Source organism: Crassostrea angulata, chromosome 3 (genome assembly GCF_025612915.1).
Source record: "Crassostrea angulata isolate pt1a10 chromosome 3, ASM2561291v2, whole genome shotgun sequence".
Lineage (NCBI taxonomy): Eukaryota > Metazoa > Mollusca > Bivalvia > Ostreida > Ostreidae > Magallana > Magallana angulata.
The window spans coordinates 4089938-4232371 of record NC_069113.1 but is presented as its reverse complement, the minus strand read 5'-3'; the positions used below and the strand labels follow the sequence as shown (position 1 = coordinate 4232371).

General features: G+C 34.5%; 15 protein-coding genes across 23 annotated transcripts in view; 8 read left to right on the top strand and 7 right to left on the bottom strand.

The window, feature by feature from the left end:
- LOC128178774 (uncharacterized) overlaps positions 1–957 on the top strand; it is an 8373-nt gene extending 7416 nt beyond the window's left edge. Inside the window, exons 8-9 of the mRNA XM_052846099.1 lie at positions 4–113; positions 482–957. Of these exons, the coding sequence (XP_052702059.1) occupies positions 4–113; positions 482–799 (428 nt within the window). The 3' untranslated portion in view covers positions 800–957. The remainder of the gene's footprint in view (positions 1–3; positions 114–481) is intronic.
- A 2197-nt stretch (positions 958–3154) lies between these two features.
- Positions 3155–8964, top strand: LOC128179089 (uncharacterized). The gene is made up of 7 exons (XM_052846585.1): positions 3155–3594; positions 6032–6130; positions 6377–6535; positions 6682–6812; positions 8149–8284; positions 8447–8576; positions 8793–8964. The coding sequence occupies exons 1-7, from the start codon at positions 3283–3285 to the stop codon at positions 8888–8890; spliced, it is 1065 nt and encodes a 354-aa protein (XP_052702545.1). The 5' UTR covers positions 3155–3282; the 3' UTR covers positions 8891–8964.
- A 435-nt stretch (positions 8965–9399) lies between these two features.
- LOC128175778 (pre-mRNA-processing factor 39-like) lies at positions 9400–21239 on the bottom strand. The gene is made up of 15 exons (XM_052841619.1): positions 21122–21239; positions 20120–20259; positions 19897–20022; positions 19550–19665; positions 18102–18260; positions 13032–13230; positions 12782–12892; positions 12491–12655; positions 12257–12383; positions 11916–12124; positions 11545–11604; positions 11079–11263; positions 10573–10659; positions 10189–10303; positions 9400–9717 (listed from the first exon to the last, which is right to left on the bottom strand). Exons 1-15 carry the CDS (start codon positions 21171–21173, stop codon positions 9655–9657), a joined length of 1914 nt encoding a protein of 637 aa, XP_052697579.1. The 5' UTR covers positions 21174–21239; the 3' UTR covers positions 9400–9654.
- A 71-nt stretch (positions 21240–21310) lies between these two features.
- Positions 21311–27911, top strand: LOC128175781 (transmembrane protein 179-like). 3 transcript variants are annotated; one of them, XM_052841623.1, is made up of 4 exons: positions 21311–21616; positions 22571–22708; positions 23149–23233; positions 26466–27911. In XM_052841623.1, exons 1-4 carry the CDS (start codon positions 21321–21323, stop codon positions 26625–26627), a joined length of 681 nt encoding a protein of 226 aa, XP_052697583.1. In that variant the 5' UTR covers positions 21311–21320; the 3' UTR covers positions 26628–27911. The 3 variants fall into 3 exon arrangements, with proteins under 3 accessions (XP_052697583.1, XP_052697584.1, XP_052697582.1); XM_052841624.1 differs by lacking the exon at positions 26466–27911 and adding an exon at positions 25831–26158; XM_052841622.1 differs by lacking the exon at positions 26466–27911 and adding an exon at positions 24845–25027.
- Positions 27908–35472, bottom strand: LOC128175779 (distal membrane-arm assembly complex protein 2-like). 2 transcript variants are annotated; one of them, XM_052841621.1, is made up of 6 exons: positions 35426–35472; positions 32004–32129; positions 30057–30316; positions 29192–29409; positions 28908–29067; positions 27908–28642 (listed from the first exon to the last, which is right to left on the bottom strand). In XM_052841621.1, the coding sequence occupies exons 3-6, from the start codon at positions 30188–30190 to the stop codon at positions 28432–28434; spliced, it is 723 nt and encodes a 240-aa protein (XP_052697581.1). In that variant the 5' UTR covers positions 30191–30316; positions 32004–32129; positions 35426–35472; the 3' UTR covers positions 27908–28431. The 2 variants fall into 2 exon arrangements, with proteins under 2 accessions (XP_052697581.1, XP_052697580.1); XM_052841620.1 differs by lacking the exon at positions 32004–32129.
- A 195-nt stretch (positions 35473–35667) lies between these two features.
- Positions 35668–43491, top strand: LOC128178532 (spermatogenesis-defective protein 39 homolog). Of its 2 annotated transcripts, XM_052845750.1 has the most exons (19): positions 35668–35718; positions 36022–36096; positions 36469–36601; positions 36854–36964; positions 37294–37422; positions 37696–37775; positions 38003–38062; positions 38474–38566; positions 38760–38896; positions 39676–39703; positions 39906–39979; positions 40516–40606; positions 40949–41080; positions 41395–41436; positions 41553–41642; positions 41914–42000; positions 42214–42303; positions 42669–42773; positions 42952–43491. In XM_052845750.1, exons 1-19 carry the CDS (start codon positions 35701–35703, stop codon positions 42970–42972), a joined length of 1596 nt encoding a protein of 531 aa, XP_052701710.1. In that variant the 5' UTR covers positions 35668–35700; the 3' UTR covers positions 42973–43491. The 2 variants fall into 2 exon arrangements, with proteins under 2 accessions (XP_052701710.1, XP_052701711.1); XM_052845751.1 differs by lacking the exon at positions 36854–36964.
- Positions 43492–46714: 3223 nt separating this feature from the next.
- On the bottom strand, positions 46715–61181 carry LOC128176192 (probable methyltransferase TARBP1). Of its 2 annotated transcripts, none has more exons than XM_052842336.1 (26): positions 61132–61181; positions 59829–60820; positions 59548–59617; positions 59196–59344; positions 58938–59091; positions 58613–58748; positions 56170–56266; positions 55670–55871; positions 55278–55529; positions 55079–55176; positions 54848–54985; positions 54566–54735; positions 53899–54088; positions 53238–53423; positions 52741–52898; positions 52418–52489; positions 51839–52070; positions 50710–50859; positions 50287–50370; positions 49897–50084; positions 49625–49706; positions 49071–49227; positions 48692–48871; positions 48380–48504; positions 47603–47739; positions 46715–47495 (listed from the first exon to the last, which is right to left on the bottom strand). In XM_052842336.1, the coding sequence occupies exons 2-26, from the start codon at positions 60801–60803 to the stop codon at positions 47324–47326; spliced, it is 4554 nt and encodes a 1517-aa protein (XP_052698296.1). In that variant the 5' UTR covers positions 60804–60820; positions 61132–61181; the 3' UTR covers positions 46715–47323. The 2 variants fall into 2 exon arrangements, with proteins under 2 accessions (XP_052698296.1, XP_052698295.1); XM_052842335.1 differs by having other exon boundaries at positions 59829–60817; positions 61132–61180.
- A 201-nt stretch (positions 61182–61382) lies between these two features.
- LOC128176191 (glia maturation factor beta-like) lies at positions 61383–65847 on the top strand. Its single transcript, XM_052842334.1, has 6 exons — positions 61383–61412; positions 63480–63576; positions 63699–63748; positions 64264–64396; positions 64831–64904; positions 65279–65847. Exons 1-6 carry the CDS (start codon positions 61410–61412, stop codon positions 65345–65347), a joined length of 426 nt encoding a protein of 141 aa, XP_052698294.1. The 5' UTR covers positions 61383–61409; the 3' UTR covers positions 65348–65847.
- A 424-nt stretch (positions 65848–66271) lies between these two features.
- On the bottom strand, positions 66272–71259 carry LOC128176190 (adenylate kinase 7-like). The gene is made up of 16 exons (XM_052842333.1): positions 71108–71259; positions 70313–70486; positions 70083–70191; positions 69801–69895; positions 69590–69700; positions 69380–69463; positions 69182–69267; positions 68998–69088; positions 68780–68857; positions 68535–68684; positions 68282–68410; positions 67864–68104; positions 67363–67704; positions 67084–67223; positions 66620–66778; positions 66272–66465 (listed from the first exon to the last, which is right to left on the bottom strand). Exons 1-16 carry the CDS (start codon positions 71192–71194, stop codon positions 66427–66429), a joined length of 2115 nt encoding a protein of 704 aa, XP_052698293.1. The 5' UTR covers positions 71195–71259; the 3' UTR covers positions 66272–66426.
- Positions 71260–73440: 2181 nt separating this feature from the next.
- On the bottom strand, positions 73441–74844 carry LOC128176747 (uncharacterized). The gene is made up of 2 exons (XM_052843261.1): positions 74751–74844; positions 73441–74339 (listed from the first exon to the last, which is right to left on the bottom strand). The coding sequence occupies exons 1-2, from the start codon at positions 74821–74823 to the stop codon at positions 74032–74034; spliced, it is 381 nt and encodes a 126-aa protein (XP_052699221.1). The 5' UTR covers positions 74824–74844; the 3' UTR covers positions 73441–74031.
- Positions 74845–74909: 65 nt separating this feature from the next.
- LOC128177474 (acyl-CoA:lysophosphatidylglycerol acyltransferase 1-like) lies at positions 74910–100146 on the top strand. Of its 2 annotated transcripts, none has more exons than XM_052844188.1 (6): positions 74910–75035; positions 78350–78575; positions 80893–81107; positions 81509–81645; positions 97656–97816; positions 98316–100146. In XM_052844188.1, exons 2-6 carry the CDS (start codon positions 78362–78364, stop codon positions 98744–98746), a joined length of 1158 nt encoding a protein of 385 aa, XP_052700148.1. In that variant the 5' UTR covers positions 74910–75035; positions 78350–78361; the 3' UTR covers positions 98747–100146. The 2 variants fall into 2 exon arrangements, with proteins under 2 accessions (XP_052700148.1, XP_052700147.1); XM_052844187.1 differs by lacking the exon at positions 74910–75035 and adding an exon at positions 76656–77762.
- A 2423-nt stretch (positions 100147–102569) lies between these two features.
- Positions 102570–111106, bottom strand: LOC128175688 (exonuclease 1-like). 2 transcript variants are annotated; one of them, XM_052841505.1, is made up of 14 exons: positions 111016–111106; positions 108865–109042; positions 108472–108591; positions 108237–108360; positions 108019–108156; positions 107533–107748; positions 106629–106819; positions 106385–106481; positions 105820–105997; positions 105336–105723; positions 104603–105227; positions 104421–104442; positions 103585–103705; positions 102570–102952 (listed from the first exon to the last, which is right to left on the bottom strand). In XM_052841505.1, exons 2-14 carry the CDS (start codon positions 109023–109025, stop codon positions 102847–102849), a joined length of 2487 nt encoding a protein of 828 aa, XP_052697465.1. In that variant the 5' UTR covers positions 109026–109042; positions 111016–111106; the 3' UTR covers positions 102570–102846. The 2 variants fall into 2 exon arrangements, with proteins under 2 accessions (XP_052697465.1, XP_052697464.1); XM_052841504.1 differs by lacking the exon at positions 111016–111106 and adding an exon at positions 110754–110900.
- On the top strand, positions 111017–114262 carry LOC128175691 (protein YIPF4-like). The gene is made up of 6 exons (XM_052841510.1): positions 111017–111183; positions 111456–111621; positions 111934–112105; positions 112304–112381; positions 112487–112600; positions 113567–114262. Exons 1-6 carry the CDS (start codon positions 111024–111026, stop codon positions 113702–113704), a joined length of 828 nt encoding a protein of 275 aa, XP_052697470.1. The 5' UTR covers positions 111017–111023; the 3' UTR covers positions 113705–114262.
- LOC128175690 (kelch-like protein 8) lies at positions 114260–119711 on the bottom strand. The gene is made up of 2 exons (XM_052841509.1): positions 119585–119711; positions 114260–116795 (listed from the first exon to the last, which is right to left on the bottom strand). The coding sequence occupies exon 2, from the start codon at positions 116782–116784 to the stop codon at positions 114832–114834; it is 1953 nt and encodes a 650-aa protein (XP_052697469.1). The 5' UTR covers positions 116785–116795; positions 119585–119711; the 3' UTR covers positions 114260–114831.
- Positions 119632–137792, top strand: LOC128175689 (dipeptidyl peptidase 3-like). Of its 2 annotated transcripts, none has more exons than XM_052841508.1 (19): positions 119632–119761; positions 123701–123864; positions 124003–124119; positions 124331–124420; positions 125765–125890; positions 126674–126748; positions 127931–128021; positions 129851–129996; positions 130216–130346; positions 130459–130517; positions 130886–131080; positions 131235–131341; positions 131665–131757; positions 132045–132107; positions 134462–134586; positions 135041–135161; positions 135346–135525; positions 135635–135797; positions 137453–137792. In XM_052841508.1, exons 2-19 carry the CDS (start codon positions 123709–123711, stop codon positions 137593–137595), a joined length of 2181 nt encoding a protein of 726 aa, XP_052697468.1. In that variant the 5' UTR covers positions 119632–119761; positions 123701–123708; the 3' UTR covers positions 137596–137792. The 2 variants fall into 2 exon arrangements, with proteins under 2 accessions (XP_052697468.1, XP_052697467.1); XM_052841507.1 differs by lacking the exon at positions 119632–119761 and adding an exon at positions 121048–121096.
- The last annotated feature ends 4642 nt before the right edge of the window (positions 137793–142434 follow it).

Here is a 142434-nt window from a genome sequence, read left to right as displayed (position 1 = left end):
CAGCTGCTGTGAAGAGATATTTTACATCGAAAAAGGAGGCTGCCAATAGAAAATCCAAGAACAAGGATGCTTTGCACAAGCAGAGGCAAGCCACCTATGAGAGAAAGAAAGAGGCAAGTATTTTAAAACCCATTTTTAGAGACGTAATAAAGAACTTTGCAACTTCCAATAATGGTCATTGAGATTTTATTTTTTTAATTTATTTTAATTAAGATACGTAACAAAAAAAATAACAGATATCAAATCTTCAAGAACTTAATAATCTGATCATCCTCAATCTTGAAATGCAACACCACAGTTTTCAACACTTAAAAGAAGCAGCCTCTCTGCAGTCAATCGTCATACATGTAACTATTATGAGTAAAAATTACTTAAGTTTTTTATTTCAAATATGGTCAGTTTTTTGGTCCTTCCATGGTACAAGATGATGAAGTATGTTTTATTTTACTGTTGTGTATTGATATCATTATTCATATTGTAGAAAGTACGACGTCGACTCCAGGCAGCTGAAAAGAAAAACTGGGGAATGGAAAAGAAAAAAATGGTGACACAGCTATTGAAGTCCAAGTCAGCACATAACCTAATGTCGAGTGATGAAGAGGCTGACGAGGGCTTCATATCACACCCATATTCATGGGAGAGTGATACTTGGAGGACAGTAAAAGAAAGTTTGGACAAAAAATATTTGGAAGTCTGTCCGTCTAGAAGCAGGAGGCTCCTCCAGAAAAGAACCAGGGGTTCCATTAAGGAGCAGCAAAGGCCGGACATAGAGGAGGAGTTCTCCTGGATTTTTGTATAAATTGAAAACTGTAAACCTTTTTGTAATTAATGATTGGTGAAGATTGCATGTACTCTTTGTGTAACACAATATATATATGTAAATTATGAAAATGTAATGTGTTTTTATCTAAATAGCATTTATCAAAAGGAAATATTTTCACTAATAAACATTTTTTGCACCCTTTTTTATTTTCTCTTTTTCATTTTTTAAATCCATGGTTATGAATTTATTAGATTCAAATAACTTTAAACTAAAAAAAAAAGAAGTAAACTTCATATTTAAGTTTGGAATTTACAATTTGTAAACATTATATTTACTGCAATTAAAAATGATGTTTAAGGATATTTACATTGATTTAATTTTGTAAAATTTCTAGTTTACATAGTGCAAAAATTGACTTTACTGCAATTAAAGTTGGTATTTAAGGTTTTTTAAATATTGAATTTAATGTACTAAATCTATTATTTAAGAACAAATTAAAGTTGCTTAAATCTTAAAATTTGATTTCAGTAAAGTTAATTAAAACATTACATCACATTTAAGGTCAAGTAAAGTTGATGTAAATATGATCTTTACCAACTTTGACTTAAAACAGTAAATCTAATTAAAGTAAATGTAAATATTAAATTTACAATACCTTTACTTACTTTGTAAAGCTGTTTTTTCAAGCAGTGAGCCAACAATACCATAGTATTTATGCTGTAAAAACTAACAGTCAATAATATAACGTCTTTTTTATGCTGTAGAAGCTAACAGCCAATAACACCTTCAGATTTATATTTATAAAAATTAACAGCCAATAATATTGTCTCGTTTATTCTGAAGAAAATACAGCCAGAAGTACCGTCGTATGTATGCTGTTAAATTTATCAGCCGATTATACCGCAATATTTATGCTGTAAATTTAACAGCCGATTATACCGCAATATTTATGCTGTAGGAACTAACAACCAATAATGGGACTCAAAAAGGAGTAACATATCCATTGCTAATATTGTAATCCAGGTTGAAAAGGGTTCTCTATACATCATTTCTCACTAACTACATCATAGTACATGTATCTTATTTTTTGCTGTTCTTTACTTTTCTAAAGATGTAAAAACCGCAATAAATGTAAAAGGGGAGTAGGATGTTTCACACGAAAAATTGAGTATTACCTCTACATGTAGCTCCACAATTTTAGTCGCATTCACATTGGAAACCTAGCTGTAATGATATTTGCGTTATTGGAATCCGGGTTATCGGACCTTCGGGTCTACCCCGAAATATCATACCTTAAGGTGGTTTGGAATATCTCAATGTTGTGACGTATTATATATCGAAATAATAAAAATAAGTATAATTTTTAAAAAATAGTTTCTTTCCCAGTATTGCTACCTATTAGCGTAGCGTAGTGGGTTAGAGGATTCACTACGGATATGTAAGTCGAGAGTTCGAACTCTGCTTGGGCTTTTAATAATTTTTTTTTCCTTTTTAAAAATATTTTTTAACGTACTTTTTGGTATAAAAAAAACTCCGTCCCGAGTTTTTGCTTCCATCACTTTTCGCTTGATATTTCGATAATAATATATACCTTTATGCTCAAACTACGTTCATCCACTAATATGAAAAATGTCAAAATTATCTGTTTTGAAACGCCCCCTCTACCGCTTCAGGTTTAAATACGCATCCAAAAAATTGAAAGTCTACGGAGATTTTGTATTGCATCAGCCATTAATAAGCCCGGATGATAACGTTGAAAAATTGCGCGAGGTGGCTCGAGTACTTCCGAATGGAGAAAAGATGTAAACATTTCCCATTATAAATCTCCGTAAGAAATTTGTTTTCCTTCCTGTAAGTTTTTATGAGTGAAAAGGGATAATTTGTCAATGAAGTTATCTTGGATATGTTTCATTTCACAGATTTCAACTGTACTTCTTTTACAGGTATGTGTATTTTTATTAAAAATCATCAAAAAGTGATGGAAGCAATAACTTGGAACAGACTATAGTATTGTAAATGCATGTATTAAAAATTTCAAACCGGTGAAAGCATTTTATCTATAATGTACTTTAATCCACATTAGTATCGACAGATGTGTCATAACACCTTAACTTTGAACAGACTCGACAATACTATATACTAAAAACCAACAACACGCCAATCATTTCGCCTTCATTAATGTGCCATGCCTGTTTCCGACGTTTCATAAATTGTTTTGTTTCTCATAGTTTTGTTCTGTTAATAAACTTTCATGCATGCCCAATATATAACGTATTAGGGTCGCAGCAGTATCCTTTATTAGTTTGTTCAACAAATAATCAATTTGTTTTGACAAATCATAAGTTTTCATATAAATTCGGGTTCGAGTAAATGTGTACATCGGGATCAAGATACACAATTTTAAGTTACAAACTCATCGCACCTGTTGCAAAAGGAAGGAAAGAAGATAGGGAATATCGATTTGTTAACGTTAATTATACTCAAATTCTGAGAGAGGAGAGACCAAATAGAGGAACACCATGCCGGCCGACAAAGAAACTTCACCAACTACTGAGGGCGAAGAGAAAGAAATGAGCTTAAAAGAAAAACTAGAATATTTTGACAGAGAAATTCGTCTGCTGCATCAGTTTTGCATCAACTCCGGGTACAGCAAGCAACAGATACAGCAGTCAGCAGAGCCGTTTTTACGAGCCACTGATTCCTTAGCATGGCGGAAGACGAAGAAAAAAATGATTTATTTTGGAGTCATTATAGCTGTTCTGGCATCTTTGTATCATTTTAATCCAGCCTTCAAGTTAATAGCTGCTATATGCAGGATCACTGCAATTAAGGTAGGTCACTATTCAGTAAAATATAAGAAGTGATCATTTTCTCTCTTCATTGCAAACTTCACTTAAAATTCTAAATTTTTATGGATAATCAGCAATCTCTCTCTCTCTCTCTCTCTCTCTCTCTCTCTCTCTCTCTTTCTATCTCTCTCTCAGACCAGCCCAGGACTCTAACCTGGGTCCTCTGAATCTCTAGTCTGAGGTGCTCTACAACTGAGCTATCTCAGGGTGGTGTTCAAACTCATCACATACCTTTCCTTTGCATATGAAGAACATCACCCCAAGTTCTTTAATCTGGCAGGAGTTATAACCTGGTAGAAATAATAATAGAACAGACCAGGTTTTGAACCCATTCCTGCTGAATCTCTAGTAACCTGCAATGCAACCGGTCTGACTGTTACATAACTATTATTATAATATATTTAAAAAAAAGTTATGTGTCCTAACAACTATTATGAAAAAATCCCAACTTTTTTGTGACACAGGTTGAAGGATGTAGTAATAAAATGAACATATATAGGAACTGGAATGTGTTGAAAATTGCACAGAAGATCCCATATTATAGGTTCAATGTTGAAATCAATTTTTAAGTCATCTGGACAAAAAGGGGGACATATATGTCACTCAAAAGAAATCAGGGTCTTAATGTCATATTTATTAAAATGATACTCATAATCATTTCTAATTTACAATATGGAAATTATAGATTTTGTTTAACCATAAATATTACTTCAATGAGCATATTTTAAAGTCTGAAGAAGGAAAACATTAATATATACACTGGTATTGTGAATTTGCTTCACTGTATACATTATTTCAATGTAAGTTACATAGAAGTTATGGCTAAATGAAAGTAAATCCTGAGCATGACACCAGAACTTCACTAAGAAGTTCTTATCTACACCATGTCATTTCTTAAAGAATTACAAATTTCATAACAAAACTTGTTCAGTTCATCATCATGTATTGAAAGAACATAGTGTCATTATTTTAGTATTGAAAATATATTGGTAGTCTCAGGATCAAATAGTGAACCTTTAATTCCTTGGGATCCTTAATGAAAGCCATCTGGGTTTTCTTGTTATTATCTCCAATTTTCCTTAATGGTCATTCCTTTATCATAAAAATCCCACTAGATTAGATTACCTTTTTTCCTCTCTAAAACTTTCATTGTAAACAGGAGCTGGTGAGTTGTAACAGCTGTAATTGATCAGGTGCTCTCATGCAAAGAATTAAACATTTCTATACTGATAATACTCCGTTCTATTTCGACACTTAGAATGAATTGGATGGTTAATAATGTATTAATCAATATAAATTTAGTGACAGCTGTTAATATTCATTATTGATTAATACCCCACACACTAAATTAAGGTACAGTGTGAACTCTTTAAAATTGTGTATTTATGGAGAATTGTAAAGAATGTCACATGGGACTCAAACCTACTTCACAACATCTGTGTTCATACATACCAGTTTATGTTGAAAAAACATACACTGTTAATAACAAATTAAGGTGGTTTATAGGTTACTGAAATTTCAATGTGGATGAGATCAACTTATTAACAATAAAATGTTTAATTAAAATTTCTTTTATAGGTAAAATTTGCAGTATGTACAGTAAAACTTGCTTAGTACGAACACTGATATAGCATAATCTCAAACATAGCTAAGTTTTGTGGAGTCTGCGGCAAAATTCTTGATCAATTTTATGGTTATCAGGAATTGGACCAATTGATTATAACGAATTTACAAATATTGCAAACTAATTTTAAGACTTCCCGTAGAGGTGAAAAATGAGGAATTAGAGATGTTATGAGCGAAGTGAATCAAATGGTTCCAAGGAATTTGCTATATTGAATAACCAAGTTTTACTGTAATCACAATTATTATTCCATTCAGTTCAAACAAAATTGTCAAAGACAACATATAAATTATGCAAACTTATTTTCCCGATCATTTAACTCACATGAAATGGAGGTGTCCAATTCAATAAATAAATAAATGATAGAATAAAAAAAAACCACAAGATGATTTAATTACTTTGTGCCAGGTTGAGACTTTTGATTTCATGAGATAAATAATTTTGTAAATGAATATTTTCATGGATTGGTACAAAGCCTGAATCACATGGTTACTGTTTACCAAAAGTTGATATATATGAAATACGTAGTTGATATGCTAAGAGGACCACACAATCGCAGGAGGCAGATGTTGTAATTATAGTGTGACAAGAAATGGCAATAAAGTACATATCACCTAGAACCATTCTTTGCAGATATAATTTAGAATGAATATGTTAACAACTTTACTGCAGATGAAATACATGGGTAGAATTCAGATTTCAATGATGGAACTAAATCAAAAGTTAACCTGAGAGTCGTGTTGCCTGCAGGTTACTTTTTCCGTGCATACTTAATGCGTTTCTTTGTGTTGACAGTTGATTCCTGTGTGGGACTGGACAAAGGTTCACCAGTGGGAGTGTATGGTTGACAACCCTCTCTACGCTGGGCTACAGCTGACGGAGGAGGACTGTGATGTAGGTCACAGGACAGAGCAGATAACTCTTGTTATGTAGTCTCAATATAAAAGAGTATGAATGCTAATTCAATGCAGTAATTTGTAAAATAGTAATTTAAACTTTACAATTTTCAAGTTGGTTATTGGTAAGACAACTTGTTTGCCATTTATTTGTAACATTTGTGCTGTTTTAAAGGAAAAAAAACATTCAAATATTTTTTAAATTTGTTGTAATGAAATATAGATGTTAAAATTGTTAATTTAGATTTGTAAAGACCTTTTGACTGTGGAGAGAAGAACGGGCCTGAGTGCTAGGGATTTCACGGAGAATTATCTGAAGATGGAGCTCCCTGTAATTGTAGAAGATGGAACTAAGGACTGGCCAAAAGAGAAACTGCAGATAAATATTCATTCCATCTACAAGGTTCAGTTTTCATCATAAAATAATCCATTAATATAACAGAAAGGAAAATCAAATATATTAAAACCAGGTTTGGATAGATAGAGAATATTTTTTAATGTGGTGTATTTGTTAGAAACTACTATTAAAAATGATAACATTTATTCCAGGCTTACAAAGAAAATAAAGCTCTGTACAAGAACCCAGTATGTGGCTTCCATTCAGATACAAAGTATGGCGGCCTCCATGTGTTCTTACACCAAGCCGTCAACTCAAACATGGAGTCCTACTCAGCAGACTGGTAAGTCCCTCTCAATCTCACAAAGGCTGGCAAGTCCCTATCAATCTCACAAAAGCTGGTAAGTCTTGCTCAATCTCACAAAGTCGAGCAAGTCTCTCTCAAAATCAGACTGGTCTCACTCAATCTCATACTCTTGAAAGTCTCTCTCAATCTCACAAAGATAGGTAAGTCTCGCTCAATCTCACAAAGAATAGTAAGTCTCTCTCAAAGTTAGACTTGTCTCACTCAATCTCACACAGACTAGTAAATCTTTCTTAATCACACAGAGACTGTTAAGTTTCTCTCAATCTCACAAAGACTAGGAAGTCTCTCTGTGTATCTCACTCAGTAGGTGTTAGACTTCACAATCACTTAATAGGTATCCATTCTTACAAAGACTGATAAGTCTTACTCAGTAGATATTGAGTGGTAAGTCTTGTTTAAAAGATATTAAATGATTAGTCTCACCTGATTAGTTGTGCTCAAATCTCACAAACATTGGTAAGTCTTATATAATAATAGTATTTCTCAATAGGTGTTTCATCTCACAGAGCTGCAAGTCTCCACAATTAAGGTAGTCCATCCATAACTAAGGTGAATTTAACAATTTTGATTGATCTATACTACATCAAATACATATATTGAAGCTATTATGAGGCTGACATAAACCAAACTTGGGTGTATGTATGTAGTCAATTAAATGAACTTTTTACACTTAAAACTTTTTTAAACAGTTGTCTTCCCTTTAGGAAAATTTAAAAAATCATTTTCTGAAAATATGTATGGTAAGCTATAAATTATTTTAGCATATTCGACGACGGAGAAAGCTTTTGCAACATTTTACCAAGAGAAATGTGAAAAAATTACGTGTACTAAAGAATTATTTTTAAAATTGCATTTTTCCCATAGACTTCAATGTTAACTTCAACATATGATAAATTTATCGAAATTCATTTTTTTTAAAGATTTTAAAGGTGAAACTTTATTATTTAATAAACCCCTTAAAATCACACTAAGATTTTAGTGATCAAACTTGCAATCTATTAGATATGAAATATGATAGTTATGGATGGACTACCTTAATAACAAGATTTACAGATCTCGAGTGTTAAAACAAAGCACAAAGTTAAACAAGTTACTTATAGGGTTTTTGTTTTTATTTTAAAAGAGAATACAGCATCTTGATCGGGCAAATCAGCTTATTGCTTAAGACTTGTTGGTAGTCACATCAAGATTACATGTAACATCATCTGAGGAGTTTCCCTCAATGGAGTCGAATCTCACATGATTTTAAGTTAACCTAAAGTCTAGTTAGTCTCATTTAACGAAACAAAGATCTGATCTTGTTCTCTTTCAGGGAAAACTGCATGAAAGACTCAGCAAAGGCATTCAGAAGTTTGTACCAAAGACCATACTTCATGCCTCAGACTGTGGAAATTTCTGACACAAACTGGATTTTTGTTTCAAAGGGGTCATTGGAACACCACTTCGATGTAATAGAAAAAAAAGAATTTGATTTTTTAAAGAAATTAAAATATTTATTTGACTACAAGTTTGCTTTTGCAGTTTCCTTACAGTTAAAACAACTGTACCATGTACATATACAAGTGTTTTATTAAACTCCTCCATATTGTATGTATTTAATGTATTGTTAGATTCCCCTCTCTACACCCCTGTTGATGCTGATAGCTATGAAGGGTCAGTTTGAGATTGCACTCTCTCCCAAGGACCCCTGCACCAAGTCCTGTGTGGATGTTCCAGCCAAGTTACATCAGGGAGAAATCAGTAAGCATGACCTAAACATGACCTAAACAACTAGGCCAGCTAGTAATGGAAGGGACAAAACTCTCTACTCTGTTCAAAATACTTGGCTAGCTAGTAATGGAAGGGACAGGACTCTCTACTCTGTTCAAAATACAATTTCTGTTGGAATTTATGTACATGTATATTTCTAAAAAGTTTACGTTTCTTTGACAACTCATATCCTGTTGTTTCTTTCAGTGATTATCACAATGGCTGATTTACTATGGCTCAAGTCCTACAGACCAATGGAATCAGGAGAAAATATTCTAATAGGAGTTGGAGGATCCTATGAATGATGTAGTCAATGTGAACTGTTGCAACTGAAATCCATTTTCAACCATACCAAAATAAATGAATGCATAACAAAGTAGTTTTCTTCATCTAATATTTTTGTATATTGAAATTTCAGATGATATAACAGGTTGAATAGTTAAAGTTGACGAGTCAGTTTTTATTAGGTTTAGGTTGTTTCTGTAGTCATAAGCCGTGAAAAATTCAGATTTTCAGTGAAACATCAACATTTAGAATACCTGGTATATCCATTAAAAAAGTCATAAAATTAGATAAAAAATAATGATATATAATTGTTATATCCAGTGTCATCTTTCCTTACGTAGTAATTATCTGTTTTAGGCTCAAAACTGAAAATACTGTTCTGTATAATATTTTGTCATTATTCAGAAGGTATACTGGTAATTATTGCCCGAAAAGTCAGATGCTGACAAGCCCCTTAAATTTCTTTTCGCCTGTGATTCAAATCCCAATAATTTTTTTTAAACTTAATAACAACTGAAAACTCTAAATGTATAATCAAAACAATTTTATTTGTGAATCTCTCTGCATTAGGAGAACATTTTATTTCATAAAAACCATGATGCAGGCTTAAAATACAAGTTCATCAACACAACAAAATAGAATGTCATACATCTACAAATCACAATTCCTGTCTTCTTCATAAGAGTCTATTTCCTGACGCACATATTGGACATAAATCACAATTTAATCATGAGAATCTGATGAGCAATGATGAGTGATGAGTACGCCCAGTAGCTAGCTGCTTTCATGAGGGGTAGTAGTGCTGTCCATAGCCCCACTGCTGGGGAGGGTAGGAGTAGCCACTGTTCTGTAAATGAGAGGTACGGATTTAATCAGACATCCAATATACAGCACAAATAAAATAAATAGCTTAAAAATTAAGTTACAAGTTCAGTTCAAATGGAAATTTATTTACTGTACTACATAGGACTTCCAGGACCCTAGATTCAACTCCTGAAGTCTACTTACTGCACACAACCCCCAATGACCCTATTCTCAACACATGAAGTCTACTTACAGCATACAACCACATATTCAACTCTTGGGACCACATATTCAACTCTTGGGAGTCTACTTGCTGCATATAACACCTAATCCTATGTTTTCATAACTAGAGTCTACTTGCTACATACAAACCCCAATAACCCTATTTCTAACTCTTTTAGTCTACTTACTGCATACAACCCCCAATGACCATAAATTAAAATCTTGGCATCTACTCAAATTCAATGTTAAAGACCCCCAGAGACCCTATATTCAACACTTGGTATCTACTTACTGCGTAGGACCCCCAGTGACCATAGTATGGGTCCACGGTTCCTGTCATTTGACTCTGATCACCCGATCCGTTCTGTGTGGCTTCTACTTTGGGCCGTTTTTCGGCAGGTTCTTCACTGAATGGCAAAAGATTACATGAAAACCAAAAATCAATCTACTGTGTAAAGATATACCACATCAAGTTTTGGGTATTCAAGCTTTCAGAGCACTGATAAATCCAGTAGAAGGTCATACCACATTCTGTTGTGGGTAACTTAACTTTGATAGTAGTGAGTACATTGTACAGACACATTGTACGATATTTTCAATCCAGGTATGTGAAAATGTTGGTTTAATATGAACTACTAATCTGCTCTATGAGATTTGTCAGGAACCAATCTCTTACCTAGATACAGCATCACTGGGCCTCTTCTTCCTCTCATTGTGGAGATCCTTCATCAACTTCTGATGTTCATCATAGGATTCCTTCAATCTATTAAATACAAGACATGTCTTAATTGCTGTATGAAAATTTCTTAAGCAAATATAACTATCTTCAATTGTGAATTTCATCATTTGAGCAATGGTATGCAACATTTATGCCTCTGAAAATTAAAACATGGGAATAAAAAGCCTAAAACTAAGTGGGTGGCTTGTGTGACACTCAAAAGTTACAGAAAGAATGTTTCTGCAAGGAAAGCTGCACCATGCATATGGCACAGATAGTCTACCCCCTGCCAGGAAGTTTTATTCATTTAATTCAAAAATATTTTTCAGAAAGAGATTCAGGAGCTTATATGGAGTTGTAGATTAGAGGCAAAAGTGCCAAACAAGAGCAGTGTCAGAAGTTGCAAACATAGAGTAAATTGTATCAAAAATTAAAGCCAACTCGCAAAGTTGGAGGATACATACGTTGTGATACTAGCACAGAAGTCCTCCAAAAACTCCAGCTTGCGTTGAGACATCTTGGCCTTTGTTTCCAGAGGAAAGTTCTCGCAGTCCAAAATGGAGGCAAAGATTTTGATGACATTCTCCTCACTGATTGGTCGACACTGGTATTCCAGATCTAACAGCTGCAGGTAGAGCTTTATGTTACCCTGAAAAATACAAAACGCCTTCCATACAAAGACCTTGTCTATACATTCTGGGCTGTCATCACCATCAAGCTGTCCTCTGTAAGACGACAAGATTACAAGACTTTGTTTCACATTAGCATTACCTCAGAGCTGCCAAACTCATAAGCTTTAAAGGTTCCAACTGAAAATAATGATCAACATGATAAGAAAGATAAGTAACCTGACCGTTTAAGCTGTGCTTATTATTTTGCTACACACTTGGCGAGTGTCTGATTTTTCTGATTACATGGGATTAGTCTTACCCTATCTTTTTCAACAGCAGACTGAAGAGTGGCCCGTGCCCGTTCTGTATCTCCAATTATCTGAAAAAGAGGAGATTTTGTAAAAACCATGTTGGCAACACCATTTCAAGTCATACATGTAACACACAACATAATAATACAGTTGCACACATATATCTGATCAGTTAGAGCTATATTCAACAGTACCATGATAAACATTCAAGTTCTTCATAAGAGCTGCCATAATACATGATTTTGGTTATCTGTAAAGGAAATTACAGTGACATACAGAGAAAAATCAGCAGTAAATCCAGTGTTAGAGTAAAGCATACACACAGCAGTGTCTAGGAACTAGGCCCTGCGGTGGTTGCTGGTGAGCGGTGCTCCCTTACCTTTAGGAGATACCGGGCGAACTTGATGGAGAAGAAGGAGGAGATTTCTGGCTGGGAGGCGCCGTTGATGTACTCCTGGAACAGAGTCTCGGCCATCGCTGTGTTCCCCTTCCGCCGCTCTAAGCTGATCTTTCTCATATTCACCATCACCAACCCAGGGACATTCTTATCCAGTTCCGACAGGATCTGTGACGCTAGGTCATAGTTTCCTACAAAAGAAAATTTAGTATGAACACTATGGTAATTTTACACAATTGTACAGTTACACACCATAAAGTTACAACTTAATTCATAAAATCATAAAAAAGGGGTAGCAAGAGTCCAAGGAATAATTTGCATACCATGTCTTTCCTCAAAAGCTGCCCATGCTAAACTTATGTACGGTTTCTTTGGAAGATGGATCCTGCAAGCTCTCATGTACACTAAACGAACAGCCTCAACGCTATGGTCCTCCATATATTTGGCATACTAAAATGACAGAATATTACTGTTCTTATTTCACTATATACAAACTATACACAGATAACTATTTATCTAGTTGATTTGACATGTTTGTTTTAGTAAGCAGATTTTACCTTGAGCCAGAAGTCCTCATACAGAGCTGTGGCAATCATACACCGCTCAAACAAAATCACCACCCTCTCATGGTCCCCAGCCTCTATCTCAAAATCCAGGTAGTCCTTCCAGTTCTTCAGCTGGGATTTCTCCAGTGGTTTCACATGAAAATATGGCCGCTTGATCTACCAACATTCAAATACATACATGAACACAATGATATCAATTATCTTTAACTTTGTGTCAATTTCATTTTTTAACAGCACAATGCTGATGTTAAATGCAACATAAAAATGCAATGAAATACTTACAGCTTCTTCAAAGTTCCACCTTTTACTGACTTCATCCTCCGTTTTTTTAAAGATCTCTTCCCTAACACTGATGATTCTGTCTCGGAGTTTTCCAGCCTCATCATCATCACTCTTCAATACAATACAATACAATTATACTGTGAATTCAATCAACCTAAGCATTACTGCTCTTCAAAATATAAACTGGGTCTCCATCACCAATTAAAAGGAAGCAATGTCAGGTTGTTATCATTAACAAATCCATACATACTTTTTCTCCCTCTATTTCCATTCCAGGTGGGGCATCTTCCCCTGGCGGTCCGACTTCTCCTGGGGGGCCATCATCTCCCACACCTTCTCCCTCTGGATTCAACTCTGATGTCCCAACCACAACCTCCTTACGAAGCTGTAGGAAGTTGTCCAGGGTAAGGATTTCTTTGGGATGATGGGAAAGAACATGGTGTTTGAAACTACAATATAAGTTCAGAAGTTGTCTACACAACAATCCATATCTATATTTATACACAGGTACACCCTAAATTAACAAGAGGCCCAGGGGCCACATCGCTCACCTGAGCAACAATTGCCTTAATTCCGATCAAAATAGCATTACAGTATCAAAATATCTTGACAACTAAGTACAGTAGATCTTGCTAAAAAAAATTTAAAATCTGCCAATTTTTATCCACCTCTTTCTTTTGGTAAATACCAAGCCCCTTTTGTTGTTGTAACTGTAAGATGATTTTTCTCTTTTCCTATATACCCCCCCCCCCACTTTGTTGCCCCACTTTTCTCTAGGGTATCATGGTTTCATCAAACTTATATCTGCATAACCTGTGCTTTCACACTAAGTACTGAGTTTTGGACCGAAAAACTTTCCCAGAATATTTTTAAAGATTTTCTCTATATATGTAAAAATCTAAACCGCCATCACGGCCCCGCCCTACCACTAGGGACTGTGATTTTGAATTTACACTACCCGAGGATGCCTCTACACAAGTTTAAGCTTTTCTGGCCAAATGGTCTTTAAAAAGTAGATTTTTAAAGATTTTCTCTATATATTCCTATGTAAAACTTGATCCCCCAATTGTGGCCCCACCCTACCCCCAGGGATCATGATTTGAACAAAATTGATTCTACACTACCTGAGGATGCTTCCATTCAAATTTGAGCTTTCTGGCCTAATAGTTTTTGATAAGGAGATTTTTAATATATATTCCTATGTAAAACTTTATCCCCCAATTGTGGCCCAACCCTACCCCCAGGGACCATGATTTGAACAAACTTGAATCTACACTACCTGTGGATGCTTCCATTTTAATTTGAGCTTTCCTGGCCCCAATAGTTTTTGAGAAGAAGATTTTTTTAAAGATTTTCTCTATATATTCCTATGTAAAATTTGATCCCCTTCTTGTCACCCCTCCCTACCCCCGGGGACCATGATTTGAACAAACTTGAATCTACACTACCTGAGGATGCCTCCACACAAGTTTTAGCTTTTCAGGCCAAATAGTTTTTGAGAAGAAAATTTTTGAAAAATACCAACAAATTTTCAATAATTCTCAATTATCTCCCCTTTAAAAAGGGCGTGGCCCTTCATTTGAACAAACTTGAATCCCCTTCACCTAGTGGTGCTTTGTGCCAAATTTGGTAGAAATCTGCCCAGTGGTTCTTGAGAAGAAGATGAAAATGTGAAAAGTTAACGACGACGACAGACAACGGACATATTGTGATCAAACAAGAGGCCCAGGGGCCACATCGCTCACCTGAGCAACAATTGCCTTAATTCTGATCAAATTAGCATTACAGTATCAAAATATATTGACAACTGAGTACAGTAGATCTTGCTAAAAAAAATTGAAAATCTGCCAATTTTTATCAACCTCTTATTTTTTGGTAAATACCAAGCCCCTTTTGTTGTACCTGTAAGAAGATTTTTCTCTATTCCTATATACCCCCCCCCCCCCCCCATTTCATGGCCCCATTTTTCTCTAGGGAATCATGGTTTCATCAGACTTAAATCTGCATAACCTTTGCTTTCACACTAAGTACTGAGTTTTGAACTGAACACTTTCCCAGAATAGTTTTAAAGATTTTCTCTTTATATTCCTATGTAAAAATTCAAACCGCCATCACGGTCCCGCCCTACCACTAATGACTGTGATTTTGCAAACTTGAATTTACACTACCCAAGGATGCCTCTACACATGTTTAAACCCTTTCTGGCCAAAAATTCTTTAAAAAGAAGATTTTAAAGATTTTCTCTATATATTCCTAAGTAAAAATTCATCCCCCATTGTGGCCTCACCCTACCCCTGGACTATTATTTAAACAAACTTGAATCTATATGATCTGGGGATGCTTCCACTCAAATATGGCCTTTCCAGGCCTAATAGTTTTGAGGAGAAGACTTTTAAAGATTTTCTCTATCTATAAAAATTCATCCCCCATTGTGACCCGCCCTACCCCCAGGGACCATGATTTGAACAAACTTGAATCTACACTTCCTAAGGATGGTTACATGCCAATTTGAGATTTCTTGGCCAAACATTTTTGAGAAGAAGATTTTTAAAAGATTTCCTCTATATATTCCTATATAAAACTTGATCCCCCAATTGTGGCCCCACCCTATCCCCGGGGACCATGATTTGAACAACCTTGAATCTATACTATCTGAGGATGCTTCCACTCAAATTTGAGTTTTTCTGGCCTAATAGTTTTTGAGAAGAAGATTTTTAAAGATTTTCTCAATATATTCCTATGTAAAACTTGATCCCCCAATTGTGGCCCCACCCTACCCATGGGAACTATGATTTGACAAACTTGAATCTACACTACCTGAGGATGCTTCCATTTTAATTTGAGCTTTCCTGGCCTAATAGTTTTTGAGAAGAAGATTTTTAAAGATTTTCTCTATATATTCTTTTGTAAAACATGATCCCCCTTTTGTGGCCCCACCCTACCCCAGGTGACCATGATTTGAACAAACTTGAATCTACACTTTCTGAGGATGCTTCCACTCAAATTTGAGCTTTCCTGGCCTACTAGTTTTTGAGAAGAAGACTGGCTCAGGTGAGCTAAAAAAGGTTAAGTTTACAATACAATAAGTTTCTGGAAGAAGAGACTTTGAAAATTTTCTTAATAAATATTGACAATTTTTTTTACTTTTTTAATCTTTAGTTTTTAAGATCTGTGTACAAACATAGAATTGTGAGCAAATCTCTGTATCTTGCTTATAATTCGAAGCTTAACACTCAAATATGGTTAGTAAATAGAAATTGTACACAATTAAAACACAAGAAACATGCACTATAACAAATAAAGAACACAATTTATTTTTTCGAAATGAATCATATATATACATGTACATGTATATACCTACATATTTCCGACAGCGATATCAAACTCTATTTAAACTGAATAAACTCGAGAAAAAGCCGAGCATCTCAACAAAACCTATTGCATTAATCTACCATTACGCAAAATATAATGCCGAATTACCGATAGAATGAATTGTATTTCAGTACTTTTTTGATACATCAGATTTTGCTTAATTTGCGCAGGTAAACAGTTAACTGTTTGATTTACTGAAGTCTCTGTTTGATTTGATACGTAAAAATCACGAAATACAGACGATAGTTCCCAGGTTACAAAGCATAAATAATAAAAACGAAACGAAAATCAGAACAAGCTAACACCAACGTCATGTGTGAAAACTTTCAACGCGTTGAAATATTTAGCCTCAATGTACTACACAAAATCGGCACCAATATATTTTGCATGTTTCAAAAATTTCCCATCATTCGCGAACTGTTGCACAACAAGCAAATTCATCATAGTCAGATCGACCCTTTTTCGTATAATGTCATGGCTGCTTTAAACAAAGAACCTCGTTTTAGATGTATGGAATACGAGACTTGGTAAAATGGGTACGCAAACCCGGGCCGTGGCAAAATAAAAGCCGGGGCAGATCGGCAATCGTCAATTCCAAATACGCATTATTTTGCAGCAATATTTACAGCATATACAAATATACTGGTCCATCATATATCCTGAAATTTTAATGAGATTGGCAGATTAATAACTGCCAATCTTTTGTTTTGCCCAGGCCAAGTCTTGTCTACCCATTTTACCGGATGCCGAATCCGAAGCTATTAAACTGATTGAAACACGCCTTTCCTTTATTATTATTTTCGTAATAACTCAGATTTGAAACAGAATTAGACCTTAATTTTTGCAATTTATATTTTCCTTCCCATAAGGATAATTTATGCTAAACTACGTTGAATTGGAATCAGTAGTTCTTGAGAAGAAGATTTTTTAAAATGCACCCCCCTTTTTCTACAGTTTCAAGGTTTTCTCAGCTTTGAATACAGATCGGACTTTTATTTCTGCAATTTATATTCGCCCTCCCATAAGAATGCTTTGTGCCTGGTTGAAATTGGATAAGCGGTTTTCGAGAAGAAGCTCAAAATGTAAAAAGTTTACAGACGGACAGACAGACGGACAAAAAGTGATCAGAATAGCTCACTTGAGCTTTCAGCTCAGGTGAGCTAAAAAGCTCACTTGGGCCTTTGGCTCAGGTGAGCTAAAAACCCTAATCAAAGTACTGAAGTACTGACGGGAGTTGATTTTATCGATTATTATTTATCTTAAAATCAACGATCAACTTTTCCGACAAGAATTTCGAGAAAACCTCTTATGAATCATGTTGTGTTATATTAAAAAATAGAATTGATTTCATCAAACTATGTATCGGTATTCAAAAGATTTCAAAAAGTGTAAGGATCCAACCACTAATGAACTCTAGTCTCGTTCAACTAGATGCTTGGCTGTCTCCGTTAATCTCCAACAAGTAAGAGATACCAGGTCACATGATGGCTTGATGCGACCTCTACATATAGACTGACTCTCTGCTTGTCGGATATGTACGGAGACAGCCGATGGCTGAACGAGACTATATTTAACTCTGGCGTAGGAATACATACGACTGCAATAAACTTCTAAATTGTTCGTACTATTTAAAATCTGACTATTTCTTAGGTATTTATAAATAAGTTTCCTTTAAAAAAATGCTTCAGCCTACATTACATCTAATTTATCAATTATTTTCAAGAACTAACTCTTGTCAGCGGTGACGATTGGTGCTTAGGTCCAAACACTGTTTTAGTCTGTCGGATTGCCAGAGTAACTGCATAGGAGAGTTGATTAAAATCAACTCCCAAAAATTAGAGAATTGTTCAGCTCATAGAAGTTACATGTATGATTACTATGATTTACAAATATAAATACATGTTCTTTTAGAACTCAAAGTTTTTTTTTCAAATGAACAAACTCATACTTTTCAAAATGATGACTATACAGTTGAGTGGGAATTTGTAATATTCGGTCATATAGAGCTGTCTTCTTAATGAGGTTTTCCTCCCAAGAAATGTATGTGTCCCAAAGTTTGTCAGAACGGAAATCTTTACCGCAAGCATTGACAGCCTTCTCAAAGACACTGAAAAAACAAGATATCTGTGAGCCAATGCTCACTAGTGATACCCCCGCTCTGATGTGAATATGCAAAATAAGCAAAGTCGACATTTAACAGAAAGCTGGCATCCGATTGGTACAGAAATATATCCCACAATATAGCATGCCTAAACAAATAGTGTGTTAAAATTTCAAGCATCTGTGATAAACAGTTGCTGAGAAATCTTCGAGGAAAATTTGTTTGAAAATTTTGGCTAAAATAAACAAAGTACTCATTTAACAGGAAGTTGATGTCCGATTGGTACAAAAATATATCCCACGATATGGCATGCCTTAACAAACACTGTGTAAAAATTTCAAGCATCTGCGATAAATAGCTGCTGAGAAATCTTTGACGGAAATTTGTTTGAAAATTTTGGCTAAAAATAAACAAAGTCGTCATTTAACAGGAAGTTGACGCCGATTGGTACAAAAATATATCCCACGATATGGCATGCCTATACAAATATTGTGTATAAATTTCAAGCATCTGCAATAAATATTTGCTGAGAAATCTTTGACGAAAATTTGTTTGAAAATTTTGGTTAAAAAATAAGCAAAGTCGTCATTTAACAGGAAGTTGACGTCTGATTGGTACAAAAATATATCCCACCATATGGCATGCCTATACAAATACTGTGTAAAAATTTCAAGCATTTGCGATAAACAGTTGCTGAGAAATCTTTGACGAAAATTTGTTTGAAAATTTTGGTTAAAAAATAAGCAAAGTCGTCATTTAACAGGAAGTTGACGTCTGATTGGTACAAAAATATATCCCACGATATGGCATGCCTATACAAATACTGTGTAAAAATTTCAAGCATCTGCGATAAACAGTTGCTGAGAATTCTTTGACGAAACTTTGTTTGAAAATTTTGGTTAAAAAATAAGCAAAGTCGTCATTTAACAGGAAGTTGGCGTCCGATTGGTACAAAAATATATCCCACGATATGGCATGCCTTAACAAACACTGTGTTAAAATTTCAAGCATCTGCGATAAATAGTTGCTGAGATAAATGCGACGGAAATTTTTGTTACGGACGGACAGACAGACGGACAGACAGACAGACAGACAGACGGACGGACGGACAGACAGACACACAAGGGTAAAACAGTATACCCCCTCTCCTTCGGAGCGGGGGTATAAAAAGAAGAAACTCATACAACATCATATCTTAACTTGATTATCTAGTTAACATATATGCTCAAGAATGTGAAAAATGCCAAAATTTGTTTTGGGGCCATTTAGCATGAAATAACATTTCAAGAACATACCCACGAATTCCTTCCTCCCCATTTTCTAATTTTCCAAACTCCTCTGTGTAAAATGTTATATAATGCAACCAGAGCTCCACACTCAAGGAAATGGCTTTTGTTCCTCTTTCAAACACCTACAAATCAATGAAGAAATGATATAAAGCATTTGCTTTTGAATAACGTTCAGAGAGTAATAGTAAATTATGATTATCAAAGATCAAAGAAATGTTACATCCACACTTTGAAAGGATTATGTTAAAGATTTGTGAACAAATAAGTTCTGAGAGAAAAAGTCAATAGTTTAAAGTGTAATTGCCACTATGTGGGTATATTTAGAAGCTTCTTGATTAAAAGAAACAAGTTACCTCCAAAGCCTTCTCTGCTCCAGATTGTTTCTTTTCCATATCAGCATACTTCTTCCAGTAGCCATAGCAGTATGGATAATGCTCAAAGAAAGCATCATAAGCTTTTCTGGCTTGATCTAGTTTCTTCTACAAATATCCATAAAGTTGTATATGAATTATTCATCTCCATCTTTTAAACAGATTTCAAACTACAAACATTTCCAGTTGTTATAGAATCTCTCACCTCCTGCTCCACATACTGTAGGAGGTAAGTCCAGCCGGTGAAGTCCCCTGGGTTGTCCCTCACTGCCTTCCAGTACTTGTCCAACTCAGTGTTCACTTCCTCTCCCTCCGCTTCATATCCCTCAACTACTCCCTGAACAACTGTAAACATATCAGAAACATTTGAAAAGCAATGCCAGCATTCCTTTTTTGTATTCTCTCCTTGTCTTTATTCAATTCTGAAAAGGATTGACATCTGGTTGATTCACACAGATATCTGTCACATTTTGGGTTATTGGCAGGATATGATATTATCTTAATTTTTTAAACTATATTTATGTTTATTCTGATTATACTAATACTGTGATCCATTAGGCAATATGAGCAGTTTATTCACAGCTCTTAATTTGTACTTTAATTTCACATGAAAAATAAACCAGCACTTTATTCAATGAATAAATTAATAATAAATTTAAATGTATTGTACATCTTTTGGGAGCGCATTTTGATATGTCATGAAGGAAACAGATCAATACTGGCAGTGAGACACCGTTTCGTGAAAAAGAGCCAAACTTTTGTAAATGATCCTCAAACTAATGACCATCAACTACTTATTTGGAGTTTTGCCGGTTTTTCTATAACTAGTTACGTTTCAGACAATAATTCGAGTTCTTATGTAAACAAGTAAATTCCTGTGTAGGCAATCATAAATGTCATGTCCTGCATAAAAATATTTGTCAGATATGAAAACTTCCACTATTGACTGCAACACCTTATTGATGATGACTTTGTAATCGTCAATAACATAAAAGGCAAAATACAAATAAATGTAAAACAATTTGACTGCATATAATTTTTAGACCTCTTTTAAATACCCAAACAATATTCTCACATACATATAGCGAAAGTAGAATGATAAATCCAAATCTCGCATCATCAACGTTTATAAAAGGGTGCATATGGTACATAAACCAACAATAATTTTATATTTTTAACTGTTTCTGCAACGACATTGATACTTTACCCTGATGCTCCTCGATTTCTTCTTTAGCTTCGTCGCCAGACATAAGCGACATTTTCGTACCAAACCGGAAGTAACAGCTGTGGAACTCTTCAATGTTTTGATCAAAAGTTGGGCAAGTCAGTGAAGTCTCAAGAGAAGTATATATGAAGGGGGAACGAAGGAAGATGCGTTAAACGTGACAGACAGAATTTGAACAACCATGGGGATGGGAAACATACTCCTATTGTCTCAAGTTATAGCATTTTTAGTGTCATTCCTGGGATCCTTCTTCATTTTTATTCCAGTCTCGATAAATTTGCAAGAGTTTGATGGCCACTGTTTGCTTGGAGCTAAGGGAACATGGAACTTTAGCTCGGGAAACGTGATGCTGATGGACATAAAATGGGGCCTGCACAGTGACTGTGGATTTTCCATATTTATTGGAATCGTTGCCATGATTCTTTCAGTATTTTTCATCGTATGGCAATCCGTAAATCTATTCAAAAACACAGACAGGTACATACAAATGAATTAAACCATGTGTAAATTATTTCTTTCACAATTGATATGTTGATAGTATATTCATGAAATGCACTCCAGGGTAATGTCAAGTTGTCAACAATTTAACTTACAAAAAAAGTTTTGCTTAATATTTGCTTCCAATGGCCTTGGCATAGGCAAATTGTTATTTTTAGATTTTATCTTGTGACGTTTAGGTGATGGTTACATAATTTCTCCGACATTGAATTTTTAGTTGAGCACATGACCCATATTCATCACTGAAGTTCAATCCACTGACAAATCATGTAACTAGATCCACTATCATCACTGGTACATTATTTTTCATGTTTCAAATTGAAAATGTCATTTCTATGCCCTAGCTGAATCACACTAGAAAGAGTTACATTGCCCTCCAGGAAACAGTTATGCTTCACAGGAAATAGTTATATCACTCTCACATGCAATTATTTTGCATCTTTTTCTTAGACCGATTAATTATATTGCAAAATTTATTTAAATTCCCTCATTCTTTGTTGAAGGCAGGCATATCATTATAGCACTCAGTGATACCCGTAAAGAAAGTATTAATGTAATTGTAATGTTATACGCATAAAATTTCTGTGGGTATGAGTTGACTAGTGAAGTGGTAATCAAATATTTGGGTACGAGTGGACCATAGAGTTTTGGGTACAAGCGGACCATTTGATTACGAGTCTGTTTGGGTACAAGCTGACTGTGACAATACCAGAATATTTGTCCCTCTATTACCGGAAGGCCTGGAGTGTTAAAATATGTTTTAATTGTTTTTTTTTTTTTTACATAATAGTGATTAATCAATTGATGAAAACTCATTGACATCCATACTATGTACCCTATTTTGATGTCTCTCTTAGCTCCTTGATAGATGCCTTTATGACTCAGTCTATGATGTGTATCACTATATGTACCCTTTTTTGATGTCTCTTTCAGTTCCTGGGTAGATGCCTTTGTGACCTGTGTGATCTGCATCATTATGTGCCTACTCCTATTCATCTGCTCCCTCATTCTCAGTGTAGGCTATCACAGGTGGTGCAAAACTCTGACCGGATACAACTCACCATTTTCAAGGTCATAGTTCATGCCTTTTAAATTTCTATTTGTTACTGAATATTCTATGTTTTATCCAAGGTAGAGCTCAAAAAATCAAAATGTAAATTTTAAGAAATTTTTGATATTGTCATTTTAATAATAGTGTTATGTTAAATTGACTGTATAGCCATCTTATTCAAGTAAAGCTGTATAATACACTGTATTTTTATTGACAGTGATTTTATTTAATGATATACACTAACAGGTATATTTTAACTAAAACGTGTTCTTAAAGGGTGACTCAGATTCTTATGTGTGTAATGGGATGGGAGAAATAATGACAGACCAGACCAGATCAAACCCGAGCCCCATGGATCTCTAGTCAGTTGCTCTACCAACTGAGCTAACTGGCGCTGGTATTCGAACTGTCACATGTGCCCAGGAATACATGTATGTGCATTTTATATTTTCTTTTACAGGTGTGAGGAAACTGAAATGAATGAATTCATTATTGACTCCAACATTTATACTAGGAACATGTTTTCTGAACTGAATATGGCCCAGGTATGTAAACACAATTGCCATGCTGATAAACAATTCCTTTGCAATGGTAGGTTCTGTAAATGTGGTTATGTTTTGAATTTTGTTATGACTATTCCTTGGCAAATCTTATCCCTATCCAAATAGTTTCAAAATGAAGCACGTGCACCACAACTCCAGCACTAGCTGAAACTAGTTTACAGTTTGGTACCTGGTTGAGTTGTTTTTTATACCCCCGCAAACGAAGTTTAGGGGGGTATATTGGTTTCACCCTGTCCGTCTGTCCGTCTGTCTGTCCGTCCATCTGTCCGTCTGTCCGTCTGTCTGTAGACGCAACTTTGTCCCCCCTATAGAATTTTTTATTACTGCATGGAACAGTTTGAAAATTTGTACATATGTTGAACACTATCTGAAGATGTGCACCTGCAATTTTTTTTAAGATCAGACAAGATTTAATGATTTTATGACAGTTTTCATTTTCCTTATTCTATATATTGTACACTAATGTTGAAAAGTAAGGGAGGTAATCCTTACAGATTTAATTAATTAATTAACAGAAAACACTCTAAAATATATTTATATAAATACATCCAGATGGAGGTTTTTTGTCTTTATGTCTTAATTAATTAAAAAAAATATTTTTTATAAGTATTGTATCAACTGACAATGCAAAGTTTTTGTTTGTCAATGATAAATTCTTAGGAGCTAATAAGAACATTAAAGACAAGTGTGGCTGAATTCATTTGTCCCAAGGGAGCCATTATCTGAGCCATGGTTCAGATCGAGCATGTGTTTAGGGGAAATTGATAATCTGTAAAATGGGTGATGGTTTTGGGGCTATTTTAAAACTGTTTCATGTAAACCAAAAGTTCTATCATTATAAGGAAATAAATAATATCATTATTTATAAAGAAGTTAAACTATTTTTAGAGGTTGTTTAAATTTATTTGTCAAGTAAATTGATGAAGTGACCCTATTGGGCATTAATTTAAATAAAATTCAAAATTACTGATGTGATTGTAGTGTTTTGGCAATTTTAAAATTGTTTGAAATATTAAATTTTCTTTTTTACATATTTTTACATAGTATGGTAATTATGGTAATGTTTTGGGAGTTTATTAAATTTAACAAGCTCATCAAAGAAAATCATAGTCCTATGGGATCAATTTTTTGATATGGAGTTCCATTGTGCCATAGGAGAAAGTGAGGAAAATTTGAAACAACTAATTGCATCTGTCAAGACTCTTATTAGAAAGATATTGAAAGTTTTATCAACAGAAGAGCATTGCTTGGCCACCGGTATTTCCATTTACTGCAAAGGGAGGGGTTATTGTCATTTTGTTCGTTTTTCTTTAAATCAATTAAATTAAAAAATATATATCATCAGATACATACATTTGTAAATGTATTACTGTTGTAGATATGTATGTACAGTGAAATTTTGACAATTTTGATTTTAATTTTTCTTGTTAAATAATTTTTTTTTTTACAATTCTAGAATTTTTTTTTTGTATGTGTTCCAAACCTTTATTATTCAATTCAATTATTTGTCCCATTTGAAATTAGCCTTGCGGGGGTATTAGTCCCATTAGGACAGTTCTAGTTGCTTCTCATGTCGAATATTGTTTTATACAGTTTGGTGCCTGGCTGTGTTGTGTTTTACAACTCATTTTGACTGTTGTTAACAGTTTTGAGGAGGGGGTGGTCGTGTTTTGTTTACTGTTTTTTACAGTTTTAGTACACATGTTGACTGTTGTTTACAATTTTGATGATGGGGTGGATTTATTGTGTTTGTTGTTTTACTTCACATGTTGAGAGTTTTTTTTTGGGGGGGGGGGGGCTGGTAGAGTTGTATTGGCTGTTATTTACAGTTTGGTGCCAGGTTGAATGTTTACAGTTTAGTGTGTGGATGTGTTGTGTTTTACTTCATGTTGACTGGTGCCTGGCTGTGTTATATTTACTACACATGTTTACTGTTATTTACAGTTTTGTACCTGGTTGAGTTGTTTTTTGCTACCCATGTTGACTGTTGTTTACACTGTGGTGCCTGGCTGTGTTGTGTTTTACTTCATGTTGACTTGACTGTTGTTTACACGGTGGTGCCTGGCTGTGTTGTGTTTTACTTCATGTTGACTGTTGTTTACACAGTGGTGCCTGGCTGTGTTATGTTTTACTTCATGTTGACTGTTGTTTACACAGTGGTGCCCTGCTGTGTTATGTTTGACTTCACATGTTGACAGTTATTAACAGTTTGGTGCCTGGCTGTGTTGTATTATACTTTACATGTTTACTGCCATTTACAGTTTAGTGTGTGGATGTGATGTGTTCTACTACACATGTTTACTGTCGTTTACAGTTTAGTTTGTGGATGTGTTATATTATACTACACCTGTTGACTGTTGTTTACAGTTTGGTGCCTGGCTATGTTGTATTATACTACACATGTTTACTGTCGTTTACAGTTTGGTGCCTGGCTGTGTTGTATTATACTACACGTGTTGACTGTTGTTTACAGTTTGGTACCTGGCTGTGCTATATTATACTACACATGTTTACTGTCGTTTACAGTTTTGTGCCTGGCTGTGTTATATTATACTACACATGTTGACTATTGTTTACAGTTTGGTGCCTGGCTGTGCTATATTATACTACACATGTTTACTGTCCTTTACAGTTTGGTGCCTGGCTGTGTTATATTATACTACACATGTTGACTGTTGTTTACAGTTTGGTGCCTGGCTGTGCTATATTATACTACACATGTTTACTGTCCTTTACAGTTTGGTGCCTGGCTGTGTTATATTATACTACACGTGTTGACTGTTGTTTACAGTTTGGTGCCTGGCTGTGTTATATTATACTACACGTGTTGACTGTTGTTTACAGTTTGGTGCCTGGCTGTGTTATATTATACTACACATGTTTACTGTCGTTTACAGTTTTGTGCCTGGCTGTGTTATATTATACTACACATGTTTACTGTCCTTTACAGTTTGGTGCCTGGCTGTGCTATATTTACTACACATGGTTACTGTCGTTTACAGTTTTGTGCCTGGGTGTGTTATATTATACTACATGTGTTGACTGTTGTTTACAGTTTGGTGCCTGGCTGTGTTATATTATACTACACATGTTGACTGTTGTTTACAGTTTTGTGCCTGGCTGTGTTATATTATACTACATGTTTTGACTGTTGTTTACAGTTTGGTGCCTGGCTGTGTTATATTATACTTCATGTGTTGACTGTTGTTTACAGTTTGGTGCCTGGCTGTGCTGGATCTGCTGGCTGGTGCTGTCTGTCCTGTCCCTCATCAAGGTCTACCAGTACCACAAGAAGGAAGCCTTCCTCTCCAGCATGAACCGCGAGCGGCAGCGATTACTGCAGAGTGTTGGGCACAGGGATCCCATGGTGCTCTGAGCCATGCTGTGGATAATTTATTGGGATTTGCTGAGAGAGTTTGTAGAAGAGAGGCCACAGTCTCTGCAAAAACTCTCTGCTCTGTCATTGAATTTATCACCCAAATAATGGTGTGGCCATCAGCACATACAGTGCTCAACTTTGCTCTGTTATAATGAGTTTTGTTAAATATATTGGAATTCATTTTTGAAATTGATGTAGGGATTTTTCCTTGAACAGCAACTTCAGTGTGGATGAGTGACTGTCAATACTCATGTAATCAGCTGGTTTTAGTCTTTAGTAAAGTTGGATTACAGTAATAAAGATATTCTAAAAGCCAAGAATTGATATGTTGTCAAGTTAATCAAGGAAGATGCCATCATATCCAAGATATTATCTTTGTTACCAATTTGACACTTTAGTCATGGTGTAGGTTGATTCTCAGTCTTAATATGATACATGTACATAATCAATTTATTTCAAGTTATTTGCCAGTTTATATACAGATCTGAATAATGGTTATTTTACTTGTTTTACATTTGTGAAGATTTAAGAAATTATGTATGTGTATAAAATTTTGAATACTCAACCACAATTTTTTTCTATTGTTTATGAGGTTAAAACAATACTTCTATATGTTGTTAAAGAAAATGAATATTCCTCTTATGTTTAATGTTAATATTTAAAAACATGTAAAAATTGATATGAATGAATAATTTAGTGTGTTGACTACTGGATTACCTACATTTTTCCAAGAAATGACACACATTTTAATCCGATCTGTTGAAAGTGCAGAGAGACTGCATGTCTGTGTATTTGATATTTACTATATATATTCAGTGGCATAATTTGTTCATTTGCATTTTCAATAAGAAAGAATGCAAACATAGATATCCATACATGTACATTGTATATTGCATCAACTTGCTTCAATCTGTATCAACACACTAGTGAGTAGTCTCACTTTGAATACTTTATATGAGACAGTAACTCTTTTAGAATCTCATTCTCTGTTAGACTATAGATTTTTTATCAATTTTCTTATTAATGAACAAGAATATTTTTAACTGAATATGAATTCCAACCACTGTTGAAAAGTGTATGAAAAGAATAACTTCTATCACAATTGAGATACATTTTTTTGCATATTGTTAAAGTTCAACATACATGCACTAGTAATTATTTTAATGCAAAAATATCCATTACTGTAAATTGTGTTTCTTTTAAAGTTAATTTAAATTCCCTTGTTATATATAATGATTTGTACTTAATATGGCAAAATATCATTAAAAAAAAACAACTTTATTTTATTTTTTAATGTAATCATTTTTGATCAAAAACATTTCTTAAATAAAAGTGAATATTAAAAAACATACAAGATTTACCGGTATGCATCAAATGTTGGATGATGCCTACCGTAAAAAATGGCAGTCTGACTGATACTCCAACTTATCCTCTCACTTGTCAACAAAGATCAGCTTACCAGGTAATGCATGTATCTTGATAATGTTCAGTTAAATCTCATTTGAAATAAAAGACAAAAATGCATTTGTAAGGTCTGATGCATATTAATATGAATGATTCATCAATCTTGGCTTCAAATTATCACAGAGAGTAAAGGGCAATCACCTAAGAATGCTGTCTCCAAACGTTATGGGTAAAATGCTTGTGTCCTTTTCACAACTTTATGCTGAAAACTTCATTTCACATCAGCAACGCTTTCATCATCAAGGCAAACAGATCTGAGATAAGTTTTCAACTACCGTTAAATGGTACTTATTAGCCAAATACAGCTTCATTTTCATGAGGACTTCCCTGAACTTGATTATGTAGGTGGTTTGTCGGAGGAATTGTTTGAAGAATCAGAATATTGTCCACTTTCCTCTGGTGATGTTTCTGGCATTTCTTTATCATGATCTGATGGAAGATCCACTCCAAGAACATTCAATTCTGGGTTTTCATCTAACAGATAAGCAGCAATCAAAGCCTTGTTCCCAGCATTTGGTAAATCATTGATCCGTAAACCTTTCAAATTTCTGGAGAGAAAAAAAGTTATTTGTACAGATGTTTAATTGTTTTTGTTGAAAAGATTCAGATGATACAACATGCGCAGATCCAGAACATTTTTATGGGGGGGGGGGGGGGGGGGGGGGGGGGGGTCCAAGGTATATTTTTGGTAATTTACTATGTAAATTTAATCAATTTTCTTGGGGGGGGGGGGGGGGGAGGGTTGAGGGGTGTTCCTCCTACTGACTACCCCTCTAAAACAGGCTTGTAGAATGTGGGAGTTATCCAGCTCACCTCAATTTGCAAAGAGCCGCAAGGCCATTATCTGTTACTAAGGTACATCCACTGATATCCAAGAACTCCAGAGTATTGCTAATCTTATACAGGCGAGACAGGCAGAAATCATCAATATACTGGCAATCCCTTAGAATCAGCATCTTTATTGATGTTCCTTCTGAAAATTGATAGATTTTTTTAACTATGATGGCTTTTTGGTGAATCATTTTACTTCAAGGAACACACTCAAATATATAGAAAGAAGTACCTCTATCTTTCTTAAGGTCCAATTTGATTCTTACCCAGAAATGCTAATCCTTCATATCTGATGGAACTGCCTGTTAGATCTGCCACTTGTAATTTGAGATTAGGTATATTGTGATTAGGTAGTGGTATATGACTCCCTTTCTTTTCAATCCATCGATCCATTCCAGCAAACTGAATACGCCCCCCTGACTTTACAACCACATAAGCAGCAGCTAAGTCTTTACCAATTTTTTCCTTTGTTTTCGCATCCACTCTACAATGAAACCAAATATATGTAGAGTCCTTCAATGGCAGTGTTAATTTTAAAATGATTCAGTAGACTACAAAGCAGAACCTGCCTGTCTCTGTCCGAATTGATAGCATACCATACATCTGGGGGGGGGGGGGGGGGTTTGTGTGTAAAAAAAATGGCGTAAAAAATGGGAAAAATGTGTAGCATTTTTAATTTGTGTTGGTCATGTTTTGCAATTTAAAAAGTTTCTTAAAGAAAATGATATAGAATAAAATTTCTGCTTATTCAATAATTTGCGATTTAAAAAAGATAACGAAAATTTAAAAAAATTAGATAATCGTGAATATTACTGGATATACGGTACTAGATAGTATCTATATACAGCTATTCATGAAATAAAATGAAAATAAAATAAAGTATTTAGAATTTTAGTAGTCCCATCTTGGTTTTTGATCTTTGAAAGGGAGATAAACAAATATGGTAATCAAACAATCTACCAATGCAAACTTTCTCCAACATTTATTTCTGTGAGTATTACTGGTAATAATTTAAAAATGCTTACATATGTGCAGTGATATTATTGACTTCTATCTTGTGTTGGTAATTAATGCTCACCGCTGTGCTGTCATATCATTGACATCTATTTTGTGTTGGTAATTAATGCTTACCTCTGTTCTGCAATATCATTAACATCTATCTTGCGTTGCATAAACTGCTTTAAGCTTTCCTTGTCAAAGTCCGCCTCCACAACATTCAGCATCCTGTTGAGGTTGACAAAGGGAGTCTTCCCATCATCTGGCATATGCCTTTTGTACTCTGGCTCTAACACTAAATCTCCCACTTTGATTGTCCTTGGGTCTCTTTCTACATATCCTCTTGTCTGGCATAAAAACAATCTTGACCATATTCTGTTGGCAGGTCTTAGGGACTTTTGGGTTTGAAATTGAGAAAAAAAATCATGTTTATGAAATGAAGTTTGGAACAATCATCAAAATACTACTGTCAGTAATTAAATATGGTATGATCTTATTAGATGATATTGATACATGTACAATGAAAGAAAAAGTGCATGAGCAAGCTCATATACCCCACACTCCCCCATTACTTGACAATGCTACATATAATGGCAGGATATGCGTTAAATACACAAATAATTTGATTTTGAAATGAAGGAAAATCCCCAAAATCATCACATCAAAACTACTTGCAGGTATGCAACATCTATACCTTTGTCTTTAAAAACAACAAAATTCTAAATTCAAAAGTGCAAAACTTCCAGAAGAATAATGCAATTGAAAGGACAATGTGCGGTGTGGTCAAATATCTGCCCCCGATTTCAACCAATTTTTAAATAGTATCATATGAAAATAAAATCTTCACAAATCATATTGTATAGAGGATGCCTATAACTTTAATCTTGATTTTAGTCATCTTTGCTCATTCGTTGGTTATCTATGACGTCAACTAAATGACCTAATTCCCACAAATTTGCAAACAAATGAAAATATTCTCATTTTTGCTCTATATTTTGCATACGGAAGTATAGAGCGCAGTTCTGCTCAAGTGCGATTTTAACATGTTTTTCTTCAGATAGTTTTACACATTATACTAAAAAATGGTACTTGAGCAAGCCTGGGCTCGATGTTTCCCAGTCGAAAAACCATTGGAAAACACCCATATTTTGCTACAAAACATCAATTTATCAAAATAATGCAATCTTCATGACGTCATTTCTACATAATGACGTCACTGTGGTGATAGCCTTTAACACCTTTATTTTAAATATGATTTTAACTATCTTTCACCTTATCTTTAAAGCTCTTTCTAAAACTTTGATTTTGGGGGCAAAAAATGCATAAAACCGCACATAGTCCTTTATCCTGGTAACATTTGTACATCTGCATATTTTGTTCTAAAAAATTCCTAAAAAATATTAGGATCAGTAATTACTGGTATAAATACATGTATACACATCAACACAATGGACCTTAAATACCAAAATTCTTTTTTTGAAACTCTGTGCAGCAGGACTGACTGACTCGCAGACTGACTGATGGTCAAAAACACTATTGTTCCATGGGGTATAATCAAATTTTCTTATGTATTGTTTACAGTGAAAAAACTTTTTCACACTTGATTGTATACTGATAGATAGGTTAAGTACGAGGCACATGAGCAGCAACAAAATGAGCTGACAAGTGTTATCGATAAGTGTTTGTCTTATTTGTGTAGAATAGATAATTATTATGTACAAATTATATATGGCATAACTGTCCCTATTACCTATCTACTGATGCATATAAATAACATCAAAACATTGCAAGTAAACTGGAAAAATTTCTCACCACAAATTAGTTACAGACCTGGGGGCAGGAGCTACTGAACAATCCAAAGTAAACGCAAGGAAATAATTTCTGCATAAAGTTGTGAGAGGCAACCCTCACAGATTTTAAAATCTCGCTTTATTTTTTTTAACAGTTTTGATCTATAGGTAATTATAACAAAAATTGGTGATCGCGATTTAATATTCACGCGATTTGATACAAAAACAGCTGAATCCCGGAATTAAGTACCGGTGCTCGCATAAGATTAGGAATTTATAGTATATCATATACCTAGTAGTGTATCAGCCCTGATACATGTGTTTTGGACTAGGTGAGACAGCAATTGGAAGCTAGGGCTGTATCGCCCTCGAGGCTAATATTTCTCTGTCTCAGCCATCTTCAAGGGGATGTATTGCCCTAAAATTTAAAATCGCTAATTCCCAAATATCTTTGCTTTAAATTAAGACTAGTTTGTAAAATAACGATAGAATAACAAATAAATAATACAAAGCATCACTTTACATGTCTGAATATTTTTATTTATTGCTGAAAATTGAAAAATAATAATATCAAAAATAGCGCCAAAGAGTGAAATGTATCTAAGCAAGGGGAGGTAACCTACACAACGGTATTCAGAACAATAGCATGCTTTATTTAATATCACTCAACATTTGAATTATGGAGGATGTAGAGAAGGGTGGAACGAGACTTTATTTGTAAATATTAAGCGATTAAAGTAATGGACACGCCTATGAACGTTCTCAAACAACTTGCTATAACAGTATGGATTTTTATGAATGGAATCTGACAGGAAACGGACGAAATACCAGTGAAGGAATTTGACTCATTACAACGTTGCAAAGGATGGAAGTTTCTCTCTCGATAATTTTGAATTCTAGAAGATAGTGCTTCATTTCAGATGATAGACTCTCTTCTACTGTATTTCAAATGACAATGGTTTGTCAACAAAGTCCGGCAACTCTTACAGTTCTTAACATATATAAAAAAGAATAAAAACGAATGAGTTTTGTAAATCTGAAAAAAAATCTATAGCTTCTTCATGATAAATTATATTTCTTATTTGGAATTAGAATAAAAGTCTTTGATTTTAGATATATGATATAAACATCACACTGTTGTTTTGATCTCGGCCCTGGTATCAGCCCGAGCGTTTGGTATTGGCCCGCGCCCTTTGGGCTTGCGCCGATACCAAACGCTCGGGCTGATACCAGGGCCGAGATCAAAACAACAGTGTGATATTCTATATATACAACATCTCACAATGGCAATATGTTAACTAAGTCCTACAACATATAAATAAAGGAAATGAAAATAATGAGATTTGTAAATACAGAAAAATATGTAAATTAATAGCTCATCTATTACAAATTTAAAATTTGATTTTTATGAATAAAATTTTTTTTTCAATAAATGATAAAAACAACATCAGACTGTTCATCTCTTTGACGGTACCAGGGCCGAGATCAAAATAAATGTGTAATATTCTATATATCCCAGGCTAAATGAGTGTGTTTTATTTGATTACATATTACAAAAGGGGGTTTTTGGAAGCTACATAATGAAAATATAGAATAAGCACCTCATGGTATATGAAACAAAGCTTTTTTCTATAGGATAAACTGTAGTATTGTGATTTTTTGGCTAAGGCTGAACTTTTGCAATGTTCAAATTTATTACAGAGATAAAATTTTCAGAATTTTCTGTTGTGAAAACTTTTCCAGTCAATGGGCCATTTTTGAATGCTGTAAATGCAGAAATGAGAAAATAAAGGCAAACATTGTTCAATTAAAATCATTGGTGGAAGGAATGGTCTTCTGAAAGGGTGATAGGTTGTAATTCATAGACAGGTCATAAGCCATGTAATTCAGACCTAGATATCTTTTGTTATTAGTCCCCTACCGGTTTTCATCGGAGGGGACTATAGCTTTCCTCTGCATTCATCAGTCTGTCTGTCTGTCCGTCCGTCTGTCTGTGCCACTTCAGTTTTCCACACTTTTTTTCTTTATGTGTTTGAGGAAAAATATGAAATTTGCTGAACAGCTTCAAAATGTCAAACTACAGATCAAGTTAACACTTTTGTAGCATCTGGTTGACATTTTTTTCGAGAAAATTGATTTTTTATATTCCAATTTTTTAATGTACGGGTTCGTTATCGGGCTCGGTGTGTATCAAATAAACGAGGAAAGTATGTTGTTAGTAATAATATCGTGCATTACTTGGACCAGTCCTTTTATTGTTTCTAACAAACAAATAAGTTCTGTAAAATAGTGTCAAGCATCGTGTTGTAAATTTAATCAACAGGGTTATTTGTATTATTACAATTGGGTTCGTTATCGGGTTGGTCTGTTGAGACGGTAAGAAATGATATTCTGCATAACAGTGCATTTTTTTCACAAATTTCTACAAACCGGTAGGGGACATGTATTGCTTATGCAAATGCAATACTCTCAGAATGCTTGTTATATAATACTTTAGGATAATTGATTATTATATTATTAAATTATGTGTGGCATGGTTATGTGTTTTAATAGATTTCAGTCGCATGGACTTAATGTATAAATACTATGGAATACATGTAATCATTGTTCGTCGGGGACCAATGTTCGTGGCTTTAGTGGGTAACCCTTGCCCATGAATTCACATCCCCATAGACCTATACACAATCATATATTTAATACTTATCAAAACGATCATAATTACACTACCAACGAAATTACGTCCCCACGAACCAAGAAAATTTTGTCTACCCACGAACACTGACCCTCATGAATAGAAATGATTCCACAGTAGTCATGCCATGTGGTAGAAAGAGTAATCTTACTGTGACCAGGCTACACTCAGGTCACAGTAAGAATTCGTCCCGTATACTTGCAATGTAGCAGCCGCGAAGCGGATCAGCTTCGCGTTGATTTTAAGTCTGTTATAAATAATCTGCAGGGGAAAAACACATTTTTATACATTACAAACCTTTTGAACATGCATATGTAGTTTAGTCCACAAAATATCCATTTAATGAGTCGTACCAAGGCATTTTGTTAAAATACACGTTTGAATTTACCTGCCATTTTGTCGAAAATCGCATGAAAATTTAGGCGAGATACAGCGCGTTATAATTTTTTTATTTGCTACGTAGCGAGTATATGGGACGAATTCTATCGTTAAAGCGGGTCCGTAGGACATCTGTCATTTTAACGATAGAACATTCTATCTAGCCATGTGGTAGTGTGGCACTCTAAGCTTGCTCCCTAGTGAAATGTCAAGGGAATGGCGAATGATATAAACTACAGTGATCATTAACTGGGTCTATCTAAAAGTTAAACTTCAACACTTAGTGTCTTTGCTTATAAACCTATCAACCTCTTTTTCTTCACTGACTTAAATTTAGTATTTGGTGGGCCACACATGATTTTTATCTCTAGATTGTTGCGTGTATAATTTACAATATACTGAAATAACACAATATTTCTTAAAGAATATTTACAAAGTTCTTTTCTTTTTAAAGTTTCCATCCGACATGCATCTCAAAATATCCAAGGGCATCACGTTGTACTTATATACGGACTGTATGCATCCATACGTCCATGTCTTGACTAGTGATCTTTACATTTGGATTCAATACTTATTTCTGATATTAATCTCTGTCTTTCTTAGATGTATCGAGTCTCGAATAATAAACAGCATTGAAAACATACCTTGAAACAAGACATCATTGATAAAGTGAAACCTTTTTTTGTGCCGCTTAAAATATTTAAAAACAAAAAGGTGAAGGTCATCTCTCATCATTTATCAGATAAAATCTCTTTTGTCATTTTTTAGAATAATTCATGCATATATGTCATTATATAATGCTTTAGTGTTATTAATGTTTTACTTAATTAAGTAAAAATTTGACCGATTATAAACTTAATTTCTTATTTCGATGATGATATAAGCGTATTTCTACTTTCATTTCGATGGTGGCGGAAGAATGTCATCTCTGAGACGAGTAAAAAAGATTTTCTCATTATTATCACATCTCTAAGGAATGAATAAGGACATTAACATAACAGTGGACTAGAACCAGCAATAATTTTCGCATTTATATTTTCGAAATTGATCTTTCTAAGAGAGATCATGCATATATGTGTAGCAAAATGGTTTTTGTGAAGCCCTTTTCTTGATTAATTAGGTTGAAAAAGCTATTTTCTATGTGTACTTAGTATTTGTTCTGTTTGTTTGTTTTGCTGATGCTTTGACTCTGATAATTTGAGACACTCGCCAATGTAGATGTAATTTTGAACATTTTTAGGAATCACAAGATGAGGAGGAGTACTGGATGAAATCCAGGGTTAATAAGAGCAAATTCAACTTGTTTGATGACAATGTAAGTATGTATGAATTTTGAAGCTTTGACAATATAAGTAAATACCTGTGCAATACTTTGTGTTTTGATGATGACGAGAGTGATGATATTGACAATGATGATAATGAGGAGCCAGGGGGATAGTGATGTCATATATATTTTCAGCAGGAACACTAGTTGTTTGTAAAATTTGTTTGTATGTTATACATGTTATTGATGGGGCATAATACTTACTGTGATAGACATTTGTATTCTCAACATCTGAAAAAAAAAAATCCAAGATAATAATTTTACTGAGTTCATGTCCTTCATGCATTTACAAGAATAATATGATTTTACATGTATTAGTTTTTCTTTAATACAAGCTACATAATTTGTTCATCCTAACCCTAGGTTACAGTTGAAAATGCAGAAGAGTTGGCAAAGTCAAAAAAACTACTCACACAATTTGAGGATGATGATGTAGACACAGTAAACTGGGATGATACTCCTGTTTCCTCAGAAACAGAGTCATCTGCAAACAGTGGTGAGACACATTAGCTGGGAGAGACTAGTTACAAAATAATGATTTTTAAGCTTATGGCATGAATTATCTTTCTTTTTTACAAAAACATACACTTTCCTTTCTTCAAGCTGTACCTATTGCATGGCTTAACAACATTTGTATCATCTGGAAATTGCTTTTGAACAATTAAGATATGTTTGTAAAATTATTTTTGATTCTACTTTGATACTTGTTGATAAACAGTACTATAGACAATGTTGTTGTATTTACAAGGCCATGTTGTCCCTCCCAGTGCATCCTCCCTCCCCAAATCTGCCTCTCGGCCTGAATCCAGAAATGTCCCCCCATATATGACACATTCCAGATCTCAGAGTGAGAGCTTTGGTAAGCATGCAAGCACCAGCTTTTCTTAAATTTATCTCACGAAACCTTTCTTATTTAAATTCTGTTTGATATGAAACTCTGATATTTTCACAGTATTACTTTCTTAAGACCCATACCATATTTATTTTCTCTTTCTATAAATGAAATTTTGGGAATAGGTCCAATTTATCTTTATTGCTTTTGTGAAATTCTGCATTGCATGGCTATTTATTCTAGATTACTCATTTTTACCTGTAGTTTATTAACGTTGATTATTAATGGAAGGTGTGCATTGTTGATGTTACATGTCCTGTATTGAATAAATGGTGGGTGTACATTGTGTACTGCAGGTGTAACAGGGCGAGTGTCCTTCACCCCTTCATCACTGGAGTCCGTCACACCCACTGTGCAGTACAGCAAATCTCAGGAAAAACTCCACTCCCTCACATCTCCATCCAGTGCTCGCAGTCTAGAGGACGGTGAGATGATTATTGTAACCTTACAAATTCTGTCCGTATTTAATATCCTGTTTAATTATTTTTTTAATTTCCATAGACAATTTAGGTATGCTATGCTTCTTGCATATCAATTTATGCTGTTCAACGGTCTTGTTGTTAGATCCTTTTATGTATTTTTCATAGTTCATCTATGATCTGAAAGTTCGGTCAGGCTCTAAAATTTGAAAAATTTTAAATTACAGTTGCATCTGTGTCTCCCTTACAAATCTAACTAGTACAGATCTAAATTTACAGAGATCCCAAGTTACATATCTACAAGCAGTGGCTCCAAAAACCTAGAGGAGGAGATCCTGTATCTCAGAAGAGCTCTCAAGGTGACCATGATCTACACATAATGAAACCAAATTCATTATAAGCATGAATTTGTTATTAGCGTGTTCGTTATAACCATGTTTTACTGCATTTACATGTATTTCTGATGTACATAATGTTGATATGTCGTGGATTGTTATATCATAGATTGCATTTATCATATTAGGAGGAATGATTCATATAACTGTACATGTTTCTAATTACTAAATACTAAGGATTACAATTTTAGAAAGCTAGAGAGCTGAAGTTTTCTCCTGAGGACACCATAAGGAAGATGATATTGGGGGAGGTGAGGTGTTTTATATGTACTTAAAATAGGTTCTTAAATTAAGTTCCTACCTCGGCAATGTAGTGTTAGTTGATTTAATTAGAATTGATGCTACATATAGGTTAAGTAAGTTCTTAGTTATTGTTTCACATGTTGATAAAATGTTAGAATATCAAATTACTTACATGTATATTATAACTATTTTATCTAAGTGTGTTAACTTATAAATGTGTTAATCAATGGAAGAGGAGGAATGCTGTATACAATGAAGGCATTTATTGTTGACCTGGCTCATGAGTTTACTAGGTCAGTAACACTAAGTGCCTATTGCTTTAATCATCCAACTAACTCCATACCTAATTATAACTTTCCCAAGATTCATTCAAAAGTCTTGTTTAGAGGATAGTTTGAATTGTTATTTATTGATTGTAGCCATACAGTTTAGAAGTGTTTCGTTCCAAAGAGGAGAAGCTACAGCTGTTAGACAAGGCAATACAGGTTCATGATGGAAACGCCATAACTGCTGTAAGTATCCGATCAATGTAAAATTGTAATCGTAAATTTGTATTTGTTTAGAAATTTGAATTTTTTTTGCCAGTTTAATGGCAAATTTTAAAATTTCTCTTCTCTCCTCTTTCTTTTCACTCTTATTGAGAGAAAACTACCCATAGGTAGTTATGAGTTAGTAATAGTTATGTACAGGTATGTCTTGCTACAGGTGATTTTATTTCTGAGACAAACCATCAAGCCATCCCTATTTAACCTGGAGCTTCAGCGAAGACCTGTGGCTATCAACCATTATCTGAGTTATCTCAGGACTCACTACGACTTCAAGGAGCTTGGTGATGTACTGGGGTGAGTAGACATGTCTCTCAACCACAATCTGAGTTATCTCAGGGCTCACTACGACTTCAAGAGCTTTGTGATGTACTTGGGTGAGTAGACATGTCTCTCAATCACAATCTGAGTTATCTCAGGGCTCACTACGGCTTCAAGGAGCTTGGTGGTGTACTCGGGTGAGTAGACATGTCTCTCAACCACAATTTGAGTTATCCCAAGGCTAACTATGACTTCAAGGAGCTTGGTGATGTTCTTGGGTGAGTAGACATGTCTCTCAACCACAATCTGAGTTATCTCAAAGCTCACTATGACTTCAAGGAGCTTGGTGATGTACTTGGGTGAGTAGACATGTCTCTCAACCACAATCTGAGATATATCATGGCTCACTGATTCAAGGAACTTGGTGATGTTCTCGGGTGAGTAGACATGCCTCAACTACTATCTGAGTTATTGAAGGGCTCACTATGACTTCTAAGAGCTTGGTGATGTTCTAGGGCGAGTAGAAATGCCTTATACAGATACATGTAATAGCGCCCACACTGGACCACCAACACAAGCCATGCCCAGTTTGTATCTTCTTATCAATGTACATGTATAGCTTTGATGATCCACTGATATTCATCCTAAAAAGAATTGCTGAAACATTATGTTGGTAATATTAAAAACATGTACATTTTACTTTTATTTGACTATTAAACTGATTCATTTAATGAATGTTTTTTTTAAGTTTGTCCAGAATAAATTGAGAGTATTATTACATAATTATATATATTTTTAATTTTTTTTAATTTTAGGATGTTGAATAGAACAGAAGAAGCTGCAGTAAGACATTTTCTTTAAGGGAAGGGAGGGATGTAATTGTTTTTTTGCTGAAAATTACCATTAAAATACAATTTTTCTGCCAATTAATGAACAGTTTAAATGAAGAGCATGAAAAAAGCAAAGTTATAGATCTGTATTTTCAAGTTTGGAATAACTTTGTAAATACAGATGTACAGTTTTTTAATGGTATCTTTGCTTTCAGATCTTAAAGTACAAGCAAGCCATAAGTGCTCCAGATGTCAGGGGCAAGATGAATGCTCTAAGAGGATGTCTAAAGTATATTTTATTTTTGTCTTGTATAGCAACACACATACTTGTGTATTATTTCAACATTTATAATTACATTCACCAAAATTGACAATTTCTTGCCTTGAATGATAAATGTACATGCATTATATTTTTGATATACATTTAAATGTAGTCACATGGAAGGGAGAGGGATTTTTAAATTGAAATTTTATCCATCTCATTCTGGTTCTGCATAATTTAAAAAAAGGGTTTTATTTTCAGAACTTAAAGTCTGTAACAAATATGATTGATATACATCTGCATGATGCTACAATTTGTTATCAGTTGTAGAGGCAAATTATCTTTTATTGTTGCTGCCATGCCAAATGATACAAAATGAAAGCTTGTATCGGTACTTCTTTATATATATATATCTGTATTAATCCATGCTCATTTAGAAATGAATTACTTTTGATATTAGAGTTTATCTTAAATATTTTATTATATTTGTAATAAACATGATGAAAATGTCAAAACTGTCACGTCCATGTACCTGTATTCACCTCCACATGTCTGTTCTGTAGGGCGCATTTCATTCACGAGCCTGACTTGGCCCATGAAGCTAACCTGGTGGAGCAGCATGCAGCATTACTGGAGAGACAGTGGCCAATAGAGGTACTTTACTTATTTATCCTCTCCATGCCCAAAAAAACACATGGGCCCTTTGTCAGTCTGATATAAGAGAATTAATTGTCACTCTCATTTTATTTTGACCCTTTCTCCTAATCCCTGACAGGTGTCTGTAAACTTTCTCCTAATTCCTTAGTCCTTGTAAACTTTATCACAAGAAGGTGAATCATACAACAGATTAAAAAAAAATATTTGAAACTTAGAATAAAAACTTAAGGATTAAACCACACATTTGCACTATAAAAAGCAAAGAGTTCAGTTTATCTAGAAATGAAATGGGAAAGAATATCAGACACTGTCATGAGATAGTGATAATTTTCGCTTTAGGATACCGACAGTAAATCTGAGGCCCAGGGTAACCCATTGTTTAAGCAGTTCCCTCGTAAAGTCAGCATTCTTAACATGCCTCTGATTACAACTCTGTACTACTGCTGCTTCTACCACGGACGGGATGCCGAGGTGAGTGATGTCTTCAGGGTGTGCTATAAATAAAGTAATTTACACATACAATAAGAAGATTTATGGACAGTCTTTGGTCTTGCCATCTTTGTGCACTTATATTTATCATTGCAGACCAGTGTTTATTTCTTTATGAAATAAATTTAATAACTACCTGCTCATGGGGATTAATTGTCTCATGTTAGTTCTGTATCAATCATTCATGATTTAAAATGACACATACATATATAATAGTTGGTGGGCATTACCTCAGTCAACAATTAGCCATTGGTCCAAGTCTCACTAAATATTCAAACATGCATCTCTATTTACAGAATCTATTGACTTCACCTTTTGCTATAAAGAAACAACACCAGGTAATTCTATGACCATGATCCATTCTCTCTGATGATGGAAAGTGTAAATGATTCTCAATTTTATAGAAGGTACATGTATGTCATGTGTTCAAAATGCTGGGGTTTTTTTTCTTTAGTTATCAGACAAACAGTATGTGTGGACAGCTCTCTCAGCAAGGTCAAGGTTAAAACAGTGGACTGGAATAGAGGAACTCCTCACAGCCAAAGTATGTCTGATGTTGCTTACATCAATAAATCTTACATATCAACATCAACTTTTTGCAGGTTCCCCGGGCTGCCTACAATCTTGCTTTTGAGAGTAGAAGTACCGGGTACTTCTTCATATGGGCATTTTGAAAGAAACACTGTATGTCTTCTTTAAATGCTGGTCACTAATAGAGTACCGGTACATATTGTACAAATATGATGGAAGATTATTTCTTTTTATTTCATTCAGAAGGTACATACATACTGTAATTGTGATATATCCTTGGACAGGGTTGGTTTGGAAGCACCAAGAAAGTTTCAGTGATTGGTTTTGACAAAGTGTGTGAAATTCTTCACCGTACATCAGCCCCAGAGGAGGTGAGTAAAATAGAAATAACTATTGACAGGGGAGGGGGATTGTTCTTGTTAAATTTGGTGAGAATGAGTAAGAATTAACATCCAGCAGAGAGGCTGATAACTGAATTGTATAAAAATAGAACAATTATGGAAGGCCATATATATTGCTTATCTTTGTGAGCTGCATCACATCAAGTGTAGAAAATGACATTAATGGAGTGCCCTTTTTCTAAGATTTTGTCCAAGTATCTGAGAATGATTGATGGTTCGGAGAGACGGTTGAACATCGCAAGGAAATACAAATGCCACGAAGTCGTGGTGGAGGTCAGTTTACATGTAGTCTTAGGTTGCTTAAAATTTGCAATGTATGTTGATGGACATTTCTTTTCGGTCATCACTAAATCAGATACAGTGTACTGGTAAATTTCACTAAGGCTTTGAATTTTAATAACTGTTGGTAATTTGTTGATGGATGAGATTATCATTCATCATTTCAATTTATGCTCAGTCTTTGTCAAATTATAAATGTTTCATGAGGCTGAGAATATTCTTGTATGCTTACAATCGCTCCTGACAATGTACATGTAAAACCAGACAATTTGATATCCTTACAAATGCATTTAACTACCGTTAGTTCTGGTAAATGGTCATTATGAAGTTCCAGTATCAAGTCCTTGTTCTTTGTTCAGACTCTTGTATATCTGAGAGATAGACAGGAGCTACAGGTATACGCCAGTAAACTACCCCCGGGGTCCCTGGGACTGAGAAATGCTCAGGATGCGCTCCGATCCTCTGTGAGTATCTTATAGCTGTGTACAGCAGCATATGTTCCAATTTTTTTTAGAAATTAAAATAAATTGTTTGACAAAATGTGTGCTTATTTTTAACTTTTTTTCTTAATTCATGTATATAAAACTGGCATTGACATGCACAGCTGTTTCATGACTTACCAGGTACCTGATGTATTTGTAGACAATAAAGTGGAAGACCTGAAGAAAAGAATGGAGTCAGTAGGAACAACAGAAAACCAAAGCAACTGTGATAGCAGAGAGTGGAGAAATAGTGCATACGAGAGGCTCATTTTAAATCAATATGTACTGGACATGAAAAAACATATATTTACCCTAATAACCAGACAAAATCAGGAATTTTAGTGATCAAACTGTTATCTACATGTACATGCAGTACTTTTACCAAAAAAATGATGTAAAAATCTTCACATGTTTGATATCTTTTAGCACGGAGAATTAAAATTGGTTGTTAATGCTGGCATTAGTGATGATACAAACGTAATGAACTACAAATATTTACACCTCATGTTATGTAAATACATTTACGTGAACATATCTAACTTGTAACACACATTTATCTTTGGTTATTAATGTGAAATTTGGAATTGTTTAACCAACTGAGACATTTCAAATTACATTTATGTTTATTTATTTTGTTAAGAGATTGTTATCTTTTTTTTATATGGTATGTTATTTATGTATAAATACATTCTTCATTCTATCTTAGTTATTCATTTTTAAATTAAAATCTTCATTTTTAATAGTCAAAGGGATCTCGAAAGTGATGTTTCCGCAATGCAAGACTTCTTCTACAATTAATTCCAATTCAAACATTTTGGGAAATAAACTAGAAATTCTTATGGAGCAATTCTTTAGGAGTTAAAAAAAAAATTTATCTTATCATTGAATTACTTTTGTTTATGCCCTGCCATTTACCAATGTAGGATCAGGGCAAATATTATTTGTCTGCCATCTTCTCTCCATCCAGAACACTTTCGTTCAACTCAGTTACGAAGAAACTGCTGAAAATTTTTAATTAAATTTCTTACAATGTCATTATGATTGAACTACGAAACATGTATGTCTTAATTTTCTGACCTGACCAGGACTAAACTATACCTGGTTTTGCATTTATTACATATACATGTATTTCAGTATCAAAGAAACTTGTAGATGAAATTGTATGAAAAATATTTTAATTTAATTCCTTCTTTTATTATATTTAATAAAGTTAAACTTGGATTTGTGCAAAGTTCACACTTCCTTTCTTGTCATGCACCTTCAGGTGGGACATCAATTTTTTAGCTCTAAGACGAAGTCGGGGGGAGCTTATGCTATACCCTCGGTGTCGGCGTCCGGACCTGGTTAAAGTTTTTGTTGCAGGTCCTGTATCTAAGTTATTACTTGTCCTATCTTCACCAAACTTGCATGGATGATGCATCTTGACCTACTCATGAACTTGAAAGACTTGAATGCTGAATCAGGGCCATGAGTTTCAGGTGCTGGAGGAGGGTAAGGTTTTTGAGCAGGTTAAAGTTTTTGGTGCAGGTGCCCTTTGATAGCAATTTCTAGGTTACTACTGGTCCTAACTTTACCAAACTTGCATTGATGGTGCATCTTATGATACTGATGCACCAGACATGCTTTAATGCTGAATCTGAGCCATAGGTTTCAGATGCTGGATGAGGTTAAGGTTTTTAGAGCAGGTTAAAGTTTTTGGAGCGGGTGCCCTTTGATGATTATATCTTAGTTATTACTGGTCCTAACTTCACCAAACTTATATGGATGGTGCGTCTTATAATACTGATGCACCTGACAGGCATGAATGCTGAATCTGAGCCATAGGTTTCAGATGCTGAAGGAGGTTAAGGTTTTAAGAGCTTGTTAAAGTTTTTGAAGCAGGTGCCCTCTGATGATTATATCTTAGTTATTACTGGTCCTAACTTCACCAAACTTATATGGATGGTGCGTCTTATAATACTGATGCACCTGACAGGCATGAATGCTGAATCTGAGCCAAAGGTTTCGGATGCTGGATTAGGTTAAGTTTTTTGGAACAGGTAACATGTTTAATAAATTTTAGTTCTATTTCAAACTTGCATAGTTAATTGAACTATAATATAAATAAATCGCAGAGGTAACTTCAGATGCAGAGCCTGATCTTCATTATCAAGGATGCTAAAAAAATTATCTTAGTTATTACTGGTCCTAACTGTACTAAACTTGCATAGATGGTGCGTCTTATGATACTGATGCACCTGACAGGCATGAATGCTGAATTTGACCCATAGGTTTCGGATGCTGGAGGGAGGTTTAGGTTTTAAGAGCTGGTGTTTTTGGAGCAGGTGCTCTCTTATGATTATATCTTAGTTATTACTGGTCCTAACTTCACCAAACTTGCATGGATGATGCATCTTATGATACTGATGCCCCTGGCAGGCTTGAATGCTGAATCCGAGGCTTAGGTTTCAGATGCTGGACAGGATATGTTTTTTTTGGAACAGGTCACATATTTTATAGATAATAGCTTGCAAAGTTGATTTAACTATAATATTAATGAACCGCAGAGATAGCTTCAGATGCAGATCTCCATTATCAAGGATGCTAAAAAAATTCTCCTATCTCAAACCTGCTTGATTGATGTGTTCGTTGTTAAATGATATAATATGATATAGTATTGTATGATATGATACACTATTGTTTTATATAATACAATATGATATCATATATTATATTGTAAAAAGTTATATGATACGATATGATATTGTATCAATTTCTTTGTATATAATGATATGAAATTGTGTCATGATATTGTTATGTATAGTATTGTTAATTATGATACAATATTGTATAAAATGATATTGTATAATATACTATTTTATCACATGCTATTTCATATGATATTGCAACATATAATATTGTATCATTTGATATGATATTGTATTATATATATCATATCATATGATACAATATTGTATAATATGATATTGGTTTACATTATATATTATTATATCATATGAAAATGTATTATTTGATATTGTATAATGTGATATTGTATCATATAATACAATAAAGTATATATGATATTGTATTATATAATATAGTACTATATCACATTATATTGTATCAATTAATATGATACATATTTGTATCTAATTTTATTGTATCGTATGATACAATATCCTATTATGTATCAAATATGATACAATATCATACAATACAATATCATACTATTATGTTATACAATATAATATCATATGTTATAATATTGTGATGTATTATGTGATATGATATTGTACCATATATTATTATATGGTATCATATAATATCAATTTCATAATATATTTATTATTTTGATATTGTATTATGTGATCAAATACAATAATGTATAACAAGATACAATGTCATATCATATGTAACAAATTCATATATCATCATTTATTACAGTATTTTATTATATATGTATTGTAGGTATCATAGGATGCAATATCGTATTTTATATTATTGCATTGATAAACATTGTATCATATAATACCCTATGAAATGAATATATGATTATTTTACAATTTTTTAACATATGATATTATTATACGATATTGTGTCAAAACAGTATCCATGTATATCCAAGATCATTATTAACTATGATTTTCAAATAATATGATAAAGGTGGTCTCATTAAGGTGATTCCTCATAAAGGTGATGCCTCGTCTCGGTGAGCTTTGTAATCTGTGATTACCTACGTTTATGGACATAATTCCAGTTTTCTGTAGAATAGCCAACAATTCCGAAATTCAAGCAAAATGCCTAGAAAAATTATATAACAAAATTTACCCTCATATTCAATAATGTTTCTTAATAATGCCTCAGTACAGATTTTTCATTTTTTAAAATGAGAATTCTGAAGTCAAGTTCTGTAGTAAAGGTTCAAAGTAATGATAACCGTATATAATTTTACTTTTATTTACCACGGTAACAACAAATCACATGTAAATATCCTCTACATAATACATACACCTTAGCCATGTAAACTCAGGACATTGTCCTTAAAACAATGATATGACGATATCAAGATGGCACATTTATAACAATGAGATTGCACTTGTAAATATTATAGGGAGACTTCTTTTCTTATGTATTGCTATTTCAATCACTTAAATTTTCTACATCTAACAACTGGTTCATTCTCAATGCATTCTGTTTAATTTCTTCTGCACACTAGGTTTGCAGGTGTCTGTTGAGATTGAAAACAGACTGGTACGGGTCCCAGGATCTACTCTCTCTCCATGAAAACACTAATTCAAGAGTTGTTCAGTGTGTGTGTGAAGCAGTGCATCAGTTTATACTGAGAGGGACATGTTAAGAAGAACAGTTGCGATGAGCTTCACCCGGTTCAAAGTTTCTGTCGTTATCTGCCGGACACTTCTGTCTTCCCGGCCATCATTTGCTGTCATCTGTACTCCCGGCCATCATTTGCTGTTGTCTGTACTCCCGGCCATCATTTGCTGTCCTTTGTACTCCCGGCCATCATTTGCTGTCGTCTGTCTTCCCGGCCATCATTTGCTGTCGTCTGTACTCCCGGCCATCATTTGCTGTCGTCTGTACTCCCACACAAGTATAGCCCCACTGACATGGACATTTAGTGACCGAATCACCCCTTGTTGTGGAATCTCTACACACACATCCAGCAGGCTGATCAGGCCAGCTGGGATTCCCTCCTTCTCATTTCTGTACAAAACACATTCAAATTCTAATATAAAAATGGTCGAAAAAGAGGCAAACATCTCCCACATATAAATAACTGTTGTATATATGAAATTAGATTGAGTAATTACCCGAGTAAGAGCAGTGTTTTGGTGGGGAATCTGAAGTCGTTTAGTGATACACTGTTAGCTGTCTGTTCCACGCCCACTAGGGTGTAGCCCTGGGATTTCTTATGCTGAAGATATTCCGGCAGACAGGCTTCGTACACCTTGCATGAACAAAAATTTTTAAAAATAGAAAATCATTATCTTTTTCAATTCTATTCACATTTAAATCATAAATAGAATTACATGTACAATCTTCATGTGTTACTAATGGAAGACTTGTTAAAGTAATATAAAAGATACTGGTACCCCAATCTGAGAATTTTTTCAATATGCCTTGACCTTGATTTGGCTCAAATGAAGTTGGGTAAAAGTAATGACATATTCCAAGGTCACAGACTATCAATATAATTAAAATTAGACTTGTGATTCCGACATTACAACATATGGACAGGACAGAAATTAGACAGTTTCTTAAAGAAACCAGTACTTGCAAAATGACCGTTCTATCAAGATCATTGCAAACCTGTAAGCCATCATCTAATTCTGTGTGAAAAGGGGAAAAGAACTTCCGATGTATCTAAATAAGAAAGCTATTTACCACACAAAAGTTATAAACATTTTCTTCCAGTAACCTTGACCTTGCTCAAATGACCCTAATGTCATGAGCAATCTTAGCTTCAACAATACTCCATAGCAAAGACTAAGTGATTTCTACATATCCTAAGCAATTAATTTTTTTTGTTGGGGGGGGGGGGTTATTACCTCTCTCCATATCTATCTATTATAGATGTAATAATTTACCTCTCTGATCGGGACCCACTTGTGAGCTGTGACACTGAGGGACTGAAACACCTTGTCCTCCACATATCTCAGTTTATTAATGACAAACTCAGAAACTCCGAAGATCTCACTGGTCCGGCACAGCCCTGAAAAAGTTCACTCCTCTTTAATTACAGTATTACAGTACACCAGATACAAAATGTTTACATGTCTTACACCCTAACATGCAATAAAATAAAATTATATTAGTTCAATTTTTGTATGACACTCTCCTTAGCCTGTAAGTTTTGGTCGATTTGATTTAACTCTAGATTACGTCTATTGAACACTGACCTCCAAGATTAGGTACTTTGTCTATCAGGGAGGTCACTAGAATTAGTCCGTTAGACTTGTGCTGACGTTTGGCGTACTCCAACTCTTCAACAACCTCGTCATCAGGGTTCATCAGTCGCCATGGCATTATTTTCTTCTGTATATCTCCCACTGCCTCCTCTGATTCACCCTCATTTTGGACTATTTAAACGAAATCCAAACATTACAGAATTATACATGTACAACTTAATTCTATTTACATGTAACTCTCAAACAAGACAGCAGAATGTACATGTAAATGATTCCTAGATCAATAGTTACTAGGCACATGAAGCTCCCTCCAATACTGCTTACAGACTGCCTGCCTTACCTCCTTGAATGTATCATAATTAGGGCTTACCTCTCAAATGTCTTGTTCTTTCCTCACACTTAGCTAGGCTGGGGTCAGGGTTCAGAAGTGGGATGTAGCAGGCCTTAGGGTAGGCAGAAAAGTAATGAGGGGCAATCCACTCATCATCATTCAACAGACTGAGGCGAGGTAAGGTGTGAAACAAGGTCTGAAACGAATGCAGTGCCACAGTCACAATGAAGATTAAAGAAAAATGAACCTTAAATTATCATTCAATTGAAAGAGGTGAGGCAAGTTGTGAAACAGGGTGATATCAGGGTCTGAAAGGGAAGATTACTTATTAACTGTTAAGATAAAAGGAAGTTTAGTAGATTTCTACATTGGTTTGTACATGTAATATAATATTTGCAACTTTTCAAAACAAAGCATATTAATAGCTTCGGTACAGACAGGAATCAAATAATATGAATCATCTGCTAAATACATATTACACATATTTAATAATAAACATTTAACACTTATGGTTGTGAGACCAATTGAAATTCTAGTAATAATCACTATCAACATCAGTGATTATTATCACTATAGAATCAGTGGGGACTGACCTCCAAACTGTAGTCTCTGTGAAGGTCAAGGACATTCAGAAAGTAATTCTCCAGTAATTTCTTCACATTCTTTGCAGAATTGCTGTACAAGTTAATAAGAAAGAGTTAACAGTGTTTATACATGGGCTTCAACGATTTACAATCTGTAAAACTATTCATGAATGTTTGTAATGTCCACAAAAGCTGGGACATTTCTCAAGATTTTAGCAAACAATTGTTAATTGTTAATAGGGCTTGACAGATATTGTAAAACGTAGACCCTGTATTCTTACTTGTCTTCATCAAAGAAAGAAAAACAGGCATGGATGATGCTGTGACGATTGAGAATTGCTTGAAGCCCGAGTGTTTTACACTGGTCCCACATCAAGGAGAGAACCGCCAGGGCATGTATCCGAGTGTGGAAGTGGTGGGCCATGGACAGAGAGAGCACCTTGTTCAGAGCAGAATCATAGAACACCTCCTGTAATACAATCATTTTAACCAATAGGGGGGTTGTTTTATACATCACATGGAAAACAAACATATACTAACAATGCATACTGTGCAACTATTTATAGATTATTATTTATTTCAGTAATAAGAGGAATTTACATTGTGAACTTGAGTAGAAGGTTTTATTCTCTTTTCACAACAACTATTGATATGTAGACAGTAGACTTTACCTGGCTCTTCGTGGGCTGCAGTGGTCCTGTATGAACAACAATATGGAGCAGTGAGCAGAGGCCTGCTGTACTGGTTTTTCGGAGCTGTAACAAGCAATTTATATTTTCTGTTTAATACATATAGTATGTACATAATAGTCAAATTTCTGTATGCAGATAATACTAGTACTAGTCTTAGAGGTAATATACAGTAAGTTATAAGAGTGACTACTACATATACTGTACCTTTATTCCCCTTAATATGTAAAAGAGTGAAAAATGCTCTCAAAGCATTGTATGTAAATCTTCATAATCATTAACAATAAAAATTGACTGTTTGTCAACATGGTGATATCAATACACTGAATTGAATTGAATAAAACATTTTCTAACAGCCAAAAAAGATATTCATTTTCTTAAAACAGATAATTTAAGAAAGCTTACCTTTTCAAAGGCTGGCCAGAGTTTAGCCACCAGGCCTGGAAATCTTGACACGAGCCTCATACACATCCACTCCTGGTAGTGCCGGACCGAAGGCTGCATCTCAAGACCCAAGAAATCCAGACACAGCTCAAAGACTCTCCCACTGTCAGCCTGTAATAGATCAGTGTCAACAGAGGGTTCAGTAGATAAATACACCATGGACTACTGTGGTTTCATCAATATTCGCTGAATACCAATTTTCATGGATTTCGTTGTTAAGTTTATCCATGAAATTACAGCGAATTACAGAATACCGGTAGAGTTTTCAATAGCTTGCTAGATTGATCAATAGGGTATTCAATTTGGTCAGCAAGGTATCACATTAGGTTTAAATCTATGTCATGTGATTACTCAGGTATGACAGCAATAGAATGACTTAATCTGGTTAACATTTGCACATTTTAGGCCTTTTTGTTTCTCTCTGTTATCATACATTACTGCTATAAAAGTCTGAACTAATTAAGCAGTCAGCACAAAAAACTATTAGTGCTGTATTGCACCAGGAATCAGGGAACCAAAATGTTTAAGAATTTTTTGCAGGGAAAAATATCTCCTTTTTAAAGTTATGCTTTTCTCTTTTGTTTGTTTCTTCAGAACTGCCTTTTGAATTACATTTTTTGAAAAACAAATTTCAAATTACTCCAAGCAGAATTGATGCTCTATAGAGTCCAATGCTGTCCAAGTGAACATTCTTTTCAAAAGTATATGAATAGAATAGCTAACAATAGGAGGGAGTGTTCTAGAGGTTTTCTTCGTGTAAATGAATGGGTTGAGTGCAAAATAACAATCTACACTTGAGCAACCACAGGACCTAGATTTAAACCTGATGTGATACCTTGCTGACCAAACTGAATACACTATTGAGCAATCCAACAAGCTATTGAAAACTCTACCGGTATTCTGTAATTCGCTGTAAGTGTTCATTGAAGTGCAATTTCTACTATCATTTTATATTGATAGGGTCATTGGCCACAAATTTACGTATCCTTGAAACTGTGATTTTCACTTTTTCCACGAAAATTGGTACCCTTGAATATTAATGAAACCACAGTATACAATGCATTACTGTTAATACATAACATGAGCATACCTGTGAAATGAATGGCTCCAAAAGCAGCGCAAACTGCATCAGTCTGTTCTTCTGACGATGGGCCAGAGAGTTGATGAAGATATTGCCAGTAGATATCTGCACTAACTTCTGGTACTTCTCAAATAACGCTGACAGGAAACGGTTTCCAAAGGAGTGGTGCAGGGAATTCTGGGGATCCAAGTGGCACACAAATTCCACAAGCCAGACTCGTAACATCAGATTTTTTGGTTGCCTGTTATAACAAGTTTTAGGCTGAATCTTTTGCCCTTGTTGTTATTTCATTACAAAATCGAATGAATACAGTACAACCTTATTATCTTAAACTCAACAGAATAAAAAAAAAAAATATTTCGATATTCATAATACATGTACTTCAACGTTACATGTGGTTTTTATATAATGAAATGTGTTCTGTTGAAAACTTGCTGGAATACTGTGAAAGTGAATGTAATCGCTGGGTATTTTTAAATGACCTTCACAGAAGTTGGAATGATATTTAGTTGATCAGTTATCAATAAATGTGACCAGTTTATGATATCTTTTACCAGTAAAACTGACTGATGCTAACAGCTGACTTACCAAGGATTGAGCTGGTTGACAGCTAACCTTGACCCAAGTGATGACATGTAACTATACACATCAATCAACAGTCTGAAACAATACATCAAGCAAATAGGGGATGACTTAGTCTAAAACAAAACACCAAGCAAATGGGGGATAACTTAGTCTGAAACTATGTTGTTTAAATGGAATTGAAAAGAGGGTCATGATATTTTAAAGCATAATAAATTACGACTGATGTAATTTAACAATTATTTATTATACATTTGTACTATGGTTATTAAGTTATTATGTTATTAAGCATCAGGGATTCTCTTTGTGTACATTATTTGCCGTCTTACTTGTCCTGTTTTTTGTAAATGGGTCCAAACATACAGCACTGTACAACGACAGACAGGAAGTTCTCCATCGGGAGCGGACAATCAGTGAGCAGACGTTTCAGGAGGACGTTTACCACCCCACTCTTCTCCTCCCCGGCTAATAGCAGCTCACCAGCAATCTTAGTTGAAATTTAGGGACAAATGATATCAAAAGAAAAATACATGTAATTGCAAAATTTAAGTCTTAAAACGTTAAGCAACAAATACAATAGACATATTAGCACTATTCTGGATACATTGTGTTCCACATGTATGTGCTACATTCATTATGCAATACCTAATCATCAAGCATATGAACAAATTGACCCAAAATCTTAATTATATTCATGTTACATTTGGGGTTTCTTTATCATTGTCTCAAAACATTAAAAAAAATCCAATTGATTGTTTACATTAATAGGCAATATAGCTTTTAGAATCAGATACATGTACACTGTATAACTGATGCACTTCCATACCTCTAGAAGTTTCTGTGTGACTGCTGACTCTTTTGGCTGTGTCATCAGCACTCGCTGGAATGCCATGTCTGCATATCCCTCCAGGTAAGCCCAGTAACTGGTTCCCTTCCCCTGATGCTCCAACAGGTAATTCCAAGCTAGTCTAAGCACCTCCACAACAGTATCCAACTTTCCTTCAACAATTTTCTGTTGGAATCATGAGATCATTAAAATTTATTTCTACATGTTCTGTAATGCATGAAGAACAAAAATTCTAATATTTCATTTTTTATCATCTCAATGGTGTGAATTCTGCTTAATAACTACACAAACTTCCCTTCTACCCCTGGCTGCTTGATCAAATACTCGAACATACTGTAGATCCCTTATCTTACACGAGTACTTAATTCCACGATTCAATGGTTTTCCATCAAATCGCAAAAACATAAAATCGTGAATGTCGAAATTTTATCATAGTTTCATGTAGTTTAAATATGTTCATAAATTAAAAGCGAGATTTTAAAATTCGCGGGACGGGCTTCTCGCGATTTTACACGGATATTAATTCCTCGCGTTTAATTAGTAATTTACAGTATTCAATATTAATATCATAAAGCTCATGTTACTAAGTAGATATTGAATTATGATTGTTGTAGACATTCAGTACATGTAGTGCACTTACCATTGGTAGGAGAATCTTGATGCAGCTGAAGAGAATAAGCGTAGCTTCCCCCGAACTAACAGCGAGATAATCCAGACAATTCTCCACACTGATGAAGGAGTCGGAGGGCTTGGTATTTTGGAGGTAGAAATATACCGTTTTCCACTGACTTGTCATAAAATCTGATGCAAGAGCACCCCATTCTTTTTGGCTGTGTAAAGCAAGAAAGTAAAATTGAACTTCCAATATCCATCTCTCTTCTCATACTCATAAAATTATGAGCAAAATTACCAGCATTATAACATTTACATGTATCTTTGTCATCAAGTACCCAATCGAAAATACTGTAGATTCCTTATTTTACTTGAGTACTTAACTACAAGATTCAACCGGTTTGCATCAAATTGCGAGAATATAAAATCGCGAACAATTCAGCGAGGTGTGCTTCGCTCGATTTTACACAGGTATTAATTCCTCATGTTTAATTAGGAATCTACAGTATCTACCCTTTACCTACATGTAGGCCAGTTAGTTTTCTTTATTTTAATATAATTCTGGTTTATATTACATGGTTTTGGGGCCAAGATTTATACATCAGGATCAATATAAATGTTTATGAACACATTTCTATTCATTTTGTAGATTGGTATGAAAAAAATTGCCAATCTATGAAATATCAATGACCTACCTGATGCCATCATCAGAGGGTGGCTTTATGAAGGTGGCAGGAATAAACGAGGAAGCTGATTGGATGAGAGCGAGTAGACCATGGACTAGTGTCTGGTCGGAAGCGTGATTTGTGATAGTACCCAGCACTGTACTTGCTCCCAGTCGCCTTATTTGATTCTCTGAACTGTCCTGAACATTAAATACAACATTATTTACTGTGATAAAGTCACAAAAAATTTTGTAGGTACTTCGAGCATCTTACAAATGCATTTATATTTTTTGTCAAGTATTTGATTCCAACCTGTTTTAAGGTCTGAAGGTACTGTAAACATCTTTTGGACAAGCTTCTGACTCCTTCTCTTGTATTGCTATCACATGACCCACTTACAACCAATGACAGTGCATCACAGCAAAGCCTCAGGGAGGGGAGATCACTTGTCTATAGATATATAAATCTAATGCATTATCAACTATATTAAAACAAATGGCATTGTGAGAAAAACCTCTTAAGAATAAGGCTTGAATGGCTTACCAGTCTCCATCCCTCTGCCAATCTCTGTTGAATGAATACTACTATTGCAGCAGCAGAGGCACCAAGAGACTTCTTGATGAACTGAGACAAGTCATCATCTGAAAAATTTACAATAACAGTATGAGAACTCTGGATGTTCATTAACAAAATTTGTGATAAAACTGACCTACCCCCTCCCCTACTTAACAGAACACTATACCTGTAGAATCTCCTCCCACTTCTGTGACAAGGCCAGTCAACAGCTGTAGAGCCCGCTCCACCTTGATGACAGGCATGTAGGGATGGGTGGGGAAGTCATTGATGAGGTGGGTCAGTGCCTGCAGACAGTGTGTCAGGGAATATGTCTCCTGATCATCTCCAGGCTTCATGGGAAGAATATCAGCATCCACAGATAGAAGAACCAGGCGAACAGTCATCAATATATCAGTCTCGTCCAAAATACTCTCACCTCCTATAATACCGGTTATATAAAATTTTCATGCCTGCTATTGGTATTACAACTGAATTTGGAAACATTCATTTAGATGGGTAATTTTGGTTTCTACCACTAGTTTCTGTGTCTGGATTATTTCAAGAAGACAATATACAAACCATCTTTGACTGCCAGGTGTTTGGTGATTTGGTTTTTAATGAGTGATTTTATGTCATTTGATGTCCAAGTCTTTATCTCCTTTTTTGTGACCATCTTCAGCCAATAAACCACTTCTTTCCAAAAACTTGTTCTTCGAAACAGACTCTCTGTTTTAGTATACATGGTGAGTGTTGAAAAAAAATCCACGGGCTGTGTTGTTTCCTAAGATCAAATGTTGGAATTCATATCAGCCGAGTAGTGAAAATAGGGGTACCGGTACCTTATATAAGTTTAACAGCTGTTATTTTTTTTTCCAAAATTATCAAAATCCAAATAATATGCACATCTCTGATATATGCACATTTTGTCTGCAAAACAACAACTTCCTATCTTGAAAGCTGTAGGAGGAGTACCGGGTAATCCATACAATAGGGGAACCCTTTTGGTTGCTGCCTAACTGTATATTTTCACCATTTCAATAACCCGATTTTTCCTGTGGAAAACCCAGTTAAGAACTTACTGTGTTGATGAGGTTCAGGAGAATCTGTCCACAGAAACACTGCACTGTTCCCCTGGTAAAGCCATCCCAGGTTCTCATGTTGGAGCTGACACTATTTCTACATTAAATGTGTAACTGATAAATATACACATACACTGTATACTGTTTTCATACATTTAATAGTTTGTAAAATCATTTTTTTTTTTAAGGTTTATTTACACAATAACAAGAAACCTTTTCTAATCAAGTGATCCATAAACAGTGATCTGCTAGCATTTAATTTCTATAACTACCTTTAACAAGAGGCCCATGGGCCACATCGCTCACCTGAGGAACAATAGGTATGATAAAATCAGCTTAATGGAGTCATAATACAAACTATCTGGACAATGTACAATAATACATGTAGATCCTGTATAAATAAAATCCACTTTTCCCCCTGGATATTCTTATGTTTATAATCATTAGTCCCTTTTCTAACAGGATGATTTTATAGTCATATCACATGTTGAGTATTGCAGTTCTCAAAAAGATCCTTAACAATTGTTTATATATGGGATATAAAGCTACATCAAACTCTGAACCTTCTTGTGAGGCCGAAGAATTGTCCTGGAGCCAAAGTCTTAACAATTATAAAGAATCATCTGGCTGATTAGTTTCTGAGAAGAAGATTTTTAATGATTTACTCTATATATTACTATGTAAAACTTCGACCCCCTATTGTTGCCCCACCCTACCCCCAGGGATCACGATTTTCACAACTTTAAATCTACACTTCTTGACAATGCTTCCACACAAGTTTCAGCTTTGCTGGCTGATAAGTTTCTGAGAAGAAGATTTTTAAAGATTTACTCTATATATTACTATGTAAAACTTCGACCCCTATTGTGGCCCCACCCTACCCCCAGGGGTCATGATTTTCACAACTTTGAATCAACACTACCTGAGGATTCTTCCACACAAGTTTCAGCTGCTGGCTGATTAGTTTCTGAGAAGAAGATTTTTAAAGATTTACTCTATATATTCCTATGTAAAATTTCAAGCCCCCATTGTGGCCCCACCCTACCCCCAGGGGTCATGAATTTCACAACTTTGAATCTACACTACCTGAGGATGCTTCCACACAAGTTTCAGCTTTCCTGGCTGGTTAGTTTCTGAGAAGAAGATTTTTAAAGATTTACTCTATATATTACTATGTAAAACTTCGACCCCCTATTGTGGCCCCACCCTACCCTTGGGGGTCATGATTTTCACAACTTTGAATCTAAACTACCTGAAGATTCTTCCACACAAGTTTCAGCTTTCCTGGCTGATTAGTTTCTAAGAAGAAGATTTTTAAAGATTTACTCTATATATTCCTATGTAAAACTTTGACCCCCCATTGTGGCCCCACCCTTCCCACGGGAGTCATGAATTTCACAACTTTGAATCTACACTACCTGAGGATGCTTCCACACAAGTTTCAGCTTTCCTGGCTGGTTAGTTTCTGAGAAGAAGATTTTTAAAGATTTACTCTATATATTCCTTTGTAAAACTTCGACCCCCTATTGTGGCCCCACCCTACCCTCAGGGGTCATGATTTTCACAACTTTGAATCTACACTACCTGAGGATTCTTCACACAAGTTTCAGCTTTGCTGGCTGATTAGTTTCTGAGAAGAAGATTTTAAAATATTTACTCTATATATTACTATGTAAAACTTCGACCCCCTATTGTGGCCCCACCCTACTACCGGGGGTCATGAATTTCACAACTTTGAATCTACACTACCTGAGGATGCTTCCACACAAGTTTCAGCTTTGCCGGCTGATTAGTTTCTGAGAAGAAGATTTTTAAAGATTTACTCTATATATTCCTATGTAAAACTTCGACCCCCTATTTTGGCCCCACCCTACCCACGGGGGTCATGATTTTCACAACTTTGAATCTACACTACCTGAGGATGCTTCCACACAAGTTTCAGCTTTGCTGGCTGATTAGTTTCTGAGTAGAAGATTTTTAAAGATTTACTCTATATATTCCTATGTAAAACTTTGACCCCCTATTGTGGCCCCACCCTACCCCCGGAGGTCATGAATTTCACAACTTTAAATCTACACTACCTGTGGATGCTTCCACACAAGTTTCAGCTTTCCTGGCTTTCTGGTTCTTGAGAAGAAGATTTTTGAAAATTTCTCGAAATATTTCTTTAATTTCTAATTATCTCCCCTTGAAAACGGGTGTGGCCCTTAATTTTCACCACTTTGAATCCCCTTTGCCTAAGGATGATTTGTGCCAAGTTTGGTTGAAATTGGCCCAGTAGTTCTAGAGAAGATGTTGAAAATGTGAAAAGTTTACGGACAGACGGATGGACAGACGGACGGACAGACGGACGACAGACAAAATGTGATCAGAATAGCTCACTTGAGCTTTCAGCTCAGGTGAGCTAAAAAGACAGATTCAAACAATAAATAAAGGCACTTACTTCAGATCCTGAAGACCAACTGAGTCCAAGATGGGAGTGGCCGGGATTTTAGACAATGCCTCAAAAATAAACTGTAATGGTACAGGACTCCAGGTGTGGCTAAGGATTGTTGTTAAGATGTTCCTGAAAAAAGCAGCTGAAAAAGCCCACGCTATTATCATTATACATGTACATGTGTATATACTGACTAGGAAGAAAAAAGCAAATTATTGTACTTAAAGACAACAACTGATTTCCAAGATGATGGGTGCCTATGAAAAGTTTCTATGAATATTTATCATGGGCAAATTTTTATCAAGAAATCAAGACAGAAGTGAAAACATACTTTTAGTAGCAGAGGTGGCCAGGACTTCCCAGCAATTTCTGAAGAATCCCGTGAGTGCCTCTCCACAGGAAGGGCATGTCCCTGCAGGTGCCCCTTCTGGTCTGATGAACAGCTTTGGCTCTTGTATTGAGAGCAAGAAATCTTCAGAGAAATACTGCAAGAGTTTGTAAAACCAAACACTTCTTATCATTTGTATCACATTGTACCTAACCCATTAAGTTCATGTAATTGAATTGAAAAGTCAGCTGATCATTTTACCTTGTCCTCATCTTGTTTTAGCATTGGGCAAAGATTGAGATCTAACGTCAAAACTGCATTTGTTGCCCATCTCACAACAAAGATGCTTTCATGCATCAGGAATCTCTTAAAAAGAGCAATCAGCCAAGATGTGTGCAATGTTCCTTGCCCTATAAAAAGAAATAATGATTTAAACAAATTAGTTTAATATGGTAAACATGAAAATTTTTATTGTGGATGATTTATAATAATGGGAGAAGAAAATCTTCTTTGTTTTTTTTTTTTTTTTTTTGAGAAATGAATTTGTTTCAGGATGTACTCTGGATTACCATAAGCAATGCATGTATCAATGCTACATTGTACAGTAACCTACCATTCTGTTTAATGTGTGTAGCCTTAATTAATTTGGAAAGTCTTGGAAGTACTGGCTTGATAATGTGAACCTGTAAAAGGAGTTAATATATTGTATAAATCTTACATCATAAAACCTTTCAATGAAAAGTTTCCCAAAGTTCAGAACAAAATTTTTATCAATCCAAAGGATAATTCTGAACATAATGCATTTTCTAATTGCTACAAAGAAATGCCTCAATGAACATAGATAAGAATGGACCACATCCCTGATCAATGTCAGACCACACATAGCACTCTCACCTGTCTCTCCTCAAGAGTTTCCAGCAGCAAGATGTAGTCATCCCATATCTCCAGGTAGTCACCACTGGGCCCCCACTGGAACAGGTGTTCACTCTGAACACTGACTCCACAGGTGTTACAGATGTCTGTGATTCGCTTCAGCAGATACATGCTCTGTTTCCTAGACGATGGTGTTGTTTTACTTATTCCTTGTTGGATAATTCTCCAGAAGGCATCCTTAGTTTTTAAATCAAGAACTACATTGTTATTGATTACAGGAAAGAAATGGTTGGCCATACCACAGAGTAAAACATATGGTTTTTCATTTCCTGCATCAAATTCTTCAAAGATCAATTCCCATACAGCAGTGAGTCTGTTTAACTTTCCATCAGAGCTTAAACTTATTATGTTCTGTAGACAATTCATAGTCATGTTAATAAGTAAGTTATTTTTCATATATTTCATTGCCTGTGCAATGATGAAATAACCCAGAAGAAGTTTAGATTGTACAGTTGGTAAAGCATTGTTCCTGCTCTGTTTAGAAATGTGCTGCAGAACTGATAAACAGCAATAAATGTCCATGACTCCCTCCTCTTCAGATGGCCACTCAGTATCATGACTGTAATTTTTCAGCAGCCCTAGACACTGCTCAATAAGTGTAACTGCTCTCACTTCATCAGCTTTAAGCAGGCATGTACCACACAGGGAACTAACACTGGTCAATACGGCCAAGTTCTCCACACGACTATCGATTGAGGGGTGGATCTTGCCAAGAAGGGAAAGGCACACGCTGTCCAAAACCTTGTGGATGTAACTAGTTTCCAAGTCTTGATCATATGATATGATGCTTTCCAATAAAAACAAAATGTCACAAACACCTGGTCCTGTGATTTTGTTATCATCTATTTGTGCTTTGATCTGGCTCACCAACTGATCTATTAGTTTGTGAGAATCAACAGCATTAGATGCTATTTTCTTCACTGTCATGAAATCCATCTTATTTCCATAACCTGCTGGTGAATAAAGTATGTCAACAAATAATATAAAATATCAATAGTACAACTATTAAATATTCTCTTTTGAGAAGTGGACAGGCATAGCCTACATCAAGGCTATGCTATGTGGATGTAGGCTATGCCTGTCACGGCCACTTCTCAAAAGAGAATAAACTATTAAACAGTGTTAAAATTTTATAATTTACTTTGAACATGTTGAAGTACATTATTCAGAAAACATAATCATTTATGTTTATGGCAATGTGCCTTATGGACACAAAAAGTATCCATAGTAATCATATAGTTTAGATAAAAGATGTCAAGCTTACAGGTTTTTCGAAAAGATGAGAAGCACCTGTCAGCACGCAGCAATAACAAACCCACGTGTACCAGAACAAGAATGATTTTAACAAAACGAAGTTCGTGTGAAAAAATAATAAATATCCGTCTTTATTATTTTGAACAGTTTTGAAACAACCAACAACCCTAAAAATACGAGAAAAAGTCATCGCTAAAAAATAGTAATAACAATTATAAATTTTCCTTTCTGGAAAAATTACCTTATATTTGACAATATAAGCTATTTGACTTCCTATTTCCGGTTAAAATGGTAAGTTGAATTAAAAAATCTCTTTAATTTATAATTTATGGGATTGTGGATTCCCTTAACAAAGAGTGAATAATATTCAAAAGTATATTTACATTAATTTTTCATGAGAGTAAATTCATTGACCGTGTAACTTGCGTTTACTGACAAATGCTGAAGTTAAGAAAAGGGGGAGGGGTTAAAACGCGAATTGTCTCTGTCGAAACAAACTGAATACAAGTGAAATTTAGTGAATACAACAAAACAGAATGACTATTCAAACCAGTAATAACGGACAAATTTCCCACTTTTGAAAAATATTGTGTTACAGAATTTATCGACAGTATTGAATAACAAATACACTGGTCTGGTTTCTCACAATATTATACAACTGTTATATACGTACAGTAAAGAACAAGATTAGCACATTTTTCAAAAAGTCGTCGGTTTTAAAGACAGGTTTTTCTTTATGTAATATTAGGCCTAATAAGATTTCATTTTCAAAGACTCACTTAAAAATTCCATAGCGTTATCTTAAATTATTATTATTAGGTGCAGTTGTCACTATTTAGTACCGGGTATTTATAATTAATATGTCCGACCCATCTCTCTGTCACATTGTATGCGTTATCTGCATGGCTTGTTTTATCGCATCCAAATGAAATGCCAAAGGGTCAGTAGAGCAATTCTTGGAATCTTTCTGTGTTGCTAACTAATTGGCATCATAGAGCATATGAAATAGCAGATTATTATCTTATTCTGAAGGATTTACCTTATTATAATTTTATGGGAAGGGTGTAATCATAAAAGACTAGACCACAGAATCTCTAGTCAAAAGCTCTATCAAATAACCTGTGTAGTCTTGGGGTGCTACCATCTGAACTGGACCTGATCGAGTATCTCCAGCAGATCTCCATTGTCTACCTGCTGTTTGGAAAGTAGACAATGGAGATCTACCGGAGATCTCCATACTGCAAACGAGCAAATTAGGATTACTCTTGCAGCTCTCCAATTGATCAAACGAATACACCCTTGGTAATCGAACCATTCTGCTGTCATATTATTATTCACTAATTTCAAGATTTTCTTATAGGATCATCATGTCAGCTAGGATAATTCCTTGACAAAAATAAAAGCTTTTCAGATGGCTATTATGATACTAAAAGTAATGAGAATAAATTATTTTAGTAGACCAATTTAAAACACGTTTTGAACTTGGGTCTCATGAATCTCTCTAGTCAGTAGCTCTACCACACAGGTAACAGAATATCTGGCACCGGTAGTTGAAATGGTGTGACTGTCAGTGACAGTCTGTCACAGATGACAAATAAATGTATTTATTTTAGTGTAAGTGGAGCACATGGCTCAGTGGTCATAGGGTTAGACCAGTAACCCAAAGGTTGCTGGTTCGAGTCCCATTGTGGTCACTTTATGTTGTGTGTTGTGCCCTTAGACAAGGTACTTTATCTGTGTTGTCTCAGTCCACCAAACTACATATGGGTAACAGCTTACACTTGAGGTAAACATGCAAAGGGCTGGTGTCCCATCCAGGGGGAGCTTTTAATTGGCAACAAATTACATGTAATTACATTTTACAATAAATTTTGAGCAGTGCATTAATTATAATGTTGTTATTGAAACAAGTTCTCAATTACAAAAACAGTAACTGTTTCAGTAGTAAAAAGCATTTTAAAAAAGAAATAAAATTATAATTCCTTAATTTATTTGAAATATTTTCATGTTTTCATGCCATGATACAGTGTACATCTAGTAATGAAAATATTTAATACTGAGCTTGAATGACAGACATAGAATACTTTATGTAAGATTTGCTCAATTTCCTGATTTGATAATCGATAGATTTATATATCCCTGTAATACAGTGTATTATTTTGTAAGTTTTAGTTTTTGTTGTCAAGAGGTTTTTGTAATGCAATGTCAAATGTGTTGTGAAGAAACATCAAGATATTAAATTTTTACAGTTAGAACTTTCCCTTGTCGATACGTTTACTTTGCCATCCCTGGAGTGTATCCCCAAGTATTTCATAGCGAGGATGGGTATTAGTATAGTTTTAAGATTGAATTTTTCAGGCACAGAATGTCCAGGTGTGTGAGGTGCCTCAGGAAGTGGTCGACAAATTAAAAAAATTCAGATTTAGAAAAGAGAAAAATATTGCTGCAATCATGTGTAAGTTAAAACTTATTCCAGTTCAAAATATCTGATTTAAATCTGACAAAATGTTCATTTGACCTATATCACTTTTTTTTTTACCATATTTGATTTGTTAACAATACATTTACTTTTTTCAGTAAAAGTTGAAAAGAAGACTATGAAAATTATCATCGAAGAAGAGTTTGATGTAAGTCTCCCAATATTGATATTTGTGTTTGACAAACTGTAAGATAACTATTTGGAGGAGGTTAATCATAAAAATTAGGAAGGACATAAATGATAAATATAGATGTATATTTATAGATATATATGATAGCATATTGAGAAAAGATTATATTATTTAGATGATAAAATAAGGAAGTAATTCCTTTCATTAATAGATACTTGGTGTGGTACTTGTTAATTTTTCCTTGAGATGGTGATCTTTATACAGACGTACCATAGCATGTACCACATTTGTACAAATTTACATTAGGACATTATTTACTGTATGATATTACACGAGGCTTATTGACTGTGAAATTGCATGTACTCTTACCTAGGCACTCTATTATCTTTAAGAGTGTGTGATATTTACTATGTATACACTATTTGCTGTAGGATATCATGATTATAACTATTTTTTTTACTCTATTAACTGTTGTCTGGGACTTTGATTCTCTTAAGAATGTATATGTAAAAAAATTTCTTTACTTGATTTAGGACTGTACTATTGATGAACTGCAAGCAGAATTACCCGCGTCCCAGCCTCGCTATCTGGTAATTAGCTATGTCCGACATCACGACGATGGAAGAGTATCGTATCCTCTCTGTTTTGTCTTCAGTAGTCCTGTAGGTAAGTACTCACATCCAGGGTCTCATCTTTGATAGTGAGGGATTTTCAATTCACTGATTTTTTAATTCTTGATAATACCCTTGGCTATTGAAGAAGCTTATATCTGTGTTCATATGACCATCACACAAATGTGTATGATGGATTAAGCCACTATCAATATTTTTTTTTATAATGTATTATGCATTAGTCAGTATTATAACTGTTATACATAGGATTGAAAAGACCCAAAAATGAGTGACTCAAATTACAATTAATGAGACAAAGATTTTTGTTAGAATTAAAAACTGGGATGTTTGTCAAGAAAGAATTTTATTCAACAAGATTGACATCCAGTTGAATGTTGTATATACACATTGACCAGGTAATATTAGAACATCACACATGGTACTGATCCCAGTTTGTTATGGAGTTAAAACTCATTCTCCTTTCTGTAGGATGTCATCCAGAACAACAAATGATGTATGCTGGTAGTGTTCTCTGTTTAATTCAGACCTTGGGCCTCACAAAGGTAGGTAGTACAATATATCTTGCTATTAATCATTTATTGTGAAATAGGGTATCGGAAAAAGTGAGAGGAAAGTATTGGCATTATAAGTATTCACCCATGTACTGAATAATTAACAGATTGTAACTTTGTTTGTCCTACTTTGTTTTGGTATATGTTCAGGGCATATAGATTTTTCAATATCCATCTTCCTTTTGTCAGTTCGTAGAACTTTATTTTCACAAATTAAAAACTGATTTTTAATTTGTGAAAAAGTTTTCAAATTGCAGAAATAAAAACCCACATGATGTATTTATCAATGATTTCATATAACTAAATGTTGTCTTATAAGTACCGGTATGTGGAATGCAAGTTTGATTTATTGCTCTCTACTGCAGACATTTGATATCAGAAATCCAGAAGAATTTGACGAGGAATGGCTGTTGCAACAGTTGGGCAAGGTGTAACTGATCTCAGCATTTTGGAATGGACCATCATCCAGCAGTATGGAGGCAATAGGTTCTGCCATCTTCATCTAACTTAACTCAGGCAGTGCAAGCATTCTTATGGAAAGGGACCATCATTTAGTCCAGAGATTCCAGTGGGGCCATATACCTATTGTGCTCGGTTCTGTTTTTATCATCAGACTCCTTTAAGTCAATGATATTTTTAAATGAAGATAGTTATGTATTACTTTTATGTATTGCTTTAAATATATTGCTTTGAGAATATCTACATGTATTTGAGCCTCCTTTTTTCATTTGAAATTAGGTGGATAAACATGTACATGTATAAAAGAATATTTTTAAGATTTACTTCTAGTTTTTAAAACTATACCCCCACCTTTATCTCTCAACATCTTTGTCATGATACAATGTGCCAAGAATGTGCGGCTTGCAAACTATTTGTTTTGATTGATAAAGTAAATACACAAAGTACGCGCAAAATAAAGTCAATGAAAACTATTGCCAATAATTTCTCAGTTGAATTAGCATAGAGCAAAAAAAAATAAGAAATTATCAAAAATATTAACTGTCCTAGAAGCAAGATTTGGTATTCTTATATTTGCACTGTATGTATCCAGTGAATACTTCATAGCTGTGTCTATTCAATCAAGTCAATCTGTTGATTTGTATAACATGTACTAGTAAACACATATACTGTGGAATCATTAAAATTTTAGTTGGTTTTTTGCTTATTTGTAGGAATGTAATATTTTGGATACGTTGCTTTTCAGTTTCAATGAAAAACTTTCAAAATTTGTTTTTGTCGAGGATGTGAATTCATAGGGGACGGCAACCTTCGAACACCATGAAAACTGAGCCACCACGAAATCTAATAATTCCACAGTATATAAGATATAATTGAACACAAACAAAACATCCTTTAAATTCTTTGTTTTACATGGATTATTTATTATGATATGTACAATTTCAATAAAACACAGAGACATAATTTAACAGTAAACACAAGTCCCATTGCAGAACTCCCCTATTCTGACATATCACAGAAATATTGTCCTTCCTAACTTGGATAAACTTGGTGCTCAATCCACTTGTGGGTTGTTCTGAAAAAGGAACTCGGCCTGAAAAGACAATGTTTTAAGAGTGTTAGAGCAAGGTAGACAGTGAATGGCCAAGTTCTGTAACCTATAGATCACAGATTTGACTATAGAAACTTACAATGTAATAATTGGGTTGTTTTGTACATTAAATCAATAGATCTGACTGGAGACTTACGATGTAATCGATGGGGTCCTCGGGTCGAGTTTTGCAGCAGTCAATAAGGCCCTGGGTGAGAGTTGGCATCACATGCTTCATCAGGTAGTTCCTCAGTGGGATGGACTGAGCCTCCAGAAGCTCAAACTCCTCCCTCTTCACTTCATTCAAACGCTGGGTCTGAAACATTCATGGCAATGTTATTGTGTATGCAGACAGTAATCAAGACAATGCAATTTGTTTTGATTTTTGCAAATACATGTATATTGATAATGTAAATATTTTGAGACCTAAATGGATAATGAAATATTACACAGACAAAAAAAGAATGCTACTGCATGTGATGTTATAAATTATATGAAAAATTCCACATTAATAATACATGTAATTATAAACATGTAAATGACTACCGGTATGCGTATGGACAACATTTTTCTAACCACAGCTATCTATATATACAGTGACAAGTCAGGCCGAGCACTCACCCACTCCTCCTGCCTCTGTTTGCGGAGGGAAGCCTCCTCAGCCTCCTGTCTCTCCTTCTCTTGTTTCTCCTCCATTTCCTTCTTTAAACGAGCCTCCTCTTCTTGCCTTTTCATCTCCTCAAGTTCCTCGGGTGTAGGACCTAAAAATAAAACAGAATGTTCTTTAAAGATTTACCTACAACACCTCAGAAATTCTTTTGAGATGTACTTAAACTTTCTAAAGTGTATGTATTCTACTTCTGTAAATAATTCACATAGTAGATAGTGGTTGCTTCCTACCGTAATTCCTGGGCTCCCCAATGGTTTTCTTGATCTTTTCCACAGTATCCCTCATCATGGGAGAATCATCCTTTGTAACATCAAGTTTTTCTGGATGAAATTCCTTCTCATCAAAGTAGTTGAGGACTGTCTCCTCATCATTGTTGAGGCTGCGGTAAAGCTCCAGTCTCTTCATCAGTCCTTCCTCGTCATTGTGAGTACCGTGCACCACACTTTCTGGGAGGTTCATCACACGATTACGGAGGAATTCATCGTTAGCCTCCAAACAGAAAACGTAGTCCGGCATTATCAGTTTATCGAATTTGGTAGTGGCTGATTCTTCTGCATCATCTTCTTCTTCAGCTGTTTAGGAAGAAACAATATTAGCACTCCACATAACATCATGATTGTCTAAACTGTTTTATAGAGTTCAAGTCAAATAGTGAAATTTTTTCTAAAACATAAAATTTTTCCTTTGAGAAACAAATCAAAGAGTGTTCTAAGACAGGAGGTGAGACTTACTGGCAAACAGTTCATTGGCTTGCTCTATGGTCTTGGGGAACCCGTCCAGAATGAATCCCTGGTTCTGGCATGGTTTGGAGTGCAGTTTGTCCCTGAAGAACTTGATGACGTGGGGGTCCTCTATTTTGCCAGTTTCCTGGTTCTTGGACTGCTCTATCTCATTCAGGAGCTCCTGGGCGTCCTGTGCCTTCCCATCATCATCCTCCTGGTCCTCAGAATCAGCTCGCCTGGACAGAGTTTGCTGTCAAAGTATTAAACCAATGTTACAATTGTGTATCATTGATCAACAAGTCTTAATTTCCTATATCTGTATTATGTGGTAAATTAAAAACAACAAAATACGTCTTTTCTAGGTATTGTACTGAAACAAAATGCTGTTACAAAAGAAACCAAATTTTCACTAATTTACTGTCCTTACCAGTTCCTCAATAGCCTCCTCAATGACATCTTTGATCTTGATGTGGTGTAGTTTGTAGAATTCACACAGTTTCTGACAGACTGTTGTTTTACCAGATGCAGGAGGTCCCAGAATGCAAATTCTTAAAGGCTAAAATATTTATTGGGAATATATTAATATAGATTGAATTACCAATAATGCATGTGATATAAATGAATAGAGTTTCTTTGACTTAAACAGACTGTTGGATGTATTTTAATTCAGTGTATTTTACCTGGAGTTTCCTTGAGTCTTTGTACTCCTTGATGATTTGATCGATATTTTCCACCATTCCTGCCTCCGACACCCACATGATTCTCATGTTCTCCTTAACAAACACAGCATCCATCCTCAGATTGACCAGGAGCTGATCAAAATCTGACTGCTGCAAATCACAGATCAAATCAATTAATTCAATGCTAGAGGGGAATAACTCTGAATGACACTGCAATTTGTATCGCATATAAAACCGAAGCTTACCTCTATATCTTTGCTTAGAAGTGCCTCTTCCTTGGTGATATTCTTAACTTTCCCTTTTCCTAGCTTATCACTGATAGCCTATATGTTCAAAACAAATTCATAACAGGTAATAAATAAAACCCATTTTTATTTAGTACAAAAAAATAATAATCATTTTAAAACTCGAAGTTTTTGGTTGTTAAAAGTCTGAGCAAGAACTTAACAAATGACAAATATACCTTGACAATTTCCTCCAGTGTGGTTTGCGTGTCATCCTTGGCAATCAGGTAACGCACTTTCGGTCTACTGTCAGCAATGTTCTGTATGACACTGTCATATAAATATAATAAACTAGTGTTAATAATTTCAACATTACCAAGCTACAGTTTATGCACTTGTTCAACACTGTAAGTTTTGACTTACGCTGCCAGGTCTTTGATGTGGATGGTTGGTACAACATTCTGACCACTGCCAAAGCATTGGAGGAATGGAGCATTGTGCCAGGCAGACTGAAAAAAACAGCATCAACATAACATGTATGGGAGTAAATAAGAGAGTGTCTGACTCAATTGCTCAAAGTAGCTAGCCTTGCTGTAAAATCAAGTACAGAGATAAACTTACTTTGAAGAGATAGTGAAAGATGTGTTCTTCTGCTCCATAGGTGAGACCAGAGGCAACTACATAGGTCACCAGTTTGGCCTTATTCTGCAAGTACAATATACTATTTCTTTTAGATCACTTCTAAGATACATGTACTAGTAAGACAAAAAGTATCATCCACGTTTACAATGAGTGCATTTACAGGAACAAATATTAGAAAAAAAAACATACTGTTTTCCCAAGCTTGATCACTGTCTTCTCAGCGCTGATGTGTTCTTTAAAATTAGGATGTGGTTTCCTCCTCCTGTAATCATCCTCAGTGAAGGGAATTTCTGGATCATCCTTAGAAAAGAGGAATAAATAGTTCACAGATAGTTGAGAGAGTATTCATATATTGCTTTAATTGCGATCCAAGTACTCGTGCTATAATGAGACTACTTACAGGGTCAAGAGGCTTGCTTTTGGCCCAGGTCATGACAGTTGAAATTAAAATAAACATTTTAGGTTTCTCTATCTTCTCCAAGTCAGAGTGAATTTCTGTGAAGATAAATTGTGGAAATAAAGCAATCATCATAAAAATCAAGAGAAATTCTGTATTCTGTAATTCTAAATGACTCCTAAACCAATATAAAATTTTTGGAGGCAATAAGTTAGTGAGATAGTTATTCAAAAGAGACTGTCATACAACCAATACATTGTTATTACATGTATTTTCATTTCTTACCTGATACAGCCCACACAGCCTCATCAATTTGGTCAGGATCCTCAGTGATGTCATATACAATGATGTCACACTCCACCAAATGTTCATACAGCTGATCCTTGTTGTCAAACTATAAAAAAAAGAGAAATCATTGAATTATAAAGTTACATTTATATGTAATACTTGTACATTTATATGTACTACTCATGGTTCACTTTGATGAATACAAAGTAACTGTACATGTCTCTTACTTTGATGACTTCCTTCATAAAGTCTGGTTTTGGGGCATCCCTGTCCTTGACTGTTCCCACCACTTCATAGCAGCCCTCTTTAGGGGAAGCAATGATGGAGCTGGTGGTGGACCGAGCATCATCCTCTTCTTCTGGCTCTTCCAATGAGGCCCCAACCACACATCGAGAGATAAACTGGAAATCAAGACAAAGGTATAGAAACCATGTATTCTTTGGTATATAAACGTATTCATAGCTTGTTTTGGGACATACTACAAACTACTTGAAATGGAATATAAGTTTACAGTGCAAAAAAAATATCAAAAGACTTTTACTTTATTTTTGGTTTTAATTTAAATCATTAACATTTTTGGTACGCAAGATTTTGAGTACAATATATAGACAAACATTTTGTAAAATTTATAGTTTTTGGGTTTTTTTTTTTGCAAAGCAAACATTTTCTCAATTTCTATTGTATTTGAAACTATTATACCCAAACAGGTCAACTGGTCTCTACCTATTGAGTGTTTAATAAGTATAATGCAATTGTTTTTTTCTTTTTAAATCTCCGTTTTGAACAATTCACCCCTTAGTTAGTTAGTAAAGTAAACATTGAAATTACGATTTCCAAAAAGTATGGATAAAAACTGTATCACTACGCAAGAGATGGTGCAAAGTTGTTCTGTCTAAATGTTGACATTATCCTCATTCTATAGGTTTACAAATCCTTGTATGTAAAATACATTACGAGTAATTCAAAATGTGAACGCATTTAATTATCAGCGCCTACAGATCTACAAATAACTTTTTACCTACCTTTGCAAGGTTTTTTCCTTGATACTGATCTACATGGTTAATAAATATCCTTTTACTTTTGGGCTTCTCTTCGTCTTGGCTAGCCATCTTGCTTGTCTGTTGCTAGGTATAAAGGGAAGTAACCAATATTTCCTGATGACAACTCAACAACTCGTACGAAGTTTTGTCGATGCTTTCTTGATTTTGTAAACAGTGCCCGTCAATATGTCTACAAATTAAATATCCTTAGCTACCCCCATCCCGATCATTTATAGATTGTGGTCACTTTATACCCCCTTAAACAATAACAGACAAAGTTTGAAATCTTTTGTCGGATGTTTTTAAAAGGTATTTGCACTAATAAGATGAAAAAAAAATATATTTACGACCAAAAGAAAAAAACCCTGAATAATACAGACCGGGAAGGCAAGTTACTTGTTAAATAAATAATTGAATATAGTCTTTAAAAAAATTACTGTAATATTGTCAATGGTTAGAGACTGTATCAAACGTATTCAGCGGAAATCAATTATTGTAAGAGCATCTATAAATTTCCTAATTTTTTTTTTTCAAACTACGACAATGTCACTCTCACACTTTTTCAACTACACTCTATTATGTTTAGTGAGCCACCATTCTCAACTTTAACTATTTGAGTCAATGAAATATTAAATAAAAGAAGTTAAATACATTGTATTCACTATAAAAAATTTTTCCCACAGACACGTATTTACGGAAGCGCATAAGGGCCGCAGCTGTATTTATTTTATTAATTTGTTATAACAAATTAGTAATTTGATATAACAGATTATCAATTTGTTATAACAGATTAGTAATTTGTTATAACAGATTATCAATTTGTTATAAGAAATAAGTAATTTGTTATAACAAATTGATAATCTGTTATAACAAATTGATAATCTGTTATAACAAATTACTAAACAAATTACTAAACAAATTAATAAAAAATACTGCTGCGACCCTAATACGCTTTCGTACGTTTTTGCCTAGCGGCAGGTCTGTCGTCCATCCATTTTTTTTAAGACCGGGAGCTACAGACATGCAGCTAGTTTTTGCCGTAAATGCGTATGCCTCATGACGGTATCAGGAGAAAACGTACCCAGGAGAAAACGTATCCGATTCCCAGGGTACGTTTTATCCTGGAGAAAACGTACCCTATGAAAATCATACCTATACATTTTTATAGTTTTTAATACTTTTAAATACTATTTACACTATAAATGTACAGGGATGTACACGTATGAATTTTATGCATTTAATACTATATAAATTTAAAGGGTTTGGACATATTAAATAGTTTTCAAATGCTTAACTTTAATGCATATTTCAATGCATAAATATATACGTTTTACAGTTAAAATCTTTATGAAAATTGTAGAAACTTTTATTTTAGCACGAATGACCTGTCATAAAGTGTTATGAGTCTACTTCTCAATTTTCCATTTACCATTAGCCTTACCTATTTGAGTATCTCTGATTGCCTTTTAAATATAGTAATGATCAATACCTGAGCAGTTATTATTATGTAATATTATTCCTACAAGATGTTCTTATGGGGATTATTTATTTATGATGAGGATTTTATATATATTTACATATACAGGGACTGTACTAAGATAGACTGTTCAATGTGTTGAGATTCATCTCGTAATATTTTTATACATGTACATGTATATATGAATCAAACAAATATTTAAAGGACTTGGACTCGATTGGAGATAAAAAAAATTCAACTTAGTTTTATAAATAATTTTCTTCAGTTGGTAGAGGCAGCATTCACGACCCATTTCTATGCAAAACTCTTACAAAATACTGGTACAAAAAAAAACCCCACAAAAAACCGCGCTATCGACTTCTTCAGATACTCGATCATTATTTAGTTCTCCAAATGAGATTGCAATAAAATCTACTTATTTAACGGTTTCGTTTATGGTGAATTAATTGCCGACAAATTACACTGCTCAGGCGATGTTCGTGTATGTAACAAATTATTGTTTGATTAAACAGAACTGTTTTAATGATTTATGTTTGTGATTATGTATTTATAAACAACAGCAATAAATGATACAAATACCTGTGCCAGGAAAACAAGTAATCATGCTATTAATTACGAAAGCCAATTCAGCAAATTTTTGTTGTTTGGAAAATTTCAAAATAGAAAAAATTATACGCGTAAATTTCGCTAATAAACGCGAAAACTTTTGTGAATAAGCAGACGACTCTCGCAAAAATGTTGGCATTGCAGCTCTTTAAATATGATACGACTGTGTTCATATACATGTAGTTCTTTTGAATTATATTTTGGTGAAAGATATTGGTAATCTTGCTTGTCATAAAATCTTCCTATCATTTTTATTCCACTCATGAATACATACATACGTACTCTAAAGAATGCTACTCAAATTTCTTAAGATACCCATTTTGTTCATCATCTGAAACCCATGACCAGTAGGGAACCATCATTGGAGACTAATACAGGTAAAATCAAATTATAATTTCATATTGATGTATGTACATGAACATTGTTGATTCTCACTATAAACACTCTTGATAATTAAAGAATTCTTAGAACTTGTTTGATGTACATGTACTTGAGGTTAAATAAATGGATATTGGTCTGGATAGCTGAATGGAAGAGCACTTGGCTAAAACTGCTGGGCTCCTAGGTTTCATGCCTGGTCCAGCCATTTTTTTTTTCAATATGTATTTGCTCAGTTTGCTCATTCCTCCTTTCCAACTATGTAGGTACATGTACAGATGGTAAATTGAGATAAAATGTACAAAACTAAGATTACTGCATTTGATGTATGCCGGTCATTTAAATTTACATCAGAAACTTTAGCACACATACTCATAAAATTTCATCAGTTATTATTGCACCCACTTAAATTTATTTTAGTCAATATATTCTTGTTACATGTATTTCATCGCTGTTGTAGACTGGGATCTTGCTCTGTGTGCTCTGTTACAGTGTGCTGTGCTGAGTGTTCAGTGCTGTGTGCAGCTAGCTGGTCTTGGTACACAATGGCCACTATCTCCTCCACATCCTGCTGCTGCCCCTGGTGTGTCTTGTTCACCACTGCCTCACTGTAATCCTGAGGTTGACTCGTGCCATTGGAGGAATCAAGAAGACGCCTCATGCTGGCTTCTTTGCACTGCTCCAAGGATTTAATGATATCCTTGGACGTTGGCTCTTTGTTAGACTGACCAGCTACTTTCTTCAGTTTTTTCTCTGAAATGATATTTTCTGAATGTAAAATTACATTTTGACATCTTTCTAAATTTCAATTTACATGTTTAAATTGCATCAGGCATTATGATGACATCTGAGAAAAGCCTGACATCCCCTTTATGCAGTGTTAAAAGAGGTTGAATTTTTATTTTTTTTCATAATGGTAGATTTCATTCCAAAGTACAAAATATTAAATTTTCGGAAAAATTAAAGCAGGGGAAAAATGAAGCTTTCGTATTTGTACTACCTTAACATATCATGAATCAATAAGAGGAATTTTGAAAAGCTTTCAGTTATTCTGAAGAGAGAGAGAGAGAGAGAGAGAGAGAGAGAGAGAGAGAGAGAGAGAGAGAGAGAGAGAGAAATCAGAGAGAAATAGAGAGAGAGAGAACAAAGTGTTCGTCACTTTACCTAGACTTTCAATATACTTTTCTGATGAAATGAAATCATGAACAGGGTCGACTGAAGGTGCTGGTGAAAGCATTTTGCAGTTTATAAGATCATACCAACTAATGATAAACACTCGATCTCCATCAAGTTTTATTACACTTGATAAATAAAAGTGGTGTAAAAAAACGTTTCGAAGATGGTTAAGGAATTTTTAGATAGTTCGTACGAAAATTCTAGGGGCGTTCAATATAGCAGGACGTTGGTTGAAGTTGAAATGATCAGAGACTAAAACAGCAAGAGGAAGAGGTTATTTTATGTTTATTTTATTATGATTGAATGAATGTTGCATGTTATATTTATCATAGATTAAGCTGAATCTGCACAGTAGAGATTTTTGGAAGGGATACATTTTCTATAACAATAGAACTTGACCTCACTGCAGCATGCAGCATGGCTTTTAAAATAGGCCTACTTAAATATGCACACTAAACTGTAGAGTAACATTGTACTTACACAAATCATGTAATATGAATAAGTTAGCTAGTAGAAATAATATACAATCATTTAATCATTGACTCAATTATAATGCTTCGGCCTTCACTGGTCAGTGAATTTATCAGTTTTTAACACCTGTATAAATGTTATTTACTTGAAATTTGGAATCGTGGTAGAGTGAGAGATAATACTAATGTCAGTGAGATATATCAACATTAAAAATGACAATATAAATGAAAGAAAAGTAAATATTTAGATTGGGAACATTTTTAAATTAATTAATGCATCTATTATTTGTCATTAATCACAATTATATTATTCTATTAACTATTGTACAGATATTATACATACAGCACCATAAATTGATTGTTGTTTTGTATCTTTTCAAGACTTTTCCTATAATATCAACCCATCGCAAGTGCATGTTAAGTGTGTCCTACTTACTGACAGACTGTGGTACACTTCCCAGGGTCATTGATAGAGAGACATCTCTTACTTGCAAGCACTTTATAAAGTACCTATGATTTTAGTCGATGACTTTTGACCTGCAACTTTTCTTTTTTTCACTATCACAGCTCTGGGCAAAGGAATAGTTTTGTTTACTTGAGCTTGTCGCAGACACTTGTACATGTATTACCAAAAAAGCTTCATTGTAAATCATAAGTGTTTATATAGGCTCTATGAGGCTTAGCTATAATAGTAATTTCTTACAAAAGTCACTGTTACCAGATAGTATTGGTGCTTTGCAATGAGGAGTAATGTAGGCCAACATTTACAGAATATGAAGGTAAAATCCTGTTAACTGGAACAGTTATACACCCCCCCCCCCCCCACCCCTTTAATGCTGAAGGCGTTGCTTGACACAATACCTCAGGGCTTTTCTAGCACATCAGGGCAGATATTATGGTATGCCATCTGCCATAATTGTTATATTCTTCCACTGTCTAACTATCCTGTAAATTCATCTGATGTAATGAGTTGTATAGTGTATTGTACTTTGAATTGCATAATATTTATTTTTTTTATATAATATAATCTTTTCTTATTAATAAGAGTTTCTGTGCATGATTTTATGTATTTGGGCCTATAATTGGAAGAAAATCAATAAATTATTACATTTATTTTATGTACATGTGTAAACATTAGTATCTATGGAATGAATTAGACAAAGGAGAATTTTGAATCTATAACCATGATAACCTTATATTATTCTTATCTCTCCATATATACAGTCTTTTTACTGCATCAACAAGTCTAGTTATGTAAGTTTTTTTATTATTGTGCTGAAAAAATTCAAATAAGACCATTTTAGAACTTTTTTGTAATTGATATAAACAAAATAACTATCAAACTCAATAATTATGATATTGTTTCAGCTTAAACAAAACAATATTTATACAACATGTACAAAACAATTTTAATTAAATGAGAAAAAAAAACTTCCTCAAATTAACGTCAATCTTTTATTTTATATTTTCATCTTTCCAAGTCAAAGGTTTCTGATCCTGGCAGAAACCTTTGACATGGGAAGATGATTTTCTCTAGGCGCGGTGAAAAATTAACCTTATTTATTGTCACTTGCATAAAACCAACCAAAACAGGTAAAGAATAAAATCAGCTTGTTAGCTATATAATTTTGGATATTTTCTCTCGTTTTATCTTAATACATGCAGGTATCTCTTGAAACAAACTTCTAGGTATAGATGATTGGACAGTTTTTACTGGAACATATTGTAAACATCTTGTAGAGGTAGAATGACATTTTTTGCAGTATAAATGGGGATTTCATTGAAGGAGGCTGTGTAAAATGACATGCTTAATCATGCAGGGGTAAGAGTAGAAGGTAGAAGCAGGATGACAAATCAGCTGTCTAGAGTTGGATTTATTATCATGTAACACACTTCTCTGACCTCAGGTATATAAGGTTGAACTTTGACATGCTTATTAAGGATAGCTTACTTCCCATTAATAAGACAAATCAAGTCAAAGGTTGGTCGTCTAACAATCACTAATATTTATACATACATATATCATATATTAGCTAGACTTAGTATATATTTTATCTTTTGTAATAGTTCACTGGATTAGTTAAAAATTTATCAGTAATTTTAACATTTAACAGTTAAAGACCATCTAGCTAGACAAATTACAATTTGTAATGATATTGAAAAAAGGAAAATGGAGTGTGTATTAACGCATGGAGTGAATTTATTGATGTTACTCAGGTTCATGTGATATTGATCACACACAGGGCAGCCTCTGTAATTAGAACTTTAATCAATTAATGCAGCATCACTCTGCCTACTGACACCAGATGAGTGATGTGGTCTCCCTATCCCATTCCCTGGGGGTGGTGGCTAGGTCTTGCTTTCATTGGCTTGCTGATATAACCCCTCAGTAATTATTCATTCTTTATACACAAATATTATGCTTTCTAGATAGGGGTTGTTGTTTTGTAATGCTTGATTTGTTTCTATGTTTCAATTATTTTATCAGTCCGCATTGCAGTATAATCGCTTCAATATTGTGACTGTTAAGGTATGTACACAGTTGTCCAAATTGGCCATATATCTCTGCCTAGTTGTTTTAGAAATACATGCATTACAGAAACACACACCTGTATTTGACCAGGAATTAAATGCAACACCTTTCACCTATTAAGTACTATTTTACTGTTCATTTATCTGAGTTGAACAAACACTATTTATATTTACATAATCCCATTGCATGTGCTTCATCTTCTTGCATGGTTTCATTTTCTATTGTGGTGAGCTAGTGATTGAAAATCATTTCTTACAATGTGCATTTAAAGAACCATAGCTAAATGAAGATGATTTTAGGGGATGTTTTTTCCTAGTTACTCTTACAAAAAAATATTAATCACGGCAAGGAAATTTTTTTCTCCATTTTTTGATGAACATTGTATATTCAATAAATGAATTAAAAGTTGATAGCTGGCTCCTAGTACTTGTCCTACATATGTGTATTATAATGGTAACTGTGATGTTTTGATAAAGACTTAATCATTGTCTAAAAGATCAGATACAGTTTCTGGATTTTAGCCAGTTTAGTGCATTAGACAGTCCTTGGTACACATTATGAGAGGTTTATTACATTTCTTTCAGACATCTGGGGAAATGTCGTCAGCCCGGGATTTAGCCCGCTACAGCCTGAGGGTTTTGTTTATCACTTTCATCAACATGTTGGGCATCCCCTCCTACCTCACCTGGTTTCTTCTGCTGCAGCCCCTAAAGTTGTATAACCCAAAACTCTTCTGGAAAATAGAGTCCATTCTGTTCCGGTCCCTGTTAACAGTTGTGACGACGTGGCTGTACTCCGGGGGATACACAAGTAAGTGACATGGCTGTACTCCGGGGGATACACAAGTAAGTGATAGGGCTGTACTCCGGGGGATACACAAGTAAGTGATAGGGCTGTACTCCGGGGATACACTAGTAAGTGATATGGTTGTACTCCGGGGGATACACAAGTAAGTGACATGGCTGTACTCCGGGGGATACACAAGTAAGTGACATGGCTGTACTCCTGGGGATACACAAGTAAGTGACATGGCTGTACTCCGGGGGATACACAAGTAAGTGATAGGGCTGTACTCCGGGGGATACACAAGTAAGTGACATGGCTGTACTCCTGGGGATACACAAGTAAGTGACATGGCTGTACTCCGGGGGATACACAAGAAAGTGATAGGGCTGTACTCTGGGGGATACACAAGTAAGTGATAGGGCTGTATTCCGGGGGATACACAAGTAAGTGATAGGGCTGTACTCCAGGGGATACACAAGTAAGTGATAGGGCTGTACACCAAAGGAGACACAAGTAAGTGACATGGCTGTAGTCCAGGGGATACACAAGTAAGTGATAGGGCTGTACTCCAGGGGATACACAAGTAAGTGATAGGGCTGTATTCCGGGGGATACACAAGTAAGTGATAGGGCTGTACTCCGGGGGATACACAAGTAAGTGACATGGCTGTACACCAAGGGAGACACAAGTAAGTGACATGGCTGTACTCCGGGGGATACACAAGTAAGTGATAGGGCTGTACTCCGGGGGATACACAAGTAAGTGACATGGCTGTACTCCGGGGGATACACAAGTAAGTGATAGGGCTGTACTCCGGGGGATACACAAGTAAGTGATAGGGCTGTACTCCGGGGGATACACTAGTAAGTGATATGGTTGTACTCCGGGGGATACACAAGTAAGTGACATGGCTGTACTCCGGGGGATACACAAGTAAGTGACATGGCTGTACTCCTGGGGATACACAAGCAAGTGACATGGCTGTACTCCGGGGGATACACAAGTAAGTGATAGGGCTGTACTCCGGGGGATACACAAGTAAGTGATAGGGCTGTATTCCGGGGGATACACAAGTAAGTGATAGGGCTGTACTCCGGGGGATACACAAGTAAGTGACATGGCTGTACACCAAGGGAGACACAAGTAAGTGACATGGCTGTACTCCGGGGGATACACAAGTAAGTGATAGGGCTGTATTCCGGGGGATACACAAGTAAGTGACATGGCTGTACTCCGGGGGATACACAAGTAAGTGACATGGCTGTACTCCGGGGGATACACAAGTAAGTGACATGTCTGTACACCAAGGGAGACACAAGTAAGTGACATGGCTGTACTCCGGGGGATACACAAGTAAGTAACATGGCTGTACTCCGGGGAATACACAAGTAAGTGATAGGGCTGTACTCCAGGGGATACACAAGTAAGTGATAGGGCTGTACACCAAAGGAGACACAAGTAAGTGACATGGCTGTACACCAAGGGAGACACAAGTAAGTGATATGGCTGTATTACGGGGGATACACAAGTAAGTGATATGGCTGTACATGGGGGATACACAAGTAAGTGACATGGTTTTATTCCGGGGGATACACAAGTAAGTGACATGGCTGTATTCCGGGGGATACACAAGTAAGTGATATGGCTGTATTCCGGGGGATACACAAGTAAGTGATACGGCTGTATTCCGGGGGATACACAAGTAAGTGATAGGGCTGTACACCAAAGGAGACACAAGTAAGTGACATGGCTGTACACCAAGGGATACACAAGTAAGTGATATGGCTGTATTCCGGGGGATACACAAGTAAGTGATAGGGCTGTATTCCGGGGGATACACAAGTAAGTGATATGGCTGTATTCCGGGGGATACACAAGTAAGTGACATGATTCTACACCAGGGGATATACAAGTAAGTGACATGGATGTACACAAGTAAGTGACATGGCTGTTAACCAAGGGATACACAAGTAAGTGACATGGCTGTACACCAAGGAATACACAAGTAAGTGACATGGATGTACACTGGGGGATACACAAGTAAGTGATATGGCTGAACTTAGGGGATACACAAGTAAGTGACTTAGCTGTACTTCGGGGGATACACAAGTAAGTGACATGGCTTTACACCAAGGGAGACACAAGTAAGTGGCATGGCTGTTTGATTGAGGACCCAAACATTTTGAAAATTGAAGAAAAAACTATGATGAAAAAAGATGTAAAGGCCACCAAGTTGCTTTTTATTTCATGCTATTTTAATTTGAGGCAAAACAATATTGATATAATTGTGATATGATGTCCAGAATTCAATCTTTGATGCCAGCCCCTTTTAATTCTACAGTTGTTGAGTCAGGAGACAGTTTAGAGGGTATAATGGATGATGAAGCAGTTGTCCTTGTCAACCACCAATCCACTTCCGATGTTCCGGTTGTGATGTCGGCCATCCATAACAAGAGCCTCGTTTCGGGAAGGGTCATGTGGGTGATGGACGATATCTTCAAGTATACGAACTTTGGGTGGATATCTTATGTACATGGCGATTTCTTTATTGTACAGGTATCTTATTTTTACAATTTAATGAATTTATTACATGCATTTAAAAACATTTATATTTTTCTGCATACAGCATTGTAGTTCTGTAATATGTTTTTTGTTTTTGTTTGTTTTAGACTTGCTATCTGGTCATCATAGTTTTCTGTTAGTGAAATTTAATGCAATTTTAGAATTTTTTTCTTTGATTTATATACATGTAGTATAGTTTTAGTGAGAATTAAGCTAAAATTAGAAAAGAAATGTTTGTAGTGATGAAAGAATTTGGTCTGCAACAGTTAGATTTTGTGTTCTTATACCCCTTTCTATAATAAGAATAATTTTGATATATAAATATATTTAGTATTTACTAAAGCATTCAGCTCCAGCTAATTTTGTTGCGATTGATCAGTAGATATTTTTATCAGGGGAAAGAAGCCAGAAGTGATTCTCTGGAAAAGTTGGAAAGCCATATTAACAGCATGTACAAAACAACCTTCAAGAAGTGGATCATTCTGTTTCCAGAGGGAGGTTTCCTACGCAAAAGAAGATTCCGCAGCCAAGAGTAAGATTATTATTTTTATTATGGTCAGATCTTTTCTGTGCTAAAAAGGCTAATTTTAGCCAAGATTTAGTCAAATCTTAATTTAACAGTGAATAGCATTTAAAGAGATGAATACATCTTTCATTTTGTATATATTTGGAGGAAAAAATAAAAAACTAATGATAAGAATCTTAAATTAACCTAAACTTAAACTCAACTTACCTCTTCCATATTACCTGTAGTTAAGGCCCCTTTCTTTGGGCTTCCTATTGTAGCAGGTCAGTGCTGTATAGGTTTTTAACAGTACTTCGTGTTGTGTTTATTTTTGTTTTGTGACTGAAATTGACCTCTACATTAAGAATTAAACTTTACTAATTTATAAGTGCAGTATGACTTTACTCTCAATATACCGGTAGATAAACCAGATATAATAATCCAAAACTCAAAGTAAAAGAAAACCAAGATTAATAACTTTTTAACCGGGTTTTCCAACGGAAAAATCCGGTTATTAAAATGGTGAAAATGGCGGGTGGGCGGGAGGGCGGCTGCCAAAAGGGTACCCTCATTGTATGGATAACTCCTCCTACAGTTCTCAAGATAGGAAGTTGTTCTTTTGCAGATCAATTTTACATATATCAGAGGTGTGCATATTGCTAGGATTTTGATTTCTGATAATTTATTGAAAAAATATCAGCTTTTGAACTTAGTCATTTTTTGGCAAAATATTGCATATAGGGTACCCTCATTGTATGGATAACTCCTCCTCCATTTCTCAAGATAGGAAGTTGTTCTATTGCAGAACAATTGTACATATATCAGAGGTGTGCATATTGCTAGGATTTTGATATCCGATAATTTATGAAAAAAATACCAGCTTTTGAACTTAGTCATTTTTTGGCAAAATATTGCATATAGGGTACCCTCATTGTACGGATAACTCCTCCTACAGTTCTCAAGATAGGAAGTTGTTCTTTTGCAGATCAGTTGTACATATATCAGAGGTGTGCATATTGCTAGGGTTTTGATTTCCAATAATTAATGAAAAAAATACTAGCTTTTGAACTTAGTCATTTTTTGGCAAAATGTTGCATATACTGTACATGTAGGGTACTCCATTTCACTGGATAAGGGTTGACATGGATTATGGATACAGTTTACATGAAAGAAAACCAGGTTTGCTGTCACATTGACAGCTTTTCACTTGTTATAAATTTATTAAAACAAAATAAGAACAATCAAGTCCATATCAAGTACTTAAAATCCCCCAACCCTAAAACATAACTTTAACAGGGACCTCAAATAGACAGACGAAACAGGGACTCAGGAGAAATAAAGCTAGCGAAACCAGCTGTCTCCCTCCCTCTATCTGGAGAAAAGTAGCTAGCAAAACCAGGCCCGGCCATCACCAAAATTTTTATATCCCTCAGCTCAGTCCTCAACTCAAATCCTTAAAGGAAGAGTGCATCAATTTGAGGTAAAAATTCAGAATTGAGGCTGAGTAATGACTTGAGGAAAGTTTGTGGCAGCGGGGCAAGCTGTCTCCCTCGTCAAATATGGAGTTGCACTACTTTATATAGGGGACAGAACAATAGACAACTGTCATTAAAATTATTGGCTATCAAATAAAGTGGGCGTTACCAAACAAATAGAATAAATCACATCGAATACTAATAATAACTAGACACGATCTGGTTGTGAGCAACGAGGAGGTCTTCCGTCTGATTTTAGAATTTGAGATATATGTTCGATCTTGATTTTGGTGTGAACATCTAAACATGTTTAAGAATAAAAAAACAGGGTGTACATTCTAAGGGCCAGATACTATTTTGTTTCAGGTGTAAGAACTTTGTTCAACAAGTGTTTAGAAATTCGTCACCATTCTTGAGATATCAGAGAAAAAAACGTTTTAGGGGCCGGTCCATTATCTCCTTATTGGGGCCACTGTACCAAACTTTGAAGGTTGCAAGATTAAGGTTGTAAAATAAATATATTTGCTTCTATAATACATTACAAAATATACCTTGGTAAAGAGCTATAGAAAAAGACTTTAGAGCCCTTTTAAGTCTTTAATATTAGGGGCCAGTCCCTTTTTCATGGTATCAAATGAAAGGTCATTTAATTTCAAAGACATTTTGTTCAACGATTGTTTAGAAATTCTTTACCGTTTTTGAGATATCTGAGAAAAAAAACGTTTTAGGGGCCGCTAACTTATCTCCTTTTTAAGCCACTGAACCAAAGTTTGAAGGTTGCATGTTGTTAGGTTCATCATTTTGAGCATCTTTTCTTCTATACTGCTTTTTAAAATATTTTTACTTTTTGAGATATAGGAGATCAAAGTTTTGGACTTTTGACCCCTTAAAACCCCTAGTTATGTAACAAATGAAAAAATTGTTATCCTGTTGGGCTTCATAACTATAAGATAAAGATATTTGCTTCTATAATTTATTACAAAATATCCCTCGGTAAAGAGCTAAAGATAAAAGATTTTAGAGCCCTCTAGGTCCCTTATGTAAGGGGCCAACCCCCTTTTCGTGTTATCAAATGAAAGGTCTTGTAAATTTGAACGTTTTTTACATTACATGTTTTAACAAAATATTTTCCAGAAAAGAGATAAAGAAAGAAAAGCATGAAAATTCACGACGTTTTTTTAATCTCAATTTTCGGGTCCAGGCGAGGGTCGGTGCTTTTCGAGATAAAAATGATTTGAGACCTTCATGCATAACTTCAGTCTTTTGTCTACCAACCCTGAAAATTTCAACTTTATATCTACAATAGTTAAACAGGAGTTCCACCGACAAAATTGACGATATCTCAAAAACGGAAGTGGTGTCATCAATGAAAAAAATTTGCAACAAGGTTCAGATCAATACCTATCAGATCTGAAAGTTTCATAAAAATTAGATGAGCCGTTGTTGAGAAATGGGGTGCACAAAATTTGTAAGAAAAAAAATAATAACTAGATTCGATCTCGTTGCGAGCAACGAGTGGGTCTTCCGTCCAATTTTTGAATAGATAAGATTAAATTTATCAATTCAAAGATAAAATCGTAGACCGAAGCGAAAAAAAGAGAAAAAAAAATTTGCGGCACTCGAGGCTTGAACTCGGGTCGCCTGGGCCATGTCCACGACTATATCGACTGAGCTACTCGGACTCTCGCTTCAGGACTTTGACGCTTAATTTCTCGAGAATGCCTCGATCGATTTTAAAACAAATTACATATTCTGAATCAGTAAAAGGGTCACTATCAGGTGTAAAAATTTCGAAGAAAAATATTAAAAAAAAAAAAATCGAAAAAATCAATTTTTCAAAATTTCCTCCGGTGACGACCGGAAGTGACGGCGGACATTCTCTATACCGAGGTGCACCAGGAAATCGATAGATCTATCATCTCTGAAATTCTCAGCTTTCTATCTTTGCTCGTTTTTGAAAAACCTGAGAGACAAAATTGACTTTTTAAAATCGTAAACGGACGATAACTTCCGACCGGAAGTGAATTTTGAAAATTTGTTTCAGCGGTATAAATTTCAGATAACGAGGCTTTAGTCCTGAAAATTTGACGGAAATCGATCGTCCCATCTCTGAGATATCGCCTGCACAAAATTTGTAAGACAAAAAAAGAATAATAATAATAATAACTAGACACGATCTCGTTGCGAGCAACGAGGAGGTCTTCCGTCTGATTTTAGAAATTGAGATTTTTGTTTGATCTTGATTTTGCTATTTAACAGCTATACATGATTTAAAACAGGAGAAGAGGATCTTCATTTTAAGTGCCTGATACTATTTTGTTTCAGGTGTAAGAGTTTTGTTCAACAAGTGTTTAGAAATTCGTCACCGTTCTTGAGATATCTCAGAAAGAATATTTTAGGGGCCGGACCTAATCTCCTTATTGGGGCCGCTGAACAAAAATTGTAAGGTTGCATGTTATTAGGTACATTATTTTGAGCATCTTTTCTGTTATACTGCATTTCAAAATATTTTTTTCTTTTTGAGATATAGGTTATCACATTTTTGGACTTTTGACCCCTAAAAATCCTTAATTACGTAACACATGAGAAAAATCATTATGATGTTAGGCTACACAACTGTTAGATAAACATATTTGCTTCTATAATCTATTACGAAATACCCCTCGGTAAAGAACTATAGGAAAAAGACTTTAGAGCCCTCTAGGTCCCTAATATTAGGGGCCAGCCCCTTTTTCATGGTATCAAATGAAAGGTCATTTGATTATAAAGACATTTTGTTCAACAAGTGTTCAGAAATCCGTTACCATTCTTGAGATATCTCAGAAAGAATATTTTAGGGGCTGGTCCCTTATCTCCTTATTGGGGCCGCTGAACCAAATTTTTTAGGCTGCATGTTGTAAAGGACATCATTTTGAGCATCTTTCCTTTTAAACAGCGTTTCAAAATATTTTTCCGTTTTGAGATATAGGTGGTCAAAGTTTTGGACTTCTGACCCCTAAAAATCCCTAATTACGTAACATATGAGAAAATCGTTATACTGCTTCGCTTCATAACTGTAAGATAAACATATTTGCTTCTATAATTTATTACAAAATATCCCTCAGTAAAGAACTATAGTAAAAAGAGTTTAGAGCCCTCTAGGTCCCTTATATTAGGGGCCAGCCCCTTTCTCTTAGTATCAAATGAAAGGTCATTTAATTATAAAGACATTTTGTTCAACAAGTGTTCAGAAATTCGTTACCATTCTTGAGATATCTGAGAAAGAAAGTTTTAGGGGCCGGTCCCTTATCTCCTTATTGGGGCCGCTGAACCAATTTTTTTAGGTTGCATGTTGTTAAGGACATCATTTTGAGCATCTTTTCTTTTATACTGCATTTCAAAATATTTTTCCGTTTTGAGATATAGGTGGTCAAAGTTTTGGACTTCTGACCCCTAAAAATCCCTAATTACGTAACATATGAGAAAATCGTTATACTGCTTGGCTTCATAACTGTAAGATAAACATATTTGCTTCTATAATTTATTACAAAATATCCCTCGGTAAAGAGTTATGGGTAAAAGACTTTAGAGCCCTCTAGGTCCCTAATTTGAGGGGCCAGCCCCTTTTTCTTGATATCAGCAGAAAGGTCTTGTAAATATAAACTTTTTTTACATTACATGTTTTAACAAAATATTTTCCAGAAAAGAGATAAAGAGAGAAAAGCACAAAAATTCACGACGCTTTTTTAATGTCAATTTTCGAGCCATAGCGAGCTTTGGCGCCAGTAGTGCTAAACATACAAAACAACAATCATGCAAAACTTCAATCTTTCGTTTACCAACCGTAGAAATTTGAGCTTAATATCTCTTATAGTTTAGGAGAACAACAGAAGACAAAATACCCATATAAAAATTAGAAAAATCTCAATATCTCAAAAACGGATATGACGTCATCAATACAAAAAATTTCCAATCAAGTTCAGACCACTATCTATCACATCCTAAAATTTGATTAAGATCGGCCGAGCCGTTTCTGAGAAATCGCGTGCACAAAAAAAGGAAGAAAAAAAATAATAATAACTAGACACGATCTCGTTGCGAGCAACGAGGAGGTCTTCCGTGCGATTTTTTGAAGGTTATATGACCTTGACTTTGATATTTGACCCTTTATCTCCTTATCGGGGCAACAATAAAAAAAATTGATGGTTGAATTTTGTTAGGAACATCATTCTCAGCATGTTATTCTATATTTGTTCTGTTTGAGGTATGTTATCAACGTTTTGTACTTCTGGCCCCTTAAAACCCATTAAAAACCCCTTAATACGGAGCACATGATAAAATAATTATAATATATTGTTAAATAAATGTGAGATGAATATATTGCTTCCTAAACATATAACAAAATATTTTTCAGTAAAGTGCTATGGAAGAAAGACTTTAGAGCCCTTTTGGTCCCTAAATTGAAGGGCCAGCCCCTTTTTCTTGGCATCATACGAAAGTTCTTTTGATATTAAACATATTTTGTTCAACAAGTGTTTAGAAATTTTTTGCCGTTTTTGAGCTATCTGGGATAGGACGTTTTAGGGGCCGACCCCTAATCTCCTTAATGGGGCCAGATAACGAAACTTTAATGATTGAATATTGTTTAAAACATCATTCTAAGCATCTTTTATTCTATATTGCTTTTCAAAATATTTGTCCTTTTTGAGATATATTCGATCGAAGTTTTGGACTTCTGGCCCCTAAAAACCCCTAATTACGTAACGCATGATACAAATTTTATAATGTATAGTTTTATTAGTGAAAGATGAACATTTTTGCTTCTTAAACATATTACAAAACATTTCTCAGTAAAGTGCTATGGAAGAAAGACTTTAGAGCCTTTTTGGCCCCTAAATTGAAGGGCTAGCCCCTTTTTCTTGGTATCGTACGAAAGTTCTTTTGATATTAAACATATTTTGTTCAACAAGTGTTTAGAAATTCTTTGCCGTTTTTGAGCTATCTGGGATAGGACGTTTTAGGGGCCGACCCCTAATCTCCTTAATGGGGCCAGATAACGAAACATTTTATGATTGAATATTGTTTAAAACATCATTCTATGCATCTTTTATTCTATATTGCTTTTCAAAATATTTGTCCTTTTTGAGATATATTCGATCGAAGTTTTGGACTTCTGGCCCCTTAAAACCCCTAATTACGTAACGCAGAATAAAAATTTTATAATGTATAGTTTTATTAGTGAAAGATGAACATTTTTGCTTTTTTAACATATTACAAAATATTTCTCAGTAAAGGGCTATGGAAGAAAGAATTTAGAGCCCTTTTGGCCCCTAAATTGAGAGACCAGCCCCTTTTTCTTGTTATCAAACGAAAGCTCTTGTCAATATAAATTTTATTTGCTCTATATGTTATAGTAAAATATTTTCAGGAAAGGAGATAAAGAACGAAAACCATTAAAAATTACGTCGTTTTTTCAAACTCGATTTTCGGATCCAGGCGAGCTACGACGCCTTTGAAGCCAGACAACCATTAATGCCTTTAAACACATCTACAATCTTTTGTCTACAATCCCTGAAAATTTAAATTCAATATCTTTTTTCGTTTAGGAGGAGATAGCTGGACAAAATGACCCTCTAAAAATCACTAAAACGTCAATATCTCCCGAACGGAAATGACGTCATTAAAATAAAAAATTATATATAAGGGTTTTATCAATATCTACAAGATCTGAAATTTTCACGAAAATCGGTCAAGCCGTTTTCAAGAAATTGCTTGTACAAAAAAGCGTAAGAAAAAAAAAATAATAAAAGGGAAAAAGAAACAAAGCAATAACAATAAGGTCTTCCGTTGGAAACGGAAGACCTTAATAATAATAATAAGAAAAGTGAAAAAGAAACCGAAGAATAATAGAAGGGTCTTCCGCTGAAGACGGAAGACCCTAATAAGAAAAGTGAAAAAGAAACATTACAATAATAGAAGGGTCTTCCGCTGAAGACGGAAGACCCTAATAATAAAAGGCTGTTTTTGTCAAAATCGTAATGAAAGAGTGTTTTCAACTTGTACTAAAGTCAAACAACCCCTTTAAATTGAATATTTCGGTTAGAAAATCAAAAAAAAAAAAATGGAGAGAAAGAAATAGAGAGAAAGAAGAAATTTTAACTCCGGCGAGGCCGTTGCAGGTGTCATAACAGTATTTCAGCAAAGGTTCACGTCAAAACATGGCTGACGCGAAATAATTCCCGAATTTCTCTTTGAATTTGGGGCGTTTCCGCCCGGGAGAGGAGCTGAATTTTTGTATGAGATGAGGAACGATGTGTGAGATGTCTGACTACACAGGTTTGGTAACAGTGCGATGTCATTTGAAATATTGATGCGTGTTTTTGTCTGGAGGGGGGTGAAAAGACCCGAGCTTGATTTTCGTCGTAAATAAATCGAAAGTAGAATTTTGAGGTGTGGATCTCGGATTCGGTTAACGACAATTAGGGGAAGTAAAGTCCTAAAACAATGACTGATGCATTTTACACATGTATTTCAGTGTTGAGATTTTTTTTCGTGTCGTTTATTATTGTGTTTGACTGTTTTATTTCAACAGGATTGATAAAATCATTATAAATGTAGAAATAACGAAATCAGAAACACGTAATTTTATTCGGTAAAAATTTGATGACAGTAATTTCCACAGTTCTAACATTCATAAGTAGTTCACACGCTATCGTAGATACAGACTAAACGGAAAACAAGAAATAAACATGCAACAGAAATATCACGCGGCTGCTTACATCCCTTGTACTGTGTACATTTTAAATCCTCGTACAGGCTATACTTGCCGCATGATCTCAGGAATTTCTTCTGAATTGTTCAATCCGCTGCATATTTGGCAGATAATAAGAATGGGGTCCGGGGTATATTTACACAAAATTTCATTAGGATTGTGTGAAGGGCTCGGGAGTTAGAATTTTTTTCTACAGTACATGTCAAGCACGCCAATCGAAACTCAAATGTCCAAAAATTCATAACTCTCTTAAAAGTGAACGAATTGGTCTGGTAATTAGTACAGTAATCTAGAATGGTACTAGGTTGAAAATAAAGGTCCAAAATGAAAGATTCAGTCAAATCAGTCCAGAAAAACTTAATGATTTTGTGAATGGGGGGGGGGGGGGGGGGGTCGGTGCGTGTAGTGTGTAGATTTTATTTCCGCGTATAGGCTATAAGCGCCGTTTGATTCTTCTTAATTGTTCAATCTAGAATGGTACTAAGTTGAAATTAAAGGTCCAAGATCAAAGATCAAGTAATCAAGTAAAATCGGGTCAGAAAAACTAAATGATTTTATGAATGGGGGGGGGGGGGGGGGGGGGTGTCGGTCAGTGACTTCTATATGAAACGGAGAATATTAAATTCTAAATATCACATATTATGCAATTTCTATATAAAATACATATGTAAGAACAATGTATAAGCGTTGTTTTAAAGATGTAACTATTGATTTTTTTCAACATGTTAACTTTATTTCAGTATGAATACATAGCTATGGATCTCAATACACAAATACTGGGAAAAGCGCTATTATTGTAATTTCTTTACAAAATCAAAACGGAAAAAGAACAGATTCCATCATTTTAAAGATAAAAAAATCAAATCTAAGCAAAAAGTAGTTAAAAAAAATTTGCGGCACTCGGGGCTTGAACCCGGGTCGCCTGGGCCATGTCCACGACTCTATCGACTGAGCTACTCAGACTCTCGCTTCAGAACTTTGACGCTTAGTTTCTCGAGAATGCCTTGATCGATTTTAAAACAAAATACATATTCTGAATCAGTGAAAGGGTCACTATCATCTAATTGGAAAACATATATTAAAACAAAAAGTTGAAAATTTTCATTTTTTAAATTTGCTTCCGGTGACGACCGGAAGCGACGGTCACCATTCTCTTGACCGAGGTACACGAGGATATTGCTAGATCTATCATCTCTAGAAAATTTCAGTTCTCTATCTTTACTCGTTTTTGAGAAACATCGCCGACAAAATTGACTTTTAAAAATCGTAAAACGACGATAACTTCCGACCGGAAGTGAATTTTTGAAAATTGTTCCGGCGGTATAAAATTCATATCACTGGGCATCAGTCCTGAAAATTTGAAGGAAATCGGACGAGTCATCTCCGAGAAATCGCCTGCACAAAATTTGTAAGACAAAAAAAGAATAATAACTAGAGCAAAGCTCGTTGCAAAGCAACGAGTGGGTCTTCCGTTAATGTCGGAAGTAAAGCTGGAAGTTCCTGTAAGAAGCAGAGCTCTTAAACCAATAACAAGAGTAACTAAAATAAAAAGTTGAAAAAATCGAATTATTCCTGGTACGACTTAACAAATCACGAATTATTTTAAGTACGACTTAACAAAAACCTTTCCGAATTCAAGAACGACTTAACAAAAAAAATCCGAATGTGTTTTAGTACGACTTAACAATTATTTTTGGTACGAGTTAATTTTACTTTGAACATTACGCTATTTTTTAAACCAAGGACGCGGAATCAAAATTTCCGGAAAAATCAATTTTTAAACCCAAATTACTCTGTAATGCATCGTCTGATTTTCAAACGGATTTCAGTGTTAGGTTCAGCTTACTAAGCTCTACAAAACACGTATACGTTTTTTATTTGATAAAAAAAAATATTTTTTCGAAAAATTGGAATCACTTCCAGTTTCGACCGGAAGTGACGGATTTTTTTTTCCAGCCTTATTGCACATGTAAATTGCCAAATTCATAACCACAGAAAATTTCAAGATTCTATCTTAAAGCGTGTTTAAGAAATGCCGCGGACAAAATGACTTTTTAAAAACTTTAAAAATGACGTAACGTAAAAACGGAATTGACGTTGTTATGGAAACTTTAATATCTTTGAGAAATTTAAATTTCACATAATCTCTGCAAGTTTCATTGAAATTGGTTGAAAACATTTTGAGTTATGAAGCCGAAAAGGAGTCAGAAAAAAAAGAAAAAGAAAAAAAATAATAATAACTAGAGCAAAGCTCGTTGCAAAGCAACGAGTGGGTCTTCCGTTAATGTCGGAAGTAAAGCTTGAAGTTCCTGTATGAAGCAGAGCTCTTAAACCAATAACAAGAGTAACTAAAATAAAAATATGAAAAAATCGAATTATTCCTGGTACGACTTAACAAAATCCGAATGATTTTAAGTACGAATAAACAAAATTCTTTCCGATTTCAAGAACGACTGAACAAAAAAAATCCGAATGTGTTTAAGTACGACTTAGCAATTATTTTTGGTACGAGTTAATTTTACTTTGAACATTACGCTATTTTATAAACCAAGGACGCGGAATCAAAATTTCCGGAAAAATCAATTTTCAAACCCCGATATCTCTGTAATGCATCGTCCGATTTTCAAACGGATTTCAGTTTCGTATTCAGCATGACCAATTCTACAAACCTCGTAAACATTTGAAATTGAAACGAAAAAATCGAAAATTCGAAAATTTTAAAACACTTCCGGTTTGGACCGGAAGTGACGGAAACTTAATTCCAGCCTTATGTCCAAATAAAAACGATCAATGCTTCAACACAGAAAATTCCAAGTCTCTATCTTGAAGCGTTGTAGAAAAACGCCCTGGACAAAATCACTTTTTTTAAATTAAAAAATTGACGTAACGTAAAAACGGAAGTGACGTTGTAATTTAAAATGTAACATCTTTAAGGCACGATGATGCTACATAATCCCTGAAAGTTTCGGGTAAATCCGTTGAAAACTTTTTGAGATATTAAGCTTTAAAAAAGTCAGAAAAATAAAGAAAAAGAAAAATAATAATAACTAGAGCAAAGCTCGTTGCAAAGCAACGAGTGGGTCTTCCGTTAATATCGGAAGTAAAGCTGGAAGTTCCTGTATGAAGCAGAGCCCTTAAACCAATAACAAGAGTAACTAAAATAAAAAGATGAAAAAAATCGAATTATTCCTGGTACGACTTAACAAAATACGAATGATTTTACGTACGACTTAACAAAAACCTTTCTGATTTCAAGAACGACTTAACAAAAAAATCCGAATGTGTTCAAGTACGACTTAGCGATTATTTTTGGTACGAGTTAATTTTTCTTTGAACATTACGCTATTTTTTAAACCAAGGACGCGGAATCAAAATTTCCGGAAAAATCAATTTTTAACCCCCGATATCTCTGTAATGCATCGTCCGATTTTCAAACGGATTTCAGATTCGTGTTCAGCATAACAAACTCTACAAACCTCGTAAACATTTTAAATTAAAACGAAAAATTCGAAAATTCGAAAATTTTAAAACACTTCCGGTTTAGACCGGAAGTGACGGAAACTAATTTCCAGTCTTATGTCCAAATAAAAACGATCATTGCTTCAACACAGAAAATTCCAAGTCTTTATCTTGAACCGTTTTTGAAAAACGCCCTGGACAAAATTACTTTTTTAAAATTTAAAAATTGACGTAACGTAAAAACGGAAGTGACGTTGTAGTTGAAAATTTTAAAACTTTGAGGCACAATAATGCTTCATAATCCCTGAAAGTTTCATGTAAATCTGTTGAAAACTTTTTGAGATATTAAGCTTTGAAAAAGTCAGAAAAATAAAGAAAAAGAAAAATAATAATAATGAAAAAGAAACAATAGAATAACAAGAGGGTCTTCCGTTGAAAACGGAAGACCCTAATAAAAAGAAACAATAGAATAACAAGAGGGTCTTCCATTGGAAACGGAAGACCCTAAAAAGAAACCGAAGAAAAACAAGAGGGTCTTCCGTTGAAAACGGAAGACCCTCATAAGAAAAGTGAAAAAGAAACATTACAATAATAGAAGGGTCTTCCGCTGAAGACGGAAGACCCTAATAATAGGGAAGAAGAAACAAAGCAATAACAATAAGGTCTTCCGTTGGAAACGGAAGACCTTAATAAATATATTTTTAAAATCCCGATCTACCACACTATAGCAATCTGTCCAATGAACCATGATTTTGTTTTGATTTTATTGATATTACGTGTTTTAAATCAACGGTATGTAGTTTTGCATGGCAAGTAGTTTCTAAGCTGTAATTGAATAATCATGTAAATTTTTTCTAATATCAAAACTCGTACTTTTCCTACAAGAATTCAAAGCCATAGACAAAAAACCCCATATATCATGTTGTATAATATTCAAAGATAGAAGTAACTCCATCAATCTGTACGATGCATTACGGTATATATATCTGTAATTGAAATATTTCTGAAAAATTGTATCCAAGCAATTTTTTAGCAAACAAATAATATTAAAGTCTAGCCTATGCCAGTACATGTACTGATTCTATCTTAATATTGGATAGTCTGCCCTTGATTCCAAACACTACCGCTGCAGAATTGGCACTTTGGTAGTCAATGACGGCTAACCATTCTTATTGAACTCTGGTGTAGGAATACAAACGAATACAAAAAATATCTAAACTGTTCGTACCATTTAAAATCTTACTATTTTTTTAGCTTATGGAGAAGGCTTAGATAGGTACAGTGGAATCATTAGAATTTGTGGTGGCTCAATTTTCGTGGTATTCGTGGGTACCCCTTGCCCACGAATTTACATCCTCAACGAAATCTAATTATTAAAGATTTAGTTTACCTACTCAAACTGAAAACTGACACATCCACGAAATTACATCCCCACAAATAAGCAAAAAATCCACAATCCACGAAAAATTGGCCCCCACGAAATTAAATGATTCCACGATATTGCCTGCTGCCTAATCCATTTATGTCATATATTTACATACGATAATAAAATATGTTCATATCAAATTGATCTAAGCTTTCTAGTATGTTATCTTGATTAGATTAAATATTTTTTCCTCCTTGATTCTGTCACATTTGCTCAAGTCATTATACAGGAAATAATCACCGAATAACCCCATTGTTGGGTACTGTGGAATTGAATCACCATTGTTCGTGGTGGACCAATGTTTCTGGCTTTTGTGGGTAACCTTTGTCCACGAATTTACATCCTCATGCACTTATATACAACCATTTGTTTAATATTTATTAAAATAATCCTGATTACACTACCAACAAAATTATGTCCCCACAAACCAGAAAATTTTGGCTAAATCTACGAACAATGACCCTCATGAATGAAAATGGTTCCACAGTGTATGCTGATTACCGGGTAACCGGTCATGGCCAGCTGTTGATGTCCGGCAATGAATAAACTGATAGATGTACAAGGTTAAAAAAATGCTTGTTTTTACCTTGATGTGTAATTTCTTCACTCTAAAACAAGATTTCAAAAACACAGCAGTTTTGTATGCTTCTTCCATACAACATTCCTTTTTAAAGGTTTCCTTTATAAAAGAGCAAAACATGTGCCAGGGTATTACTTGCTCTTTAAATTGAATTCTTTTTTGATTTCATTTTTCATTTTATTTATTCTCATATTGTATAAAACAACATAGAAAAAATATACAATACAGACAATATGATACAAAAGTCAGAGTGTTTACTGTACACATAAACCTGGAGAGTTGACTCTTTTATTTTTGGGAGTTGATTTTAATCAACTCTCCTATGCAGTTACTTAGACAAACCGAAAGTGAAACAGTGTTTGGACCTCAGCACAAATCATTGCTGCTGACAAGAATTAGTTCTTGAAAATAATTGATAAATTCGATGTAATGTATGCTAAAGCATTGTTTTCAAAGAAACTTATTTATAAATACCTTGAAAATAGACAGATTTTAAATGGTACGAACAATTTAAATATTTTTTGTAGTCGTATGTATTCCTACGCCAGAGTTCAATATAGTCTCGTTCAACTCGACGCTCAGCTGTCTCCGTAAATCCTTGTCGGAGATTTACGGTGTCAGCCGAGCATTTGGTTGTACGAGACTAGAGTTCAATATTGCTTGGATCCATACCATGTTCGAGAAATATATCGATTACTGATACATAGTTTGATTGAATTAATTTTATCTTTAAATATTATTTAACATGATTCATATGGGGGTTTCTAGACATCCTTGTCGAAAAAGTCCAAAAATTCATATTATAAAAATGTGCGTATTTCAAATTAAAAACTGCATGTACTTGTCATGTAAAATAACATATCACTGATTTTGAAATAAATAAACATCGACAAAATCAACTCCCGTTAGTTCTTCAGTACTTTGATTAATATTCAATTTGATAAATTTACATAAGTTATTAATAGCAGCTGATTTGTTACATGAAAATAATTCAAAAACTTTGAAAGCATTTGGTCTTCTAAAATACATTGATGGTAAATAAGCTTGTCTATATTCTTTCAATTCCGGACATATCATAATACAGTGATATTCGTCGCCAATGTTATTATATCCCCGCTCCGAAAGAGAAAGGGTGTACTGTTTTACCCTTGTGTGTCTATCTGTCTGTCTGTCCATCTGTAACAAAAATTTCTGTCGCATTTATCTCAGCAACTATTTATCACAGATGCTTGAAATTTTTACACAGTGTTTGTTAAGGCATGCCATATCGTGGTATATAATTTTGTACCAATCGGACGTCAACTTCCTGTTAAATGATGACTTTGCTTATTTTTTAACCAAATTTTCAAACAAATTTTCGTCAAAGATTTCTCAGCAACTATTTATTGCAACTATTTATTGCACATGCTTGAAATTTATACACAACATTTGTATAGGCATGCCATATCTTGGGATATATTTTTGTACCAATCAGACGTCAACTTTCTGTTAAATGACGACTTTGTTTATTTTTAGCAAAAATTTTCAAACAAATTTCCGTCAAAGAATTCTCAGCAACTGTTTATCGCAGATGCTTGAAATTTTTACACAGTATTTGTATAGGCATGCCATATTGTGGGATATATTTTTGTACCAATCGGACATCAACTTTCTGTTAAATGAGTACTTTGTTTATTTTCGCCAAAAATTTTCAAACAAATTTTCCACAAAGATTTCTCAGCAGCAATTTATCGCAGATGCTTGAAATTTTAATACACTATTTGTTTAGGCATGCCATATCGTGGGATATATTTTTGTAACAATCAGACATCAACTTCCTGTTAAATGACGACTTTGTTTATTTTTAACAAAAATTTTAAAACAAATTTTTGTCAAAGAATTCTCAGCAACTGTTTATCGCAGATGCTTGAAATTTTTACACAGTATTTGTATAGGCATGCTATATCGTGGGATGTATTTTTGTACCAATCAGATGTCAACTTCCCGTAAATGATGACTTAATTGTTTATTTTTAGCAAAAATTTTAAAACAAATTTTTGTCAAAGAATTCTCATCAACTATTTATCGCAGATGCTTGAAATTTTTACACACTATTTGTTTAGGCATGCCATATTGTGGGATATATTTCTGTACCAATCGGATGCCAGCTTTCTGTTAAATGTCGACTTTGCTTATTTTTCATATTCACATCAGAGCGGGGGTATCACTAGTGAGCATTGGCTCATAGATATCTTGTTTTTACATAAATTGCAAAATCGTTGATTTCTAGGTACATTGTTCCATCTGCCTGTCTCAATATATGATGCATTTTCAATAATTAACTACGTATTTGTTTGAATTCCACAGATTTGCAAAGAAAAACCAGCTTCCAGTCCTGCAGCATGTGACACTACCCCGTGTAGGGGCCCTCAAGGTCATCATAGATAACCTCACCCCACAGACTACTGCTAATAAAGATAGCCTCACCCCACAGACCACCGCAAATGGTGGGAGCCCAGGCGTACAAGGTGAAATTTGATGTTCATGTTCTATAAAACAAAAACATCATTTAGCAATACATGTACTTATGAGAATGCTTCTTTAACAAGACTATGGCATAGAATAGCTAAAGATATTAGTATACATTTGTTAATGAATTAACAAGTTTGAATTGATTTGAGTTTGCCTCATATGGTAAAAGAACATGGGATTTGTTTTAAATACTGGAAGGACAAATTACACAATGCTTCATATTCTTTTTATGAAAAAGACAAACTTTGCGGGTGGAGTGGTGGGTGGCATTTATTATTTCAACTTTTTTTAAAATCAGACACAAAGCAGACCCAAGGTTAGCCTTTGAGGTCTGCTTTGGTGTTGGTTGTGTGGTTGGTACTGTATCTGTATAAACCCATTGTATTGTTAAATAGCTGACAGGAGAAACTATGTGTAGGGATATTATGATACCTCTGATACACGTACATGTGGCTAATGAATAAAAGTTTGTAATGTAGTTTCATTCTTTTATAGAAAGCCAATCAAATCAAAAGACCTTAAAGTGGATAATAGACATGACTGTTGGGTACCCAGGGGCCACACCTTACAACTCCCACGGGATGTTTGTTGGTTACTGGCCACCGCGTAAAGTACAAATTCACTACCGAGTGTACCCTATGAGTGACGTTCCTACAGACAGGGAGGGACTGACGAACTGGATGTACAAACGGTACCAAGAAAAAGAAGTTTTCCTTCAGGAGTTCTACACAAAGAGCAAGCCTCTTGATGAATCTGATGAAGAGAAGAGATACATGAGCAGGATAGAGCGACGAGACTTAGAAATGGATGTAATAGTTGCAAGCTTGTGTTACTTGTTTCACGTGTGTTCATTTATTTTTTTCTGGTACTATTTATATTCTCCTGTTTTCAGGATATTGGGATTTTTTCTAAGTTTTATATTTTAAATAATGTGAATACTTTATTGATGAGGAACAATCAGTATACTGTGAAATCATTAGATTTCGTGGTGGTTCAATTTTCGTGGAATTCGTGGGTACCTTTCGTTCACGAATTTACATCTTCCACGAATTACTAAATTATGATTGTTAAGTCATATTTCTTTTTTTAGATGTACAATAAAACACAAAATTACGTCCCATCGAACCCGTAAAATTTAAACAATCCACAAAAATTGGCCCCCATGAATTCAAATGATTCCACAGTAATGTTTGTGATGTTTTAAGTGGGTAACTTTATTTTGCATTTTGCAAATTCTAAAGTATGTACCAACATGCACATTTATGATTTGAGCTTTTAGCTTTTGTTTTAATTTGCTTATTAATAAAAAATTAAACAAAACTAGTAAAAAAGTCTAGGTAAATTGAATTACAATTGTAGTGTACAATTAGATCAGTTTATTATTGTATACACAGATCTATATCATTTCTTATAATCACTTTGTATCATGCCCGTTATGCATGACTTTTTGATTGATGCATATCCGCAAGTTTTAATTATTGGATCTCACAGATAACAATCAATCCTCCACGTCCGATAAACCCTAATTATACTCCAGTATTATTTACGCTTACAGCCAGAGCTGTAGGGATCTCTCTCTTTACCAGATTCTCTTCTATATAAATTTGAATATTTTTGCAGACTACAGGGGTGGTCCATTTACAGTAATATCAGTTCATAGTCTTTGCTTTGTATTATAAGCAGGCTTTAATCACAAAGCTTTCTTACAGACGTTTAGAGAGATGTCGGCAAGGAGAGAGAGAGAGAGAGAGAGAGAGAGAGAGAGAGAGAGAGAGAGAGAGTCGGTTCATGTATTACTTAAATGCACAAATCCAGAAAAGCATTTTTTCAGTAAATTTAAGAGATTTGTATTTTCAAAGGATGGGGGGATTCCAGACCCAGACCTTCCCTCTCAGATCTGTGCATGAATAACTATAAAAATGTTCCCCCTCTCTCTCTCTGTATGATTGTTAGCAGTTGCTTAATTTTGTTAATACATGTATTCTCATTAAGCCCAACACAGTTGATACAGTGTACACACAAATATGAGAGCATTATGTCTTTTTTGTCTTTCATGTTTTATATCACATTGCTTGTTGATGTTACATTTCAGGGGAACCTGTTTTTTTTTTATTATTTATATTCTTGCCATACTTATATTACGCAGAATTTTTGTGAATGACATAAGATACCGTCTTGACATTCCAGATTTCTCAAGATGAAGTTCTTAATGTACAGTATTCACTAAACATTTTCTGGTTCAGACACCCATGTGTGTTCTTATATTTCAAGTCCATACTTTGATTTATACACATCTACCTATGGGTTGTGTGTTTTCAATTCAAAAGAAATACAAAAAATAGAAAATAATTTGCTCTTTTAAATTTTGTTTGTCTTTTACCAGGAACATGTACATTTTATTTTTGTCTGGAGGTGATGTATAGGAAGATGAGGACGGTTAAGAAATGAATGGTTACAGCACAGTTACACTGGTCAGACAATTTCTAACAAAATGTTTTGCTCCAGGATAAGTTGAAATTACAATTGACAAGATTGATTGAGGTTAAAATATATACCTTTTGTTGAAGTCATGTTTAGAGATCAGTCTGTGAAAACGATGACACAAAAAGGTACATATGTAACATATTTTGGCTGTGAATCATTGATCTGATTATTTACTTTGTTCGTCTCTCTAATAACTTCTTTTTCCTTTATCCAGAAGCTGTTTATACATGTACAGCTATCAGTAAACATTTACAGCTGTAGTTATGTTTTTGCGTATTCGGTATGAAATAATAGAGAGGTTAAGCATTTCAATGTGTACGGTACGTGTACGAGTACTTATAAATAGAGGAATCCCATAATTTTATGTGTATTACGTCACATTTTCTGTATAACGCGTAATTCTACAAGTTGTACAAAACGTGTAGAATCAAAAGTACACATAGATGAAAACTTGTAGCATTTTTTGATAAGAATATAGACCAAGTGTACATAAGATGTTGTGTAATGTAAAGCAGACGATAAATTTAGGACAACTATACTCTTGGTTTCATCAAAGTCATAGAATTATTTCATAAACAATGAGAGTTAACTGAACATGTTCAAAACGTTGAATATAATTATTTTACAACCTACGCGTACACCTTCATACAACCAAATTTTGGTATGTGTACGTGTAAACAGAGTTGTAGCTTCACACGTACCCGTAGACGTACACGCTTAAATGCTTAACCTCTCTAATAATATGCGTATTCGGTATATTGTGACATTCATGGACTACAAGGTAATAGGGCTACAATCTCTAATTTCAGGATTAAAGCATTGGAACATTTATTAAATGTACAAATGTATCCTTGCATCAAGCTGTAAAATGAATAGTGCAATGCATATATTTACCCTAGTCTTTATCAACTAATATATAGATATAATTATATATGTACATGTATGTGGTATACAAATATACACCAATTTACATATTACATATTGTAAGATACCCCGGTACAAAAATTGAATTTTTCTCAATCTTATCACATGATTATTAAAATTCAGAATATGTTGAGATTTTTTGCCATAAATTTAATTATCTTTACATGTCTAATTTTTTCCAATTATTGCATTTCATGAATTAAAAACACAACAATGAGTTTTGTGTTGGATTTCTTTGTTTTGTCGAGGTTAAGTGAGGTTGCCATAAAGGGATTGAATAATTTGAACCTCACCTTAACTAGCAAAATGTTTGTTGGAAAGATTTAAGTACAAGTTAGTTATTTAGCTTGCATCTAATTTGGGTGATATGTGAATAAAACACTTTCATGAATATCAATGGAGAATGGGGGCGAGTGGGTAGCACTATCTGAAAGAAAAAAAAAGATTCCAAACAGTATTTGCTTGCTATGGTGTTATTTTTTTTTGTATACACAATAAAATATTGAAATTTCTTGAAAAATATATACATTTATTATTTGAATTTTTCACCTCTCCTGTGACATCACAACTGAGTATAATGTAATGAAATGAACTCAGAAGATTTTAAAAAGATTTTTCCTATTATTATATTTACTTTTTGCCCCCCCCCCCCCCTCAAAGGGCCCTACTATTTATATGGTGTTGAAAAATTTGGTTCCAGTTATGTACTGTTCCACCTGGAACTCTTATTAAATTCTTATTTTGGGTTTCAGTTAAAGTAATAGCAATTCTTGTTGCTCTTGTTAAGTTGTAATTGTCATTACAAAAAGTTGTGAATCAGTTACTGTAAACATACTACATTTGGCTGTGTATTCTATTTAGCGCTTTTGGCGGAACGATACGTCAGCTAAATCAAGAACATCGCTAAATGCCATGCATAAATGTATAAGAATAGTCACATTTAGGAAAACGCCAATTCAAATCCACACCAACTTGTTCAAAAACTAATTTCCGCCAAATATCTTACAATTCAAATATAATACGTTTACAGTATTTACTTTAGAGTACTTTAAACTTTTGTCCAGCAATTTTTTTTAACAACCATCATATGTAATACAATAAATGTGAGGTGTAGTAAGATTTGAACCAGCAACCAGAGATTGGGTGTGCCAGGACTTCAATTACAGGTATTTAAGAGTTTCAGGAGTTTGGAAACTACCAAGAACCAAATATATGCAACATGTGGAGAGGCTATACTGAAATTAATTTATCTAAAGACATCCAACCTATTTTGACAGTGTTTGTTATTGTCTCTTCTTTGGAAAGATCAGAGAAGTTTATCATCTTTAAAAAAAACCAACAGACTTTATAAACAAAAGGCTGGCTTTTATTATTTGTGGTACAAAATGTTTGTGTATTTTATAAAGTATGCTAACACTAGACATTGTCAATCATTGACTAGTACTGTCAATCAGGAATGTTACAGTTGCAGAGGTTCTATGATATGTTTCTTGTTGGGCTACTGTTGCAGAGATTTCCATGGTAAAAGTTTCCATTGCACTACTTTTGTGCTACTGTCGAGAGATTTCGATGGTAAAAGATTATGCTTCACTGCTTTTGTGCTACAGTTGAAGAGATTTTATGGTAAAAGTTTCCGTTGCACTGCTTTTGTACATGGCTTGTTTGATGGTGTAAAGGATACCAACTCCACATCCTGGTCTCCTCCTGGACAAAGTTTCTCCTCTCTGAAACAGTTTATAGGAACTGGACATTACATTTTGTAGCTTTGTTTAGGAGAAACAAACAGACAGCTGCAGCATGAAACAGTGGGGAGATTTATGATAATTATCGTACTATTAAGTACAAATGTAGCAAGTGTCAGAACACTGACAATTATTTATTGTTTCGGTTCATTGTACAAATTATCTAATAATATATTAAAAAAAGAAAAAGAGACTGATAGATTATTAGTCTACAGTGTACAGTTAGGTCTCGAAATATTGTTTGAAATATAAAAGTTTTGGCTTGTATATTTCAAAACAACAGTTCTCCACCTTGGAGGTTATTCTGCAACATTCACGAAAACTTAGATTTTATTTCTTAAATAACAGGGCAAAATCAACCCTGTATGCATAGTAAATGGCAAAACATGTAAATCATTTGAAATTGAACTTTAACGAACATGAATTCAACAACAAAATCCACAAAAATTGGTATTCAGTGAATATTGATGAAAACACAGCACAGTGTTTTGTGCAAATCAACAAGTTCTACATCACAGGGAGTGGCACTGATGTTAAAAGATAAGCGAATGCTGCGATGATAGGATTCAATGAGTTTTCTTCTATGTATGTACTAAATTTACTAGAAAGCTTACCTTTTGTTAAAGGCAAACTTAGAAAATAGATCTTTTATACTCTGTTGCTTGTCATCTGAAGAGCCTTTCCCTTTCTTATTCTTGGATAAACCACTTGCTCTGCATCCTAATTTTTTAGTGGCTGAAATATAAAGATACAGTAAAATTTGCAAAATTTTACGGTTATATCGAATTTGGATATAACAAACTAATTTTGAGTCCCGTAGAGGTGAATAATAACAAAATTTAACACCTTTAAAACGAATTTCTTTAGTTTAAAAAAGTTTGCGCTATAAATAATTAATATCATAATTTGAATGAATTAATTTTCATATAATTTTTTCAATTCACAATCTGATTATTAAAGGTATCAAAGTAATGAATTTTATTTTAAGCCTCAATTTGCAAAAGTCATAGTCTGGTGAAAGAAAACATGAATTTGCTTTCTATAGATACATGTATTATTACGAATCTGTTATACGGATATAACGAATAACGGATATAACAAAATAATTCCAATGGTCCCTAGGACTTCGCTATAATCGAGTTTTACTGTACATGTATTTCATAAAAGGAGTTTAGCAGTCTCCTCTTCTAAGATTAAAAAAAATAAAAAATAAGTCAAACTTGGATACTATATGGTAACAATTTACTTGTAAATGTATATACCAGAACATGTACATGTAGTAAAGAAAAATAAGAAAATTGTATAAATTATTTTAATCATCTAATTTACACCTTGCCTTTAATAAACCGGTACCGTATATGTTACAAATTTAGCGAGTCATATGAAATTGGAATAAGAGCTTAAAACTTAAAACAGACAACTTTACAAAAATTCAACTATTTTTACTTACCTGGGGGATTTTTCTTTGATTCCTGAAAATTAAAATTACAGAAAGTATCATATCCAATGTCTTTGTATTTAATCATTTTTGCTTTAAATCCTTATCAAAGAAAGAGATAAAAACCTGTACTTAAGAATAATAATTTAACATTGTATAAACAAGGTACATGTATTACATGTATTTTCATGTACCTGTATTGGCTTTGTTTGTCTGGAGACAGACTCTGTCTGTGCTACATATTCCTCAGATATAGTCTGTATCTCCTGGCTGTCTGGCAGACATTCCAGATCGATGCTGTAGGCCCCGCTCTCTTGGCTGTAAGACACAGAGCTTGCCTGACTTAATGTCTCTTGGACATAGCTGGACTGGCTCACCGAATCCATAACATCACCAATGTCATCACAACTCTTCACAGGCTTGAGCTGGCTTGTGGATGACGGTACAAAAGAATCAACATCCCTAGATTTGGACAAAAAGTAATTGGAAAGACAAGATTCAGATCCCACTTTCTTGTAATCTGAGTTCACTTTGCCTGTTTTTGAACTTGTTACATTGCTTGTTTTTGAGTATTTAAATTTGGACCATGTAAAGGCTGAGCCAGGAGAGGACTTGGTTTTTGGATGGACAGGATTAGGCGGACTAGTTATGGAGGTTGATCCTAACTCATTTGATGTTGAAATTTTTGACTCATCAAGTTTTTCTTCTTTTTCCTTAATTCTTTCTATTCCTTTATCAACTTCCAGGTTTTTGCTGCCATATTCTTCAAGCTTTTTCTCTGTGGAATTTTCAGAGCCTTCTACTGAAGAGGCAAAAAATCTACAAAATATTGAGATTCCTTTTACTCATGCATATATGAATACAGTAAATTAAACTCTGATTAAAGTAATTTCACTGTGAATACTGTTACATATATAAACACTGCACCTGCTTCTAACAATGCTCTTGGAGGTATTGATGCTGAATTTTTCCCGCTTCTCTTCACTCAGAACAGCAAACCTGTTGCGTTTTGGAGATGGTTTGAGACATTCTGGTGTAGATTCAAAGACCTGCTCACTTTGGTCTTGGACTTTGGATGGAGACTGATCACACACTTCCTGGTCAGCGTCTTTTAGAGAATCAAAAAACTGGACCTTACTGGGCGACATGTACAGTTTCCTGAACTTCTTGACAGGACTTTTTGGGAGGTCCTCCTCCGAGTCACCCGAGGATCGCCGCCTTTTCTTGGGTGATGATGGGGAGGACGAATTCTCATCATTCTCTTCCTGGTAAAGTTTGGACAACTCATTGTCAGACTTAACATTCTTATCATCTTCTGAAAAGAAACCCCCAAAATTATTTATAAAAATTGTGATTGTCATGTTTGTAAAATATTTTGCATCTCATTATAATTTCTGTAATCTAAAATTACCTGCAGGAGGTCTCTTTACTTGGAAGGTTTTTTTCACAATGACCTCTTTTCCATGTAAACTTGGTCTGGGAATATTTTGCACTTCTCTTAGCTCAGTCTTGGGACGGGTTCGATAGTTTCTGTCCCAAATGCTTAATCTGTGTAGCTGCTCAGGCCTTTTCTTACTAGCTTTAGGAGGCTACAAATCAAAAACCACTCATCATTATTGTGAGATTTTTTATCCATGGGTTTGAAATGACCCATGCTTAAGAAAACACTAACACAGAAAGTAATCAATACATCACCTTAATATCTGTAATCGTTGCAAAAAATAAACAATTTCTCTTTTAAACTAAACTAAAAGTCATCAAATAAAAACCTATACCAAAATCAACTCCTTGAAAATTCAAATCAACAATGTTTTCAAGTTAAGAAGAGTCTTTCAAATTGTTACAATAGAAGGAGAGAGGGATGGAAGCCAGTGATGACCAGATAACAGGTGATTACACCATTTGTTCCTGCTATTTAATTAAAAATCTAGTTAAAACAAATATAAGTAAAAATAACATATTGAATTTATACTTACAACATAAGTGTCTGGATCAAAGTCAGCAAATTTTTCCCTGGTGTAAATATTGATGTTCCCAAGGGCTATCTGGTATGCTTCATCTTGAGGAAACATTCTTATTCACATTAAGGAAATTCATGCATTAATCTTTTATATGTGGCCCAAGGTGGCATTCATATTAAAATAAAAAATACTGTAAAGTAATTGTTCCTTTAATACAAGTGATTGCAAAATACATAAATACTATAGCATGAATGGATACGCTCCTGTGTAAGGTAACTGCTGTGCATTCAAACCTTCTTCATATGAATTCAAGGGACGAAGCCTCCTTTGTAAAGGATCATACACCAGTTGATAGAGAAATGTATTGTTAGCTCGAATGAAGCCATCAATATACTCATCTGGGACTGCTAGGGACATGTTCAGGTAGGTACTCGGAAATTTCTTTAATAACTATACAGAAACATAAGAATGATTCATTTACTAAGGTATCGACCTGCAAACTAAAGAAAAATGACATAAGGCCTAACAAAAAAAATGGTTTGTTTCCGCTTTCATGCTGAAAAAAAGTAGGGTCGGTCGGCCGGATTTTTTTTTTTTTTTCAAATTTTTTTTTCCCTTTAATATTGCAGTATCCATACATGCCGGTTAGATACTGACACTGCTGAATGGTATAAAATGACAAATACTTTTAATATCATTCCTGACTATTAAGCTGGTCTTAAGAAAACACAAAAATGATATTATATATCAGATACTTCCTCTGCCAACGATGAGAGCATTATTAAAATCTACAACACATGGAAACATACAGCAATTTTGAAACAAAACGTTTGAGTTACACTGATTTGAGAAAAGTAACTGCTTCAAGCGTTTTTGTGACCAAAATTTTGAGTAATTTTTTTTCCAAATCGGATAAAAAGGGAAACAAACACTTTTTTTTCTTAGGCCTAACGATGTTTTCTTTCCTCAAAATGATTGATAAAAGTACCTAAAGGATACAAGTTCCATACCAAAGCACCACATGATATACACTATATGTAACATATTACTGTATCATATGTGATTTGCATCATATTTTTTTTAAGTATAGTAAATAAAACAAGTATCCAATCAAATTAAAATCACTGACAGGATTAACTGTCTGAATTGATGACAAGATTTACCAGTTTCAGTTCAGACTGTCTTGCACGTTTGAAGACTTTGGCAGCTTTTCCTAACCCGATGCCTTGGAGAGAGGAGAGATAATCACAACCAGAGAGGATACACATGTAGCGAAACTTTTCAAATGTGTAGAAGCCACTCTGTATCTCCATCACTTCATTTAGCCGACTCTGCTCTATCAAAACACCATTTCCAAAGTGGTCCATCTTAAATATCACCTGTAAATTATCAAGTCCTATTTTATTTCACTGTCAATTTAACAAAAGTTCACTTTTACAGTACCGGTATACATGTAAAGTGCTCTCCAAGAACATCTGTTTGCCTAAAAAAGAGGCCAATTGGAACCAGAGAGAGATTGTACATATTTTGGCATGGAACAACTTTTACATTAAAAGTACAAGAAACAAATTTCATTCAGAATCTGAACATTATAAAACAGGATAATTGTGTATATAATAATAATAAATTTTAACAGGTAATACATGTACCTTGTCACATCCAAACAGCAGCAGATCTGAATCCTCTGTTATAATGAGCTGAGCAATGCCACATTTATTTAGGTAGGCCAACTGAGCATCCGCCTCATAAGGAGCCACAATACAGTCCACACCTCTTGCTCGACAGGCCTTCAATAGACAACAAACCAGTCTCAGTATGTTTTAAGAAGGACTCATATCAACCACAACATGCAGAGATTGGTACTTACATTCATAAGATTGAGTGCCATGTCTGGGCTGATGTCGATACATCTCTGGAGGCATTCCCTGGCCTCTGCCCTTTTACCTTCACGCAGTAACTGGGCAGCCTTCTTCTTGTTGATTTCCCGCTTTCTGAAGAAGAGTTTACACATACATTTAGGAGTTTGTGTAACATATGTCGTTAAGATTTCATTTAACACAGCATGGTATCAACAGAAAAAACATTACAATGTATAAACTCACTCTCTCCTTGACTTCTCAACATCTTTCTTGGAGGGAAGATGACAGCCATCAAATACTAGCACTGGTTTAAGGTTCTTTTTTAAAAGCATCTCCACATACTTCATGCAGTAGTAGACATATCTAAATCAAAGTAACAAAGCCTCATCTGGTGAAAATCTCAAGTACATGTACTTGTTCTTGTACTAGACAACACTGAACTTAGATGTTTATCTTATAATGATTTTGAAGGATAAAACAATAATGATCAAAGTAGGATGATTTAAGCTGTGTTGAAACGCTTGCAAGGAATAAAAATCTTTAATACTTTATACAGAAATATTGATTAAATGTATAAAACCCAAAGGTTTTAATTTATTCTTTAATAATTCAATGATAAATCTAAGGTTTAAGTACTGGTCTGTAGGTTCTCCGAGGGCTAACTTTTCAGCACAAGAGAAAGCTCCTTTGTGGAGCCAGCAGTAGGCATCAATGGCTACAGTGCAGCCCTCAAACTTGGCCACATTCACAGGGACATGGATCTTCTTCAAAAAGGGGAGTAGTCCTGTTACACCCATCCTTTGTCACACGAGAACTGAAAAACAGTTCATACATCTATGAATTTATCAAAAAAATATATACACTCCAACAAACTAAACATGCTTAACATGGTATTGTGTATAGTGCCATGACCATAATGACAATTGCATCAAGGTTTTATAGCGAGCACAGCTCGCTGGCGCGCAGCACCGGAGCGAAGCGAGCTCTAACGGCAAGGCGTGTGTGAATAGAAAATTCGGACTAGTTGCACATTCATTCAAAGGATTTTTTTGGCGTCAGTAAATCGGACCAGTAATGCATTGTTTTAATCGTCCCAGTAGTTCTCTGTAACATGGCAATTTTTATCACTTCACACTCTCACGAGAATCAGCAAGACAATATAAAAACAATAACGATGTATACGACATACAGTCAGTGCTACCTCTTAAGTTCACCTCAGTACACTCTCAATCAAAAACAATCGAGTGACGTCACAAAGGTTTACACATTGATCCGATAGATTTTTTCGTTGTCAGTAAATTTTGAACCACAATTCATAGTACCAATGGTTTCCAACCTCACGTTCTCGCGAGATTCAAAGTAAAACTTTTGAGAAGCATATAAGATGTGTAATTTTAAGAACATCACGCTTTTTAAGTAAATAAAAAGGTATACTTCGCGTACTTTTATTTCTCAGGCGAGTTTTAAAGAGTCAGACGGCACTTAACCAACGTCAGCTTTGACGTCACAATAAGCACTGATCAGGGGAAATTACTCTAATTGAAGTTATTGTAAATCTGCTGAAATGGCCAAAATCCTCTCAAAATCTTGCAAAGGCTAAGCTAAAGAACAGCTGAAGAATAAGGACATTTCTTCAGATACAGGAAACAGTTGTAAATTGCACTCGTTTGGATGAATGCTCACATTTATTTTATTCACTATAATTACGGTAATTTCCTGGAACGTACACGTAGCATCGCTTTTTTTAAAAAGGGGTTGGGTGGGTGGATGGCAGCCTCATCCAAAAAATCTTTGCAAGCAAAAAGAAAAAAAAAATCATGAAAATTCTAATCCTTCAGCTCTTTAGCAGTTCAATGGTTTCCTTTAATATGATAAGCAAATATTTTTAAGCGTAAATTAAAAAAAAGAAAATTAAACATTAATTTTTTTTTTTTTAAAGTGGAGGGGGCAAATCCATGATAAGTCGATATTTTATGTGTAAATTAAAAAAAAATTAAATATTATTTTTTTAACATGGGGGGGGGGGGCTCTATGAATTGAGTCAAGTTTTTTATGTAGGTTTAAGAAAAAATGTATACTGCAAAAAAAGGGGGATGTACTGACGTTACAACCACTTTAAAAGAGGAGATACAGGGCAATGAATATTTATATATTAAAATCTTTATTATTCAACAACATTGTATCTGAGATTAAACTACTGTTCTACTTATAAATAAATAAATTATAACAAATCTGATAAACTATGAATAATGAAAATTTACTTTATTTACTTTATTTTTTTGCATTCAAATTTTACGTTGTCAATTTTATTTTTACTGATTTATTATAATTCATTGTTTGATCACATGCTGTGCTCGCCCCAACGGTCGCACCGTAAAACATATTAAGAAAAGATTTAAGTTATCTGATCAGCTGATTATTCTAAGCAGAGACATAAATATTGATGTCGCTGTTCCAAGAAAAGTGTGAATTTTCTAAAATTTAGTAAAAAATGGATTTATCAATTGATATGTCTGTTGCATTACCTTTACTTGATTCGATTCGTTCATGAACATGCGTCTACCAGATTATCTAACGATCATGAAGCAAGTAAGTAAACTCTTATTTTCCCGCAAAAATTTCCACAGTTTCGGATTATTCCATCAGAACTGAAGATAATTTTTAATAAAATGTTAATAAAACTCTCTTAGCTTATTTGATTTTTCTTTGATTACATTGTATTTATTTTAAAAGTCTTTGAAATTTTGTTACATTTTTATTTGTTCTTTTAATGCGAAACTAACTAACCAATAAACATGGCGACTCAGTCACAATCCACATCATCGAAAGACAGCTATGCTGTAAATTTTGACGATTTTGGGGCTCCTCAGAGTCAGACATACGATTCTCAAAATGCCCCAGGATATAATCCAAATATGGAAGAATTTCAGTTTGTGCAGACTGCAGCCACTCCAGGTAAATCCTAAATAATATCACACGCTGTGCTGTGACAGTTGAGATGGCAACAATCATGTATACCGTAGGCCTATATGCCTTTTTATAGGCCTACCTATTGAGCATTCTTCATTTGTGTTTTTAAAAGACCGTCCTTTAGGGGGAAAAGAGAGAGAGAGAGAGAGAGGAAGAGGAGAGAAAGAGGCCTTAACAAACATTTTAATTGCCTTGATGACATTATGCTATATTTATTTTGTGAATCACTGAGTGATTGGAAATATTATTTTCATCAGAAAAACTTGCAGTGGAAGGTTCTATTAAAAAAAGTGAAGGTCAGACTCTATCCAGCCCTTATGGAGTGAAGAAGCGATCTGCTGCTTCAAAATTTCTGGAAAATCGTGGATTTGGCTGGTTAACGGAAGAAGAAGAATTAGATGAGGAAGATCAAAAACCACTTTTGTAAGCTTTATTTAAAATATATGACAAAAATTACTGTCAAATTGAAAGTAAACATATATATTTATTTATTGATGAATTTGTATTGCATATGTATTAAAAGCCATAGATTTGATTTTCATTTTACTGTGGAAGTAGAAGGAACACTAAATCATGAAGTCTAAAGTATACCAACCAGTGGCTGGCAAAAATATTGAATATGCTATTGCACATGCTCTACATTTTCATAGCAGTGTCAGAAGGATAATGAGTTTGTGTAACTTCTTATTTGTATGTAACAGTCAAATAGATCTATATGAGTCTGTTATGATTTAGAGAGGAGTTGGACATTGACCCAAAGGATATCTACTATAAATTACGCTGTGTACTTTTCCCTCTCCCCCAACTTGGATTTAATCGCCATGTAGTCCGAGAAAGTCCTGACTTCTGGGGTCCACTTGTGGTCATACTTCTTTACTCTCTGGTGTCACTGTATGGACAGTTCAGGGTAAGTTTGATTAGTGAAAATTGACAGATTAATTCTTTTTGCACAGGTTGTTTCTTCACAGCAATATTGCAATCATTCATTGTGCGTATAATACTAATAGTTAACAACTTCTGCAGCTCTGTTATATACCAGGGGTAATGGAGTATCACCAACAGGTAATAGTTACTTAATTTTCTTGACTTTTGCATCCACTTACAGGTGGTGTCCTGGATTATAACAATATGGATTTGTGGATCACTCATCATTTTCTTGTTGGCAAGGGTTCTTGGTGGGGAGGTTAGTTTTCAAAGTTTTTGTTGTTTCTCTACACTGAAGAATTAAGTTAGCATTACCTCTCTGATGATCAATGTAATTATTCAGAATGTGACTCCTCACTTGTAGGTGAGCTATTCTCAGTGCCTGGGTGTGATTGGTTACTCTGTGTTACCACTAGTTATCACTGCAGCCATATTGCCACTCTTCAGGAGATTTCACTATGTCAGTCTGTTATTAAAGGTAAAATTATATCAGTTTAATATAAAGTTTATAGACTTGAATGTTTTATATCTTCATACTGATGTATATCGAATAAGCAGAGATGTATAGGTAAAGATTTACTTAAAATCATCTCTTCTTCAAAGCTTTTGTTAAAATATTTATCATTGTTTAAAGCATTGAAGTAATACAGTGTGCAATACAAGGCCATTGTAGAAATTACTATATATCTGATTGATCTGTTGTTTTGTCTGTCAGTTTTTTTAAGCAATTGTTTATGAAATATGATTGTAACCTGTTAGTGTACCTCAAGTTTGTTCAAATCATGGTCCCCTTGGGTAGGGTGGGGGCCACAATTTGGAGATGAAGTTTGAGATAAAAATATATAAAGGAATTCTTTTAAATCTTCTTTTCAAGAACCAAATGCTAGAATAACTTAAACTTGTGTGAAAGCATCCTCATGTAGACATGTAAAATTAAGTTTATTCAAATCATAACTTAGAGGAAGGGTGGGGCAACAATGGGAGGATGTCAAATTTTTATATAGGAAGATAGAGAAAATTCTGCTGGAAATACAATCAGCCAAATAAGCTGAAATTTGTGTGAAAGCATAGGTTGTGCAGATTAAAGCTTGATCAAACATGATTTCCTGGAGAAAAGTGGAGCCACAAAGGGGGATTTTCAAATCACTACTAATGCAGAGAGAAAAATCTTCCCACAAATACTTAAAAAACAAAAGGTGCTTTGTAGTTACCATAAAAATATGTGCATAAAAATTGACAGATTTTTTTTTTACCTTTTATGCAACATCTACTGTGTTTACTTGTCAACATATTGTAAATTTGATACTGTAATGCTTATTTGATCAGCTTATGTTACTAAGGCGAGCGATGTGGCCCCTAGGCATCCTGTTTTTGTGTGTAATTTTTGTTGTTGTGTTTTTGGTAGCTGTATATTTATCTGATTGTGACCCCTTTTTTTTCTCAGTTTTTTGGAGTGCTTTGGGCAGCCTACAGCGCAGGGTCTCTGTTGTGTGTTCAGGAACTTCAGCAGAAGCGCACCCTCCTGTTGTACCCAGTGTTCCTCCTGTACATCTACTTCCTGTCTCTGTACACAGGAGCCTGATTTAAACAAAACTGACAATAAACTGCATTTACTCTACATAATCATGTGCATATATTTATGACGTTCTTTGTGCCTGTGTGAAACAGTGGTATATTTTGTTATATTATCTAAAATCTGTGATATTTAAAATAGAAAATGTCTTTAATGATAATCTGCCAGCCATATCCATATGTACATGTAAGCAACAGCATAACTTAAGTGATGCTTATAATTTAAGAATTCATACCCAGATGTCTACATGGGTGCATGTATTTTTAAGAATATATGTATATAATTCAAAAAGAAGGGCTTTGGTGCACATCCTTTTATTGCAAGTATCTTGTTTAAGCACTTGTTAGAGTAGGACACGATGTCCAGCATAGAAGGGAAATCCTGTGAGAAATTCCTTGTTAGCAGGTCAAGTTCATGTACCAAAAACATTAAATAATAGAGTACATAATTGTGGTTTTATGCTATTAAATTATTAATCATATTAAAATAGGTGTGATCGTTTGGGAAATTATAATTGTAAATATACTGGAATACATGAGAACTTAAATATTAAAAACAATAAAATCAGACTTTGTTGGTTTATTTCAATACCAAACATACTAATTTTTCCTCCACATTTCAAATTTCAAACATGAAGGACAAACATTGATGAAAAAAAGGAGCTTTTTGCTTATGAAATTAGATAAAATGAATTGTGAAATACATGTATTACAGCGGTTTTAACAATGCATGGACTTTCGGAGGGATGTAAATCTCAAGTTTGCTCATCAAAACAAACTGTCAAATATTGACCTTCTTTTAATTTGCCAAGAAAAGCTCATTATTTTTCATAGACTGTCAATATCAGAGTTTTTTTGCCAAGATCTGCTCAAACGTCTGCAATTGACACTGTTTCAAATGATACATTTTGTACATTCCAGGATGAAGTTAGACTAGTGTCATTGTGTTTAATATATTCATATACATTAGCCAATGACTGGACTTTAGACTATGAGTAGACCCCGCTTTCATCAAATCTTAGATTGTCGCATACTGCCCAAAGTAAAACTCTTATTAAAACAGCTCTAAAATTGTTTATTATCATTAACTAAAAAATATTATGCATATTTAAACAAATCTTTAAATGAAACAGACGGTTATTGGTCATTATCCACTTCCTCTGCTTCACTTGCTGGAAAAACTTGTGTGAGTTTCCTTGTGTGCAGCTTTGCTGCTATACACTTGTAATTCCTGATGTCACCCAGTACATCAATCTGTTGCCATGTCAGTGTGCCCAGATCCAAACGACACACAATGTTCTGGCGACAAAATTGTGTAGTATCAGACACATTGTTTTCAGCTGTACCACAAGCATACAGAGCACCATTGATCAATTCTAAACCCACATTGAACATTCCCACTGGCAAATCTGGTCCAGATCTCCACTGGTTTTCAGAGACATTCAATATTTCCACTGATTTTAAGGCTTCTCTGTTAATGGCATGAGTCACATGAGAATAGATTTGGCCGCCCGCAACATAAATCTCTTCATCAACGACACAAGCTCCAAAATTAAATCGGGGTGTGGGTATGCCTGCTCGGGTAATCCAATGTCCTTTCTCAGGGTGGTACATGACCACTAAGTTATGTGCCCCCACCCCTGTCCTCCCTCCCAGGAGAAAGATGTAGTCTTTGTAGGTGACAGATGATAGATCCACCACTGTTGTAGGAAGCATGCCCTGGTAGCTCCACTTGTTCTGCTGAATGTCGTATACCTCTATAATCTCAGTGGGATGCTGGTTATCTGTCACTCCACCAAAACAATAGATTCTGCCTGATAATTCAGCCAAGGTGAAGTTGGACTTGGGGAATAACATGGAGGACAATTTTATCCACCTATTGTGGTCATTATCAAAGCAGAAGAAGTCCTTACTAACAACTCTTTCTTCAAGATCATCACACGAGTCATCCAAGTCTGAAAAATCAAAGTCCATATCATGGTAAACATAGTTGCCTCCTCCAACATAAACAACGTTCTCCTTGCTGACAACACAGCCAACATTTTCAACTTCATATTCTTTGTCAAGCCTCTCTGTCGGAAAATCTTGCATCAGAAATGTTTCCTTAGTGAGAGGATTATAACAGTTTAATTTGGGCCGAGTAAGCCTGAGATCTGATCCTCCAATGAAGAGAAGACAGTGGTCTGGTCGAATCATTCCAGCACGCATTGTCATGTCAAAGTTATATTGCCCTAGGTATCGGTTAGGGTACTTCTCAAATATTCTCCAGTTTTCTAGGATGCTTTTACACTCGGGACAGCTGTTGATAAAAACATTTGAAGAAACCTGATCCCAGAGAAAGTCTGATGATAGCAGTGACAGTCTTACATGAGGAAACAACTTGGCTATTTCATGGTGTCTCTCCGAGTCCTCACCTACCCAACTTACTATCGCATTAAAAATGACTTCTTCTGAATCCACATTGAGGTCATTACTTTGGATGATGCTTCTGACTCTCTCTAGAGGCAGACTTAAAAATTCCTCTGACTTGCACACCTCAGGAAACTTCTTTTCCATCACTTCTTTAGCTCTGTTTGCTAGTCCTTTGCACTCATGACTTTGTGCAAAATGATAAATTCCAATGCAATTTGAATCATCAAGCTGAGATTCCAGGAATTTGGCACATGCTTTTACAACAGGCAAAATCTGAAATAACGCTGAAGTGGAGAGGAGGCTTTGAACAGAATCTTGTGTAATTCTTAGCTGACCAGTGTATGCATATTCCACCAGGTCCCTGACAGCTTCATACTCGACCTCATTGAGGTCCACTTCATCCTGCAGCGTCTCACTGAGTCCCAGAGTAAACATGGCCTTGAAGTAAACACTGGTCGCTGCCAGGACATTCTTGTGACAAGGTATGGCTTGGCCGTCCACTCTCAGTGTGACGTCGGTGAGCATTTCCTCTTGATATAGAGCGTGCATCTCCTGGAGGAAGGTTGTACTGTGCGAGTCATTTTGGTACATCACTCTCTCAAGGCCTGGCTGCTGGAAGATGTCATCTTCCGTTCCATCCTCCCTGACAGAGAGGAAGTCTACAGATTCTTCCATCATATAGCCATTACCTAAAGAAGAACAAATATAGCTTTATAAAGATTTTATCTTAATTACATTTACAGGCACATGCTAAAGTTGATCAAAATTATTCCCTAGCTTATGAAATCCAATTAGTTTTGTAAGAGTTCCTTAAGAATTATACAATATTTTACATAATATACAAATCTTGGTCTGATATTACGCAAATTATCGAGGCTGAGTACAGTTCGAGTGTGCACGCTTTCGTGCAGCATTTCATTTGCATTGTAATGTCATCTTTTTGCCTGGTTGACACAATGGTGTTATGGTTTCAACTGCAGATATTCAGCAAAATATGGGGAAAATAGCATATTTGAAGCATAAAATTTATATGATATCATATTGTAGAATAAACATAAATGTCTTAATGAAGTAATTATATAAGCTATACTGTGGTTTCATTAATATTCAATGAATACCAATTTTTGTGGATTACATTCTTAAGTTGATCTACAAAATTTAATGTTCATATTGAAATGCAATTTCTGCTATGATTTTGTATTAATTGATAGAATCATTGTCAACGAATTTACTTATCCATGAAACTGTGATTTTCATTGAATCCACAAAAATTGATACCCACAAAAAAAAAATTAAACCACAGTGTTTTGGCTCGGGTCGAAAACATGAACAGGGTTCAGCAAGCCTAGCCCTCTGTCACGTTTTCTTACCTGGTGGGCCTAAATATAGCTTAAATTAATTAATACATGCATTTCAAGACAGTAACCACATATTTTATATTTATGACCCTTTATAATATATATATATATATAGTTATTACTTAAATATGTCTGAATGTTTTAATAATACTATAAAGATCACCATTTCTGATTTTGTCAAATAAAAAATAGCCAATATCTGATAGGTCCAGTACAATCACTATAGATTTTAGTTTCGTAACTTGATTTACCTACATATTAGCTTTATTCACTTAACTGAAGAAGGTTTATTTACATGTACAGCTACTTTTATATAATTTCGAATTTTATGTAAAATAGACAAAAAGTTGCAAGGAACAGTCAATCTATATTTGTACTGTGTACCGCTAGTTCTATAAAGCAACTTACAGCAAAAATAGTTAAAACATTGCTGCGTTTTAGCAGTTTTAAGGAAAACATGCATTTCTATTGTTTGATTAACTGTATGACACCTTGTGTGCAATGAGGCATGGATAAGTGTGATTACTTCATATTGTTTTGAATTATTATCAATCAATCATCACACTGGCGTCGGAAGCAAATTGAAAGTGGGGGGGCTAGACTAATCCTCAGAAATACAGAAGTATTGAGGAAAAAAAAACCTAATTCCCAAAATCATGGAAATCCTAATCCGTGGTGGGGGGGGGGGGGGGGTGTACCTATACTTCCAAAAAAAAAAATCTTACCTAACCAAAAATTTTTTTTCCCAAAAACATGAAATTCCTAATCCGGGGGGGGGGGGGGGGGGGGGGCTAGTATGCCTATAACTCCAACTTCTCAATCTTCCAAGGCAAATTTAGGAACAATTATCTTTGCTGCAAGAAAAAGTTGGAGGGGGGGGGGGGGGGGGCTGAACCCTCTATGATGCTATGTCCCTAATGGTTAGGTCTTACTTTGTAAAAAAAAGTGGGGGGGCTAAGCCCCCCCCCCCCCCCCCCAGCCCCCCCCCCCCCCCAGTTCCGACGCCTATGCATCATGTTAACCAGAACTGCTCTTCTTTGTTGTTCCATTTAGAAAAGCCTGTTTGGAAACACATAAACAGTTATACATAGCCTCAAAACTTTTAAAACTTTGACTGCATTTGCACAAAAAGTAAATGATTCCAGAGTGTATTTTTGGTGCTAAAACGTCATAATTGATTTGAAGAATCTTTTTCTATACTTTACGGCTTTAGAGGAATTATGTAGAAAAGTCAACAATTTCTTGACATTCAATATTAAATCATGGGAAAAGTAATCCTGATACCTATATTCAATTTCAACATCATTTTAAAGAGGAGGTCAAGAGCTTATTTAATTCCGTTTTAGAAGACACTGTAGGCATTCTAGATATATTTTATCTGTCAAAAATGGACAAAACACTGAAATTTGTTGCTTATTTCCTTCATTTTTCATTAAAAATGACAGTTTATAAAACATGATTTTTCATTGTGTTTACCAAAAAATTTTACCCCGGCAGATACTATCAAACAAAGCTCTTGTTATGAAGCATCATTGAAAGAATTAAATTTATATCTAAAATCTTATAAATCTGTAGGCACCATACTAGATCTTGACCTAAGAGTGAATTTTTATGAATTGTTTTCAGATCAGTTCAAGGTTGAAAATTATTGCTGCACCTGAGTGCGACTTTTAGTACAAGTGCCCATTTGAGACAAAAGTTTGGTTGAGTAGCTAAATAAATCTACTTCAGGTAGGTAAATAAAGCTATGTAGGTAAATCAAGCTACATAGATAAATCTAGTGATTGTATTGGACCTGTCTGACAAAATCCATGTGAAAAATTCATTTAAAAATCCAATTCGTTAGGGCAGAACAAATTAAATCCAGCCTCGTTGGGAACTTTTATATAACCATGATAAATGAGAATTTTCCTACTAAATATGTTTTAAACCACGTTTAGTTTTCCATATCCAATTTATTTAGCCAAGCCGCAATCTGAAAGTTTGTGAACCCTAACCCGAGATGGGGGAGGGGGGGGGTATGTAAGGGCGGGGCACAATCTCTATAGCTTAAACACAATGAAATAAATCTTTAAACATCTCAAAGATTAAATTTCAAAATGAAAAGAAAGTTATCTCACCTTTTGATTCAGTACTCAATTTTGCCAACCAGCCAGTAGGCCTAGTTTTTACACAACGACGAAATAAACAACACGTTCATGTGTACCGGAAGTACGTAACAAACGGCCTGTCATAGTGAAAGTAGAGATTGGAAAGCGTCGCTGTGGCAAGTGCAGTGTTACCAGCTTTAACTCAAGGTAGATAAACTTTTAGATTTGTGTAATTGAATATTGACAACATTTTACTGCGAATGTTTATATAGATAAAACATAGTCACTGTCTTTAAATATAAATGATATTTGGACAAAGGTATGGTAGTCGTTTCGGCATTCCCGGCATTCCCCCCGTTCGACCCTAGGTATGTTCGGACCCTAGTAGTTACGGTTTCGTCCTTAGTAGTTTCGGCCTAAGTTTTATTATATATGTGTAGTTACACCTTATTTTCGGATGTTTTATATATTATAAACAATGTGGGGTCCTGTGAGATTATCGAACTATTTTTTGGGAAATTTTTTGGGAAATTTTTTGGAAGGTGATGTGAAGCATTCAAGGATCACATGTACTGCAGTAGTAATAGAGATTTAAAAAAAATGAAGCATGTACAGGTTTGTTTTCGGAAGAGCAGATCAGTGGCGTAGCTACCATGTATGCTTATATGCCTGAGCATGCACATCATTTGGGGAAAAAAAGGGAATCTTTGTGCCTACACTTATTTCTCATATATTACAAAGCACCCCTCAATTTCCATCAATATCAATGCTAAGCAAAGACGTCTTAAGTACCAAATATAGACACGCAATGTGGTCTTACAGTACCATATTACTGTACACAATGCATGTACCTAATAAAGCAAAGATTTATTTTGCATTTGAACTTAGTTTTACACATCATTTTAAATTTCCCCCATAGAATACGTAAATACTAATTTATTATATCTATGATTTTACCAGATATATCATTATAAAACCTTTAAATAACTATCTTGAAATTATTCTAGAATTGTTATTTGTACTTTATAACCCTGATCTGATCATAATTACGACAGAGTTCTTAAAACCCTGAGACCCGTTTTTTACCCATTTCTGAGAGTATGTAAAAATCAATGTTTATTTTCTGTATATCTAAATCAGTTTAAAACCTATGATTAATAATGTATGAAAAACCTGTTCCTTTTAACAAGAAGAAATAAATAATCTAATAAAAAACGACATATTTTACAGGGATTGAACATGCAGAGTTTTAAAAACTTGTCAAGGCTCGCGTGATAGTGACTTTCTTTTGCCATATTATAATCTCTACATAAATTTTTTGTTACGTTGGTTAATGATACAAAAATAATATTAAGTGACAAAAACTTTTAACATTAAAAAAAAATAACAGTAACAAACACAAACTACAAACTACACTAAATTATTATATCAGGCTGAAATGACTAGGTATATAAGGCTGAACCGACGAAGGTCCGAAACTCGCGAGGGCCGAACGTGGAAAAGGCCGAATGACTTGCTACCGAAATGAGCCCAAAATCTTAGGTATAGAGTTAAATATTTTGTTTATCCTGCAAAACAGTATCACAATTTACGCCTCAAACAAAATAATTTTGACAAATTTTGATGCATATCTTTTGAAACCATGATGCCATTTGAACCTTGAATATATGTAGGATAAATGCTGAGGCTAATTAGGGCATGACCGAGCATGGTGTATTGGGTTACCTCTATACAGTTGATACAAAAGTTAGTTGCAGGATAAAACACATTAATCTAAATTTCAGTTGAATGTGATATTGGTCATTTTAAAATAATTGAGTGGTGTTTGTCCATATCGTTTAATATCAAGGCAACAAAGCTCAGACTTATCTTCTTACTTGGTACCGTAACGTTACATATCATGAATCTAAAAAAAAAAGAGGCTTTAAATTCAAATGGAAGCTTTGAATACATTGAAATGTGCACAACAAAAGCATATTATGCAATGCTTAAAACATTATTGTGTCAGATGTCATTCCTTAGTTCCTGCAGTCTTGCATAATCCTTCAGAATTGGACTGTGTCAGGTAAATCTAATGACATTTAAAGGCAATATCTTTTCATTGTAAATATATATGCCATAAATGAATCTGTATAATAAGTGTATACATGTAGTTTAAGACCAATTCTATGTAAGAATCAAAATTCGGTGGCCACGCATAGTCACGGATTTTCTTCATACTTGACAATTTGATAGACTTTGGTGAGTAAAAAAGCCTAACACCATTTGTTTGTTGCTATGTGGTCCTGTTGCTATGGTAACCGAGGGTAAAGATGTAAAAATGGCATTTTAATGCTTATTTGAGAACATATTGTAAGTAATGTGCAGAACTTGGGGTTTCCAGGGTAGAATATATTATTAAAAATAGTTGTCATTTTTCAAAATAAAGAAAAAAATTCATGGAGAAACGCATATTTTTAGAGCGTTTCCATGGTTACCTAACAGTAATTTTAAAATCTGTTTTCTTCATTTAATTTGATTAAAAAGTGCAAATCTTGGATTTTTTGGTAAACGCTATTATGATTGTGCAATTAAGAATTTAAATATGAAAATTGAAAACCGTTGCCATGGTAACAAGCTTAAAAATATGGAAAAATATAATATTTCTAGGCATCTTTGAATGAATATTATTCCCTTATAATGAATAAATATATAAAATCAAATGGTGAGAAAAAATAAAGTATGTCCTTAACTTAAATGACACTTGAAAAAAATCTAAAATTTTCTTAAAATAACTGCCGTTGCTATGGACTTTTCAAAAAGTAAGAATTTCTGTGTGATTTTTTACGCAACTTAATTTTCCATAGCAACAACACTTATCTGTTGCATAACAAAGCTTTTTGTGGTATATAATGAAAATATAGATATATTTTTACAAGTTCCAACTAAAACAATTGCAAAAAAATTTTAAAATTGGGAATGAAAGCATATCAAAATCATCTTCAATTTCTTAGTTTTTCCTATTTTTTGGCCTTGTTGCCATAGCAACGGATGTCAATTTTTAAAATAAAATATATATAGCATGGACATTGATATGAATGTAAAAATTTAACAGTTTCTTATTTCGGCTTATTAAAAAACCTCAAAAAACTGATTTCAAAAATTTGTAACGGTTGCCATGGTAACATTTTAAAAGTATTGGTTTCTCCATCAATTTTCTGATAAAATTAAATAATTGAAGATAGGACAAAGGCTGTAATATGTCTTTGGTAGTTTACATTAATGGGCAAAACCTTTTAATATGGCTTCAAAGTAGGTAAGTTTTGCTATTTTTCCATCTTTAGCCTCGATTACTATGGCAACGGTTACCCCTAGCAACCAACTTTTAGTGCTTTTTTCCGTTTTACACTTAGTTGTGTCCATGTATGAAATATAATGAAAATTGGTGACTATGCGTGGCCAGACCCTTTTATAAATCTTTGATTCTTACATAGAATTGATCTTAAAGCCTTTCTCTGAGAATATGTTGTCTTAGATTGAATTGTAAATGCCAGTTTAAAAACCCACATTTTTACCTCACTGAGGCAAAGTAGATAGTGAGGTTATGCTATACCAAGTAGTCAGTGAGCTCAGGCTATAACAAGTAGTCGGGTATAGCATAAGCTCACTGACTACTTGGTATAGCACGCTATACCCTTGTCTTTGGCCTCTGGTTAGAGTAGTTGGAGCAGGTGTCCTGTAATGGCCTAATCTTAAGTTATATTGAGTCTTATCTTCACCAGACATGGATGATAGATCTCAATCTTCTGATATAATGCACTTGACAGGCTAAGATGCTGCTGTATACAAGGAAATATTTGGCCCGTTTTATTTTTACCCCTTTGCCCTCGTTGTCAGAGGGCGAATTTAAGACTGGGCGAATTCCAATGTCCAAGTTATCTCCTTAGTACACAAGTGTGTCTGGACGAATATAAGATGGGGCAAAACCGTATGAAAAAGTTGAAGGTAGAAAATAACATGAGGCGAAAATAACCCTGTATACAGTAATTTTGGATCCATGGAGACATTTAGCTTTGCACACATATTCTTCAGTCATTTTCAAATCATTCATATGCTAGAAGAAATCATCATTTTGTCAATTCACGTATATGAACAATTTAATTTCAGAAACAAAGATGGTGGATGTGTCTCAGTATGTGTTGCCCACAGAGACTAAGGTAGCGTTCTTGGACTGTGAAACGGCCTTCAAAGGACTGACTGACAAGGAGAAACTCTACGCTCACTACATATCACAGGCCTCCTGGTACGGTGGGCTCATTTGTCTGTTCCAGGTATGACTCTTACTGATTGTGGCATTTATAAGGACAAAATTAAACCAACCGCTAATTCATGCTTTTTCTCTACTGATAATACAGTGATGTGGCTGGAGTATAATTCTTCAATAAATCATTGTGAAACTTTTTTTTCAGACCTCACCTGAATCCCCTGGTACATATTTGTTATTTCACAAACTGTTTGGGAGCCAGTCTGTTGAAGAGCTACAGTCTGCAGCAGAGGCACAGGGTGTGACGAAAGATGAGTTTCATGTGAGTCATGGTGCAAGTGCAACATACTGTTGTTGCATACATGTGCACAATCAAGATTTTCGACATTTAAAAAATTAAAATTAAAGTATATGACAATGCTTTTAAAATGGGGTAAGATTGTGTTGATTCCTTTAAACAGATTACAGGGACCTGGTTTTTTTTTTTTATATATAAATGTTTCTTGTTACATGTATTTTCATATTTTTTGTAGGCTTTTCTTATCTATGCAGCAGGAATTTTATCAAACTCTGGAAACTACAAATCATTTGGAGACAGCAAAATCATTCCAAATCTTCCCAAAGTAAGTGAACTCGTCAGAAGAGTAACTTTCTTTGAAGTTGTAGTTAACCTACTTTAGAAGTTACCAGGTAGTTATTGCTTCACAATGATACTGAATTACTTCAAATACATATTACTGTAGATTCCTTATTTTATGCAAGCACTTAATTTCATGTCAAATCTAGAGCAGCAAATTTCTGTTATAATTTTATATACCGTCAGAAATATAAAAGCGATTGAGATGTTGAAAGGACTATATATGATAAGGGCCTAAAATGGCCCCCTAAAATGAACATCATCATTTTACTATCATTCTTTGTTTTCTTAGTACATATATGTATGTGATGTGTTTACATAATATTCATTTTGGTTCAAGTGCCCACAATTTAGATATATGACATTGTAAAGACAACCTTTTCCCGCCATTTTTGCATTTTTAGCGTTAAACAGCTTGTTTTCAAGCAGTTTTTCCTTCCGAAAACATAGAGCGCATTCTTGAACAAATAAAATATTTTAATCCGAGATTTATCTAGCCAAGACTAATAAGTGACAAAAATTTTTTTCTTGTTCAAGCATGCGCTTTATATTTCCCATTCGTAAATAGATAAGAAAAATGTCAATTTTTGGCTGATTTTGATTGAATTATAGAAATGGCGTCACTTCTGACGTCATATACTGCCAGTGAGTGCAAATAAATCAAATACATAGATGAAAAATATATTTTATATCAACTCTTTTAAAAAATTAGTTAACATTTTATTGTACCCGAAACACTTTAAAAAATGGCGAATTATGGGGGCCAAATTTAACTCTTATCATATATAGTTCTTTGTGTGCGATGTTTCCTACGATTTTCGCAGATATAAATTCATTGCGTTTTTTAAAATTAGGAATCTACAAGTGAAATTTTTTTGTAAATCATATTTTTTTATCATAAGTTCCCATTTTCTGTATGTTTAAAAAAATGTCTACACTTGCAATGTCTGGTAACATCCAATTTTTAAAGATTTATGAGTTAATGTTCAGTATCCTTAAATTGCTCACTTGCATACTAAATTCCAGTTACTGTACTAAGATAATTACATGTTCTTATATAGCCAGAGTTATTACCCTTTGGTTTGTGTCACACCAATTTCTCCATGCATGATGTTAATAATTTGAAAGTTTTTTTTAATGAAGATAATGATACATTATTTTGTGTGAAATTGCTTGATTTTTTTTGAAACAAATCACAAGCTGTATTTTTCTCCTTAATTCAAATCTAGATCTAACCCATGAAGTGTATTACACAGAGGTCTATAAATAAGGCACAGGTTTGACTATTTCATAGACATTTTCTATACTTCAGTTGTAATTCTGTGTTTAGGAAAAGTTTGAGAAGATTTTGATGAGTAGTAAGGCAGCAAAGGAAATCCAAGGTGTATGGCAGGAGATCTCAGAGAGAGTTTACTCACTGGTGGACAGGCAGAGGGAACTTGGCCTGGGGAAAAAGGTTAGAAATAGAGAGTTCAGGTTACCATTCCATTTTATTAGGCTGGCTGTTGTAGCTTCATATTACAGCCTCAGGGGCTCAGTGTCCTCTGTTGTCCCATACCCAGGTGGCACAGGACCACCATGTTGGGAGGATGTCAAAGTTGATGATCAAACTTGGTTCTAATAAACAATGTATAAATTTATAGTCTGTCCCAAGTTATTACTTCCATCACTTTTTGATGATTTTTAATAAAAATACACATACCTGTGAAAGAAATACAATTGAAATCGATGAAAGGGAATATATCCAAAATATCTTCATTGAACAATTATCCCTTTTCACTCATAAAATTTCACAGGAATGAAAACAATTTTCTTACGGAGATTTGTATTGGGAATTATTTACATCTTTTCTCCATTTGGAATACACTCAGAATACATCGTGCAATTTTTTAACATTATCATCCGGGCTTATTAATGGCTGATGCAATGCAAAATCTCCGTAGACTTTTAATTTCTGGATGTGTATTGAAACTTGAAGCGGTAGAGGGGGCGTTTCAAAACAGATAATCTGGACATTTTTCATATAAGTGGACGAACGTAGTTTGAGCACAAAGGTATTTACTATTATTGAAATATCAAGAAAAAAGTGGTGGAAGCAAAAACTTGGGACAGAGTATAACAATTATCTCTCAAAAAGAGTTGATTTACTTTGTTCTCTAAGTATCTTATACCCAATGGTCCCTACATGGTTCAAAGCTCTTACATCTTTTTATTAATCTCTAATGTTTTTGATTTTCAGGGAACCACCACATATTATTCCAGTAATTGTGATCTGGTGGATGCTAAAGTGGCACAGGAATTCATGAGTGCCAAGGTGAGCCTATGCTAGTGTGGTTAATCACTCAGATCACCTTCCATTAAATTATGTGCCTGTTACTTATACAAATACCTTTATATCAGTATATGATATTAAATTAAAAAATAGAAATCTGCAATACAATCTACAGACTTATGTTATGCTAATTAAATACAGTTACATATTGATATTATAATATTCTTTTGGATTTTTTTTTTATAAAAATGTACACAGCATCAAATATTTGATTATTAATAATTAAGTTACATTGATTACTACCATGTAATAATATTTCTACAGATATTGGTGTGATGAAATTGTATATAGTATGTAACATTACTTCCCTATCTATAGCATAGATTGAACATGAAAGAAAAAAGTGTTCAGTATCTTCATATGAATTACCACAATACTGGCAAGATAGGTCTTCAGTTAAGAAATCTTCATATAAGTGTTAATCTTTCTCTGATAAGTAACTATAAGTCTATAAACATGTATCTGAGTGAATATACATTTTTAACCACACAGTGTACACATGTACATCATGACTTTATATTAATCAGCATTTGGAGTCAAGATGGTCTTTTATTCATAATTCCATGAGAAAACAATTTTACATAATCAATTTCATAATCGGTTTGCTCATAAGTCAACTTGTGGGTGAACGTTAACTTAAATACTATCTTCTTGTATATCCAGTGTTAATGGCCCAAACTAGTCTTAAATAGGTCAGTAGAGATTGTTTGATGACATAAGGCATATGATATAAGCTATTTTTCGTTGATAATGAGATGCCCTTAAGAAAGCATCCTCAGAGGAAGCAAAAATGGGGAGGGGGGGGGGGGGAGAAGGGGTATGAAAATTGTGAAATTATTGTGGAAGTTCATGTTTATTTGATCATTGATCAACTGGCTTCAATAAATAGGACAAAATGAGGTTTTTATGTACATAGAAATACATGTATGTGGAGAGAATTTTTCTCATTTAGGTTGTGGAGGCAATAATTTGTGTTGCAAAATTTTGACTTTATTCATGCATTTTTGGTTAGAATTTGGTAAATAAATCTTAAATGCCAGTGCATGTTATATTTTATAACAAAACCATATGTTGTGTCTGTAGTAACAGTGTTCTTATTGGCAACTATATCTATGAATAATAATTCATTATTCCATTAGGCTGAAAAATGTCATTTAATTTCAGGACATCAGTCCCTACAATACCAGGTTGTTTAAAACCCAGGAAAATGGGAAAGTTGTTTATGAGGTACGACTGGCCAGTTCCAGCTCTGCAGGTCAGTTTACACACAATGTTCAAATTCAGCAAAGTTATCTTATGTTATACAAATTTTAATGTGGTTAAGGGTGACACTAATCAAGTACCGGTAAGCCTCGAAAAAACAAAATATTGTCAGAAACGGGAATCTTTCCTACCAGGGAACTAATCAGTGTTGTTTAATAGCGTATACAGTTCTGTTATTTTCGCTGTTCTTCATTTGTAAATGGTTTTGCCCCATAATGATTTCACCAAGGCAAGGTTCTTTTTAAGAGAAACAATTTAAAATATTAGAATTTGCCTAGTCTATTAAATTTACCCACTGACAATAAGGGTGAAAGGAGAGAAAATAAAATGGGGACAAATATTTCCCTGTATACAGTACATTTGTATTACCAATCTTGTAAAATAATAATTCATATCGTATTTTGATTGACTCCTTTACATTTTTGTGAAGGAAATCTCATACTTCATATGTACCAAATCAAAATACATGTACAGTGGAGCCTCAGATATCCGGACGCCAGATATCCGGACGCTTCACTTTCCGGTCGATTTTTATTGGGAACGGAATTTTTACACAATAATTTGTCTCGTTTATCCGGAATTCCGCGTTCCGGATCCGGACGGTCAAATTTTACCACATAATACACTTTTCCTTTAAATTTTACCTCATTTAACCGGACGGTCACATTTTAGTGTTCGGGGGCACAAAAGTTTTTTATGCGCAAGTGCAAATTGGTGTAAAAACATCTGACACTGGTTGTTGGTTTTAAACAATGCCTTCGTCCGGTAATCGGGGTCACCTGTGTCACGCTATGTACTCGCCGGAGGATATTACGATAACCATGGATGCGACATGTTTAAATGTCGCCATTTAACTTATGAACTGTTATTGTTTGATTAAAATGTCATGAAAATTGTTAAATTTGTGTTTTAAAAATTCATCTATTGATTGAATTAAAATTCTATTAATCGTAGTGTGATTAGATCGTTTGTACGCCTATTCATTTTAAAACGTAATTGAATTGAAAAATTTGATAATTTGAGTTCTGTTTACGATAGTTATTAAGACCGCTTGGGATGTTCAGGGTATCGACATTAATTTTATAGCGCGTGTTCAATTAACAGTGTAATAATAATTTATGCCAAACATGGCGTGGATGAGTGTTCACGCTACTTGTAAATATCGCTTGGGTGAAAATTAACTCTATAGAAAGATGGATACGTAAAATTTAGCTTGGGTAAGTTCTATCAATGAAAAAAAGCTTGGACAATTATCAATAAGGGAATATATACAGATTTTCATCCATTTTCAATCATTAAATGTTGAGTAGCTTTAAACATGTCAACACCACCGGCCAAGAGAGCGAGAGTTGCGATCACCGCTAGCTTGAAGAAAAAGATTTGTCAGCGTAAAGTGTTGCCTTGTAGAATGTAGTGCTTGCTTTCCTGTGGAAAAAACATACCTTAAATAATGTTTTTAACAATATTTTGTTTTCTTAATTTTAAAAAAACTCAACTTTTTTTTGTAGTCCTTATGGCTATTAAAATAAAATATTTAATTGTATAGTTTATTTATGAGTTATATTTCCATAAATATTAAAGGTAAATATCACAATTCAGATATCCGGACGCTTCACCTATCCGGACGATTTGGCCTGGGGACAAAAGTGTCCGGATAAGTGAGGCTCCACTGTAGTTTCATTCATAAGGGGAGTGAATTTGATGATTTTAGTCCTTTGGTACATATTTCATTACCCAACATATTTTAAAGATTCTAACGAATCAAGTGCTTGAACCATTTTGTAATTCAATTATTATTCTAGTTCCTTTTATTTCTGGTAGATGGTGATCTCCCAGGGGTAGGGGCTGTTCTAGGATCCCATGACTTCACTCCCAAAGAAACAGGCACTCCCTGTGTGTTTAAAGTAACAAGGGGAGATTACTCAGATCTGATGGCTCTAGTGGTGGAGAATTTGACCAAAGCTGAGGTAAAAACTGAATACCAACAAATGTGTTGCCCATTGATAAAACACTGTGACCCCAAGAGTGGATTTGTGAACAGTATTTTTATAAATTATTTTGATCCTAAGCCAGCTTGTACACCAATACTTTGAAATGATTAATGATATTATGTGTATTTACAAAACTTTGATACAGTCTCCATGTATTTTTTGTCCATATATCTGGCATGTATTTTTAATTGGCAGAAATATGCTGTTAATGAGATGGAGAAGAAGATGTTGAGTGAATATGCGAAATCCTTTACAACAGGCTCAATACCCCAGCACAAAGAAGGATCTCGGTATTGGATCAAAAACAAAGGGCCCATTGTAGAAACGTTAGTAGATTTAATGGCATAATACATGTGTACATAATGAGCAAAGGAGAGGGAATGGAGTTTAAAATTCTATGATAAATCACAAATTTATAATTTTTTTTCTACTGTACAGATATATTGGCTTCATAGAGTCTTACAGGGATCCTTTTGGACTGCGTGGTGAATTTGAAGGTACTGTGTGTTCCCTTTTCTAAAGAGTACATCTTTAAATTGATTTCCACATATATTTCTCTTCTAAAAATATCTTGAATTACCTGGTAATTCTGTTTGTACATCTTCACTATAGCTAAAGATTTATGATAAGCTTTGTTCTCCGTATGGTGAATGCAGTGTATCAGAAACCTTTGGCTTCCTAAGATGTGTTTATAAGACTAAGCCAATGTTCAATTTATGCAGAAACTCTAAGCAAATTTTATACCATGATAACAAATAAAAGTAAAAGCTTATTTTATTGATACTTCTTTCCCCACATGATAAACTGTACGTGTAACAAATAAAAGAGTTTCAGATTCAGAATATTTTGCATGATCTCTCTGTAGGCTTTGTGGCAGTGGTCAACAAGGAGATGAGTGCCAAGTTTGCTGAACTGGTGAACCAGGCGGAGCACCTGCTCCCTCTCCTGCCCTGGCCGGCCGCATTTGAGAAAGACAAGTTCTTACGTCCAGACTTCACTTCTCTGGACGTCCTTACATTTGCTGGTTCAGGAATTCCTGCAGGAATTAACATTCCTAACTGTAAGAACCAAACACAGCAAGAACTTGTCTTAATAGGGTTATTTTTCAGTGTTTTAAAATCTGATAGTTTTGACTTTGGCTTACAAGATAACATGCATACTGAAAATCAAAATTGGTCCTGTGCCATGTATTTACATGTGTTTATTATTTATAGATGATGACATTCGACAAGATGAAGGTTTCAAGAATGTTTCTCTGGGTAATGTGCTTACAGCTGGCTACAAGGAGGATAAAGTTAGCTTTCTGGACCCAAAAGATGCTGTAAGATTTGGTGACTCTTCACTCAATTTTATACTAGAATATGATAATTTTAGCAGATAGGTTAAGTGATTAAGAATTTTTTTAGACCTGTACTAAATCCTTTAAGATAATTGATTTAAGTGGTCTCTTAGTTAAAAAATGTTGATAAAGTAATTCTTAAAATTTCTACTGAAAGTGTATATTTGAAAATGAATTAAAGAGTAAGGGTTGTTTGTTTTCAAATTTTTGACTTCTGAAAATGTAAACTATATAACCCATAAATATATATATCATATTTGGGACATTTAAGAGAAGATGTTAATTGTATTTTTCGGATATTGTAGGAATTATTTATCAAGCTGAAGATCCAGTCTTTTGAGGTACAGGTTGGTCTCCACGAGCTCCTAGGACATGGCAGCGGGAAATTGTTCATTAAGGTGGGTATCTGACGTCTGTACTTCATTAAGGTACAACAGCTCACTCTTACAAGCTAAAGAACTCTTAATGGACTTCATAAGCTGCAGAATATCCTTTTGATGACTTTCTGAATTGAAAGATTTTGTTTCATAATGGTGAATTAAATCTATTGAAGATCATTTCAAACTACATTGTATTATACCTCAGACTCACATGGGTATATCTTAAAATGGACAGAAATCCAGATGTTAATTTCACATTCCAATTTTTGCACTTTGATCTCTATATTGATCTGTTGACTTTACAGAATGCTGATGGATCCTACAATTTTGACCAAGAATCGGTGGTTAATCCAGAGACCAAGGAAAAGGTAGTTAAGTCATTTTTACCAGAAGTAGTGCACTATTGAATATGGTTTATATTTAAAAGGTTTTGAGCCAGTATCTAGATTACTCTCAATCTCTACCTGTATTTCAAGGAGATGTACAGAAGAGTAGTAAGGATTTAAGAGATAACAGTAAAATCAGGATCAATATTCTACTCACTTACTATGTAACTGCTTCACTTAGTAAAAAAAAATGACACAATGATGTGACAGTAATCATTCATTCAATGCACACCAGCATTTTTTGGATTTTAATGCACTGGCATACATTGATGATATATGTTGTTGTGTGACAGCTGCATACATTGATTATATATGTTGTAGTGTGACAGCTGCATACATTGATGATATATGTTGTAGTGTGACAGCTGGCATACATTGATTATATATGTTGTAGTGTGACAGCTACATACATTGATGATATATGTTGTAGTGTGACAGCTGCATACATTGATTATATATGTTGTAGTGTGACAGCTGCATACATTGATTATATATATGTTGTAGTGTGACAGCTGGCATACATTGATTATATATATATGTTGTAGTGTGACAGCTGGCATACATTGATTATATATGTTGTAGTGTGACAGCTGCATACATTGATGATATATGTTGTAGTGTGACAGCTGGCATACATTGATTATATATGTTGTTGTGTGACAGCTGCATACATTGATTATATATGTTGTAGTGTGACAGCTACATACATTGATTATATATGTTGTAGTGTGACAGCTGCATACATTGATGATATATGTTGTAGTGTGACAGCTGGCATACATTGATTATATATGTTGTAGTGTGACAGCTGGCATACATTGATTATATATATGTTGTAGTGTGACAGCTGGCATACATTGATTATATATATGTTGTAGTGTGACAGCTGGCATACATTGATTATATATGTTGTAGTGTGACAGCTGGCATACATTGATTATATATGTTGTAGTGTGACAGCTGGCATACATTGATTATATATGTTGTAGTGTGACAGCTGGCATACATTGATTATATATATGTTGTAGTGTGACAGCTGGCATACATTGATTATATATGTTGTAGTGTGACAGCTGGCATACATTGATTATATATATGTTGTAGTGTGACAGCTGGCATACATTGATTATATATGTTGTAGTGTGACAGCTACATACATTGATTATATATGTTGTAGTGTGACAGCTGGCATACATTGATTATATATATGTTGTAGTGTGACAGCTGGCATACATTGATTATATATGTTGTAGTGTGACAGCTACATACATTGATTATATATGTTGTAGTGTGAAAGCTACATACATTGTTTATATATGTTGTAGTGTGACAGCTGGCATACATTGATTATATATGTTGTTGTGTGACAGCTGGCATACATTGATGATATATGTTGTAGTGTGACAGCTACATACATTGATTATATATGTTGTAGTGTGACAGCTACATACATTGATTATATATGTTGTAGTGTGACAGCTGGCATACATTGATTATATATGTTGTAGTGTGACAGCTGGCATACATTGATTATATATATGTTGTAGTGTGACAGCTGGCATACATTGATTATATATGTTGTAGTGTGACAGCTGGCATACATTGATTATATATGTTGTAGTGTGACAGCTGGCATACATTGATTATATATGTTGTAGTGTGACAGCTGGCATACATTGATTATATATGTTGTAGTGTGACAGCTGGCATACATTGATTATATATGTTGTTGTGTGACAGCTGCATACATTGATTATATATGTTGTAGTGTGACAGCTGCATACATTGATTATATATGTTGTAGTGTGACAGCTGCAAACATTGATTATATATGTTGTAGTGTGACAGCTGGCATACATTGATTATATATGTTGTAGTGTGACAGCTACATACATTGATTATATATATGTTGTAGTGTGACAGCTGCATACATTGTTTATATATGTTGTAGTGTGACAGCTGCATACTTGTTATGTAAAGAGACCATTTAATGTGATATTGGGGAAAAAGAGAGGGTCATATTTCTAATGAATGTAGTTGTTATTCATTACAAACTTTATCAAGATTTTAAAAGCTCTCTTAAAGTCAAAGTATTTGATAGTCTGAGTCCTAAAGAGACTTACTTTTGTATATTATATGCATTACATTATGTATAGCTAGCTGCAAATTGAGTATCTTCTCACAAAATATGAATCAATGGCTCCCTATATTGTGATATCACTAACAAATCCCTACAATCAATAATTGGAAAAACATATGAATTGAACCTACTTCAATTTATTTAGTATTTGGGACTTTTTTCTCATTGTTGTAAATTTTAATTTGTGGTTTTGTAGATAACAGACTGCTACAATGAGAACGAGACTTGGGACAGCAAGTTCTCTGTCATTTCATCGTCTTACGAGGAATGTCGTGCAGAATGCGTAGGAATATATCTCTGCCTCAGCACTGATGCACTCAGGTGAGACATCTACAGAGGGCCTCTCTTTAAAGTGTTGGAAAAAAATCTTTGGTGATAGATGTTTTGTGACCCTGTACCCCATAAATACAGTTTTGTATTAATTGAAATGGTAGATGATCAGTGCCATTTTTGACTACTGTGGAATCATTAGATTTCGTGGTGGCTCAATATTCGTGGAATTTGTGGGTACCTCTCATCCACGAATTAACATCCTCCACAAATTATATATTAGGGTAAAAAATTCATATTTTGTTTTGTAGGTATAAGAAAATACACGAAATTACGTCCCCACGAACCTATAAAATTTCAACAATCCACGAAAATTGGTCCCCACGAAATTTGATGATTCCACAGTATTTAAAGAGAGCTGTTTTTAGAAATGAATTATTTTGAACCTTAAAACTAAAATGTTGACTAACCAGGCTCAATATTCTTCCGTGTTTATATTTTGAAGGATCTTTGGCTACACAGACGATTCAGCTGATGACATTATTTACGTGAACTGGTTGTCGATGGCTCGGTCAGGATTGCTTGCTCTCGAGTTTTACTCACCTGAGACTGGTGCTTGGAGACAGGTTTGTGACAATTGAGCTTGATATGGGGGAACTCTTAAGTCAAAGTCTGATAGTTACTTTCATTATCAGGGCGACAAAGGAAGTGATTGTACTATTACATGTACTAACTAGATTATCAATCAAAATGTTTAGAGTAGGATATTGATCAAAAATAACCTACTCATGTTGTGTAAACTATAAATAGGCCCACATGCAAGCCAGGTTCTGTATCCTGAGGGTGATGCTGGAGGCCGGTCAGGGTCTGGTGACCATCACCAAGACGACAGGGGATGATGGGAAGGAGGATATCCTGCTGAAGCTGGACAGGTCGAAGATCATCGGAGTCGGCAAACCGGCCATCGGAAACTTCCTTAGAAAGCTTCAGGTAACAGACAAGTGTTTTATTTACAATTTACAAGAAGTTTCAAGTTGATATAGTACCAAATTTACTGTTTATTTTGGTATGATACAGTCAAGTGGATATTTGTTGATAGGTTTACAAATCTTTGGGTGATGTTGATTCTGGAAAGAAGATGTACGATTACTACTCGGACGTTCACGATCGGGAAGAGCCACATTTCTTGAGTCTGCGCAGTACTGTTCTAGACAGAAAACAGCCACGGAGGATGTTTGCTCAACATAACACTGTACTTGAAGGTAAATCCTATCCTGTGTTCTATGTGCACTATCACTGCTACCAATCAGTGTCCATTCCCTCTCCCCCACTCAGAAAAATACTCATGCTATTGGGAAATATAACTGTTGACTATTCTCCTCCCAGTGGAGTTCATGGCTCAGTGGTCATAGGCGTTAAGCCAATAACCAAAAGGTCATTGGTTCAAACCCTGCTGTGGTCACTTGATGTTGTGTATTATGCTCATGTGTACAAAAGGCACTTTATCTACATTGTCTCGGTCCACCAATATGACATTAGGTACTGGTTTATGTTGGGAGTTTACCTGAGATGGTTTGGTGTTCCATCCAGGAGTCAATGGCTCTCATCCATTTAGCACAATAGATACTTGGGATAAGTACTGACCTTTTGCAGCTTCATTGCACGGAGAGGGATTTTTTGTTCTCCTCCCCACTGCTTACAGATATTGTTACAAGCCCCCAGTACAGTAGAACATGGATATAGCAAACACACTTATAAACAATCCACACTTACAGTTTCATTCCTTGTATTTTAAAAATGTATTCTAAAATAACAAATTAAACCCATAACTAATCAAAGGTTGTGTTTAGTGCTTGGCTATAATTATTTGTTACTGTTAACTGATTCTAAGTGCCCCTTATGCTGTCATCCATTGACTGATAGTCTTTCATTTGGTCTTTAATCCTGGATACTTTGATTAACTTCTATCTCACAGGGCATTTTCCAAAGCTTTAATCATGTAATGATTTTATAAACTTCAGGTTATGAATACTACTTTGTTAAAATTTACATATTTTGAATAAATTCCTCAGGATTACAACTTGGCTGAGTCCTCAAATCCCGTGAAGGCCGTGGTCATCTCAGTTTATTGTCTGTTTAAGTACATGTATTAGTTACCCGATCATGCTGTATTAGGCAAATGAAACTACTTTTTTAACCCACCAAAGCTTTCAGAGGCAGTTTATTTGATAAAACATTGTTTAGGTGATTATGTTGATGGACCATATTTACATTACCCTTCAGGCTTGCTAATTATTACTTTTTCAGATACCTAATCTATCATGTTCACCTTCATGTATAACATTGTCATAGTACCTTTTGTGCAATTATGAGAGTTATAAACTAAATTTAAATATTCATAATTTCGTAACTTGTATCAAATCTATAACCCTATTGAATTATTAAAATTATAGATTTTCTATAAAGAACTCATTTCTTTACATGCAGTTTCAATTTCTTTATTTATGCATGCTAAATTAATGGTAATTTTCCGTGTGTTTGTTATATAGAACACAGATTTGATGATGATGCTGGTAAGGGTTCTGTACTTTTGTGTAGCACTGTCTCAGCACTAGAGATAGTTGTCTGGCGTCTCTGTCGTTGACAGCCTTGTACTGTTAAAGGCTTGTGGAACCATATTGATTGAATGTTAATAGTTCCTCATTCCAAATGACTTGAGTAATAGAATTCAAGATTCTGTGCGCAAATTAAAAAAAAAAATTCAAATTACTTGTGGATTTTTATTGATTAAATGTTAATAGTCCCTCCAAATGACATGTATAAAGGAATTCAAGTTTCTATTCAGCAATTGAAAGAAATTTAAATTGTTCAATATACTGGGAGAATTAAAATGTCTATTGCCTTATTCCCTTTGTAGGAGACAAAGTGGGACTGAAGAACTACGAAGCCACAGCCTCAGGCCTGATTCAGTCCTGGATGGAGCGATTCCCCGCGGGGGCGGACCTCGACCAGAAACTGACCAACTTATGGCAGAAGGAAAAGCCCTTCTTCACGGATTAATACATTCTCCAAGACTGTGGCGGGCCATTCAGTGGCGACGCTATCCCGTGATTAGTGCTTAGATTAACAATTTGTACTGTAGGGAGAAAATCAATGCTATATTTTACACAGACTCATAAAATAATCCGCAGAAAAATCCTGTACAAATTTCATTTTGTCCTTACTCGTAGGGATGCAATAAAGAAATTGGAATCTCAGTCGAATTGAGTTTTCTTTGGTTGTTTTCTTTCATCATAGAAAGCCTTACAGCTGCTACCACAAGACTAGCGGAAGACACGCGACTGCGCACTGTGAATTTACAGACGCTTCCAGGGTCCATGGAGATCACCGTTTCATCATAACTAGGAACTTTATCAGATATCAAAGGAAATGAAGTAAATATGTAGGTCATTTATTTGTAACAAGGAAATTGCATATGCATTTCTTGATAGCGTGATTGGGTCAAAATTTGCAGTAATTCGTGCACTGAATTAACCAGCCTTCATATTGCCTTTGTAATATTCTTCACCTGAACGACTATCCACATACTTCCCGTACATATCGTATAATCTAACTTTTATCTTAAGTTCAAAATCACCACTATTGAACAAATAGAAGAAAAATAATTTGTTTTAACTACTAGGAAAATTCCAGCAATGTTGACGTTGATCGCGGTGACCACAGTGTATCCGTCACCAAGACACGATGCTCAGTAAAACTATAAGGTCGCTTCGTTACTAATTTAGTATTACTAGCTTCTATAGATAAATATCACCGGCTTCTATAGATTATGAAACATCGTAACGAGTCCCCATGATAGGTCTAAAAAGTGTTTCCGTAATGAGACATTTTCTTTTGAGATGCAATACACACGTGGTGACATTAGTCTTTATTACATACATTTATAACAGTATTGCAGAGAGACTGTGAATATCAAAATACTTTGTTCGAGATAAGTTAGATAACGAAATAAATCCAGGAAATATTTGTGAAAGATAACGACCTAGTGACATTAAAAGAAACATCTCTGTTGAGAGAGAGAGAGAGAGAGAGAGAGAGAGAGAGAGATTGAATTATATTTGCAATATTTCGTCCCAAAGGTGCTACCACACAACCCATTTAATTTCAACTACACTGCCAGTGTAAGGTGACTTTTCACCCATCCTTGACGACAGGTGGTTAAGGCTTTTAAACACCTACAAAAATATTGAAATATTGATGATAAAGTTAGTAAGCCGTCGTTTCATCTATGGATCATGTAAATCTACGTAATGTTACAAAGAGGTGGCTGGTTTCAATCGATCTGAACTGTCAATATAACGTGTTATTTGATACCATTTCTTTCAATTATTTGTTCCACTTTTAAAGTTCGCTGTAAATTGAACAAAGAGTGGATTTTTTCCTATAAATACCGAGATGATAAGCAAAAATTAGGACTTATCCTCCGCTTTTGAATTCAAACTAATTTCTGTATAAAAATTAACATATTTATGTTTCTCATCTAGTGTAAGGAAAATACCAGTAAGTTGCGACAGTTTGAAATGTCGGCCGATTACACTCATTCCGTATTCATTACGTCATTATAGATTTTTCCCTTCTGTCCGTCGATTAATTATCATTGGTCGAAGTAGAGAGATAAATCTAAAATCTCACTTTTTTTTAAAATTTTAGTTTAAAAAAGAAGTTTCTCTGTAGCGAAAGTATCAAAGTTCAGAATATACATAAAGTCTCACTAAAGCAGACAAAATAAATGCCATATTTCTGCGTTTGGCATTAGAAAACGAAACTTGAAGGTTTTCATTTTCTATCTTTTCAGCATTTTCTCTCCATATTCTATTCTTCCATTATTTTTTCATCGTGTACTGTGTACATTGTATACAGAAATCTCGTGTGCACGCTTTACCACTCCTTTTACAACGGTTCCTTCTATGTTTCGCTTGCCTTTCGTCAATGCACAGTAACTTTTCTATCTAATGGAAAAATGTACTTTAAAAAATCTTCAAATTTGTAAGCTTTCTCTTGGGTAATCCCATGCTCAATAAATCGGAGTTTTAAGCAGTAACCTTCTGTGCTGTTTTGTGATAGATTTTTATGTGAAACTTCTTGGTGCTCCTACCTTCATTACCCAATGTAATGTTTTATCATAATCGGTAAAATTGTATTTCTTTTCGTCAAAATCAGGCGACAATTTTGTTATGTTTGACATTTTTTTGTTGTTTTAAAAATATTTTTTAAAATTTAAAATCAAATTAATATTATATTATCATCACTTTAGTTTGTTTCCTCTTCAACTGATATTGGCCAAACTCTTGTTTCCGACACCTTTCCGAACTCTACCGGAAAGTCCCGAAAAAGTGCGATCATGTTGCGCTTGTCGCCTCAATTCACCGCAAAATACGGGTGAGAGCATCATTTATGCTCGACTGCATTCAACTATTGTACTCACCTGAACACGTTGCATTAGATTTACATGTATAAGCATATGCAGAAACGCGTTTTGCAAAAAAAAAAAAAATAAAATAAAATAAAAAAAAAAAATATTACAGTCATCTAATGAGACATCAACAGCAGACCGAAATACAGGCATTGTACATTAAACAATTTAATGTACATAGTAACGTTATATGTTTATTTATATGTACACATTTTAAAACTCATGATATATATGAGTTTTGATCTTAGTGTTGAAATTATCACTCGTCAAATTGTGAGTAAATTGTTATACAACTGTATTGTCTTAATTTAAAAAATAAAATCTTTTCTTTGTGATTAATGTAGTATGAATGTAGCGATGATTGCAGTCAAAATTTACATTGCATTTATATAATTTACACGACAACTAAATTTAGTTTTGTACACACAGAAAAAAGTAAGTTGTTATAACCTGTTTCTTACCCTTATGTAATCTATACATTAAAATATATTCAAACCAAATTGCCCATTGATCTCATTTTCGGGGCTTTTTTACGTTCAGACAGAGCAGCCGAAACTCATATCGAACTCAGAAACGTTGCAATACAATAACATACATTTGTATATTCAAACTTTAATCCGGTTGGCCACTAAGCTCATTTTCCTAACTCATTTTTCTTCTTCTTACTTCACTTCAACTTAAACAATCATCGAAAAGTCAAGTAGACCGGGAGCTACAGTCCTGCAGCTAGTAAATACCGTATTACAATAAAAAATTTATTGTTCATATTTTAATTAAGCCTCATATCTGTGCCATGGACTTGTTATTTAAAAGTAACATTACAAATTTTGCTTGCGGAAAATACATTTTTAAAACTAAAACTTTACGGACGTGAGAAAAATTAATGTACTTAAATTGCAACTTGCTATTGAAAAATTCTGTGTTTTCCACCATCAATTGTATTTTTGTGATCGGCTTCGGCCGAACACAGTTGTGTCCATGAGGCATCCGGCAAATTTAACTATTTGCGCACGCATTGCGCCTTGCCCTATTTTATTTACTTTGCAATGACAACTTTATTTAAATCTTTAATTAGACGTTGATTACTAAGACGGTAATCTTATCCGTTTACCCTGAAAATAAAACATTTATAGAGTTACATACATAATTATTCAAATCATTTTTTCTCATATGCGTGAGAATATTAGTCGGAAGTATAATTCCCCATCTAAAAGTAAAGCTCATTCATGCCTTGCCATTTCGGAAATCAATAAAACGGTGATATTTTACTGCATGTAGCGTATATAAACAGAGCTGACCAATGATATTTCATGCCGATCATTCCTTTAAAAGGAATACTTGTTTTTTTTTTCATTTCACACCGTACAAATGTCAATTTGTGGGTGGCACAGCAACTCGCGTGTATCTACGCATGCTTCCTTTCTATGTATGGCTCCTTTTTTTCTGAAAATTATTAGGCGAACGGCCAAAAGGTGTATAATCTACAAATTATTCGGCTTGCTTTTGGATATAGGAATTAGAATTAAGTTGAACAAGGACCCTCCCTGATCTTTGGAAATATTAATAATCGAAGCAAAATCTATTATAATGTAATTGCTACGAATGGATGAGTCGTTTCTGGGTTAGATACATCAGCATGAGGGATTTAGAATTTTAATTCTTTGCTCGATAAACTCGTTCTATTTCCTTTGTATTGTAAATACTGTAGTAGCTAAATATATATATCAGGGATAAAACCGTGGGAGTTACTTCATCCTTATGTGGAGCTTGCCGTTTTATGGATAAATACATTATTTTTAGATACATGTACTCGTTACAAATACTCCAAAATGTTCTCTTGTCTTCGAAGTAGTGCCATACGCTGAGTGTGACTCCGATCTCCTGCGTTACCAGTTACAGGGCTGTACAGATACAGTGGATTTCGTTGCATGAGATACAAAGAAATGCAGAATCAGGTGGTCAATCCACTTTCCGTTTGGACGGCGATGGGATGTGGATGTACACGTTTTTTTAAAGCAATGTTTTTCAAAACAATAATACGATAGTACAAATCAGTTTAAATGGTAGTCTGCAACACTCACGAAATCTCGTACTTTATTTCTTTGATACACAGAGGGAAAACGTCTCCGGATTCATAGTGAGAAGGTAATGATTCGATTGTTGCACACGGTATTTCTTATACAAAGGGTATTTATGCAAACTAACACTTATCAATAAAAAAGATTTATCAGCTTCCTTAAGATAATTAGTAATTAGAACCGAAGTTCACACATATGAAGATACACATGTTTAAAAGCAGACATTTGTTCTCCCCAAATTCAGGATTCTTATCTTGGACATAAAATATACTCTGCAACTTCTTTTCAGTTCCCTGCGACTACCGGTATATTTATATAGTTTCTCAAAGAAAGAAACAGTTAATCTTA

Coding starts and splice junctions, on each gene's coding strand:
- LOC128179089 (XM_052846585.1), top strand. CDS start 3,283: ATGCCGGCCGACAAAGAAACTTCACCAACTACTGAGGGCGAAGAGAAA. Junction 6,813..8,148: donor GAGTCCTACTCAGCAGACTG/GTAAGTCCCTCT, acceptor GTTCTCTTTCAG/GGAAAACTGCATGAAAGACT. Junction 8,577..8,792: donor GTTACATCAGGGAGAAATCA/GTAAGCATGACC, acceptor TGTTTCTTTCAG/TGATTATCACAATGGCTGAT.
- LOC128175778 (XM_052841619.1), bottom strand. CDS start 21,173: ATGTCGCTTATGTCTGGCGACGAAGCTAAAGAAGAAATCGAGGAGCAT. Junction 19,666..19,896: donor GAGCAGAGAAGGCTTTGGAG/GTAACTTGTTTC, acceptor ATTGATTTGTAG/GTGTTTGAAAGAGGAACAAA. Junction 12,656..12,781: donor GGTGGAACTTTGAAGAAGCT/GTAAGTATTTCA, acceptor GAATGTTGGTAG/ATCAAGCGGCCATATTTTCA.
- LOC128175781 (XM_052841622.1), top strand. CDS start 21,321: ATGGGGATGGGAAACATACTCCTATTGTCTCAAGTTATAGCATTTTTA. Junction 21,617..22,570: donor CTATTCAAAAACACAGACAG/GTACATACAAAT, acceptor TGTCTCTTTCAG/TTCCTGGGTAGATGCCTTTG. Junction 22,709..23,148: donor TACAACTCACCATTTTCAAG/GTCATAGTTCAT, acceptor TTTCTTTTACAG/GTGTGAGGAAACTGAAATGA.
- LOC128175779 (XM_052841620.1), bottom strand. Junction 29,410..30,056: donor AATGATATTGCAGAACAGAG/GTAAGCATTAAT, acceptor GTTTCATTGTAG/AGTGGATGCGAAAACAAAGG. Junction 29,068..29,191: donor TGAAGGATTAGCATTTCTGG/GTAAGAATCAAA, acceptor ATCAATTTTCAG/AAGGAACATCAATAAAGATG.
- LOC128178532 (XM_052845750.1), top strand. Junction 37,423..37,695: donor TGCTCGCAGTCTAGAGGACG/GTGAGATGATTA, acceptor CTAAATTTACAG/AGATCCCAAGTTACATATCT. Junction 38,897..39,675: donor GAGCTTGGTGATGTACTGGG/GTGAGTAGACAT, acceptor TTTTAATTTTAG/GATGTTGAATAGAACAGAAG.
- LOC128176192 (XM_052842336.1), bottom strand. CDS start 60,803: ATGGATTTCATGACAGTGAAGAAAATAGCATCTAATGCTGTTGATTCT. Junction 58,749..58,937: donor GGCCACCTCTGCTACTAAAA/GTATGTTTTCAC, acceptor GGGCTTTTTCAG/CTGCTTTTTTCAGGAACATC. Junction 48,872..49,070: donor AAGAACAAGACATTTGAGAG/GTAAGCCCTAAT, acceptor TCGTTTAAATAG/TCCAAAATGAGGGTGAATCA.
- LOC128176191 (XM_052842334.1), top strand. Junction 63,749..64,263: donor TCATCGAAGAAGAGTTTGAT/GTAAGTCTCCCA, acceptor TACTTGATTTAG/GACTGTACTATTGATGAACT. Junction 64,397..64,830: donor TGTCTTCAGTAGTCCTGTAG/GTAAGTACTCAC, acceptor TCCTTTCTGTAG/GATGTCATCCAGAACAACAA.
- LOC128176190 (XM_052842333.1), bottom strand. CDS start 71,194: ATGGCTAGCCAAGACGAAGAGAAGCCCAAAAGTAAAAGGATATTTATT. Junction 69,464..69,589: donor TGATCAAGCTTGGGAAAACA/GTATGTTTTTTT, acceptor TTGTACTTGCAG/AATAAGGCCAAACTGGTGAC. Junction 66,466..66,619: donor AGGACCCCATCGATTACATC/GTAAGTCTCCAG, acceptor TTGTCTTTTCAG/GCCGAGTTCCTTTTTCAGAA.
- LOC128176747 (XM_052843261.1), bottom strand. CDS start 74,823: ATGCTTTCACCAGCACCTTCAGTCGACCCTGTTCATGATTTCATTTCA. Junction 74,340..74,750: donor AAAGTATATTGAAAGTCTAG/GTAAAGTGACGA, acceptor ATATCATTTCAG/AGAAAAAACTGAAGAAAGTA.
- LOC128177474 (XM_052844187.1), top strand. CDS start 77,700: ATGTTTCAATTATTTTATCAGTCCGCATTGCAGTATAATCGCTTCAAT. Junction 78,576..80,892: donor GTACTCCGGGGGATACACAA/GTAAGTGACATG, acceptor TTAATTCTACAG/TTGTTGAGTCAGGAGACAGT. Junction 97,817..98,315: donor TGGGAGCCCAGGCGTACAAG/GTGAAATTTGAT, acceptor ATTCTTTTATAG/AAAGCCAATCAAATCAAAAG.
- LOC128175688 (XM_052841505.1), bottom strand. CDS start 109,025: ATGGGTGTAACAGGACTACTCCCCTTTTTGAAGAAGATCCATGTCCCT. Junction 108,592..108,864: donor CTCGGAGAACCTACAGACCA/GTACTTAAACCT, acceptor ACTTTGATTTAG/ATATGTCTACTACTGCATGA. Junction 105,228..105,335: donor AAGAGCATTGTTAGAAGCAG/GTGCAGTGTTTA, acceptor AATATTTTGTAG/ATTTTTTGCCTCTTCAGTAG.
- LOC128175691 (XM_052841510.1), top strand. CDS start 111,024: ATGGCGACTCAGTCACAATCCACATCATCGAAAGACAGCTATGCTGTA. Junction 111,622..111,933: donor GAAGATCAAAAACCACTTTT/GTAAGCTTTATT, acceptor GTTATGATTTAG/AGAGGAGTTGGACATTGACC. Junction 112,601..113,566: donor ATGTCAGTCTGTTATTAAAG/GTAAAATTATAT, acceptor TTTTTTTCTCAG/TTTTTTGGAGTGCTTTGGGC.
- LOC128175690 (XM_052841509.1), bottom strand. CDS start 116,784: ATGATGGAAGAATCTGTAGACTTCCTCTCTGTCAGGGAGGATGGAACG.
- LOC128175689 (XM_052841507.1), top strand. CDS start 121,063: ATGACTTGCTACCGAAATGAGCCCAAAATCTTAG. Junction 123,865..124,002: donor GGCTCATTTGTCTGTTCCAG/GTATGACTCTTA, acceptor CTTTTTTTTCAG/ACCTCACCTGAATCCCCTGG. Junction 134,587..135,040: donor CTCAGCACTGATGCACTCAG/GTGAGACATCTA, acceptor TATATTTTGAAG/GATCTTTGGCTACACAGACG.